The 139,676-nt window shown below is 47.4% G+C and overlaps 9 protein-coding genes and 1 long non-coding RNA gene across 13 annotated transcripts in view; 7 read left to right on the forward strand and 3 right to left on the reverse strand.

The window, feature by feature from the left end:
- Positions 1-6,498: 6,498 nt before the first annotated feature.
- LOC134107811 (NACHT, LRR and PYD domains-containing protein 3-like) lies at positions 6,499-21,676 on the reverse strand. 3 transcript variants are annotated; one of them, XM_062559409.1, is made up of 9 exons: positions 21,553-21,676; positions 20,513-20,600; positions 20,091-20,358; positions 14,600-14,635; positions 12,586-14,434; positions 12,317-12,490; positions 11,779-11,952; positions 8,268-8,314; positions 6,499-8,148 (listed from the first exon to the last, which is right to left on the reverse strand). In XM_062559409.1, exons 3-9 carry the CDS (start codon positions 20,356-20,358, stop codon positions 7,619-7,621), a joined length of 3,078 nt encoding a protein of 1,025 aa, XP_062415393.1. In that variant the 5' UTR covers positions 20,513-20,600; positions 21,553-21,676; the 3' UTR covers positions 6,499-7,618. The 3 variants fall into 3 exon arrangements, with proteins under 3 accessions (XP_062415393.1, XP_062415392.1, XP_062415394.1); XM_062559408.1 differs by having other exon boundaries at positions 20,091-20,363; XM_062559410.1 differs by lacking the exons at positions 20,091-20,358; positions 20,513-20,600; positions 21,553-21,676 and adding an exon at positions 15,404-15,967.
- Positions 21,677-22,810: 1,134 nt separating this feature from the next.
- Positions 22,811-25,800, forward strand: LOC119195359 (cell cycle control protein 50A-like). Its single transcript, XM_037450222.2, has 7 exons — positions 22,811-23,217; positions 23,502-23,621; positions 23,724-23,831; positions 23,952-24,039; positions 24,119-24,265; positions 24,373-24,579; positions 24,800-25,800. Exons 1-7 carry the CDS (start codon positions 22,972-22,974, stop codon positions 24,991-24,993), a joined length of 1,110 nt encoding a protein of 369 aa, XP_037306119.2. The 5' UTR covers positions 22,811-22,971; the 3' UTR covers positions 24,994-25,800.
- Positions 25,801-26,361: 561 nt separating this feature from the next.
- On the forward strand, positions 26,362-28,192 carry LOC119195362 (cytochrome c oxidase subunit 7A2, mitochondrial-like). Its single transcript, XM_037450226.2, has 4 exons — positions 26,362-26,491; positions 26,846-26,935; positions 27,409-27,493; positions 27,942-28,192. Exons 1-4 carry the CDS (start codon positions 26,474-26,476, stop codon positions 27,995-27,997), a joined length of 249 nt encoding a protein of 82 aa, XP_037306123.1. The 5' UTR covers positions 26,362-26,473; the 3' UTR covers positions 27,998-28,192.
- Positions 28,193-29,441: 1,249 nt separating this feature from the next.
- On the forward strand, positions 29,442-85,395 carry col12a1b (collagen, type XII, alpha 1b). Its single transcript, XM_037450188.2, has 78 exons — positions 29,442-29,738; positions 30,232-30,342; positions 33,978-34,094; positions 35,217-35,360; positions 36,614-36,673; positions 36,831-37,094; positions 37,436-37,600; positions 38,191-38,364; positions 38,469-38,759; positions 38,866-39,468; positions 40,689-40,967; positions 41,040-41,315; positions 41,996-42,268; positions 44,572-44,841; positions 45,531-45,797; positions 46,295-46,487; positions 47,090-47,214; positions 48,185-48,334; positions 48,600-48,719; positions 48,803-48,967; positions 49,072-49,218; positions 49,832-49,974; positions 50,687-50,816; positions 51,530-51,675; positions 51,928-52,054; positions 52,138-52,274; positions 53,293-53,422; positions 53,720-53,859; positions 54,477-54,609; positions 54,731-54,748; positions 55,397-55,536; positions 60,685-60,814; positions 60,969-61,108; positions 61,610-61,739; positions 62,121-62,260; positions 62,726-62,855; positions 62,940-63,079; positions 63,276-63,405; positions 63,526-63,665; positions 64,164-64,293; positions 64,536-64,675; positions 64,763-64,892; positions 66,290-66,429; positions 66,539-66,668; positions 66,842-66,981; positions 67,191-67,320; positions 69,483-69,625; positions 70,907-71,036; positions 71,925-72,067; positions 73,082-73,211; positions 73,596-73,715; positions 74,033-74,179; positions 74,413-74,529; positions 74,647-74,799; positions 75,179-75,253; positions 75,538-75,677; positions 75,799-75,922; positions 75,999-76,142; positions 76,239-76,403; positions 76,531-76,569; positions 76,798-76,936; positions 77,124-77,266; positions 77,348-77,457; positions 78,532-78,690; positions 79,023-79,100; positions 79,857-79,943; positions 80,575-80,628; positions 80,716-80,811; positions 81,190-81,243; positions 81,734-81,787; positions 81,867-81,920; positions 82,002-82,073; positions 82,165-82,200; positions 82,416-82,482; positions 82,562-82,747; positions 82,847-82,915; positions 83,339-83,509; positions 85,019-85,395. Exons 2-78 carry the CDS (start codon positions 30,267-30,269, stop codon positions 85,144-85,146), a joined length of 10,950 nt encoding a protein of 3,649 aa, XP_037306085.2. The 5' UTR covers positions 29,442-29,738; positions 30,232-30,266; the 3' UTR covers positions 85,147-85,395.
- A 13,353-nt stretch (positions 85,396-98,748) lies between these two features.
- Positions 98,749-104,137, forward strand: naa20 (N-alpha-acetyltransferase 20, NatB catalytic subunit). Its single transcript, XM_037450225.2, has 6 exons — positions 98,749-98,866; positions 99,362-99,386; positions 99,496-99,586; positions 99,660-99,795; positions 102,982-103,127; positions 103,955-104,137. Exons 1-6 carry the CDS (start codon positions 98,814-98,816, stop codon positions 104,038-104,040), a joined length of 537 nt encoding a protein of 178 aa, XP_037306122.1. The 5' UTR covers positions 98,749-98,813; the 3' UTR covers positions 104,041-104,137.
- On the reverse strand, positions 104,135-110,846 carry crnkl1 (crooked neck pre-mRNA splicing factor 1). Its single transcript, XM_037450212.2, has 14 exons — positions 110,650-110,846; positions 109,413-109,565; positions 108,897-108,988; positions 108,643-108,801; positions 108,184-108,350; positions 107,761-107,939; positions 107,514-107,684; positions 107,223-107,414; positions 107,058-107,117; positions 106,839-106,919; positions 106,287-106,526; positions 105,868-105,969; positions 104,795-105,043; positions 104,135-104,591 (listed from the first exon to the last, which is right to left on the reverse strand). Exons 1-14 carry the CDS (start codon positions 110,695-110,697, stop codon positions 104,244-104,246), a joined length of 2,241 nt encoding a protein of 746 aa, XP_037306109.2. The 5' UTR covers positions 110,698-110,846; the 3' UTR covers positions 104,135-104,243.
- Positions 110,847-111,386: 540 nt separating this feature from the next.
- cebpz (CCAAT enhancer binding protein zeta) lies at positions 111,387-117,768 on the forward strand. The gene is made up of 17 exons (XM_037450199.2): positions 111,387-111,636; positions 112,236-113,713; positions 114,032-114,263; positions 114,407-114,563; positions 114,729-114,817; positions 114,903-114,956; positions 115,031-115,133; positions 115,214-115,273; positions 115,346-115,412; positions 115,574-115,686; positions 115,935-115,995; positions 116,128-116,330; positions 116,502-116,534; positions 116,780-116,869; positions 117,055-117,119; positions 117,208-117,289; positions 117,379-117,768. The coding sequence occupies exons 1-17, from the start codon at positions 111,421-111,423 to the stop codon at positions 117,531-117,533; spliced, it is 3,258 nt and encodes a 1,085-aa protein (XP_037306096.2). The 5' UTR covers positions 111,387-111,420; the 3' UTR covers positions 117,534-117,768.
- On the reverse strand, positions 117,485-118,697 carry LOC119195363 (protein CEBPZOS-like). Its single transcript, XM_037450227.2, has 4 exons — positions 118,597-118,697; positions 117,973-118,090; positions 117,852-117,896; positions 117,485-117,624 (listed from the first exon to the last, which is right to left on the reverse strand). Exons 2-4 carry the CDS (start codon positions 118,088-118,090, stop codon positions 117,542-117,544), a joined length of 246 nt encoding a protein of 81 aa, XP_037306124.1. The 5' UTR covers positions 118,597-118,697; the 3' UTR covers positions 117,485-117,541.
- A 3,007-nt stretch (positions 118,698-121,704) lies between these two features.
- Positions 121,705-125,029, forward strand: LOC119195357 (hepatocyte nuclear factor 3-beta-like). Its single transcript, XM_037450220.2, has 2 exons — positions 121,705-121,919; positions 123,407-125,029. The coding sequence occupies exons 1-2, from the start codon at positions 121,818-121,820 to the stop codon at positions 124,481-124,483; spliced, it is 1,179 nt and encodes a 392-aa protein (XP_037306117.2). The 5' UTR covers positions 121,705-121,817; the 3' UTR covers positions 124,484-125,029.
- A 13,172-nt stretch (positions 125,030-138,201) lies between these two features.
- Positions 138,202-139,676, forward strand: part of LOC134107831 (uncharacterized) — a 2,360-nt gene continuing 885 nt past the window's right edge. For both annotated transcript variants that reach the window (XR_009942820.1, XR_009942821.1), the window contains exons 1-2: positions 138,202-138,574; positions 139,514-139,601. This is a non-coding gene — a long non-coding RNA (uncharacterized LOC134107831). The remainder of the gene's footprint in view (positions 138,575-139,513; positions 139,602-139,676) is intronic.

Genomic DNA, 139,676 nt, shown 5'->3' on the forward strand with positions numbered 1-139,676 from the left:
AACTGGTCCCATATTAGAAGAAGGCAACTTGTAACTGGAGCCCCTCTTACATGTCGGGTATCTGGGCTCCGGGTCTCGGTACCACGCCGCTGCGGCCCCTCCGCCCCTCGCCGTCTCCTGGTAGGACGGAAGCTCTCCGACGTTCAAGAACCCTCCGACGGCCCCGGAGAACTGCGGCGCCCCGTGGGGCCCGTGGTGCTGGTGCTGGTGCTGGTAGGGCCCTCCGGGTCCCAGGGCGGCTGCTGAGGAAGAGGAGGGTGAGGATGAAGAGGCGGAGGACAGGTGGTGGTGGTGATGGTGGTAGTGATGGAGATAAGGCTGCGGAAGTGCGGAGGGGGGGGGGGGCGGAGCCCCCACGCAGCCAACAGGAGGAGGCTGACATCACGGAGGTGAGGTTCTGACCCGCGGAGGCACACACGCGTTTAAACTCTGAGCTCCACTTTCTGCTGAATTTAATAAATGATTAAAGATGAGCTGGTTTTACAGGATTCATTTATTATATTAATGTTGGCAGCTGTGAAAAAAATTCATACTTTGATTTATGTGCATATTGGAAAAGTTTTTGTAAAAACGATTTTTCAGTTGAACATATTCAACTAACAAATGTTCTCTTTACTTGTTTGTAAGATAAAGGTTCTAAAACCGTTTTAATTCAACTTTAGTTCTTAGATATATTTTGTAATTAAATAAATGTATTAATCCTGGTATTTATATGACATTTAGGAGAATGTATTTCAGGTTTTTTTGTCCATTTCTTGTTGAACTTGGGCCGCGTGTTAATGTGCTAACGTTAGCATGCTAACACACTGACCGTCACATCTCAGCTTTCATCGTGTTTAACAGTTCAAATAAACACACTCTAGTATTTACATTTCATGGTAATTATCATTTTATAATGAACTTGCTCCACATCAAGTGTTTATTCAACAGAATCACTTGATATTCTATAATATTGCATCACTTTTACTGTGATGCTTTAGTTTTACTGAATGAATGTTGACTTCAGCGCTTTGACTTCATCAGACGTGTGTGGCTTCTTTTTATCTGAGTCCATGTGTGTGTGTGTTGGGGGGGGGGGTGACCCCCTCCTTCATGTTTCCTGTTCCTGTGCCTCCTTCCCTGTGATTCTTTTTAATCCTCGACTCTGAGAAGCATCAGGCCAAGCAGCTGGTCCCTGAACGCCTCTCCAGAAGGGGGTTCCATTTATTTACAGGAAACCTTAAATTCTCCACATTTTCATTTAGAAAACAGATTCAAAGAAATAAAATAGCACATTTTTTATTGAATGGTGGAAAGAGTAACAAACTGTTGTAGGGGAGAGCGGGGCATGTTGTCACACTCGTCATAACTCCAACACTAGAGGCGCTATCTCTAAATCAAATAGCCACTTTGTGTGACTTCTTCTTATACAGTAAACTTCCAGTTGACATGTGGTCAAGACCAGCTTCCACCCAAAACACACATATGCTGGCTTGATCAAATCACAGTTGTTGAGGTTTCACAGAATATGCAGCAGACCAGAGGATTTCCACGCTGCAGTCAAAGTGCTCTTCCACGCTCTGTCCACTAGAGGGTACTCTAGGACCTTCCTTAGGAAATGCCAGCGGTCCTTTCTGCAGCAGAAACCCATCACTGTGGGCTCCAGCCTTCCATTCGTGGTGTATTACTCACCCTCCACTGTGGACGTGGTTAGAGGATGCAGGAGGAGATTCCTCTCCCACACCACAGGGTCTTCCATCCTGCAGGACCACAGAATCATCCCGGCCTACAGGCGAAACAGAAACATACAGGATCATCTGGTTAAAGCTAAACTCAAACCCCTCCAAACCACTAAATTGACCAACAATAATCCCTACTTCACACAGGAATGGTTCAGGAGCCACATTACAGGAGAGGTGTTTCATAACCCAACCAGGGGAAATGCCAAATCAGCTAACTCTGTATATTTGATTAAAATGTCATATTCAATATGTGGGGGAGACGGGGAACACCATCGCCACCCGGATGACGCAACATAAATATAACATAACAAAAAAGAAAAAAACAGGGACGCCACTAGTGGCACACTCCATTCTCCATGGCTGGGCATCCTTTTCAGGGTGCGTCATCCAGTGCAACCCCAGGTGGAGTGCTGCCCAGAGGAGGAGAGCAGAGAGAGTGTGGATCGCTCAACTAGACACCAAGCATCCCAGGGGCCTGTGAGGCAGTGATGGACAGTGCATCGATGAGTAGGGGAGAGCGGGGCATGTGGTCACACTTTTCACACTGTTACTTCACATGGTTACTGAGCACCATACAACACAATGGTATACATGTCATACCAAATGAAAGAAGGAAGTCTTGGGCACATATGTTGTATTCATAACATTTTCATATCTTATCTGATTATAGAGTTGTATACTGTAGAATAGAGAGAGTGCACATGAGACAACTTGCCCCATCGGCGGGTATGTTGTCACAATAGATTATCTAAAAATGAGCACAACTACTTAATTTTGAATATAGATTTTTTTTATTTTATTTTATTTCAAACCAGAACTAGAAATATAAACTATTGTCCCTGGAGAATCTGGAAAAACAATTATTCAAATCCAAACAATGCACCACTTAACTTTTCTGGAGATAACTTGATGAACCTCTGAACAAAACAGATTCCCTGTATCTGACTAATCAGACTCATCTTCAGAGTCACAATTCTGGCACACATGAATTGCCTGGCCGGGGGTACAGTCAGAAGTGTGTGTGTGGCCCTGAAGTCCTCAGCTCACATCTTTATTACCTTCATGGCCTCAGAAGAATGTGTCACATCAAAGAGGATTTCCACATATGCTGTAAATGGGGATTGGGTTTGATGTGCAGTACTGGAACATGAAGAGGACACTTTGAGCAGGTGGATCAGAGTCAGTAGCTGAGCCCCCCCCCCCTCGCCTTTTTGGTTTAAAACAAGGGCAAATTCCTAAACTGGGGTGAAGCCTGCATGGTGCTGGTCTGTCTTCATGGGCTGGCTAGACATGTGGAAGACATTCAGGATGTCCTCTGAATAGGTCAAAGTGTCTTCATGTGCTGGTGAGACATGTGGAAGACATTCAGGATGTCCTCTGAATAGGTCAAAGTGTCTTCATGTGCTGGTGAGACATGTGGAAGACATTCAGGATGTCCTCTGAATGGGTCAAAGTGTCTTCATGTGCTGGTAAGACATGTGGAAGACATTCAGGATGTCCTCTGAATGGGTCAAAGTGTCTTCATGTGCTGGCTAGACATGTGGAAGACATTCAGGATGTCCTCTGAATAGGTCAAAGTGTCTTCATGTGCTGGTGAGGCATGTGGAAGACATTCAGGATGTCCTCTGAATGGGTGAAAGTGTCTTCATGTGCTGGTGAGACATGTGGAAGACATTCAGGATGTCCTCTGAATAGGTCAAAGTGTCTTCATGTGCTGGTGAGACATGTGGAAGACATTCAGGATGTCCTCTGAATGGGTGAAAGTGTCTTCATGTGCTGGTGAGACATGTGGAAGACATTCAGGATGTCCTCTGAATAGGTCAAAGTGTCTTCATGTGCTGGTGAGACATGTGGAAGACATTCAGGATGTCCTCTGAATAGGTCAAAGTGTCTTCATGTGCTGGTGAGACATGTGGAAGACATTCAGGATGTCCTCTGAATGGGTCAAAGTGTCTTCATGTGCTGGTAAGACATGTGGAAGACATTCAGGATGTCCTCTGAATGGGTCAAAGTGTCTTCATGTGCTGGCTAGACATGTGGAAGACATTCAGGATGTCCTCTGAATAGGTCAAAGTGTCTTCATGTGCTGGTGAGGCATGTGGAAGACATTCAGGATGTCCTCTGAATGGGTGAAAGTGTCTTCATGTGCTGGTGAGACATGTGGAAGACATTCAGGATGTCCTCTGAATAGGTCAAAGTTTCTTCATGTGCTGGTGAGACATGTGGAAGACATTCAGGATGTCCTCTGAATGGGTGAAAGTGTCTTCATGTGCTGGTGAGACATGTGGAAGACATTCAGGATGTCCTCTGAATAGGTCAAAGTGTCTTCATGTGCTGGTGAGACATGTGGAAGACATTCAGGATGTCCTCTGAATAGGTCAAAGTGTCTTCATGTGCTGGTGAGACATGTGGAAGACATTCAGGATGTCCTCTGAATGGGTCAAAGTGTCTTCATGTGCTGGTAAGACATGTGGAAGACATTCAGGATGTCCTCTGAATGGGTCAAAGTGTCTTCATGTGCTGGCTAGACATGTGGAAGACATTCAGGATGTCCTCTGAATAGGTCAAAGTGTCTTCATGTGCTGGTGAGGCATGTGGAAGACATTCAGGATGTCCTCTGAATGGGTGAAAGTGTCTTCATGTGCTGGTGAGACATGTGGAAGACATTCAGGATGTCCTCTGAATAGGTCAAAGTGTCTTCATGTGCTGGTGAGACATGTGGAAGACATTCAGGATGTCCTCTGAATAGGTCAAAGTGTCTTCATGTGCTGGTGAGACATGTGGAAGACATTCAGGATGTCCTCTGAATGGGTGAAAGTGTCTTCATGTGCTGGTGAGACATGTGGAAGACATTCAGGATGTCCTCTGAATAGGTCAAAGTGTCTTCATGTGCTGGTGAGACATGTGGAAGACATTCAGGATGTCCTCTGAATAGGTCAAAGTGTCTTCATGTGCTGGTGAGACATGTGGAAGACATTCAGGATGTCCTCTGAATGGGTCAAAGTGTCTTCATGTGCTGGTAAGACATGTGGAAGACATTCAGGATGTCCTCTGAATGGGTCAAAGTGTCTTCATGTGCTGGCTAGACATGTGGAAGACATTCAGGATGTCCTCTGAATAGGTCAAAGTGTCTTCATGTGCTGGTGAGGCATGTGGAAGACATTCAGGATGTCCTCTGAATGGGTGAAAGTGTCTTCATGTGCTGGTGAGACATGTGGAAGACATTCAGGATGTCCTCTGAATAGGTCAAAGTGTCTTCATGTGCTGGTGAGACATGTGGAAGACATTCAGGATGTCCTCTGAATAGGTCAAAGTGTCTTCATGTGCTGGTGAGACATGTGGAAGACATTCAGGATGTCCTCTGAATGGGTGAAAGTGTCTTCATGTGCTGGTGAGACATGTGGAAGACATTCAGGATGTCCTCTGAATAGGTCAAAGTGTCTTCATGTGCTGGTGAGACATGTGGAAGACATTCAGGATGTCCTCTGAATAGGTCAAAGTGTCTTCATGTGCTGGTGAGACATGTGGAAGACATTCAGGATGTCCTCTGAATGGGTCAAAGTGTCTTCATGTGCTGGTAAGACATGTGGAAGACATTCAGGATGTCCTCTGAATGGGTCAAAGTGTCTTCATGTGCTGGCTAGACATGTGGAAGACATTCAGGATGTCCTCTGAATAGGTCAAAGTGTCTTCATGTGCTGGTGAGGCATGTGGAAGACATTCAGGATGTCCTCTGAATGGGTGAAAGTGTCTTCATGTGCTGGTGAGACATGTGGAAGACATTCAGGATGTCCTCTGAATAGGTCAAAGTGTCTTCATGTGCTGGTGAGACATGTGGAAGACATTCAGGATGTCCTCTGAATGGGTGAAAGTGTCTTCATGTGCTGGTGAGACATGTGGAAGACATTCAGGATGTCCTCTGAATAGGTCAAAGTGTCTTCATGTGCTGGTGAGACATGTGGAAGACATTCAGGATGTCCTCTGAATAGGTCAAAGTGTCTTCATGTGCTGGTGAGACATGTGGAAGACATTCAGGATGTCCTCTGAATGGGTCAAAGTGTCTTCATGTGCTGGTGAGACATGTGGAAGACATTCAGGATGTCCTCTGAATGGGTCAAAGTGTCTTCATGTGCTGGTGAGACATGTGGAAGACATTCAGGATGTCCTCTGAATGGGTCAAAGTGTCTTCATGTGCTGGCTAGACATGTGGAAGACATTCAGGATGTCCTCTGAATAGGTCAAAGTGTCTTCATGTGCTGGTGAGGCATGTGGAAGACATTCAGGATGTCCTCTGAATGGGTCAAAGTGTCTTCATGTGCTGGTGAGACATGTGGAAGACATTCAGGATGTCCTCTGAATGGGTCAAAGTGTCTTCATGTGCTTGTGAGACATGTGGAAGACATTCAGGATGTCCTCTGAATGGGTCAAAGCGTCTTCATGTGCTGGTGAGACATGTGGAAGACATTTAGGATGTCCTCTGAATGGGTCAAAGTGTCTTCATGTGCTGGTGAGACATGTGGAAGACATTCAGGATGTCCTCTGAATGGGTCAAAGTGTCTTCATGTGCTGGTGAGACATGTGGAAGACATTCAGGATGTCCTCTGAATGGGTCAAAGTGTCTTCATGTGCTGGTGAGACATGTGGAAGACATTCAGGATGTCCTCTGAATGGGTCAAAGTGTCTTCATGTGCTGGTGAGACATGTGGAAGACATTTAGGATGTCCTCTGAATGGGTCAAAGTGTCTTCATGTGCTGGTGAGACATGTGGAAGACATTTAGGATGTCCTCTGAATGGGTCAAAGTGTCTTCATGTGCTGGTGAGACATGTGGAAGACATTGAGGATGTCCTCTGAATGGGTCAAAGTGTCTTCATGTCCCGGTTGTCTCTTTGAAGGGCTGATGGGTTTCAGACTGAATCTCAGAGCTGTTTTCCAGCAGATAAATGTGAGGACATGTCCCTTAGAGACTGAGGACATGAAAAAGCCTGGTGACCTTCAGCACACACAAGGTCATGTGACTTTTCTATGGTAGATATTCAAGAGGATTCTAGTACTTAGATTCATACATTTGGTCTTTATTATATTGTCACTGTGATACATGTTGGGAATATGAATCCTGTTTACTGGTTTAATCCCATCAGTGACGTCCCTCTGCTGGCCAGGACCAGTCACTGCACCTCATGTTGTTTCCAATAAAAGTCCTTTATTCACATTAGAAACAAACAGTTCTATTCCTGTGAAGCCAAAGTAATACATGGAGGCACTAAACGTTGTACTATTATATAACCTTAATAAAAACACAAGTACATGATGTTATCTGTCATTTAACCTTCTTCAGAGGTTTGATGAAGCTTTTAAAAGGTTTTTGTTCAGAACGAACCTGATTATGTGAAATTAGATTTGATTCCACTGAACACATTTAGAAAGATTTGAAGTTAAAATCAGCTCAAAAAGAATGAAATATTTTACTTATTTTTGTCATTACAAACAATTCTTCAAAATCACTTTCTTTCATTATTTTAGCAACCACACAAACAAACAAGGACAATTTGTCACACTGATATATTTGTCTCATATTGGGGGGGCAGATGAGACCTTTTGATTGAACATGTGACACATAAAGATTAAGATTAAACCCTAATTAGGAGCCAACATCTAAATGATGATTATTGATTCATCCACAGAGACATTAAAACACACCTCGCTGAGCTCTTTCACACGTTCATCTGCAACACCACAAGTCCCAGAGAGCTGTGGACCCCCAGAGTCCAGACCAGCTCAGGTACCCCTCACCTGCTCCACCTGCACCTACACCCACATGGACCTCCATCAGCTGTACAGACTGAAATATGTGGTGAGCAGAGAGGAAGGTTCTCCACCAGGAGGAGACTCTCCGTCCTAAAGAGGACACAGAGACACTGAGGAACCAGAACAGAACAAGAACCCAGGATAAAGAGGTTCAGTGAATGTGGTGCTGAAGGTGTGGAGGTTGATCAGTGAGTCAGAGGAGACTCTGTAGAAGGTCAGAGAGCCAGCAGGACAGTCCACATACACTGCTACTCTACCAGAGGAGGGGGAGGAGGAGGTGATGGGTGTTAATGTCTTATTGTGACGGACAGAGTAACCTTCATAAGAGCAGATCAGACTCCAGGACTGATCATTGTGTCCAAACAAACAGTCTCTACTGCTTCCTTTCCTCTTGATTCCTTTGTAACTCACTGATACTTCAACGTATCCGCTCCACTTGACCTCCCAGTAACAGCGACCAGTCAGTCCAGTTCCACACAGCAGCTGAGGTCTGAGGTCAAATCTGTCTGGATGATCAGGATATGACTGAACCTTCTCCACATGTGTCACCTCCCTGTTGTTGTCAGACAGTTTGAGTTTTCTGTGAACTGTGTTTGTGTCGATTGTGAGTTCACAGGAATCTGATGAGAGAACAAGACACAATACAGCTGCAGTTATTAATCATGTGTTCATCTAGTGACATCACAGAGGTGAATGAGTGATGTCACAGTGTGATGAATCCAACTCAAAGCTCACTTACACTTCCTCAGACCTGGTCTGATCCATCGGACTCCAGCAGGCTCCACCCTGAAAGGAGGAGGGGGTCAGAGCAGCATGGAGACATGGACATGACATCACTCTCATACACACAGCTTGGTCCTTCATGTCCACATGGACCACCTCTTCTTCTTCTGATCATCTATTATCATCAGTATTCTACTGAGCATCATCTTCCATGTCCCTCAGTGTCCTTCAGCAGTCAGTGAATCAATGTTTAAACCTGCATCAAGTGGTTTCTTTGTCCTTGTGGTTCAGTGAACACAACATGTGACATGTGACCATCTTCAGAAAGGAAGATGATCTATGTGTCCCTCAGTCGTCTCCCAGCATCACGCTGTCAGCTGATGTGGGCGTGTCCACGTTTAAACAACCAACCAATCAGACCCCGTGTCTCTGAACCAATCACGTTGTTGCTGTCAGGTGTCGTTTCAGCTCCAAACGGATGTGAAACGTTTGGCTCTTCTGACGCAGACGAGGTCCGATTCAGACATGGACCGGTTTGGGAGAAAGTGAAACCAAGACCGGAGCCGCTAGAAGCCAGCGAGCAAGAAGCAGAAAAAGCTTTTTAGTGTTTTCTTGCCTAGCCTAGTCTCTGTAGATCATAGTTCTGGACCCTGGTCCTGACCGAATGTATTGTACATCTTTTACATTGTTGATTCTGTACACATGACATCCATTGCAGTCTGTCCATCCTGACAGAAGGATCCTTCTCTGACCTTCTCACTGGGGTTTATTCCCTTTTTTCCCATGAAGGGTTTTTCATGTTTTGGGGAGTTGTTCCTGTGCCAGTGAGGTTTCTGGACAGAAGATGTCTCATGTGTCCAGACTGTAAAGCCCTCTGAGGACGTGTTTCCACTGATCTGAGGACAGGAGCCGTACTGACAGAGCGTCACATCTCAGTCTCTTCAATGGAGTTGTGTAACATCTCTACAACAGCCTTCTGAGTCAGTAACGTTGAGACAGATGCAGGACATCTGTGAGTTTTGGGGGGTTCTGTCAAGGCCAGTGGCTCGTTGGACCCGACCTCCTTCTTTCTCCAGTTGATTCCATTGGGTGTGACAGTGAAGCAGGGTCATTAACAGTAAGGCTGTCAACATTACGCATGATGGCAGATGGCTACTTCCATCCCAACGTCTAACGTTACGCTGCACGTCACACAGTCTGCAGAGGACACCACTGTGTCCCTTAAAGACAGTGGTTTTTAACATTCATTAAAAATAACATTGTAACAACAACATTATTCATTAATGACTATTAATCCAGATGAATTCATTTCTTGTGATTGCGTGATTGTTTCCACCTGTGTCCAATCACCTGCACCTCCCTTGTGGATTTAAGCCCCGTGTGCCTGTTGTCCCTTGTGGTGTCATTGTCCATGTTTCTCGTCGTTGGTGCACGTTCCTGGGATTTGTTTGGTGAATAAAGATCACTTTTGGAAACCTGGAGAAGCCTGCGTCTGAGTCCTGCCTGCCTTCAACCTGCACCCACCCGATTGTGACAAAAAGCTCTAAAGGTTAAACTTCCTTTGGCTTACTCGCCTGAAACAGACAATCTGATCTGGTGTTTAACTTGAACTCATCCCAGGGTTGATGTCTACTCGTGCACTAACAAGTGCTAACGTTTACCAGGTTTTCCTCTGCTTAAGACTTTACTGCAGCGGTTAGGAAAGGAAATTATGTATTTTCATAAATAATGTTTTGGGGGGTTCTGATGGAACAAAACTCTGCATCACGACCCTTGATCATCCTGCTTTATGATGGAGTCCAATCACCAACGATTTAACACTTTTTCAATGTTATACAGGTGTATTAAATGTATTATTCAATTCAGAACGAGTCTCTTCTGATTGAATTCTCCACCATATTTGTGTCTCTAGCTGCTAAATACTCCTCTATGTTGCCGACTGTCACCTGTAGTTTCAATAAGTCCAACTTATCATCCAGGGAAGTGGCTCTCAGTGCAAAGCACCAAATCCAATAAGAGGTACATTGGTCTTTGCGTGGAATTATTGCTAAATCTGTTTTTATTGCAGTCCAAATGTGGAGAAATGGTGTTTTGGAACTAGCAAAAATATGACTTTTACTTTGAAGAAATCTCCAAATCTGTACAGTAAAAATGCTTGATATTCATCATGCTAGTAGTCTAGGAGGTCCTTAACACAGGTACTTTGGTCTTTGCCTGGAACTATTGCTAAATCTGTTTTATTGCAGTCCAAATGTGGAGAAATGGTGCTTTTGAACTTGCAATTATAGGGCTTTTAATTTGAAGAAATCTCTAAAAATTTAGAGTAAAAATATTGCATTTACTGTACAAGAGTAGTCAGACTTGTCCTTAACTCATATACTTGAGTCATTGTCCAGAATATTTGATTAAATAGCTTTTATTCCGGTTACTTGCTCAATACCGTAAATGTCAGCATAAACGTGCACTAAAATTCAAGTGTCGGCTGAGTTGACCGCAGTCCACCATGATGCCTTTAACGTGACAGGAGACACCACTGTCCTCTCCAGAGGTGGAAATAGTAACAATGTTGTACTCAAGTAAAAGTACTGTTAAATTTTACTGAAGTACAAGTAAAGTTTTAAACATTACCAAACAATTACTAATTTGCTGACGTGTGGACGTATGCACTCCAGTGGGGGACCGTTTACTCTGCGTCTCCTTAAACTCTCTGCTCTGCTCACTGAAGCAAAACAATACGTGGACAATAAATATCAGAGCCACGAGCAGCGAGTGTGGTCAACTACTGCTGCTAACACATCGCGTCAGACCAGGATTATTTATTTATATCCGTTAACGAACTTTTCTCCTCTTGTTACCCTGGTAACCGCTGTCATTACAGACGGTTGCGTTGATTCTTACTGTGAAAATCAACGTACTTCCGGTTTAGCGGCTACGCTTCGTATTTTCATTCGATTTCAGCAGGGTTTGCATCTGTTTTGTCCGTCTCCATCATTCTTGTTTAGCGCGTTCGTTCTCATCACTCAATCACTGCAGTGACGTGAATTTCCTGGCCGCGATTTTTTTTGCCTTTGCATTTTTTTTTACTCAGTAATGGATATGATTTAAAATTTAGCGAAGTACAATACTTCAAACAAAAAATACTTAAAAGTAAAATTACAGATTTAAAAAGATTACTTTAAAAAGTAGAAGTACACAAAAAAACTACTCAATTACAGTAACGCGAGTAAATGTAATTTGTTACTTTCCACCTCTGTCCTCTCTTATAACAACAAGACAAGGCTCCAGAGAAACAAGCCTCTCATCACCTTCCTCCCTGTTTAGGTTCATCCTGGTTACTGTTCCTCACTACTTCAGTCTGCATTGATGGTCTCATGTGGGACACTAACCGTTTGAGTCTCTGGTAGTTTGAGGTCAGCTTGGTGTCTCAGGGTCACATGACCAGACTGACAGTGTGACAGAGAAAAGGTTTCCAGCTCTCCCTCCTCTACCAGACTGATGGTCTGTGGCTGCAGCAGGTGTCTTCATACCTGAGAGTCTCCAGTCTCCAGTGAGGATCCTTCAGTCCATCAGACAGCATCTTCACTCCTGAGTCTCCTGGATGGTTGTAGCTCAGGTCCAGCTCTCTCAGGTGGGAGGGGTTGGACCTCAGAGCTGAGACCAGAGAAGCACAGCCTTCCTCTGTGATCAGACAGCCTGACAGGCTGCAGACACACAAAACAACACACATGTCACATGACCTGAGGGAGCTGTGAGGGCTGCAAGGTCACTGCAGGACTGAGATACTGTTGAGTACTGATGGGTCACATCAACATGGTCACTGACTGGTTTCCAGTCACAACCAAAGACTCACTAAAGTCCATCAACCATCTGATTGGTTGCTGATCACTATGAGCAGACGTCCAAGAGCTGTGTGTTATTTGTGTGTCCTGTTTACAGAATCATATCATCTGCCTACTTGTTACTAATCAATTGTACCTGTAACAATTAAATTGAAAATGAAGAAGAATCTTATGAAGGAGAAGAATGAAGCGTTGAGGTAAATAAAGACATTAATTGAATCCTGACCTGAGAGTCTTCAGGTCACAGTGTGGACTCTTCAGTCCATCAGACAGCAGCTTCACTCCTGAATCCTGCAGGTCGTTGTTACTCAGATCCAGTTCTCTCAGACTAGAGGACTGGGAGCTGAGGACTGAGGACAGATCTTCACAGCTTCTCTCTGAGAGGTTACAGTCACTGAGTCTGAAGAGACAATGATGAAGTAAACGTGAACAATAAGTAGAAAACATGACATCATGTTTAAGTCATGATGTATGAATCTAACTGTCTTTACTTACACAGCTTTGTTGGAGGCTTTGACCACTGGCAGCAGCCTCAGAAGAGCCTCCTCTGAAGCAGAGTATTTCTTCAGGTCAAACACCTCCAGATCTTCTTGTGATGACAGTAAGATGAAGACCAGAGCTGACCACTGAGCAGGAGACAGTTCATGTGTGGAGAGACGTCCTGATCTAAGGGACTGTTGGATCTCCTCCACTAGAGAACCTTCATTCAGTTCATTCAGACAGTGGAACAGATTGATGCTTTTCTCTGGAGACACATTCTCACTGATCTTCTCCTTGATGTACTGGACTGTCTCCTGATTGGTCTGTGAGCAACTTCCTGTCTGTGTCAGCAGACCTCGTAGGATGATCGTTAAATAACTTATTCTCTGTGTCAGCAGATCTTGTAGGGAATTCTGATTGGTCTCCAGTGAAAGACCCAGGAGGAAGCGGAGGAACAAGTCCAGGTGTCCATTAGGACTCTGTAAGGCCTGGTCCACAGCACTCTGGTAGAGACACATTGGTTGAGGTGTATATAAAAATTTAGCCACCCAGGAGATCAAACGTCCTGTAAAGCCTGTGTCTACCATCAGATTGACACCAGAGTTGATGAAGGTCAGATGGACATGAAGAGCAGCGAGGAACTCCTGAACACTCAGATGGACGAAGCAGAACACCTCCTTGGACAGTCCTTTCTCCTTTCTAAAGATCTGAGTGAACACTCCTGAGCACACTGAGGCTGCTCTGATATCGATGCCACACTCTGTCAGGTCGGATTCATAGAAGATCAGGTGACCTTTCTGCAGCTGATCAAAGGCCAGTTTTCCCAGAGCCTCGATCATCTTCCTGCTCTCTGGACTCCAGTGTGGATCCGTCTCAGCTCCTCCATCGTACTTGATCTTCTTCACTTTGGACTGAACCTCCAGGAATTGGATGAACATCTCAGTCAGGGTCTTGGGCAGCTCTCCTCCTTCTCTGGTCTTCAACACCTCCTCCAGAACTGTAGCAGTGATCCAGCAGAAGACTGGGATGTGGCACATGATGTGGAGGCTTCGTGAGGTCTTGATGTGAGAGATGATCCTGCTGGCCTGCTCCTCCTCTCTGAACCTCTTCCTGAAGTACTCCTCCTTCTGGGGGTCATTGAACCCTCTGACCTCTGTCACCATGCCAACACACTCAGGAGGGATCTGATTGGCTGCTGCAGGTCGTGTGGTTATCCAGAGGCGAGCAGAGGGAAGCAGCTTCCCCCTGATGAGGTTTGTGAGGAGCACATCCACTGAGGAGGTCTCTGTGACATCAGTCAGGATCTCATTGTTGTGGAAGTCCAGAGGAAGTCGACACTCATCCAGACCGTCAAAGATGAACACAACCTGGAACTCTTCAAACCTGCAGATTCCTGCTGCTCTGGTTTCACTGAAGAAGTGATGAACAAGTCCCACCAAGCTGAACTTCTTCTTCAGCACATTCAGCTCTCTGAAGGTGAATGGAAATGTGAACTGTATGTCCTGGTGGTCTTTGTCTTCAGCCCAGTCCAGAGTGAACTTCTGTGTTAAGACTGTTTTCCCAATGCCAGCCACTCCCTTAGTCATCACTGTTCTGATTGGTTTCTTGCCTCCAGCTGAGGCTTTGAAGAGGTCTTCTCGTCTGATGGTTGTTTCTGGTCTGGATGGTCTCCAGGATGCTGTTTCAATCTGTCTGACCTCATGTTCTTGATTGACCTCTGCAGTCCCTCCCTCTGTGATGTAGAGCTCTGTGTAGATCTCATTCAGAAGGGTTGAGTTTCCTGCTTCAGCGATGCCCTCAAACAGAGACTGGAACTTCTCCTTCAGGTTGGATTTGAGTTCACGTTGACATTTGGTGAAAATCTCTGAATGAACAAAAAAAAGAGACACAAACCAGATAGTGCTTTAATATAATGGTCTAATCTTTAATTATATATATATATATATATATATAAAAATAATTGAGAACTATGAACATGGAAATAACTGAAGATGCAATAATTAGACGCTGGTACAAAAAGTCTCTTCACCTTGACCTCGATCTCCTCCCCCAGGATTCAGTTCACCTGAAACAAGATGTTTTCTGTGTTACTTTGTGCATTTGTAGTGTGATAATAGCTGGTTTATACAGTCTGTGATCAAATTCAACCCTACACTCTTCATGTGGAAAAGTTCCTCTTAGTGAGTGAAAACCAGTTATGAGACTCTATTTATAGCAGGGGTCAACTTTACTTGTCAGAGGGCCAGGATTTGACCAGACAGTCTCCTTGGGGGCCAGACCCTTAAATAAAAATTTAATAAAAATCTAGTTTTGGTATAACATTATGATTGTTTGAACTTTTTCCATTTCATCACATGACTGAAGGCCTTCATGAGTCCAGCTCCTATCACCTGTACCACAGACAACCACCAGGGGTGAAAGATAACTCAATTAAGTCAACTTTACTTATAGAGAGAAAAACAAACACTGAGGAAGTGACAGGAAAGGGTCTCTTAACAAAGGTAAAAAGACACTCTCAAAGGCTATAAAACGCAAAGTTGATATTGAAAACAGGTCCTTCCATGATGACTGGACTGAGAAGAACGCATGTATCATGCCAACCTTCTGAAATCACCAGTTTGCCTGATTTGCAACGAAACTGTTGCAAACGAAACAATCTGCGCCGTCACCACGACACTAAACATTAAAACTTCAAACTGTTAGATTCACACACACACAGAGACAAACGTCTGTGTTGCCAATCACGCTAACGTGAGAGGACGCTGGCGCGTTTTGGCTGCCGCTTCTCACTCCGGTCGAAAAGTTTGTTTGAAACTAAACGGTTTTTACGTACCGATTTCGCCTGGTACCTGTGGCATCTGACCCTGCCTCAAGATCTGGACTGTATCTCTGCCTGGTCGCCCGGTTTTGCCGCCTGTCACGGTGGAACTCTGCTGTGACCACCATCAAGCTAGCTCCCGGGGCTGCCTATGGCCTAACCGCGCTGTGTTCTGCTCGGGCAGCGGACTACAACCCGGACTACAACCCGGACTACAACCCGGCTACCGGCCGACCTGCACTCCGGAGCAGCCTGCCAGCAATGCGGCTACTTTTCGTGGCTTTCTTGTTGGCCTCTCCGCGGCTGTTGCCATACCCGGCTCCGTCCATGGCGCTTCGATACACGTCCTTGCAGCTCTTCAGATTCAACCACCGCGCACCTCCTTCACTGGATATCACAACAACTCTGCAACAACACTGCCTTCTCCGTCGTCGCCCCTACATCCACCGAGGCTCAAGACGCAGCCTTCTCTACAACCTCAGTGGCGAAAACAGTATTCCATCTCTCTGGTCCGCCCGCAGCTCACTCCCGCTCGTACACAGGCACAACAACATCCGCATACGTCATCTGCGTACTCATCACGTGACTTCATCTAACCTCCTGCCCGTCTCAACTTCCGCCACATGGACTTCACAACAAAAGCCTCTTAAAACAGCACTCTTCAATACAAGATCACTCAACAATAAAAGCCTGCTCCTCTGTGAATTCATCAATGACAATAAACTGGATATACTTTGTCTCACAGAAACCTGGCACAAACCCATGGAATATATTGCACTAAATCAGACCACCCCACCTGGTTACTCCTACATTGACAAACCCCGTTTGGATCGGCGAGGAGGCGGCATCGCAGTTATCCATCGCAGTGACATCTCCCTCCGTTCCATCTCCATCCCGGCTGTATCTTCCTTTGAACACCTCGCTTTCAGACTTCCCGGCTCCCAATCACTTACCGCTGCAGTCATCTACCGCCCCCCCCAAAAACTGCCCAGCATTTCTTTCAGATTTCACAGATTTTGTAACTCAGCTGTCCTCCATTTCCCCATCTGTTCTCCTTCTCGGTGACTTCAACATCCATATTGACTCCCCTACAGCTAAATTCAAATCTGACTTTTTGGACATTTTAAACTGCCTCAGCCTCACCCAGCATGTTACTTCCCCCACACACAATCATGGACACATTCTGGACCTGGTTTGCTCCACATCCTCCCTCACCATACATAACCTGTCATTGACCGACCTCACAATTTCTGATCATCTGGTCATCACCCTGGACATTATTACCCCCTCTCCCACTGCCAAACACTCAAGAACAATTACATTCCGTAACCTGAAATCAATCAGTCCCATCGCTCTCTCTGCATCCATATCCCATGCCTTCACCAGTTCTTCGCTTCCCTCAGATCCAACTGCCTCTGATCTTGTCAACTTCTACAACCACACACTCTCCTCCTGCCTCAACCAAACAGCCCCCCTCAAAACTGCCTCAGTCTCCTTCTCCACCTCCGCCCCTTGGTTCACCCCAGATCTCCACCATCTCAAAAAACAAAAAAGACAACTTGAAAGGCTCCATAAAAAATCCGGTCTCATTGTCCATGCCCAAGCCTACAAACAAGCTGTAACCACATATAACTCCGCCCTCAAAACTGCCCGGTCCAACTTCTACTCACAACTCATCCACTCAAATTCTTCCAACCCCCGCACACTATTCTCCACTTTTGCAAAACTGACTAAACCCAAGGACAATATAACCTCCACATTCACTACTGACAAATGCAATAACTTCCTGTCATCCTATCATACTAAAATCCATACTATACACTGTTCACTTGCATCCACTTCCTCCGCTTCTTTTCCCTCTGAACATGAACACGCTCCACTCACACTCCATTGCCTTCCCTCCTTCTCTCCTCTGTCTCCCTCCGAAACCACCAAACTTCTCACAAACATGAAATTCTCCAACTCTCAGCTTGACCCGATTCCATCTTCCCTCCTTAAAACCTGCATACCAACTCTAACCCCTCTCATCACCAGCATCATCAACACTTCCCTTACCTCTGGATCTGTCCCATCCCCACTCAAACTTGCCTCCATCACTCCCCTCCTGAAAAAACCCGGCCTTAACCCTGACAACCTGGACAACTTCAGACCCATCTCCAATCTCCCGTTACTTTCAAAAATTTTGGAACGCGCCGTCATAACTCAAGTCCACCAACATCTCCACTCTTCCCATCTCTTCAAAAAATTTCAATCCGGATTCCGTTCACACCACAGCACAGAAACAGCACTTCTTAAAGTTACAAATGATCTCCTCCTCGCCGCTGACTCTGGTTCCATATCCATCCTCCTCCTCCTCGACCTCTCCGCAGCTTTTGACGCAATAAACCATACCATCCTCCTCCACCGTCTACAATCAATTGGCATCTCCGGCACAGCACTCCTCTGGTTCACTTCATACCTCTCCGACCGTCACCACTTTGTCTCTGTCAACAACTGCAACTCCCACACTTCCCCTGTCACCCACGGCGTCCCCCAAGGTTCCGTGCTCGGCCCCCTCCTATTTACCATCTACATGCTTCCCCTCGGTCGGATCATCCGCCACCATGGACTCAACTGCTATGCTGACGATACCCAACTCTACATCGCCACCAAATCCATCACCCCGGTTATCCTCTCCACCATCACTGACTGTATCTCCGACATCAAAACCTGGATGGACAATAACTTTCTCAAACTCAACAGCAATAAAACTGAACTCATCACCGGTCCCAAATCTCTCCTCTCCTCTGTCCAGAACTTTACCCTCCACATCGACGGTCACAATGTCACCCCCTCCCCCTCTGTACGCAACCTCGGCATCATAATGGATTCCACTCTCTCATACCAAACGCACATTAACCACATCACTAAAATATCCTTCTTCCACCTCCGCAACATTGCCCGCCTCCGCCCCTCCCTTACCCAGTCACCCATACCCGGTCCAGAGAACACATCACCCCGGTCCTCGAACAGCTCCACTGGCTCCCCGTTCAATATCGGATTCAATACAAGCTCCTCCTCCTCACTTATAAGTCCCTCCATAACCTGGCTCCGCCCTACCTCTCTGAGCTTCTGCAACAACACCAGCCCACCCGCCACCTCCGCTCAGCAGGCACCAACCGCCTCACCCCTATCATTCGCACTAACCGCCGAACCCTGGGGGACCGAGCCTTTGCCATCGCCGCCCCCACCCTTTGGAACTCACTCCCACAGCCTATTAGAAACTCTGACTCATTGCCTTCCTTCAAATCGGTGATCAAAACCCACCTGTTCAAACTAGCTTTTCCGTAAACCCCATTTTTTGTTTTTTCCCTCATGTAAAGCGTCTTTGAGTGTCCAAAAAAGCGCTATACAAGTTCGATTTATTATTATTATTATTATTAAGATTTCATATCCTGAGCAGTCAGAGGCGTCAGAAAGAAAACACCACATTGAAATGTGCCTCCTCCTGTGCAAGAGGCTTTATTACTCAAACTTGAACTGATCAAGAGTAACGTGTGCATCCCTGCAGGCTGCTGTGCAGACATAACCGACCTCTCACAGGAAGTGAGGTCTTAAAGGAGTGCATGGTGGGTGGTAGATACCTCTATCTGCCTCAACTAATGCACGCCGTGTGCACCTTTTAGTCCAGCTGTCATTGACGGGTCAAGGAAGCTATTGATGAGTCCACTGACAACACGGATGTCTCACAGTGGTGCGGTTTTGTCCGATACTTTGATGGCAAAGATTTCAGAGAAGAGCTGCTGGCGTTGCTTCTGCTTGAGGACAACACCACTGCTGACATCATCTACGGAGAACTGGAGGATTGTTTTAAAAGCCGTGGATTGATAAAATCAAGCTGACAGATGGTGCACCTGCCATGATTGGTAAAAATAAGGCTCTGGTGAGCAGAATGAAGACTGTTGCTCCTAAAACTAACGCACTCCATTGTATAATAATAATAATACATTTTATTTATATTGCGCTTTACATGTGAGGACACATCTCAAAGTGCATTACACGAGCAGAAACATTAAAAGGCATTGAAAATTAAAAGTACACAATGTATCATCCATCAAAGCCTGCTGTACACAAAGCTACGTGGGGGAGCTCAAAGAGGTGATGGAGAAACAATGACAAGGATCAACCACATCAGAGGAACATCACGCTCGCAGCACCTCCTGTTCCACAAATCCCTGCTGGAATCCCAGGCTTCTCATGATGACCTGTTCCTCCACAATGACGAGCGCTGGCTTAGTGAGGGAGAAGCACTGCAGCGCGTCAATGAACTCTGGATTTAATAAAACAAAGTAAGTCCAAAGCGGCAGCTGACCATCTCCGCATCTTGTGACATGTGACAGGGATACATGAGCAACTTAAGAATCCAGTCGCAGGACGGATCGAACGACCAGTTGATGATCACTGGTTTATAGTTTGGTTTTTGATCCTCCTCCCAGGGTGGTGCCCCTCTTATTAATAACATTTATTAAGAATGGTATTGATGTTAATTATATCATAATGTCACTCATTTAGTGTTCATACATCCTTCAGAGGGGGAGGAGCTTCAGAAGAGCCCCTCCCTCCTGAGATGAGGAGGATTTATGAAGCACATTCCTCATCTTTACTTCTGTTGTATCTTTATTATACGCATCTGATGTCTTTGTTCCTCTTTTTAACAACTTACCCACAGAGTTCATTTTGGTTAATTTTTCCACCAGATTGTTCATTTGCATCTCTTCCAAAACCTTCATGGCCACCTGAACCGAGTCTTTGTCGTAGCACCGAACCATCAGGTCCACTGTTTTCATCCTGTCTGCGTTCTCCAGTTCACATGGTGGGATTTTTTGATGGTCTGGGCTTGAATAGTTCTTCAGGTACCACTTGAACTCTATGAACTCCTCCTCCTTGAGCTCCTTTAAAGTGTAGAGGATGTCCTTCTTTACTTTCTCCATCTTTCCTTTTTAAAGACACCCAAACAAATGTCAACTGTAGAGAACAATCACTGCTCTGCATTTAAATAACAAACAGCATTGTGTTTTAAAGATGGAGTTATATTGATCATTGGATTTGATAAACAATCAAATAGAATTCTTCTCCCTCTTTCACCTCTGATGAAGTCAGCGTCCTCTTGGTGGACACAAGTTGGATGAATCTGTGAATATTGGGGAAGTTTGAAGACGTCTCACAGCTTCACCTGCAACAACATTAATGCATTTATCAAACTAAATCAATTTATAATCAAATAATCGTGAAGCAGGAAGATGGAGACAAATCCAAAAGCTTTGATCTTAAAAAAAAGAACCTGAAAGTTAGAGTTTTCATTCACTGGTGAACATAGTGTGCAGCGATAAAAACACAAACTATGAACACAATCCAACAGGAACAACTACACACACAGTAATTAACCAGCAGCATGTGGCAGCAGATCAGTGTGAGCTCTGTGAGTTTGGACACATGAAGGACATCCAGTCATCAGACAGCTTGTTGCACAGAGCTGGACGTCTTTGACTGAAAATATACAACTGAAAAAAGACCTCAAATATAAAATGTATATTTGTGAAGAAGTTGTTCTCTGTGGACTAATCCACAGTTCTATTCAGCTTCTCAACACATTAAACTAGTGGAATGAATTCAATCACATCTTATTGCAGTGACGAATCTACAAGCTGTTTCTCCTCAACTGAGTTGTAGCAGCTGGTCGACTACAACCTGGTGATCAAAGAGAGAAAAGCTGAAGACTAAAGGAAACACAAACACATTCAAACACTAAAACGTGACTCAATGTGTTTGAAGCAGATGAAGAAATGAACATGAAGCTTTGTGGACTTAAAGGACTGAAGCAGCAGGTGAGAGCAAACAGAGCGTCTCTCAGGTGGGTTTCAGTAAGGAACAAAGGCCCAGGTGAGCTCTGTGGTCCCTGCTGGGTCCTAGTGCCCCTCCGTCTGCTCCCTTCCCCTCCTCATCAGTAACAGTCCTCACAGACCCCAGATCAGACTGAGCTCCTCTTCTTCATCACAGTGTCATCATTCAGACTAACAGCAGCTTCTCTGCCTGCTCACACAGGAGCCATCTTGTTTACCAGCTTTAAACAATCCCACGTTCACAAGCATCAATGATGTCATTCCACCAATCACAGCTGCACTTACTGAGCTTGGAGACATAATGTTCCTCAGTGAGCAGCTCTCTTCTGTCCTCAGCAGGTCTGTAGAAAAGGATCTCCGTGCTTCACTTCAGCTTCCATCAGACGGAGTGAAGTGAAGCTTCTTATCCTTCATCAGAGAGGGTGTGTCCTCATGTCACCATCAAAGTATGCAGACTGACTGGTCCAATGCGTCTAAGTCTGAGGTGTGTTCACTGGGTCAAAGGTCATCGTGAACAGAATCCTCCTCACTGCTCAAACAGTCTTTCAGGATCAAAACCTTTTAAAGTGTTGGTATGACAACAGACTGGATGCTGGTGGACCAGATGGTTTAGAGGACCAGTGCACGCCCCTCTTTGTCACCTGGTCTTCTTCTACATGTAGACTAGTAGGGACCACGTGAAGAAGCAGAAACCTTTGTAACATGTTTATGTTGAATAAAAACATTCAGTGAGAGAACAGAGTCTGACGTGGGAGTGTTTTTATTCTTCACTTTGAGGATCTGGTTGAACCTGTTGGGGCGAAACTCATCAGTGTCTCACGTATCGGTCTGAAGGTGTTAAACTATTTGCCTTCAGGACAAACTGCAGCTTCTCACAGAGTACATGTTGTTACATGCAGGATTCTACTTCCTCATCACATGACATGTTGAACCCTCTGGCTCATATATCTGCTGTGCAAAGCATTGTGGGTAAGAATATCTGGTAAAGAAGTCTACTTGCACACTATACAATGAGACCTGATGAAGAACACAAACTGTTCCGTTTCTGCAACTCAAAATGCTTCTAAACAGCTCGTCTGCTTCTAATGAGACGACGGATGGCGTCTTGTGGGACGTCCTCCTAGACCTCATTCATGAACACACTCTGGCCCTAATGGCTTCCACTGGTTCTTCACTGGTTCCGGCTAGGTGACCTTATTGTACTCACCTCCCTGGTCCACCAGCCTTGGACTGGAGTCAGGTGCCTTCCAAACTGAGTCATCAGCAAACTTCTCTTACATCTTATGCGTTCATATTGATTTAGTTTTTGCCTGTATATTTCTAATGTGAATTTGCTTTATCTTATTTGTCTTAAATCACACAAACCATGAAATGATTCTGTGTGTAGCGTTTGTGGCAATAAGTGACTCCTGATCCTGATCCTGCGGTTGATTTGTTAGATTTTCCCCGCAGCACCTGAAGGCAGCAGCACCTAAAGGCAGCAGCAGCTCCTGAAGGCGGCAGCAGCACCTGAAGGCAGCAGCCCCCGCCCCCTCGTCACTAAGTCAGTGACGTCACGGCGTCGCTTCCTTGTTTTGCCAACTTCCTGTCGGAGCAGCCGCTGCTAGCTCTGCTAACTGGCCCTTCCGCGACTAAAGGCAGCCGGTGAGAGTTAGCGACAACAACAACAACAAAAACGACGCTGTCACGCGGGGGGGCGAAACAATGATGGCGTCCAGCTACAACGCCAAAGACGAGGACGGACACATCACCGTGACCGGGCCCGGTGGCGGCGCGGGGCTGCGGAGCAAGAAGCCCGAGAACACCGCGTTCAAGCAGCAGCGGCTCCCCGCCTGGCAGCCCATCCTCACCGCGGGCACCGTGCTGCCCGCCTTCTTCATCATCGGCCTCCTCTTCATCCCCATCGGCATCGGCCTGTTCGTGACGTCAAACAACATTAAGGAGTTTACGGTGTGTCCCCGCCCAACGGAGACACTAAAGTGCACGTTTTTAGAAGTTATTTACGAATATTCTATTTTATACTGTTGGTGGTAACACGAGAAGCATTGGTCATCATTATGGTCCTAATACCTGTCAGTACTAATCTAGTAACTAAATCAATATAATTGACCCCATGTCCTTAAGCACGTGACCGTGGTATCTACACTTGTATCTGACAGCTCGTGGTGGCTGCGACATGTTTTTCTTCCTGACATTTTGGCCTGTACCCTCTTACATGTGACCCTGTGTGACAGATCGATTACACGGGGGCCGACAACTCGAGTCCCTGCTTCAACTGCTCCCAGAACTTCAGCTGGAACAGCACGATGCCGTGCACGTGCACCGTGCCCTTCTACCTGGACCAGCCCTACGAGGTATCACGAGTACACATCACAAGTATTCCACATCACAAGTATTCCACACCACAACTATTCCACATCACAAGTATTCACCTGGCCACTTTTCTTAACCAACAGAGCAACGTCTACGTGTACTACGGCCTCTCCAACTTCTACCAGAATCACCGCCGCTACGTCAAGTCCAGAGACGACAGCCAGCTGAACGGAAACCTCAAATCTTTGCTGGTACGAACGAGGTCACCAACAGGCGATGACACGTGTGTGAGGTCACAGGCTGCTCAGTGCGTCCATGACGTAGTGCCGTTAACCTTTGGTCTCCTCCTCCTCTCCCCCCCCCGGTAACAGGAGCCCAGTAAGGAGTGCGAGCCGTACGCCTACCATAACAACGTGCCCATAGCGCCGTGCGGCGCCATCGCCAACAGCATGTTCAACGGTGAGCCCCCCGCTCCGCCCCCCCACGGCCCGCCGGCTACAGTGTATCTAACCACGCCTTCTTTGTTGTTGGCGGGCAGACACGCTGGCGCTGTTCTACAACCACCCCAACGGCACCAACGTCCCGATCCTCCTCGGCACCACCGGCATCGCCTGGTGGACCGACAAGCACGTCAAGTTCGGGAACCCCGGCGGCGCCGACTCGAACCTCACGGCCGTCTTTCAAGGTGCCGCCGGCTGCTGGTCGTTGTCTTTGAGCGCGCCGGAGGGATCCTCCCGCTCTTTGTCCTCCCGCTCTTCGTCCTCCCGCTCTTCATCCTTCTGTCTGTTTCAGGGACCACGAAGCCGCTGAACTGGCGCCGGCCCGTCTACGAGCTGGACTCGGATCAGAGCAACAGCGGCTTCGTCAACGAGGACTTCATCGTGTGGATGAGGACCGCCGCCCTGCCCACCTTCCGCAAGCTCTACCGCATCATCGCCAAGAGCAGCCAGATGGTGCCCACGCTGCCGCCAGGGAACTACACCCTGGAGGTGGTCTACAGTATCCTCCTCCGTTAAAAGGCTCCTGTTGATTTGCTCAAACATTTCTCCAATCGTGGTATAAAGCAAACGTCACCTGACTCCTTCAGTGAATAATCCAACTCCAGATACGCGACTCACAGACAACAAGCACACACCTTTAAATCAGCATTTAGACCTTGTTATTCTTTGCTTTGTCGTCACTTTGATCCACAAACACGCCTTAAACCGGTTGAAACCAGATTACCCCGTCCACAGCTTCGAGGGCCGTAAGCGGATAATCCTGAGCACCATCTCCTGGATGGGGGGCAAGAACCCGTTCCTGGGCATCGCCTACATCACCGTGGGCTCCGTCTGCTTCTTCCTGGGCGTCGTGCTGCTCGTCATCCACCACAAGTGTGGCAACCGCAACAACGGCGCCGACATCTCCAACTGAGGGCCCGGCAGCGCCTCGTTATCCCCAATAATAATAATAATAATAATAAGCTGTGTGAGATAACTGCAGCACCCGAGGACACGTTTACGTCCTACAGTTACACTCATTACTGCTCTGAGCCCTTTGCTTCCTGCACTGATCCATACCTAAACTAAAATGTTAATATTACAATTATCAGCAAACAGCTGTATGCTACTGAACCTCTGCAGATGTGGTAAGGTCGTTATTGTTGTTCTTTCGACTGCGCCACAGAAAAATGATGCATAAAAGTATTTGATGTTACGTCCTGCAGCAGTTGTCTCACAACAACCCTGTAATATATATATACATAATGTGTATATGTGTCATTCTGACAGCCTCTTATGGGGGTCAACGTGAGTGGGAGCGTTGCATGCTGGGAAGCCATGGCGTAAATGTGACTCTTGAGCTCGTCTTTGTGTCTCGTGTCATCGGCCCGCCTTCAAAGTAAAAGCACGCCTCCGCTGAGTGAGAAGCTTCATTGTTGTTGATGTGAGTAAATGTTTGGTGTCTTGTGGGAGTCTGAGATGCACGTTGTCGTGGCTTTAGTTGTTCAAATGCAAAACGAACATCCACACGGCATCACGTGTCTCATACATGGGATTCAATGTCCTGCTGTGATGAAGAGGAGGCTGTGTCTTTTCAATGTGCACAGTGAAAATGCTTGTTTTATTTTTTTTTGTACATTTCATCCAGATAAGTTGTCTGCAATCCAGTGGACCAGATTTCTTTTTATACTCCATCTGTGTTGTTGCTTTGAATGAATAAATGGTTCATTTAAATTTGAAACTTTGAGGTGTTTTATTTAATATAGTTCCTTGCCTTGCTTTATCAGTAATGCATATTTAATATTTTATTTATATTATTTATTCATAGGGATACAAGGAAGAAGAACACATGCTATTTACTGCAAAGTACTGATAAATGTGCATTTGGGAGAATTTGACCTCTATTAACAGCTTGTAGCCAGTTTTATCTCATAAACAGAACTGGAAAAAGTAATCAGATATTTAACCTATAGTAACACCAGTAATATAGTACTCTGAAAGTACTCACTCAACACAATACTTATAGTTTATTTGCATTACTTTATAGTTTAATACATAAGGATGCATTTATTTCCAGTGTTTTACAACAAAGTGATTAAACATGAGAGCAAATAACAACGTTAAACAAGAACAAATACTGCCAGGAAGGCACAGAACAATACAATATGTAAAATATAAAATACAGAGATGAAACAAATGAAGTTAAAAGAGCAGTAAAATATTCAAAAGAATAGAACTGAATAGAATTGTTTAAAATAAAGGATGTAATTCCTCTTGAAGACTGGTGGTGGCAGCGGAGCGCGCAGCACAAATAGAGTCTGCCGTCAATACCAGCAAAGAAGAAGAAGAAGCCAAAAGCGGAAGCAGTTACCTTGTGTCCTTGTGTGAGAGGCGACCGCGAACGGACTATAAATATGAACAGGCACATATTTGTGAGTTTATTCGCCTTGAACTTTGCGTGTATCCAGCGTAAATAGTATTTGACAAATAACGTAGACGTGTAACCTAAAACATGGGGACAGGGAAGCAAATTGCGGCTACTTTAAGCTAGCCACAGCCGGGCTAAGGGTCAAAGCCGGGTGACGTTAAGACGCCACCGCCGGAAGAGTTAGCATAACGTTTAGCTTTAGTGCTAGTTTTCGGAAGTAATCTTTCCTTTTTAATCGTTAACATGTATATAGCGTTATGTAAAAGTAGACCTAACGTAACTATTTAAATGCGGTTTCGTTGCGTCAACCCCGCGTCCTCTCTTGCGTGCTGACGTCATGTCCCCCTGTTGTTCCCAGGCTCTCCACCAGGTGGCGCGGAGGACCTTCTCCAGCTGCGCGCGCAGGCAAGTCGAGAACAAAGTGCCGCAGAAACAGAAGATGTTCCAGGTAAAATAACCATAATCTGATTTAAAATACACAAACTGCCCCATGAAGCTACTTTTAACAAAAAAAAAATCCCCTATTTACGTGACCTGAGATGTTACTAAGCATATTCAACTTTAATATTGTATCTTTTAATTTCATCCTACTGCTTCTGACTCAATATTGATCTAAATATTGTAATTTATACCTCCATTATACTTAGAAGTAATGAGTTAGTAGATTGTGCGACTATTTTTTATTTTTCTTTACAAATTTGAATACATGTTGATGTATAACAGTAAAATGGGGCAGTGAGGTGGACAAGTGTCTTTGTTAAACTTTTCCCAGAACTGTGTTATTGCACAGGACACCGTTTGGTAGAACATTTAAAGTAATGAACCTCTTTCTGCTCGCTGGTCGTCTTCACCGAGCATCAACTGTTTGTTTGGGACGAGGAGGCTTTGTCCTGATGTCCTGGAGGTGTTTGTCCCCTGCAGGAGGACAACGGGCTGCCCATTCACCTAAAAGGAGGCCCCGGGGACGCCATCCTGTACAGAACCACCATGGTGCTCACCATCCTGGGTGAGGACGCGAGAGCCTTCAGGCCCACAGCGGCTCCCTAAAGGTTGAGCTAGGAACCCAAAAATGCACGAGCTGGAGTCCGAGGGAGGAACTTAGTGACCTTTGACCTACCCGTATCCGTCGGCTCAGTGTATTGGGCCTAAAATATATCTATATAGATTATAAAAACTATGCTGAAGACGTACTACTTCAAACCTAAGCTCAGAATATTTAATCTACCCCTTTTTTGTTTTAAGTTTACTGAAGCTTCTCATTCTGTTTCTTTCGTTATAAATATTTATCTAATGAGCACAATATGTCTGATTTTTGTGAATACCTTTTTAAATGATTTTAATAAGAAATATTTTTGGAAACGCTTGGAAAAGAAACGCTTGTTTATTCATTAAGACTTTAAGCAAACCGTTTTACTGGTTTTAATAGTAATGCTTGATGGTCTCCTTCCTTGCAGGAGCTGGCTTCGTCGTCTACGAGCTGGTGAAGGCGGCGTTCCCTCAGAAGAAATAACTCCGCCCCCTCAGCGGTTTAATTCCATTTCCACTTGAATCCGTCGGCCAGCTGCTTATATCGTGTAAAAAAGATGAAGATTAGCCTCTGTGTCCTGTCATGAGATATTTGGTCACGTTCATGGGATCAATATTTATTCCTTGCGCTCTGTCTGATGATCTGAGGATCAATTAAATAAAAACCTCATGACTAAAACGTGTTTGAACGCTTCATTTGTTTCCAAACACATAGACTTCTGTTACATTGAGTCATACATTTGTTTCTTTTAATGATTTAATATGAAATTATAAAGCAAAATGAAATGATCACTAATCAATAATTAAACTCCCATTAGAACTGAACTGAAACAGAACAGAACTGATTTTGAATGATAAACTAAAGCAGTAACAATAAATCCTCACTTTACAAAGGCCTGGTGAGTTTTTGGGGGTGTGGCTTATTGAAAGGTGTTTCTATTATTCTGTCCACCCATGAACTCTAAAGCGCGTCTGCAGCGCGTCTGATGTGAGAAGATTAAGAAGAACGAACGTGCTCTTTGACCATGAACGTGCCTTCCCTTCGCCACCAGAGGGCGACGTTTCCAAAGAGAAGCCGAGCTCCATGCAGAGCGTTCAGTGCATCCATCTGTCCACCGAACGACTCTCCTTCTTCTCCTTCTTCTTCTTCTTCTTCTTATTTGTTGTTTTCGGGCGAATTCCTCTCCGCTGTCAGTTTTAATTTAAGTCCGGAGAGCCGGCGCCCTCGGGCCGGTTCCGGTACCGGTCCGCACCCCGAGCCCCCAGCAGCGTCCCGCACAGACGCGCGGTGCTCCCGGGCCTCCCGTCGACGGAGGGCCGGGAGGAGGAGGAGTAAACCCGCGGAGGGCCCTCGGCCACCAGGGGGCGCCGCGGGCAGAGTTGAACCTTCCAGACTTTCAGCCCCAGATCACAACGAGTCAAACGCTCCTTTTAATACATAATAATTCATTATTATTAGAATGTGCTGAAGGTCACTTTGTGACTTTGCTGCCCGGTTGCTTGTGATGTCATTTAGTAGCACTATGTGAGCTAAGCTCGCTGGCTAAGTGGACCCCTGGTCCCAGACGTGCTGTCTCGTTGTCCCTATTTGTCTCTATTTGTCTCCTCTTCTATTGTCATAAATCAAAAGCTTTGTGCAGCTGCTGCTTCTGTGCGACACTTTTGTTCCGTCGACAACCGGAATGATTCATTCAAACAGAAAGAGAGCAGGCAAAGACTTGTGGGTTTTTAGGTCTGCCAGACTGTGTAATATTTTCCCATTGATTCTCGAAAAGGGGGGTCAGCCCCCCCCCCCCCCTCACACACACAGAAAAAAGGCAGATGTGCACTTCTGTCTCCTTGTGGCCAGACGCACAGAAGCGCCTCCATCACCGGAAAGGAATGCACACAACTATGTAAAAGTTTCCGACTGTGTGTGCGCGCGCGCGTGTCTCTCTGCGTGCGTGTGTGTCTCCGTGCACTTCTCCTCGGAGGTTGCACATGGTTTTGGGGATGTCGTCAGAGCTCGCGGGCGGGGAGCAGCCCCCCTGTTAAGTAGCGGGTCGCTCGGAGAGTCTTCCCACTTGGAAAGAGGCTCGCCGACGCGTCTGGGAACCACCGGAGAAAAAAGGGAAGATCTCCCCGGACCTCCAGCGGACCTCCAGCGGACCTCCAGCGCTCAGCAGACACTTCTCCCCGTGAACTCTGATCCGTGGACACACAACCAAAGACATCCGGGTCCTCAGGTCAGTGCCCCGTGTCCCTCCGAGGGGAATGACCCGTTCAATACTTGTGGAGGATGGTTACTGCCTCATATTTCACTCACCAGTCACGCGTGGACGCTTTCTTTGGCTTTGCGGTGCGTAATTGCGCACGACGCACAGCGGGCTTAACGTTACCTCATCAGCACATTTTAGAGGCTAAACTTTGCCATTGCAGCAGAACTTTCAGAAGGAAAACAGAATCGAACACAAAGAGAGGAGAACATTTAGCAAATTCAACAAGTTGGTTTTCCATGATCTAAAATCCTCTTTATGTGTTGACTTTTAGGCTTTTATTGTTAATGTACATTCTACAATAGAACTTTTAGAAATCAAGTCTAGATGGTTTCCACGGGGCAGGTGTCCTCGGAGGTCTGGTGAAGCCCTGAGGCTGCCACGGGGCAGATGTTTGCAGATGTTTAGAGGGAGAGGGAGAGAGAGGAAAGGGTCTAACCGCCTCCTCGGTTCCGCCTCGCAGCTTCTTCCATGAGCCGCTGAGCCGCCGAGCTGAAGATGAAGAGCGGAGCGTCTGCGCTCCTGGCGCTGCTCCTGGCCTCCTCCATGGCCTCCTCCGGGGCCCAGGGTCCAGGTAAAGCCGCTCTGCTCCTCCTCCTCCTCCTCCTCCTCCTCTCTGTGACCCAGCACATCTCACTCCTCCTCTTTCCTCTGCTCACTAGAGTTTGAATAAAGAAAGAATCACTCAGAGAAGACATCAGTGTGTGTTTTGTGACCTGGTTTCTCTTTTCAGCCTCAGTTTAAAGTTCTTGATTGATGACGTTGTGTCGCTCGCTCCAACAGCAACAAGAATGAATTCACCAGAGGAGCTTTTTAGTTTTGGTCCAAAGCTGAATGCTTGGACTCAGATGTCATGTAGCAGAGGCTGAAGTACAATAAAGCTGAACAATGAAAGCTTTTCTCTCTGAACTGTGTGGGGTTAGGTGGGGCATCCCTCCACCCAGAAGTAGTTTGATCTCTTTTACACCAGGAGGCACCATTGCTGGACAATCTATCCATCGCTGTAGATGAAGAAAAGAAACACCCAGAAGGCAGCAGGCCAACTTTCCTCCCCACGCCTTCTTCTCCTGATGGAACAGACAGACAAATATGAGTTTCACATTATTTTCCAGAGGTTTTGGAGGTTATGAGAGAAGAGGATCTGCTCCTCTGGATTTTCTCTCAGCATTAAAAAAAGTGCAGTAAAAACTCATTGGAGGGGAGGCTTTACCTTTTTGTTCTTCGGGGAGCGTGTCTGACCCCCTGTGACCCTTCTAATGTTCCAGGGGGGGTTGGGGGGGGTATGGCAACCACAACGGGGTCGTTTATATTCCACCGCTTGGATTAGTTTGACGTTTAAAATGCTTGAAGAAAAGGCCTCTGCTCTCTAAACTGACTAATTTCAAAATGAAACCAGTTTAGAGCCCAGATCTGCGCCTCAAAGAACAGACCCACTGCAGTGTGAAGTGTGAAGTGTGTGTGTGTGTCTGTGGTTTAAGAGCTTTTCGGGTAGTTTTTGTCCCATTTGGAAACAGAAGCAGCAGCCCCGCCCGCCGCGGCCCTCAGAATTGACTCACCAGGTTGGTGGTTCCTCCGTTTTTTAACCCCGTCACCCTCTCCGGTCAAGCCTGGACCGAGTCCTCGCTTCACGACAATATTTCACAATGATATTCTTCACTCCCCCTACTAACAGATGGTTGGTGGTCTAGAAAAGCCCTTCAGCTATAGTACTGTAATCTTTGAAACTCTAGCTAGATAAACAATTATCAGCGTACGTTTGGTTTTATTGTGACTTTTATTAGCGTTGCCTCAGGAGAATCTGTGCAGTAATAGATCAGCGTTCCTCCAGCATGAAAAGATTGAGGATTAGATTTAGGTTTCCACCTGTTACAGGTTGGTAGAGATTTTAGTTTAGAGAAGAATTCAATATCAATGCGACTATCAGTGTGTTTCTGTGTTTTAACTTATTGAGCGATCAACAGAGTATATTCCACTAGAAATACATATGTCCAACTCACTGGTGTTCAGAAGCGGTCAATTCATCAATATTAAAGATTCATCCTTTCTTGCAGAAAAATCTGATTATTTGCCTTCATTCATGTCGTTAACATACTTTCACTTGTAATTTGAGGCTACTTCCAACGTATTTAATAGTGGTACATTTTAAACTTTTAAAAGAAGAATATGTAGATTATAGCAACCTTTTACTCATTAATTATCTCATTATCGACCCCAACCTGAAGAATATCATTTTAAAATATTACAAAATAATAATCTGTATCCTGTTGTGTGCATGGAAACCTTTTGTCCTTTGCCCCAAGTTGTTGAAAACAACTTTTCATGTACACGTGACGCATGATTTCCTACCAAAATAATAAATTAGATTTTAACCTGTGTGCACTTTGTTATCATCAACTCCAGCGGTTCTTAAATTACTGCAGATCCTAAAAGGATTCAGCAAAAGGAGAAGAAAGATTGAATATTTAAAAACATAACATTTAGTAAGTAATTTAAGAACATCTGGTGCAGATGTTTGGAAAGGTGAACAGAAAAAAGATGTACACGTGACCTCACCGGCATTGTGTATTCTTTTATGAGGTTTGCAATGGAGATTGATTGATCCGATTTTCTCCCATTGTATAATCAATACTGGAGAGTTTCATCAGATCTGTGTTGTTGGTGTTTGTCAATTCAACATCAGTTGGATTGAGGTCATGGACCGTCTGCAGGAAGTCAGCCGGTCCATGTTCTAGTTTGTGTGCGGAAAACTTTCTTGTAATATGTTTTGCTAACTGGCTATTTTTTTCCAGAATTTTAAAATTTCTTCCTTCACATTAACAGCCAAAAGAGATTATTTGATCAGAAACAAAATATAAAAAATATGTCAGTTTTTTAGTTTAGTTTGTTAATATGACATATATGGAAGCAAAGAATGGCCATAACAATTGTAATTTTCAATAAATGTATATTGATCTGAATTCTACAGGAATTCATTTGAAGGTTTTGAAATTCAAAAGCATCAATTCTAATATTGTCCATTTATAAAACTGTCAGATGCAAAAGTTGGCTACCTGACAGAGCTAACATTAACATATATTCTTACCTGTTATAAATGTCAGGTGTAATCATTACCTACCTTACGCTACCTGACAGAGCTAACATTAGTTTGTATTCTTACCGTTAATAAAGCAGGTGTTACTATTACACAAGCTAAGCTATCTAATGTTAGCTTTTATTAAGCATTAAGCTAGCTGACAGAGTCAAAGTTATCTTATATGCTTACTTTTAATACTTGTCAGGTGTAATCATTACCTACATTAAGCTAGCTGACAGAGTTAGCTTATATGCTTACTTTTAATAATTACCTATGGTAAGCTATCTAACGTTAGCTTGTATTCTTAGCTGTAATAACCGTCAGATAAAATTATCACCTACCTTTAACTAGCAGACAGAGTAAACGTTATATATAACGCCTATATTCTTACTTTGAATAACTGTCAGGTGTAATTATCACCTAAGCTATCTAACCTTGGCTTGTATTCCTGTAATAACTGTCAGGTCACACTTTCAGGTAACTATGTGTACTGTAGAAAATTGTACAAATATATTCCAAAATCAGTTAGTTTTGTCAAAAAAATGTGTAAAGGACATAACCATTAACCAATTGGACAGATGCTTAATTGATTCCATTAAGGTGTGATTGCTTTTAATACGTCAACTGGATGAACAAATAGTTCAATAACCAATAATAACTTAATATGACCAAATAAACTTAATGAATTTAAAAACGTTCAATCTGTGTACCTTGAATTTCGTTTGACGTTTAATGTACACTTTGTTTAGCCCAACAGTCTGAGAGTTTAAACTTGAGATTGAGATGGCCTTTCTTTGCTTCTGGAGATCTGGTCCCAGACAAAATTCCCCCACTTTCCATCCGCCCTGTTTGTGTTTCCTTCCAAACCGCAGGAAGGTAACGTTGTGTTGTTTTCTTGTGTTGGTTGTCTCAGTGTGTTGTTGCTTGAGTTTTTGAGCTCAAACAAGAGGTCATTTATACCCCCCCTCTTCAAAATGGCTTCCACCACATCTCTATTTTCTTTGTCTTTGTTGGGTTTGTTCCAGCAGTGAACATGTCCGAACTTCCCCCTGGAAGTGTTGACTGATTTACCTACATTTCAATACCTCCACCTCTTGAGGCTCAGATTTAACCGTTTTTACTTTTTTTCTCCACAGTCGACCCACCGACAAATTTGAGATTTAAGATTTTAAATGAGAACACGGTGCAAATGGTGTGGAGCAAACCCCAGTCGAGCATAGAGGGCTACAGAATACGAGTGACCTCAGACACAGGTGGGTGCTCATTAAACCTGCGAGTTATGTCCTGCCAGGCACGAACGTTTTAAGTGTCATAAACTGTCTTAGACATCGCTCTGCCCAGCAAGACTCAACAATCCCCCCAATTATCTGAAGATCTCTGCAGACACATGTTTGGCTCCGGGAGCTCTAATGACATTTAAGAAGAAAAAAAAAGAACACGAGAAAAACATTATCACTGCCATGGAAAAGTTGTCAGTATTAGTTTAGCTCAAAGAGGGAAGGTGTCACATCCATCTGAGTTCATTAAATAGCTGAAATCAGACAGAAGTCCACAGAGACATCAACACTTGAGTCAAAAGGGGTTTTCATGGTTGGACACTTAGCTCAAATGGTCTCAATTCTGCCATTTGTAGTCAAACTTAAGCTGCTTTTGTTTGAGTCCACACATAAGAAAGTCATAACCTAGTTATAAGTGTGGATTAAACAAATGTATGCATCAGGTGGATGTGCTGTTTCATACAAAGAGATTAGCTGCTACTGAATAAATTCACTCGGGTACAGTTACTGTTACGTAATAAAGGAGACAGATGTACCGTTAGCTGATAGCTACGTTCCACTGTACCTGTTAGCCTACGTCCCGTTAGCCAACTAGCTAACTGACTCATTTAATAACTTCCAGTCGAACCTACCAGAACATTCTATAAAGGGTGAATTAAGAAGCAGAGCTCTTTGACCTGTAAAACACAAAAGTGTCAACAGTTATTTTTGTCATAGTTGAGTACAAGTGAGGGCTTAAGTTGATAATGTACTTAGTTTGTAGAAATGTATTGGATTTTTTCATATTATTAATCCCGTAAATAGGAGCAATGGCAAGATCTCAACCAGTAGAATCAACATACTGTAACACTGACTATTGAACAAAAACTGACTATTTGATGCCAAGTCATTTAATGGAAGAATTGTGTCTTTAAGGGTTAACATTTGTAGTAATACGGAAAGATTTCATTAAATGAATCAAACTGTTAACGCTGCTCTTCCAGTCCTCAGGTTCTTCTGAAGACTTGTTTTCACTTTCGGAGAAATGAAGTCATGCCATAGTTTCCTAATAGCTTCCCTCTGACTTTACTTTTTTTTTTTTTTTTTACATTTTTGTAGACGAACCAACGAAAGAATTTACTCTGCCGGCATCTGCGACAAAGACCTCCATCCCTGACCTGAGTCCAGATGTGAATTATGCCGTAACGATACTTGCGTACGCCGGATCAGAGGAGAGTCTGCCGGTCAGCGGCCAGCTCACACGTGAGTCACCAAGTCCATTCAGGTCTGATAACCACAACCAGACGCTGGAGAGGTCTCATGTACCCTGTGCACCCGGTTCAATGTTCAATCAATCATCTGTTCTAAATTATTTTAGTTTGGCTTTGCGTAATAACTGTGCTATAGAATAGCCGTACCGAAGTAAACGAGGAACAAGTCCTCACAAAGAAAATTCTTCCATCTGATGACAGATGCTGAAGATCTTGTAAAAGCTACAGAACAACTGCGAAATGGACCAAATGTTCTCAACAGATTTTGGAACGTTGAGATCTTTAGAATCTTCAATGAGGGGAAAACCTTTGGCGTCATGACCTTATTCATGAATTGGAAACAAAATGATCGAGTTTGGTGATTGGGCGGTTTCTATCTTGGATTTTTGACGTTGCCATGTTGTTGCTGTTTGGTTGCAACCAATGGAAAGAAGTGAACTTATTTGGAAGACATAGGAGTGAGACAGAGACGCCTGACACGTCTCTGCTAGACACCTGTCAATCAGTGGCTAGCCCCGCCCTAAAGCATCACCTGCTTTATGGTCTGTTAGACTCTAAATGGTCCATCATTCAATAAATGAACATCATGCTGCATTGAAGAAGACTTGAAACTAGAGACTGAGACCATAAAGTCATGTTTACAATGTTTACTGAGGGAATAAATCAAGGAAGAAGTAGAGTCATTTCCTCATAGACGTCTATGGGAGCAGAGGAGTCGCCCCCTGCTGGTCACTACACAGAAGTAGAGTCATTTCCTCATAGACGTCTATGGGAGCAGAGGAGTCGCCCCCTGCTGGTCACTACACAGAATGCGACCTGAGGTTCAGGGCATCCATAGGGGTCTCAAGATGACCATGATGGCTCATAAGACAAAGCAAGTCTAAAAACTTACACAAAATCATCATATATTTTGCTCTAATTCAATCCTTCTTCTGGTTGAGCTTGTTAAAACGTGTCCCCAGTCTCCAGAAGTAGCTTCACGTGAAGGAATCACAGGCCAAAATGATTGGTAAGCCACTGATTTAGAGGAAAGGAAATGCATTAAATATATGGATAAGATGGCAGAAGGAAAGAGCCGACAGAGAGGGGTGTGTGTGCGGCAGTTTGCTGGGGAGGCGCCGCAACGAACACTGTTGACATCAACAAGCTTGTTTTGCCATTTGGAAGCTTGCTTTGGACGTTGTTTATCGGACAAAATGAGGATCCCATCCAACACGATGACGCGGTTGTGCTGTTGTCTTTCAGTCGAGTCGAGTGGCGACACCAGAGGAGCTTCCAGGAAACCAGACCCTTCACATTCCACCAGTGAGTCCTTTCTTCATTCCAACCCTGAAGTGAGGAGTGGGCCTAACTCCCAGCGCCATGCCGCGAAATACCTACCTTCTCCCTTCTGTCTCCTCCTCTAGCTGACAGATTCCTTGCTGCCTCTCACTCCTCCCCCTTCTCTTTGCTTTTTACCCAGAATGCTCCTCCAGCGCCGTGGCCGATGTGGTGTTCTTGGTGGACGGCTCCTGGAGCGTCGGCAGGCCGAACTTCAAGTACGTGCGCGGCTTCCTGTCGGCGGCGGCCGGCGCCTTTCAGGTGGGGGCGGACCGGACCCGGGTGGGCGTGGTCCAGTACGGCAGCGACCCGCGGACCGAGTTCCCCCTCAACCGCCACGCCACCCGACCCGAGCTGCTCCGCGCCATCGGCTCGCTGCCCTACAAGGGGGGAGACACCAAGACAGGTGGGTGGTGCCTCCACCTCCATGACTGGATTCTATCAATGCTTCCAACAGCTGTTATTCTTGTTTTCTACTCTTCACCTAATGGACATAAATATGAATGTACAGAGGAGAGGAAACTCGGTAAATACACAATAACAGAAATCGAGTATTCGTTGTGATCAAAATACTGAAGAAATATTGCAATATTTGCATTTTAGATTGAGACAAAACGTTTACTACTCTTTATTCAGCAGTTTATTGTCTCTTTTCCAAATCCAAATGTTGAAAACTGCTCATTAATGAGTGAAGAAGAGTTGCACCTTCATCGTTAAAGCCACGATGATGTCTCGTTGCGTCCGCAGGCGACGCTCTGGACTACGTCCTGAAGAACAGCTTCACCGAGGAGGCCGGGGCCCGGAAGGACTTCCCCAAAGTTCTGGTGATCATCACGGACGGCAAGTCGGAGGATCCGGTGGAGACCGCTGCCCGCCAGCTCCGGAGCGCCGGGGTGGAGATCTTTGTGCTCGGTACGTCGCCACGAGCGGTTCGCCACTCTCAGCCGGGAGATGAACGATCACGGGGGTCAAAGGTCACGGGAGGGGGGTCACGGCTGGGTGAAATAGTTGGTGTAGGTCGTAGCGGGGTGGAGTCTTCTCTCATCACAGATGTACAGAAGCCCTGAGAGGCTGGAAACATCTGGTCATCTCATTTCAAGATGTTTATGACAGAAGCCACGTACCTTTTTTAAATCTGTGTTAGAAACAAGAAGTACTTTTGTATCCAAACGATCCCGATTAAACCTTTCATCTGTTGAATAAGTCATGTTTTTACTTTGGAGAATGTGATGCCATTTATAAATACAAACATTCATCAGTCATCAGGGACAGACGACACGTTTCTTTCGTCATAAAGTTCTCAGCTTTACTGAGGTGTTACAGAAACAATGTGGGATTGTAAAAATCGGACCAGTTTATTACTGACTGCCACTTTCCAGCAAAAAGGAGAACAAGCTCAGCTGAAGAACTTAACGAGGTTTTGCTCCACTTTGTCCTCATAGCTCAGAAATGTCCTTAAAGTCGTCAGGAAGTGACTCAACCCCCCTTTTTTTTTTCTTCAGGCGTCCAGCAGGCGGACGCTGAGGAGATGAAGCTGATGGCCTCGGCGCCTCACAGAGGTCACGTCTTCACCGTGGACAACTTCGACCAGATCAGGAGCGTGCAGAAGCAGCTCGTCGCTCAGCTGTGCGCCGGCGTGGACGAGCAGCTCTCCGCCATCGTCAGCGGGGAAGAAGGTGAGGGGCGAGAACGCTTCCGTACAGAGCGCTGGTTGTCGGCCTCGGGGGGGGGGGGAACGCGGGGGTCCGACGCCGCTGACTCCTGACTTTACCTTCTGCAGGCGTGGAGCCGGCCTCCAACCTCCAGGTCCTCGAGGTGGCCTCCAAGTCGGTGCGGCTGACCTGGGACGCCCCCATCGGAGAGTACTCCGGCTACGTGGTGAAGACGGTCCCCATGATGGCCGGCGCCAAGCGGCAGGAGCTGTACGTGGGCCCGGCCCAGAGCTCGGTGGTGGTCAGGGACCTTTCTCCAGACACAGAGTACCAGATCAGTGTGTCGGCCCTGAGGGGCCTGGTGGCCAGCGAGCCCCTCGCCGTCATGCAGAAGACCCAACCGGTGAACGTGTTAATGGGTGGGTTCCCATTTCATGTTCTGGGATCATTGTCTTCGTCCTGTGGTGTGGTTGAAGTGGACTAACACTCTGCGCCGTGCTTCCTCCTCCTCCTCCTCCTCCTCAGAGTGCTCTCTCGGCGTGGACGTCCAGGCCGACGTGGTCCTCCTGGTCGACGGATCCTACAGCATCGGCCTGGTGAACTTTGCTAAAGTGCGAGCCTTCCTGGAGGTGCTGGTCACCACCTTCGACATCGGGCGAGACAAGGTCCAGATCAGCCTGGTCCAGTACAGCAGGGACCCCCACACCGAGTTCTACCTCAACACCTACCACGACCGGGCCGCCATGGTGAAGGCCGTGAGGAGCTTCCCGTACCGCGGCGGCTCCACCAACACCGGCAGGGCCATGACCTACGTGAGGGAGAAGGTCTTCCAGACTGCCAGGGGGGCGCGGCCCAACGTCCCCCGCGTCAACATCCTCATCACAGACGGGAAGTCCTCCGACGCCTTCCAGGAGCCGGCCACCAAGCTGAGGCGGGCCGACGTGGAGATCTTCGCCGTGGGCGTGAAGGACGCCGTGCGGACGGAGCTGGAGGCCATCGCCAACGAGCCCGCCGACACCCACGTGTACACGGTGGATGACTTCGACGCCTTCCAGAGGATCTCCAAGGAGCTCACGCAGTCCATCTGCCTGAGGATCGAGCAGGAGCTCAGCGCCATCCAGCAGAGGCGTGAGTACGACGCGCCTTCACACCCGCCACCGGTTAACAAGGTGCATTCTGGGTCCTCCTGGGCGAAGCTGCCTGATTTACTCCTCTCCATCAACACGTTGAACGTGTTTTCTACTGGATTGTGTCTTTAGGCGTATCCGTGGAAACGGAGAAGGGTCTGCTTGTTTATGGACAGCGTGTTCATAGAAGGCTCATCTGTGGGGTTTAGTATCCATCTTGGTTTCATTTTGGAACCAGCTAGCTTAGCATCACACACGGAGCACCAACCGCATCTTCATGTACCTTTAATTCAGTTTAAAATGAATACTTTATAATATTTATATCAATGATATTAGCATATGTTCATTTGATTTGGAATTGCCTTTAACTTGTTTATTAAAAATGCAAAATATAATTTTACAAAAAATAAATGTTTATGGGGTTTAGAGGTTTTGGGTTTTGCCTTTAATGTAACGACAGTCATGTGACTTTAGTGCTTAACACTAAAATCCGTTTTAATTGTTGGAAGAGATTTGACTTTGAAAAATATACACTTACGTCTCATTATGTTTAAGGAGACGTCTTTTCTCAGCCGATTTAGAGCATTAATGGGGCTCAAACCCACATTTGGTCCATAAATCCCCAACGTGCACGTGCACGCCATCACTCCTTCATCCGCCCCCCCTCCCGCCTCAATGTGCTGAACACATGTGATCCTTTTGATCTCTGGGGGCGACTTGTGGTCACGAACACGTTGTTTCACCCACTGAATCCACTCTGTGAGTCTCACACATTAATCAATATATTATAATCAATTATTATACATTAATCAATGTATTTTAATGTAGTATTATACATTAATCAGATACATTTGCAGATTGGATCATAAACTCAATAATTCCGTATGCGGATCCCTTTGATGTTCGATAGCAGCTGGTCTAAGAGGAGACTTTTTCTTATTATAAGTCATCCATCCAGAAATGTGTGGTGATATTTAGGGATGGTGTTGGTTTCGGTCTAAGTGGCATTCAGATGTTCAGCCACATCTTTGTAAATGAAGAAGAGGCTCAGAAGGAAAGGATGAAGAGGAATCCAAGTCCTGAAATCCTTTCCTTTGTTTTAGTGCCAAGTTCCTCTTTTGCTTTTAGCTTGTTGTCTGGAGGTTTTATTGTGAAGCACCTTGTGATGTCTGCTCCATCTCCGTAACCTGCCCCCCCCCCCCCCCTCCCTCACCCCTCCAGGCCTGACACAGCCGAGGGCCCTGACCTTCTCAGAGGTCGGCCCCAGAAGCTTCCGGGCCGCCTGGCAGATCGACGCCCCCAACGTGGAGTCCTTCCTGGTCCAGTTCAAGCCGGCGGGCGGCGAGGACGGACAATTCGTGTCCATGTCCGTCCCTGGGGACGAGCTCGCCGCGGTCCTCCCCAACCTCGTCCCTGTCACCCGCTACGAGGTCAACGTCCACGCGCAGTACGACAAGGGGCGGAGCTTACCCGTGACCGGCTTCGAGACCACCTTAGAAGGTACGTTGGGCCCGAGCGGTCGGACGGGAGCTAATGCTAACGCTAACGCTAACAGACCCCTTTGCGCTGCAGAACTGGGCTCCGTGAGCTCCCTGAGGGTCTCCGAGGAGACCGCGGACAGTTTCAGGGTCTCGTGGCGGCCGGCGCCGGGAGACGTCGCTCGCTACCGGCTGACCTACCAACCGGTGGGGGGCGAAGGCTCCAGGCTCGAGACCCACACCGCGGGACCCGAGACCACCATCGTGCTGCAGGAGCTGCGGCCTCTGACCACCTACCGGGTCACCGTCACTGCGGAGTACGGGTCGGGCCCCGGGGGGGCGCTGCAGACCGAGGGCACCACCAAAGAAGGTGACACCTTGCTGTGCTTTGTAGATATAGATCCTCCCCGTCTCCCCGTCTCCGTGGCATTCTGCTCCCAGAATGCACCAGCTGCCTCTGGGATGGGTTCACGGTTTTGGGCCTGTGACTCGAGGACTTTTCCTCATGATTTGGGTTTTTCGGTCCTGCGGCCAGCTGGGAAATCAGATTTCTTTTTCTTTACTTTCTGACAACTAAATGGAGGGAAAAACACAGAGGGACATTTGGCTTGAAGGCCAACGCATTCATCAGCCTGGCAGAGGCAACCGTAAAACATGAGTCACCTCTTTATTTGAGCTGTTGTGTTTTTAAAGGGGAATTGTGTGAACTTGCCCTGCTTCCACTAACGTCCTGGTATCCGCCAGCACAAACAGTGGAGCTCAGGGTGCCAGTGAAGGACATTAAGTCCTCGTGCTCCATCCACTGCTTCTCAAGCATGCTGCTAGTCTTTGTGAAATCAAGTATTGTTTGTTATTTTCAAGTCAAATATCCACAAAAGAACCAAAGACTTTACATACGTTCAATCTGTGCCGTTTACAATCAATCAAATGAGTTATTGCTGAACAAACGGTTTTTACTAATCAATGCACTTATAAAGCTTCAATAATCTGCAGTATTTTGTGAAATAGTCACATAAAATCAGTGTATGATTTTCTGACCTTGTCCCTCAGTCAGAGGCTCCCCCCGCGACCTGAGGGTTTTCGACGAGACGGCGTCCTCCATGAAGGCCTCGTGGGAGGCGGCGCCGGGCGGCGTGCTCCGGTACCGCGTGGCGTACAGACCCTCCGCCGGCGGCCCCGCCAACGAGGTGTCGGTGAGTGGCGACACCAACGTCGCCCTCCTCAAGGACCTGCAGCCCGGGACCCAGTACGACGTCGCCGTCAGCGCTCAGTACCCGTCGGGCCCGGGCGGCGCCCTGGAGGGGCGGGGCTCCACGCTGGAAGGTAAGCCGGCTACTTTGATGTTGCATTTATTGCTTTTTGAAAAAGAAAAACATCAGAACAAGAAGCTGGATGCGCAGACAATGTCTGTGTCACCCAAGCTGAGACGTGAGGTCAAAGTTCATCACATGATGAAAGGCGGTCCGATATGATCCCTTCTGATGCTCTGGTTTGGGTCTCCACCAGCGGCTGTCTGTGTCAGAGACTGAGCCGCTAATCCTCCTCATCTGATACGAAACATTCACTCAGTTCCAAACGTCATTTCACTTTAGTAATACGAAAAGATCTAAATTCATTCTGGTCATTTAAAGATAGACGTTGTTTCTGTTATTTCTGGACGTTTGTGGCTAATGTTTGAGGGCCTGTCTGCAACCGGCTGGGTCTAAATCCTGGAAGGAGAGCAAGTCGTCAGGAGGCTCCTTAAGCCGAGGTCTGAGGCAGGTCAGGGGTCAAAGCCTCCGGGCTTTGAGGTCACGGCGCCTTATCGGCGGCGTGTGATGTCACAGCGTGGACGGAGAGACGGGACAGTGACTCACTGCGTCTCTGTTTATGTCTCCGTCCCACCTTCTGTCTCATGACGTCTATTCACCTCCGTCTGTCTTTCTTCAGACTCTTTCACACACACAAAGTCATCGTGGCGGCTTGCGATTGGTCCGTTCGCCCCCCCCCCCCGCCCCCCGAGAGCGTCTCCCTGAACGTGGGTCGGCGCCGTCATGCTTTGGGTTCACACAGATGGTTTCTCCTTCTCCGTCCGAGGCGTCGGGGGGGCGTGGCTCCGTCCCGTCCTTCAGGAGGAGCTCGCGTTGATGTTTACCACCAAGTGGGAGCTAAGATGGAAAAGTCTTCTTCCTGCCAAATATCTGCAGGGTTACGACGCTTTCTGTGATTTATCAGCTCATTCAGACGCTCCTCAAACTACCGTAAGAAGAGCTTTATTCAGTCTGAAGGGTTCAAAGGACCCCGGATTACGTCCAATGAGGTCACTTGCTTGGCACAAACCTGTCCACAGCTGATATATGTCTATATATTATACATTATACGTGTATTAAGGCTCTGCAGCTGCCTTCACATTTGGACAAAAACCCCAAAACGCTGAGAATAACCAGGAGCTCCTGCCGGTAGGAGCAGCATGACGGGATCCTGTGGGATGGAGAACTCTTCAGGAGTCAGTTGGTGACAGATGGTGACAGGCTTTGTTTAAAGGATCCCCTCGTAGAGGACGTATGAATGTTCTGGCCTGATAGTCATGGAACGTGTCTTTTGGACTTGTGTTGACATCTGGAGGATCCTCCACGTGAATGTCTTCCACCTGATGCCCAAAATATCCTCAAGGTTTCCGGTAGTCTTCACTTTAGTTCAGTTTGGAGATGTGATGAAAGATCAAACGTCCTGTGTGATTAAGGCCCGAAGACGACGTCTCTTGAGATGTCCCAAAGGGGATGAAGGACAGCAGCTACTCATTTATGGACCATCATTTACTAAATGAGCATCACGCGGTCCTGGAGAAGCCTTTAAAGACTTAGAGAGAGCTACAGGTTTTAAACTCATGTTTACTGAAGGAGTCATTTTCCCATTGACATCTATGGGAGCAGAGGAGTCGCCCCCTGCTGGTCAGTAGAGAAGATGCAGCTGTGGAGCCACACGCTTTGTTCTGCCACAACTCAAATGGTGGTTTTGTACATAAACTTTCTTTCTCCTGGAGCTTTTAATTAAGTTTGAGGTTCTACTCTCTCATTTTGTCTTCTAAACTTTTACACCCAAACACAAGCGTCTGAGTTCTGGGTCGTGATGGAAAAACACGACGCCAGTATGTTCAGTAAATCACGAGTAGACATGGGGAGAGGAACATGTTGTGGGATTAAGAAGCAGTTTGAGGCTTCGTCTGCTGGAACATTCCACACGCCGTCTGTCCAAAGGACATGCAGACCCGCCAAATTAAAAGCCTCTCTACGTGTCCTCCAAGCAGATGATCGGGAGGACATCTCCATCGGCTGGTGGCCTCCACCCAGCCTGCTTCTCCTCCACCCAAACAGCTTCTCCTCCACCCAAACAGCTCCTCCACTTTCGCAAATGTAAAATCCAATTTGTTCCGCCTTCAAACACCGTGTTTTCCCTCCTTTGTTCCACCTCTTTCTTCAGAGATCCATCAGCAAAACGCTGGTGGTGGAGGTGGAACTGATAATCATCAGCGTGGAAACTTCTCCCTCCTTCCATCACTGAGCATGCTGCTGCTCCTGCTCCTCCGTCTGCTCCTGCTCCTCCACCTGTTCCATACCTCTTAACTCCCTGTTGCTCTTGTTTTTCAGAGATGGGCCCCCCCAGGGACCTGGTCACTAGTGACGTCACCGACTCCAGCTTCGCGGTGTCCTGGGCGGCGGCGCCCGGCGCCGTGAGGACGTACCGGGTCCGGTGGCGCTCTCTTTTTTCCGGGGAGGCCGGAGACAAAACGCTGCCGGGGGACGTGACGGACGCGCTGCTGGACGGCCTGAGCCCCGAGACGCTCTACCACGTCTCCGTGGTCGCCACCTACGAGCGAGGAGACAGCGAGCCGCTGGCTGGACAGGAAACCACCGATGGTACAAGAACTGTTTGTGTAGTCCAAATAAACCAGCAATTAGTAAGGTTCAGAACCCACTTCCTGTTTACAACACGTTTAGGACATGCTTATGACATGTTTACAACACGTTTAGGACATGCTTATGACACGTTTACGCCACATGGCTCACGTTCCAAAGGCTCAACGCCTCTTTAAAGCTTTCTGTTCCCTCTTTGAACTTCTTCTTCTCCACTTTCTCAGATTTACTCAAATCCGTCGTCACGGTGAAAAGTTGCACTTTTGTTTTTTTCTTTTTTCCACCAGTAAAAATCCAGCAGTCTGAAAAGCTTTCATTGGGATAATTAAATATATAAATATTATTCCCAAAGTTGTTTTAATCACTTGCGGAATCATCGGAATATGTGAATTTCATTTTTATTGGTCTTTTGTGGTTTTTTCGGGGGGGGGGGGGGGGGGGTCTTTATTCTTTACCAGTTAGTTGTGGCGGGGGGCTGATGGAACTTCTGCGTTTAGGCCTCCAGCTCTGACAACACGCCAATCAACCGCACCAGAGAACAATTACTGTTTAAAGAGGTTATGATTGAAAATAACTAAATGTTTACGGCTCTTCGGTAGCCCCCCAAAATACCGCCGTGATCCACAGAGCTTTATAACATTTTATAATTAAATCTACATCCAATCAGATCCAACATGTGTTTCCACTTCCAGGCTCCGCCGCCGCCAAGCGGCTGACGGTGAAGGACGAGACGGAGCGGTCCATGAGGGTCTCCTGGACGCCGGCGCCGGGCAAGCTGCTCCACTACCGCCTCAAGTACTTCCCCGTGGGCGGAGGCAAGGAGACCGCGCTGAAGGTCCCCAGGACGAGCAGCTCCACCCTCATGGGCCGCCTGCAGCCCAGCACCACCTACAACATCTCCGTCCACCCCATCTACAAGGGCAGGGAAGGCAAAGCAAGGCAAGGAGTAGGAACCACACGTACGTTTTCCCATAATTCAACACTCTGCCCCCCCCCCCACACCTGGGGCGTCATGTGACTGGCCCGTCATGATGTATCAAAAAGTGTCCCATTCTACCACGCTTGAATATTATGTAATAATGTAGTATTTATATCTTAAATCTGTCAACCAACCAGTCCTGATTATATTCACTAATCACTTTATTTGAATCCTTTTGCTTTTGCTTCATGAAGCGTGATTATTGATAACAGCTGTCTACGATACGTCACTAATGCTTAGAACACAGCGGCGCCCCTAGTGGACACAAAGAGAACAGCTTTAACAAATAGTTAACATTTGTTCTGTTTCTGCATTCAGAGCTCAAACTTCATCAAAGTTCATCCCGACAAAACATTTATGACTCGGTTTAAGATTTGAATGAAATGAAAGCTTCGACCTGTGGAAACCTGCTAGATGTTCACTCGCTGTGCTCATGCTCTGTCCTGAAGTTGTGGCCCGGCTTTCTTTCCGTTTCAGTGTCGCCCTACAAGGCCCCCAGGAACCTCCAGACCTCGGAGCCCACCAAGACCAGTTTCAGGGTCTCCTGGGATCCGGCACCCGGAGAGGTCCGAGGCTACAAAGTGACCTTTCACCCCGACGGGAACGACATCGACCTCGGGGAGCTGCTGGTCGGGCCCTACGACAACACGGTGGTTCTGGAGGAGCTCAGGTGGGAGGAGATGATTACAGATGTTTCTACACGTTCCTTAATTCACCGTTTCTTATTTCCTAGGTTATTACTTAGGTTATTACTGCTGTTTGTGTGCATGTATTAAGTTTAAAACAGTAGTAATGAGGGGGTGGAGTCCACTCTGTGGAGTAATGAGGGGGGGTGGAGTCCACTCTGGAGTAATGAGGGGGGGTGGAGTCCACTCTGGAGTAATGAGGGGGGTGGAGTCCACTCTGTGGAGTAATGAGGGGGGTGGAGTCCACTCTGTGGAGTAATGAGGGGGGTGGAGTCCACTCTCTGGAGTAATGAGGGGGGTGTCCACTCTGTGGAGTAATGAGGGGGGTGGAGTCCACTCTCTGGAGTAATGAGGGGGGTGTCCACTCTGTGGAGTAATGAGGGGGTGGAGTCCACTCTGTGGAGTAATGAGGGGGGTGGAGTCCACTCTCTGGAGTAATGAGGGGGGTGTCCACTCTGTGGAGTAATGAGGGGGTGGAGTCCACTCTGTGGAGTAATGAGGGGGGGTGGAGTCCACTCGAGATGCTGTCAGTCCAGCATTGGAAACGCTGATGTCACTTCCTGTCTGGCGTCCCTCCGTCCCGCAGGGCGGGGACAAAGTACTCGGTGGCCGTGTCCGGGATGTTCGACGGGGGGGAGAGCAGGCCTCTGGCTGGAGAGGAGAAGACCACCTTCACAGAAGCCCCCGAGCCGCCCTCCATCGACCCCTCAGGTGAAAGACGTTTCTGGGGGAGGGCGGGGGGGTTGAGTCACGTTTAATGCCCCCCCCTCCCCGTAACGCCGTGATTCAAATGTTGAGTTCTTCCTTGTGGAGGCTTGTCCCAGCCGTCCCTCTCCTGTAAACACGTTACCTCTGAAGCTTTGTTCACATTCAAAGAACTTAAAGCACCATGAACATCAGTTCCTCGTCCTCCTCATCATGGAGCTTCAAGGCTCGCAGCTTCACGCCAATACCAACAAAGCTGAGCCCGCCCACTTTGTAGCGGGCCAATCAGACGCAAAGGAGGAACGAGGAGCACATCCAGGATGTTCCCTCAGAGAGCTTGGAGGCTCAGGTCCAGACTCTCGGGCCACCTCGCTGAAGGTCGTTAAATGCTGGGTTTCAAACCGAGTTCCACTTGTTTGGGCGTGTCGTCGAGTCTCCTCACAACACGTGGACCTTCCAAACGTTATAAGAGACGGTCCAGAGGAGAAGCTTCCACGCGCATTCCTGCACAAGAGACGATACCACGGCCTCGAGCATCTGCTCCTGCCGAGACACATGTGAACATTTTCTATTTCCTGATTGATCGTCTAACCTGTTCTCCATCCCAAACACAGGGGGCCCAAAGATAGATAAATACAGGAGGAGGGGCGGCCATGTTTGTTTCCTCCAGGGGCCCGGAATGTGCAGCGGGGCCTTCGTATAAATCACAGAAGACGACGTCGCCTCTCGTCCAGCAACAGCTGTTCCACAACGTGTCAATTATTGTTGTTGTTGTTGTTGTTGTTGATGTGTAAACAGAAACATGCTGTAAGAAACGTCTTCCTCCTGTGATTCTGTCTCTGCCGTTTCCCCTCTCACACAGACACACACACACACACACACACACACACACACACACACACACACACACACACACACACACAGACGTCAGGCGCTCTCTGACCCCCCCCCCCCCCCCCCCCCCCCCTCTGTGCAGAGGCCCAGTGTAGGACCACAGCGAGGGCCGACCTGGTGCTGCTGGTTGACGGCTCGTGGAGCATCGGACGCATCAACTTCAAAACCATCCGCAGCTTCATCGCCCGCATGGTCAGCGTGTTCGACGTGGGGCCCGACCGCGTGCAGATCGGTAACCCCCCCCCCAGTAGCATCCTACACCTGCTTCTCTGTAACCAGACTACTGAGTACTGTAGTATTCCACCTTGCTTTACTAGTACATGGAGTAGTATGAACTACTACTAAGAGCTGGACAAGTACAACTACTGTAACTGACCATCCAGAAGTGCTTCTAGTACTACTGCTGGGAAACTGGCTCTATAAACTACTAATAGAGCAGTAGAGGGTTCAGACGGCCACAGCTTCTTCATTAGAGATAAACCGGGTCTCCTCTGCAGGTCTGGCTCAGTACAGCGGAGACCCCAAGACCGAGTGGCACCTGAACGCCCACCAGACCAAGACCTCCCTGCTGGAGGCCATCGCCAACCTGCCCTACAAAGGAGGCAACACCATGACAGGTGGGTGGGGCCTCCTGTACGGGGCTCTCCATGGGGGGGCCTCTATAGGGGAACGCTTCAGTGAAACCCTGTGCTCCCCTCAGGCATGGCCATGAACTTCATCCTCCAGAACAACTTCCAACCCAACGTGGGGATGCGGGACGACGCCCGGAAGATCGGCATCCTGATCACGGACGGGAAGTCGCAGGACGAGATCGTCTCCACCTCGCAGAAGCTGAGAGACAGCGGCATCGAGCTCTACGCCATCGGTGCGTGGCTTTGACCCCCCCCCACCCCCCAGCCCTCCCGTCCCGAGTCTGAGCTGCATGCAGATGTTAGACGCACCCTGTACCTGTGACCTTTGATCTCTCAGGTGTGAAGAACGCCGACGAGAACGAGCTGAGGTCCATCGCCTCCGACCCCGAAAATATCCACATGTACAACGTCAAGGACTTCAAGTTCCTGGTGGACATCGTGGACGAACTCACCGTCAACCTGTGCAACAGCGTCAAAGGCCCAGGTAGGAACACCCAGAGGAACCATCGCTCTGCCACAAGGACACAAGGAGCTGCTGGCATGGCAGATAGTCACGGCCTCCCTACAGAGGACAGCCTCAGTCTGAATGTTCTCCCCCACTGTCCCTTTAAGACGAGCATGTGGTCGAGCCGTATTCCAGATGTGTGTAAGCTGGCGTTTTATCGTCTGCTCCCTTTGACTCACGTACGACTTGCACGGACCAGAGCGGCCCGCCGTGATTTAAAAACGTACAAACCAGTTAAATGTAAAAAACCCTGAATGAGGTCCACGCTCCGACTGTGTGGACAACATCAGAGGAATCACTTTGTGTGATGAAACTAACAGCTGCACAAAAGCACCCATCAAAGAACAAAGCGTCCTGATCCACAAATCCACGCTGCTGCCCGACAACCTGGATCAGAGGGTGAGGGCGATGTTGGCAGCACACGGTCGGGTCTCTTTTGAAGAGTCTGAGGGACATTGTGAAATACAGAAGGTCTGAATCCAGACGAGCAGGTGGAGGAGGAACCACAGAGAGACCTTCTGCAGATTTGTGTGTCGGGGTCACGGTGTGAAATGCTTTGACGTGTCGGCTCATATTCCTCATTCCTTTCCAGGGGGGGAGCTGGAGGCCCCCACCGACCTGGTGACCTCGGAGGTGACCCACCGCTCCTTCCGGGCCACCTGGACGGCGCCCGGCGGCCCCGTGGACATGTACCGCGTCACCTACGCCACGGTGGAGGGAGGACCCACCGAGCAGGTGAGATGAGGAGGAAGCAAAAGGAACTAAAGGCAGGAGAGATGAGGATTTACTTCAGAGCTCCATGAAACACCTCCAGGAGCTTCACAGATTCACACTCACACAGGAGGTCAGACAGAGAGAGGCCTCATGTGATTGGTCCGTTCCACAGAACTTATGAGAGGAATCTCTGAAACAGACTAATGGATGCTTTAAACCCCCCCGTTGTTTCATTTCCTCCTAAGTGGCTTCCTAAAGCAAAACCCTCACCTCAAAGGTCTAAAATCCTCCTCCTGGAGGTCTTTGAACGTCGGGGGTGATTTACAGCAGCGGAGGAGGGGGGGGGGGGGGGGAAACATCACTGTGTGTGTGGTATTTATTCACTGGGGAGGGATTCATGGAGCCAATGAGACTCCACGCCTCCGGGTTCAAGGAGTCCGTCTGGAGGAGGAGCTTCGGGGGGGGAAGTCTTTGGCTGTGAAGACCTGAGTCCCCTCCAAGTTTCTGGAGCTTTAGCTGTGTCACCTCCCCCGTTTGCTCCTCCTTCTACGCCCGTTTCCCTGAGCGAGTCCAGCGGCGTGACGTGGTTCGTTTGGGTGGAGGAGGCTCACGTATAACTGCTGGTGGGTTTATGAGCATCGGGAGCAAAGGGTTCCTCGTCTCCAACGTGCAACCAACCAGCCAGACCGACACTCCCAGCAGGTTTATCCTGAGATGAACATGTGTGTTTCAGCTGCTGGTCCAGGGCTCCATGAACAGCGCGCTGCTGGAGGGCCTGAGCCCCCTGACGGCCTACACGCTCAGCGTCTACGCCGTGGTGGGCGAGGAGAGCAGCGAGCCCCTCAGAGGCATCGAGACCACCTGTAAGTGGAACATGAATAAACAAAGAGTATAACGCAACCTCCCATGATGCATCTCACATCAACCGCAAATAATCTGATGCAATGTAGCGTCGTCGCTTCCTTTCCTTTTTTGATGTGCACTAGCTTCCTCCAATGAGCCCTTCCCCACTCTCATAAAACCCAAAGTGATGATTATTAGGTGGCAGCTCAGTAGATCGCTGTGGTTTGTTTTAAACTGAACTAAACTAAACACACACTTAACACTGAGTTCAGGTCACGATGTCCTCCGTCTGGAGTCCATCAGCGTGACTCAGACGCTGCAGAGAGATAAAAACGTTATGTTTACGGGGGGGCGGGTTCCCTCAAGACACTTGTTTGTGGAGCTACAATTCATCATCACAAATGTCATATTTACCAAGTCATGTCATGTTCATAGCTTGTAGGGAGTAGTAGTATATATATATATATATATATATATATATATATATATCACATCATGGTGTGATGTTACCTTTAAATATTGGTAAATTATTAATTAGTCTTTCATAGATTCAAGTGGTATTAAAAAAAGCCTTGAATATTCTTCACTTCGCTTTAAACCGAAGGATCAGTTTGTTTTATTGTACATTTTTCTTTGCAAAAAAAGAAAGCAAACTCATAAGTGCACTCGTCCCGCGATGCGTCATGTGACCCCGGAGCGCCGCGTCTCAGGCCGCGTGTCTCTGTGCTCTCAGTGCCGCTGCCGGCCGCGACCGACATGAAGGTCTTTGACCAGACCTCCGGCTCCATGAAGGTCAGCTGGACCCGAGTGGACGGAGCCACCGGCTACATGCTGCTGTACAGGTCCACCAACGCCACCGGGCCTCAGCTGGAGAACGAGGTAAAGTGGAGCCAACCGGCAGGGTTAGAGAATCCTCTCCTCTGACCACCAGGGGGCGACTGCTCTGGTCCTAAGTCGACTCTTCTTCTTCAACACGGCATGATGTTCATCTTGTAAATCATGGTGCAATTAGATTCAAATAGACCATAAAGCAGGGCGGGGCTACGTGATGATTGACAGGTCTCTAGACGTTTATCTACTTCCTCCGCGTTCACCAGCCGTCGAGGGCTAAAATAAAACGTCCCTCTTCAGATTCGAGTTGGAGATGTGACCGAGGTCCAGCTGGTGCAGCTGATGTCCGACACCGAGTACTCCATCTCGCTCTACGCGCTGCATGGAGAAGCTGCCAGCGACCCTCTGGAGCGGCGAGGAGTCACCTGTAAGTCGTGCTTTAACTCCTCTGAAGGCCAAGGCCTGGTTTGAAATAAACATATCACACATTGTCCCTCTGTCCTCCTCCAGTGCCGGTCCTTCCTGACGGAGTCCTGAGGATCACGGACGTCACCCACAGCACCCTGAGGCTGTACTGGGACGCCGCGCCCGGCGCCGTCCGCAAGTACATCATCACCTACAAGCCGGAGGAAGGCGACCTGAAGGAGGTAACGGCCATCCGTAGTGAAACACATTCACAGATGTTCCTAAGCTGACAAAATGTGACTATTCTGCTGCTTCCTCTCAGTTTAAACTCAATTTGGGTTTAGACATTTTTACCCAATTAGAAATCACGAGAAATGAGACGCATAAATCGTACCTTGGTCACATGGAGGGTTTTTATGCTCCAAACCACGAGCTACCAGGTCAAGACTGAGTGAGGGGGGGGGGGGGGCAGACGAGAAGCCGAACCTCCAGACAAAACCCTGGTTGTGGTTGTTTTGGTTGTGGTTGTTTTTCCAGAGGGGTTTTTTTTTGAAGATTTTTTCCAGAAGAACCAGATGTGTTTTTATCGTCACGGCGACCACGAGCCAAGTCATTTCAATCTGCATATTCATCCATGGACGCACACCAAGTGAGCCAAGTGGGGGGGGGGGGGGGGTGCAGCTCAGAGCTGAGCTGACCTCGGCTCTGGGAAGGAGACCAGGAAGTCTCAGCCGACCTCTGTGATAAAAGCCGTCTGCTGGCAGAGAGAGACACCCCCCCCCCCCTCACTCATGTCAGCGAAGGACAAACAGTCTGGGATGAATTGGCAGCCGGAGGAGCCCCCCCTCCAGGAAGAAGTTTCCAGGAAGCTGTGATGGATGACACCACGACTGCTCTTAAGGATTAACTCTGAAGACGTCTTGTCCCTGGGGGAGACGCCCGCGCTCTGGATTAAGGCCTGAAGACATTTTTTACTGCTCTGATATGGAAAGACGCAGCGTCTTCATTGGACATCATCTCCGTCCTCACAGAGACAAAAGTCTTCTTCTCAGTGAGATAACTGCTTATTTCTAACAAAGCATCAATTCCAGCTTCTGTTCCTCAGACTCAAAATGTTTCACTTTTCACATCAGCAGGAAAGACGACGTGGGTCATTTTTCTTTAAATAACGAGGTGGCGTCATGAATGCTCCCATCAAGGACATCGCTGTCCATTAAAACAACGTCTTGTGAGACAACATGTAACGTTTGTGACCTGCAGACGGAGGTCGACGGCGACGTCACCACGCTGGACCTGTCCAGCCTCGTCTCCCAAACCGAGTACGACGTGGCCGTCACGCCCTTCTACGACGAGGGGCCCGGCGTCCCCATGCTGGGAACCGCCATCACAGGTGTGGGTCGCGTCTCGTTTCCTCAGCTTCTCTTCTACGGCCTTCTCTTACACACATTCAGATGTTGCACCACAGATTTATTCATTTAGGGTTTCTATCCCCATCATGGAGATTTTACTTCATTCAGGTGATTAAGTTAAACTAAAAACTAAACGTTCATTTGAGAAATGAAGAGAAAATAAAGTGTCCTCGCAATCAAGGTCCAACACCTGGTCCCTGCAAAGATAGCAGTACCAGTTGACACACACACACACACACAGCCCGCTCTTCTCACCTGGTTTCCGTCCCTGTGAACAGATGTCGTTCCTGCTCCCAAGGACCTGCAGTTCTCTGAGGTGACCCAGACCTCCTTCAGGGCCTCCTGGCAGCACGGGGCCCCCGACGTGGCCCTCTACCGCATCACCTGGACCAAGAAGGGGGGGCAGGAGCCTCAGTTTGTGAGTCTAGTCAGGGTGGGGGGTACCAGCACAGTTGATTATTAACGTTGTTTTTGTGCCTTTGTACTGTTTTAAAATCCATCCCTCTGGTTCTTGGTCTTCAAATACGCCACCGAGCTGACGCGTTGGAGCATTAGTTGGGTCCCTGAAGAAGAACGGATCGCTCACACGCTGTCGCCAGGACTTGAGCAACAATACGGCTCTTTGTTTTCTGCTTGTTATGTGTTGGACGCCCTCTGCCCCCCCGGCCAGCTCTCGCTCCAGCACAAACATGTGTGAATCCATCAGACCTTCTCATTATTCCACTGTCTCTATGGGTCAGAGGTCGACTTTAAATCAAACGCAGCATGAGGCCTTCGTCGAGAGCATGCAGGGGGTCGTCCTTCAGTCAGCAGAGAGGAAGTCGAGCTGCTGCGGTCTCCGGGGAGGGGGGGGGGGGCTCGACCTTCACCTTGAATGTTAGATAGGCCTGGTGGGCGGGGCCTGTACATACGGACCGAGGAACGAGGTCAACACTTAAACTGTGAGGGACTCATTCTACCTGGTAATCATTCTTATCATCTAACTAACCCTCCTCCTCCTCCTCCTCCTCCTCCTCCTCTTCTCGCTGGTCCAAGGCCATCATGAACAGAGACGAGACCTCCACCGTTCTGCCCAACCTGGACCCCGACACCGAGTACTTCGTCACCGTCACGGCCATCTACCCCGACGAGGCGGAGAGCGAGGACCTGATGGGGAACGAGCGCACACGTAAGCGCCCTAACCCCCCCCCCCACCCCCCCTCTTCCCCCACCACCATTTTACACTCACGAGTGTGGCTCCCTGTGAAATAATGAAAAAACGATGTTTGTTTTTCTTGACGTCTCTCTAGTGTTAAAGGCCCCGGATGGTATGTGATAAGAGAATCTGTGTGCTGATGGATGTGTGTTGTGACCATGAGGAACTCTTCCTCCTCCTCCTCCTCTTCCTCCTTCTTAACTGCATGTCACACTCTGCGTTCACACCTGGAGCCCCTCCCTCCATGATACCTCAGACACACGGAGACAAAGACGTGGTGTGAACGCAGACCTCCACCCATGTGACCCAGTGTCCTAACTCCACCATCAGTCCCCCATCTTAACATGTCTGTTGTCACGGTAACGTCATCCCTCATCGGAGTGGCGCTCAGCTCGGTCCTCACGTTAATGAGGCTGCATGTCGCCGAGGAGACGTCACGCTGCGGATTACCTTATTAAAATATAAAAGTATTAAATCCTTATTGTTTACAGACAAACTAACGAGGAGGAACAATTAATATCTAAGTCTCATCTATCGATGAGAAGTCTCCAGCTTCACCCTCGGCCTCCTGTTTACTGCTTCCACCCTAAAACCTGAACCCTTTCAGCCAGATTGAGAGTGTCTCCGTCCCGCCATCTTCATCCTCACCACCACCACCATCATCATCATCATCATCAGCATCCTCCTCACCACCCCCATCGCTAACCCCCCACAGCGGCCCCCTCAGCCTGTCTCACTGGGTTCCTCCCTGTGCCCTCAGTGACGGCTCAGCCTCCTCGGAACTTGAGGATTTTCAACGCGACCACGACCACGCTGGCGCTGAAGTGGGACTCCGCCCCCGGCGCCGTCCAGAACTACAAGATCAGCTACAAGCCGCTCGCTGGAGGCGAGCCTCTCACGGTGAGTCCCCCGCTCGCTCTGCACTCAATGATGTAATGATTATTTCTTATCAAAACTAATCTGCTTTCTGCTCAATAATACAAAAAAATTAATTAGATAATATTCAGAGTGAAATGAAAAGACAAAAAACTTTTTTAACAGCTTTTAACAACAAAGAATAAATCTAATTTTATGACTTTAATTCCAGTTTTCTGGAAAATAAATATATTAAATAATATTTAACACATGCACACGCATGATGGAACGTGACTCTGTCAACGCGCTCTTCAGGGTGGACGCCCTGAAACGGGAGCTCTGCTTCGCTGAAGATACTCCTCTCAGGACGTCCCAAACTGAACAGAAACACTTTAAAAGATGAAAAGGTTTTATGAAATGGATCATTTTAAAGCTGCATAAACATTAAAGTACAAAACAACAAGTAGTCTAATACGTATTCATGTGAAAGCAGAAGAGTATCAGCAGTGATCATGAAGGACACATAAAGCACTCGTTGTTTACAAAGAACCAAGCGGCTGCGTGAAAAGAACTTTGTGGAGTTACAAATCTTTTTATTGTGTCTCTTGAGATGTTATGACAGCGTTTGGCCCAAACAAAGTGTGGGAGGGGGATGCAGTGCCCCCCCCCCCCCCCTCGCTCTCTGACCAGAGAGATGAGCTCAGGGTTTCCTCCTCACTCCCACAACTGGATAAGCAGAAACTACCGTTTTAAGATGAAGGCAAAGAGGAGGGGGTCTTCCTGTGACACCCCCCCCAGGACTGAGTCCCCCAGGACACCCACAGAGATGAGAATATGAAGACAAACAATGTCTCTGTATTCATGACTCACTTCCTCACCACAAGGAGGACTAATAGTCCCCTGTGACTCGGTTTGTGTCCCCCGTGGGAACCAATGGGAGCTGAGAGTCACACAGGAAGTGAGGCGGTAACAGTATTCATACATATACATATATACTGTGTGTATGTTTTGACGTAGATAGATGAAATTGTTCTTCATGAAAGCAGCTACACATGTATGACCATGTGACTCGTGTGAGGGATTGAGTGTGATAAACAAAAAGTTTCATTAAACATCCACCCGAATCCCGACGTAGTGGCGTAGCTGTGACGCGTCTCCTCTCAGACTGTTTACTGCCTCCATCAGTGTGTTTACACGCTCACATTCTCCCCCCAAAGGCCTTTGAGAAAAATATTTGACATACTTGTGTTTCAATAGAATAAATAGTCAGCTGACATCTTGGGTGTGTTCTACCCGCCTCTATTTCAGAACCCTAGAAGAGCTGAGTATCTTCACCTCGTTACCTCCATGTCAGACAGGACTTCATGACAGGAAGCTGTCATCTGAAAGACAGATTTAACTCTGCTTCCTGCTTCTGTTAGTGTGTGTTACTGTAACACTGACACTTATAAACACACTACGGCCTTCTCTTACACACATTCAGATGTTGCACCACAGATTTATTCATTTAGGGTTTCTATCCCCATCATGGAGATTTTACTTCATTCAGGTGATTAAGTTAAACTAAAAACTAAACGTTCATTTGAGAAATGAAGAGAAAATAAAGTGTCCTCGCAATCAAGGTCCAACACCTGGTCCCTGCAAAGATAGCAGTACCAGTTGACACACACACACACACACAGCCCGCTCTTCTCACCTGGTTTCCGTCCCTGTGAACAGATGTCGTTCCTGCTCCCAAGGACCTGCAGTTCTCTGAGGTGACCCAGACCTCCTTCAGGGCCTCCTGGCAGCACGGGGCCCCCGACGTGGCCCTCTACCGCATCACCTGGACCAAGAAGGGGGGGCAGGAGCCTCAGTTTGTGAGTCTAGTCAGGGTGGGGGGTACCAGCACAGTTGATTATTAACGTTGTTTTTGTGCCTTTGTACTGTTTTAAAATCCATCCCTCTGGTTCTTGGTCTTCAAATACGCCACCGAGCTGACGCGTTGGAGCATTAGTTGGGTCCCTGAAGAAGAACGGATCGCTCACACGCTGTCGCCAGGACTTGAGCAACAATACGGCTCTTTGTTTTCTGCTTGTTATGTGTTGGACGCCCTCTGCCCCCCCGGCCAGCTCTCGCTCCAGCACAAACATGTGTGAATCCATCAGACCTTCTCATTATTCCACTGTCTCTATGGGTCAGAGGTCGACTTTAAATCAAACGCAGCATGAGGCCTTCGTCGAGAGCATGCAGGGGGTCGTCCTTCAGTCAGCAGAGAGGAAGTCGAGCTGCTGCGGTCTCCGGGGAGGGGGGGGGGGGGCTCGACCTTCACCTTGAATGTTAGATAGGCCTGGTGGGCGGGGCCTGTACATACGGACCGAGGAACGAGGTCAACACTTAAACTGTGAGGGACTCATTCTACCTGGTAATCATTCTTATCATCTAACTAACCCTCCTCCTCCTCCTCCTCCTCCTCCTCCTCTTCTCGCTGGTCCAAGGCCATCATGAACAGAGACGAGACCTCCACCGTTCTGCCCAACCTGGACCCCGACACCGAGTACTTCGTCACCGTCACGGCCATCTACCCCGACGAGGCGGAGAGCGAGGACCTGATGGGGAACGAGCGCACACGTAAGCGCCCTAACCCCCCCCCCCACCCCCCCTCTTCCCCCACCACCATTTTACACTCACGAGTGTGGCTCCCTGTGAAATAATGAAAAAACGATGTTTGTTTTTCTTGACGTCTCTCTAGTGTTAAAGGCCCCGGATGGTATGTGATAAGAGAATCTGTGTGCTGATGGATGTGTGTTGTGACCATGAGGAACTCTTCCTCCTCCTCCTCCTCTTCCTCCTTCTTAACTGCATGTCACACTCTGCGTTCACACCTGGAGCCCCTCCCTCCATGATACCTCAGACACACGGAGACAAAGACGTGGTGTGAACGCAGACCTCCACCCATGTGACCCAGTGTCCTAACTCCACCATCAGTCCCCCATCTTAACATGTCTGTTGTCACGGTAACGTCATCCCTCATCGGAGTGGCGCTCAGCTCGGTCCTCACGTTAATGAGGCTGCATGTCGCCGAGGAGACGTCACGCTGCGGATTACCTTATTAAAATATAAAAGTATTAAATCCTTATTGTTTACAGACAAACTAACGAGGAGGAACAATTAATATCTAAGTCTCATCTATCGATGAGAAGTCTCCAGCTTCACCCTCGGCCTCCTGTTTACTGCTTCCACCCTAAAACCTGAACCCTTTCAGCCAGATTGAGAGTGTCTCCGTCCCGCCATCTTCATCCTCACCACCACCACCATCATCATCATCATCATCAGCATCCTCCTCACCACCCCCATCGCTAACCCCCCACAGCGGCCCCCTCAGCCTGTCTCACTGGGTTCCTCCCTGTGCCCTCAGTGACGGCTCAGCCTCCTCGGAACTTGAGGATTTTCAACGCGACCACGACCACGCTGGCGCTGAAGTGGGACTCCGCCCCCGGCGCCGTCCAGAACTACAAGATCAGCTACAAGCCGCTCGCTGGAGGCGAGCCTCTCACGGTGAGTCCCCCGCTCGCTCTGCACTCAATGATGTAATGATTATTTCTTATCAAAACTAATCTGCTTTCTGCTCAATAATACAAAAAAATTAATTAGATAATATTCAGAGTGAAATGAAAAGACAAAAAACTTTTTTAACAGCTTTTAACAACAAAGAATAAATCTAATTTTATGACTTTAATTCCAGTTTTCTGGAAAATAAATATATTAAATAATATTTAACACATGCACACGCATGATGGAACGTGACTCTGTCAACGCGCTCTTCAGGGTGGACGCCCTGAAACGGGAGCTCTGCTTCGCTGAAGATACTCCTCTCAGGACGTCCCAAACTGAACAGAAACACTTTAAAAGATGAAAAGGTTTTATGAAATGGATCATTTTAAAGCTGCATAAACATTAAAGTACAAAACAACAAGTAGTCTAATACGTATTCATGTGAAAGCAGAAGAGTATCAGCAGTGATCATGAAGGACACATAAAGCACTCGTTGTTTACAAAGAACCAAGCGGCTGCGTGAAAAGAACTTTGTGGAGTTACAAATCTTTTTATTGTGTCTCTTGAGATGTTATGACAGCGTTTGGCCCAAACAAAGTGTGGGAGGGGGATGCAGTGCCCCCCCCCCCCCCCTCGCTCTCTGACCAGAGAGATGAGCTCAGGGTTTCCTCCTCACTCCCACAACTGGATAAGCAGAAACTACCGTTTTAAGATGAAGGCAAAGAGGAGGGGGTCTTCCTGTGACACCCCCCCCAGGACTGAGTCCCCCAGGACACCCACAGAGATGAGAATATGAAGACAAACAATGTCTCTGTATTCATGACTCACTTCCTCACCACAAGGAGGACTAATAGTCCCCTGTGACTCGGTTTGTGTCCCCCGTGGGAACCAATGGGAGCTGAGAGTCACACAGGAAGTGAGGCGGTAACAGTATTCATACATATACATATATACTGTGTGTATGTTTTGACGTAGATAGATGAAATTGTTCTTCATGAAAGCAGCTACACATGTATGACCATGTGACTCGTGTGAGGGATTGAGTGTGATAAACAAAAAGTTTCATTAAACATCCACCCGAATCCCGACGTAGTGGCGTAGCTGTGACGCGTCTCCTCTCAGACTGTTTACTGCCTCCATCAGTGTGTTTACACGCTCACATTCTCCCCCCAAAGGCCTTTGAGAAAAATATTTGACATACTTGTGTTTCAATAGAATAAATAGTCAGCTGACATCTTGGGTGTGTTCTACCCGCCTCTATTTCAGAACCCTAGAAGAGCTGAGTATCTTCACCTCGTTACCTCCATGTCAGACAGGACTTCATGACAGGAAGCTGTCATCTGAAAGACAGATTTAACTCTGCTTCCTGCTTCTGTTAGTGTGTGTTACTGTAACACTGACACTTATAAACACACAAGTCTTTAAGTACTCAGTACCATGTAGTATTTAAACAATGATGCATTCATGTGTTCATCACTGGTGTAGAGATTTATTACATCAGTGAAGTATTTCCTCGAGGTAACTAGTAGCTTAACGTGGAAATACTGAGGGGAGAGAATAGTTTTAAGTGAACCAATGATCTTAAATGTGAATTTGATGTGAATATTTGCACCTTTTGTTTGATGATGTCATCATGTCACTCGTTTCCTGTAACAACAGACGCAGGTCGGAGGGAAGAAGACCAGCGTCATCCTGCAGAAGCTGGATCCCGACACCAAGTACTTTGTCAGCGTGGCGGCCGTCTATCCCACGGGGGTCCAGCGGGACATCAGTGGGGAGGGACAGACCAGTAAGAGCCCCTTTTCTCTATTCTAGGTCATGGAAGCTTGATCCCAGTGACAAAGAATGACATTAGAAAAAACAATCAAAGCAGATGTGTAGAAGTGATCAAGTGTGAACCTTCTCTATGCTGATGACGCGCCTGTGCCCCCCCCCCCCTTTAGAGCCTATGGGCGGAGTGAGGAACCTGCAAGTGTTGAACCCCACCATGACCACGCTGAACGTACGCTGGGAGCCTGCAGAGGGCCGAGTGAAGGAGTACAGACTCGTCTACGTACCTGCTGCCGGGGGAGCCGAGAGCATGGTAGGACTGGTAGGACTGGTAGAACTGGTAGGACTGGTAGGAATGGTAGGACTGGTAGGACTGGTAGGGCTGGTAGAACGTGTAGGAATGGTAGGACTGGTAGAACTGGTAGAACTGGTAGAACGTGTAGGAATGGTAGGACTGGTAGAACTGGTAGAACTAGTAGAACTGGTAGGACTGGTAGGAGTGGTAGAACTGGTAGGACTGGTAGGGCTGGTAGGACTGGTAGGACTGGTAGGACTGGTAGAACGTGTAGGAATGGTAGGACTGGTAGAACTGGTAGAACTGGTAGAACTGGTAGGACTGGTAGGGCGTGTGGTACTGGTAGGACTGGTAGGGCGTGTGGTACTGGTAGGTCTGGTAGGGCGTGTGGTACCGGTTGGACTGGTAGGCCGTGTGGTACCGGTTGGACTGGTAGGCCGTGTGGTACTGGTTGGACTGGTAGGTCTGGTAGGCAGCGCTCACAGGGATCCTGAACTGTCCTCTCCTCCTTGGTATCAGGAGACGGTGTCGGCAGGAACCAGCAGCACCGTCCTGAGAGGCCTGCAGCCCGACACGCTGTACTCCGTCTCTCTGGTGCCGGTCTACGCCATCGGGGACGGGAAGACGGTGACTGAGAGCGGAAAGACACGTAAGAGACTTCATTTTAAAATACAATTCTTCTGTGTTACAGCACATCAAAAGCCGTTAAAGTAAAATTTAACTTGTTATGAAAAATAAACAGAAGAAGTGTCTCAACTCCAAAAAACGTATGTTCCACTTTTGAGAATATTAAATCTCACGTAAAACCTAATTCCAGAATTAGGATGATTTTATGAACTTTTGTCAAATGTTTTAACTTTTTTATTCAGCTTAACTTTGGTGAGATGAATTTAACAGAATCTACTCAAGTTGACTTCATTAAAGTCAGGCTCAGTTGAACTAAACCTGAGTCAATCCAAACCTGTTAGCTTGACTCTGAAACTGTAAAACAGACCAGTTCAAACCTACGACTAACCCTCCTCCTGCCCAGGGCCCTTGGGGGGGGTGAAGAGCCTGCGGGTGTCGGACCCCACCATGACCTCCCTGGCCGTGACCTGGGACCCGGCGGACGGAGCCGTGCGCCTCTACAAGGTCTTCTTCAAGCCGACGGCCGGCGGGCGAGAGGAGATGGTGAGGACTAGAGGGCAGAGTGAGCTTCATGTGACCTTCACGTGACCTTCACGTAACCGTCATGTAACCTTCATGTGACCTTCATGTAACCTTCATGTAACCTTCATGTGACCTTCACGTAATCTTCATTTGACCTTCACGTGACCTTCATGTGACCTTCATATGACCTTCATGTAACCTTCATGTGACCTTCATATGACCTTCATGTGACCTTCACGTGACCTTCACGTAACCGTCATGTAACCTTCATGTGACCTTCATGTAACCTTCATGTAACCTTCATGTGACCTTCATATGACCTTCATGTGACCTTCACGTAATCTTCATTTGACCTTCACGTATACTTCATTTGACCTTCACGTGACCTTCATGTGACCTTCATGTGACCTTCACATGACCTTCATGTGACCTTCATGTGTCCTTTGTGTGACCTTCACGTAACCTTCATGTGACCTCTGTCCACAGGAACAGGTCCCCGTGGGCACCACCAGCATCATCCTGAGGAACCTGATGCCCGACACGCCGTACACGGTGTCGGTGCTGCCGGTGTACCCGGCCCGTGAGGGCAGGCGCCAGACGGAGAGCGGGAAGACGCGTGAGTCGCCCTTTTTGGTCAAATGATGTTTTTGGGTCGTTGGCCGGCCCCCCCTTTCATCACGTGTCCTCTGCCCCCCGCCAGTGCCTCTGAGCGGCGTGGCTGACATGAGGGTGAGCGACCCGACCATCACCACGCTCACCGTCACCTGGAACCCGGCCGACGGCAACGTGCAGGGCTACAAGGTGGTCTACACTCCTGCAGACGGAGGGCTGGAGATCGTGGTGAGGTCTTAATGATTCAAGGATCTGCCCTGAAAGCATCAGCCGCAGTAATAAATATTATCTTAAAGTATCTCAACTTCAGCAACAAACCTGCATTCTTACCACTTTTGACCCTCTTCCGATCCGGGAGGGGAAGGTTTGTGTTTCCGGCTGCCGGAGGTCAAAGGTCAGGGCTCTGAATTTCTTCTTCTTCCAGGAACAAGTGTCTGAGAGCACCACCAGGACGGTCCTGGACAAGCTTCTGCCGGACACCCGCTACACCGTCACCGTGGTGCCCGTCTACGCGGAGGGGGACGGGCCCAGTCTGACCGACGTGGGGAGGACCAGTGAGTATCTGTGGACCCCGAGGAGGCTCCACGAGCCACGCAAAGCCCCGTCACTACGGTCACATGACCTCACGTCAGGGCGCAGGGCTCTGAATCCGTCCTCCTGTTTCCTCCGCTCAGAGCCGCTGGGTTTCGCCAGGAACCTGCAGGTCACCGACCCCACCACCAGCACCCTGAACGTCCGCTGGGAGCCCGCCGAGGGGAAAGTACGCGAGTACATCGTGAGCTGGGTGCCTGCTGCTGGAGGAGAGCAGGAGGTGGTGAGTTGGTGTCACCTGGTGCACACAAGCAAAGCACAGACGCATTAAGTGGGAAGAACGCTGCCAGTTTTCATGTAATTCAGTTTGCAAGTTCCAGATGTTGGATTTGTACCAGAAACATCATCCATGCCTCATTAGTATCTTTTTTATGACTGGAATGTGAAATTAAATGTTTTTTTAGCTTCCTTAAAGTCTAAATGACATTAAACTCTCTGTCCCTCACAGACTGACCAGTACTTTTAGTATTGTAACTGAATCTGTCTTTCATTTTGGTTTCTCTGAGCCTCTTTTCTCTCTGTTGCATATTTTACTAGTAACTTCACCAGTAACTTCACCAGTAACTTCACCAGTAACTATAGCAGTAACTATACTGTAACTTTACCGTATCTTTACCAGTGGCCGATGTTGTGAAACGAGATGTTTGATGGCCTCATCAGGAGGTGCTTCTTCTGCTTGGATCCGTCTCAGCTTCTACTGTTGTTTCTTCTCCTCGACCAGGACCAGGTTTCTGGAACCAGCAGCTCCACCGTCCTGAAGGACCTGCAGCCCGACACCGAGTACAGCGTCACCGTGGTGCCGGTCTACGAGGAGATGGAGGGCCTGTCGCAGTCACAGAACGGGAAGACCAGTGAGTTGGTTTTGTCTAGCTGGGGCATGTGGAGAAAGAATAGAACTCAGTAAAAGAAGAAAACAACAAATCCACATGTTGGATTAGTGGAATATTCTTCTTTACTAACCGCGTCTTACAATGAAGGCTTTTCAGAATAAAAGCGCAGACTGACTCCTCCTGAGCAGCTTCCTTCTTGTTTCTGGTGAACACTCCGTTTATCTCGGTAAACCGATTAACCAGCGGATTGAAATCCTCTTCAGATCCTCTGGGGGGGGTGAAGAACCTGCAGGTGATCGACCCGACCACCAGCACTCTGACGGCCCGCTGGGACCCCGCGGTGGGCAACGTCCGCACCTACAAGGTCTTCTACGCCGCCCAACCGGGAGGAGAGCAGCGCATGGTAGGAAGGGGTTCCATCTGCACATGTGAGGCCACGTCCAGGACCCTGCATGAGATCTGATGGAGGTTCCCCCGTTGCTCTGAACAGGAGGAGGTGTCGGGAGGCACCACCACCACCACCCTGAGGAACCTGGAGTCGGACACGGTGTACAGCGTGGCCGTGGTTCCCGTCTACCCGGACGTGGAGGGCATCCGGCAGGCGGAGACGGGAAAGACGAGTGAGTCCTCACTTGAGCTGCTGGGTGGTTTGTGTCTGCGATCCAGCTCGACCAAAGGCACCTTCAGCAAGGGACGGGGCTGAGAAGTGAAGGTTCCTGAAGCAGTCTGAGATTCACTTACCCTTCGTCAGGTCTCCTTTTTACCTCAATTGATTTAATGATAAAATAAGTTGAAAAAGTGAAAATTCGACAAATCCGATGTGATGAATTGGATCTTTTTGGGATGGTTTGCTCCAGTGGGACATCGTAGCGTAGCGTGGTTGTTACTGTGAGTCGGAGAAGTTAGTGAACTAAACTCGATGATTTGAATGTCCTTCTGCTTAAATATTTAAACATGTATGCAATTAGGAGAGAGATGTTGATCAAATCCTTGTCTTTGATTGGAGCGTTGGAGGATGTCCTGGTTACAGGAAAAAGAGCTTGATTGCATTTTTCTTCTCTTGCATATTTTGTAAAAATGTTGCACAATCTGACCGGGGGGATGCGATCGGTTTCATTTCCTGTCGACTTTAAAGACGTTAATGTGATGTGTGTTTGTTGTTGGGGAAGCGCTGAGAGACCCAGTGGGATGTGAAGTGATGAGGTCACCTGGCACATGCTGATGCTGCTATTTGATTGATCTCAGCGGAGGAAAAACGTGGAGGCAGTTAAGGGAATGCAATGAACATCGGGTCTACCTTTGTGCATTCGAGGAGTATCCAGTGAGCTCATGATTTATGCAACTATAAAACTTCTATTGTTCTTTTCATGCCGTTGATGTTTTCCTGATTCGTTTCTGTATTGGATCTTTGTTTTTGTTACAAGGAGAAACGACAGAGTTGATCCCACTTGTCGGTTCCATGGCCGGTTATTCAGTGTGGGACATTTAGATGATTACAACAAGAGAGAGGAGGATCTTTAGGAAGGTTAGTGAGGTGTTCTTCCTCTCTCGGGTTGTGTCATCACACTTCACGCGTACGTTGATGGCGAGGAGCCTTCTGCTCACCTGGTTTAAGGGGAACAGGGTGAAGAGGAGCAGAAGTTCTTTAGACCTGAACGTGAGGTTTGGACTTGAAGCAGCAGGCAGTGTTTTATCTATTTATTTAACGGCGTAGATCCTTCATCTTTGGACCCGTGGCCGCCGCAGTGACCACAGTAACACACCTCAGAGGACGGGAAGTCCATCAGAACTCCTGCCAGCTATGCAGGGAGTGGCAGCGCAGTGTTTACCTATTTGGACGTTTGTGTCTCACAAACAAAGATAACGAGAGCCAGGATGAGTCTTGACTCTGATGAACGGGGACACTTCCCACCCATCCGGTTCGTCCAGCTGGATGAAACAAACACTCTGGGTGATTAAAAGCAGTTGTTTTCAGTCCGCAGTTTCAGAACCTCGCGGCGTCCCGTCTCTCTTTCAGAGCCTCTGGGTGGAGTGAGGAATCTTCAGGTGACCGACCCCACCACCAACTCTCTGAGGGTGCGCTGGGAGCCGGCCGAGGGCGACGTCAGGCAGTACCAGGTCTTCTACGTCCCCACCGCGGGGGGGGCCGACGGCGTGGTGGGTTTGATGATGGAACAAACGTGCTACTCTTCCATAGCTTCCTCTGTCGATGTATGAAAGAACTCTCTGACGGCCTGTTCTCACGGTGGGACCCTCCTCTCTTCAGACTCAGGTGTCCGGGATGTCCACCAACACGGTGCTGAGGGACCTGCGTCCGGACACCGAGTACAACGTCACGCTGGTGCCCGTCTACTCCGACGTGGAGGGGAAACGCATGTCGGAGAGCGGCAAGACAAGTGAGTTCCAGCTGTGAGCACATCTGGTGCGTTTGAACGTTTTCTGGACTTGTGGATGATGGCGCGGGAGGAGGTGGAGGAAATCAAAGACAGTCAGCAGATGTTCCTGTGATTGACGCTTGGTCGTAACTCACGCTAATGAAAGCCTGGCTTCTCTGCGTCGTTCCTGACAGAGCCTCTGGGCGGAGTCAAGAGCCTCCAGGTGACCGACCCCACCACCAGCTCCCTCAAGGTGCGCTGGGAGCCGGCGGAGGGCAACGTCCGCCAGTACCGCCTCTTCTACGTCCCCTCAGCAGGAGGCGCAGAGGACATGGTGAGACAGGAGACATCACATGTCCCACGAGATAACATCAGAGCTACGATATAATGATGATTACAAGACATGTTGAGATGAGAAGCAACAATACGATAGAGACCAGTCAATCAAGCGTTAGGCCCCGCCCTAAAGCGTCCCCTGCTTCATGGTTTGACTCTAAATGGACCGTGGTCTCCTGGTAGTCATCTTGTGTTGTGTGTGAGCAGGAGCAGGTGTCAGGCGGCACCACCAACACCGTCCTGAGGAACCTGCTGTCGGACACCCCCTACACCGTGACCGTGGTCCCCGTCTACCCCGAGGGAGAAGGTCTGCGCCAGTCCGACGACGGGAAGACACGTAAGTCCTCGACTCTCCCCGCGCCGTCCTCAGCGGGACCTTGTCCTCAGACCTTGTCCTCAGCGGGACCTTGTCCTCAGCGAGACCTTGTCCTCAGACCTTGTCCTCAGCGGGACCTTGTCCTCAGCGAGACCTTGTCCTCAGACCTTGTCCTCAGACCTTGTCCTCAGCGGGACCTTGTCCTCAGCGGGACCTTGTCCTCAGCGGGACCTTGTCCTCAGCGAGACCTTGTCCTCAGACCTTGTCCTCAGCGGGACCTTGTCCTCAGCGAGACCTTGTCCTCAGACCTTGTCCTCAGACCTTGTCCTCAGTGGGACCTTGTCCTCAGCGAGACCTTGTCCTCAGACCTTGTCCTCAGACCTTGTCCTCAGCGGGACCTTGTCCATTCAACACTCTCTCAAACCCTCGGGGCGGTGGGGATGTCGTTCGGAGTTCCCTCCGTGCACAGAAATAACTGCTCTACTGATCTTACTGGACACATTTAGACGGACAAGAAGACACTTTAAGACCTCCTTATCGTAGTGCTGTGAAGAGGAGACCAAGAACGACGTGTCTCTTACTGTACATCTGCTGTTCGACTGAGCTTTCAGGTGAAAAGTTGTGTTTTTCTTCTTTACATTTAACCGCCTCCTCCTGGGGGGAAGCTGAGGTCAAAGGTCACACTTTTACGGAGCAGCTGCCAGTGGAAACAGAGCAGTCATTCCTGGGGATGAATGTCTGCACCAAGGCATTTATCATGAATGTTCAGGGCTCCTTTTCTGTATCTTTCTGACCTCAGAAACGTCTTTATAGACAAACAGTGGAAAAACCACAGAAATCTGCAGAAAGAGCCAAAAGTCCTAAATCACAAATCCCCCAAACAACAAGGAGCTGAAGAGCTCAAAGCCAGACAGTGTGTGAGTCCTGATGAGTCCCAATGGAGGAATGCTCTGGGTGGTTTGACCTCCCGCTGTGTGTGTGTCTGTGTGTGTGTGCTGGTGTCGGTTCTGCCCAGACGGCGTGGCGTGCCGAGTCAGCAGAAATGCATCCTGGTTAGTTGTCTCGGGTTCCACAGCCTGCTCCAGCGGGGCGAGCCGTAGCCTGAGAGTGTGTGTTTGGGAGAGTCTTTGTGCACCATTGGAACGCCTGGGCTCTCAATGACCTCATATTCTGAGGCATCGGATGACGTGATGGTTGCTCTGATGATGTTTGTGGATCTGATAAACAGACGTATTCCTCAAATGAATCTTCTGTCGTCATGCTTCATGGCCTCAAACCTCAGACTAAATCCTCCCTTAGAATTCAGAACTCATAATTAGGATAATACTAATAATTATGACTCATCTCTTTGAGGCTAAAAGCCAACCAACATGAAATTAAAGCAGATTATTTTGTCAGATAGAAACATGTGACACTTCTCATTAAATGATGGCTTTTGGCCTTTACATCATTATGGACGTGTCCAATTCTACAAATACGATCATTCTAATAATAATATGAGTGTGGCCTGATCTTTGAGTCCCCACACAAACGTCTTCAGAGAGGCAGCTCCTTGTACCCCCCCCCCCCCCACCAGGACTCTGTCCCACTGTGTCTGCACAAACTGAGGCTTACTGTCATAAACGCATTAATAACAGGACACCACATGACGATTCCTTAATGTCTCTGGAGGAGCGAAGGATTGGTGGGAGGGAGACATTCTGTTTTCCAAAGGTAGGGGGGGGGGTGCAGAGGAGGGTTAGTCCTGATTGAGGACGAGGCTCTGTTTAAATCCACCTTCTGCATCCAGTTGTGTTTTACTGGGTCGAGCTCCAAATACCATCGCGCACATCTGGTTTGCTTTAAAGGGGGAGTTAAGGCCTTTGCATGAAGGCAGAGCCTCTCTGCACACATTCTCCACTCCAGGAGACGCAGACTTTGGGTTTGGTGGCCTTCACCTTTTCCCGCGAGGAGCAAGAGGTTCTTTGAAAGCTTATCTGAAATGTTGAAATGACCTAAAAAGGCCTCAGGAGTCGGCAGAAAGGAGCCGACTGTGTTTAGCGCTGACTTCTGAGGAATGTAATCACACGCCTCTGAAACGGGAGCCGCTTGGAACAAAGCCTTTGTTTTGTGGTCTGGTTGCTCAGTAGGAGAAAGTCAACAGCCACCCCCCCCCTCACTCTACTCTCCCTCCACCCCTGCAGTCCCACGCACGCCTCCAAGGAACATCCAGGTGTACAACCCCAGCGCCAGCAGCCTGAACGTGCGCTGGGAGCCGGCCTCGGGGCAGGTCCAGCAGTACCGGGTGGCCTACTCCTCCGTGAGGGGGGTCAGACCCTCCGAGTCGGTGAGTCCCCCCCCCTCTCTCTCTCCCTGCAGGCCGGCGCTAGCCTCGTTAGCATCGTTAGCGGCCCTCTCTCAAAGGGTTATAGATACACAAAGGTCCTCTTTAGGGATCAGAAATCCTTCAGAAGAGTGGTGCCATATTTGAATGAAAATAGTACAATTTATAAGCCTTTCTGTTTTAAGGTAAAGAAGATGTTGAAATAAATGTTGTCCCACAGGGACATCTTCAGATATTTTCGACCAACAGTCCAAAGGTCGAGATATTTCATTTGGAGGAATATAAATAGGATCCATCAGTTGAGAAGGACATCAGTAAATCAAACCAGAACCTTTAACCCAAACCAGCGCTGGCTTCACATGACGTGACCTGAAGATACAAAGTGATCAGCAAACCAACGGAATCGATCCAACATCAGCTGATCGGTTTGTCACTGCAGACCAAAACCTCAAATCATCACATTCAGAGGGTTAGAACTCTATTTGTTCTCTTTGATCTGGACTTGAGGCTTTCCGGTCTTACATTTGCTTTTATTGTTGGTTTTGACTTGTCTAATTCTAAAATGATGTCACTGAAGACTGAAGGATATAAACCGTATTTACATTTGCGGTCGACATACAGATGACGGTCCGTTACATCAGTAAAAAACACTTATCTCAGTATCCTCACAGCTCTCACAGATCAGTGAATAATCTGTGAGTGGATCAATCAAGTGGACGTCTAAACAAAGTAAAACACCAGCCGCTCTCAAGCCCGGTGATTAACCAGTAAGAAAATAGATTATTTCATTCACTGAACTTGACCTGATCTGAACCCTGCAGAGTGTTTTCAGAGGCCCTTGACCTTACCAGAAGAACCCTCTCACAGCCCCAGCTGTGCCAGAACACCGGGTCCAAAAAGCCTCAGAGATATGTGCGTTAACCAAAACATCGGCAGATGCAGCTTCCCATGATGTAACGCCTGTGGTGCTCACGGCTCCGCGATGATCCCACTGACAGCAGTCCTTGCTGTGAGGGGTTTGCTAGCGGGAACCTGCTGACAGCCGCTTCCTCGCAGAATGTGTTTATCCCTCGGCCCACTTACTGAAGGAGTGATGTGCTCGGCCGCCTGACCTCCCAGGCCTTGTGTTAGTGTTTGAGAAGGCTCCTATGATAGCGCGGGATGAGCAGTGAGGTCATTATGTACGTTATCAGTGCCAGGCGTCGGTGTGATGTTGTCTACTATATATATATACTGTATATATATATATATTGTTTTGATCCTCCTGGTTTCTCCACCACAAAGGTCATGGTTCCAGGAAACGTCAACAACGCCTTCCTGGACAACCTGATCCCAGACACTCTCTACTCGGTCAGCGTCTCGGCTCTGTATGCCGACGGAGAGGGATCGCCAGTCAAGGACAACGGAAAGACACGTAAGAGCTGCAAGAATTTCTCATGCACTGTGTGCATGCAGCATGCTGCCTCATGCTAACACCGTGTGCATGCAGCATGCTGCCTCATGCTAACACCATGTTGTGCATGCTGCGTGCTACCTCATGCTAACACCATGTGCATGCAGCATGCTGCCTCATGCTAACACAATGTGCATGCTGCGTGCTACCTCATGCTAACACCATGTGCATGCAGCATGCTGCCTCATGCTAACACCGTGTGCATGCAGCATGCTGCCTCAAGCTAACACCGTGTGCAAGCAGCGTGCTGCCTCTTGCTAACACCGTGTGCATGCAGTGTGCTGCCTCTTGCTAACACCGTGTGCATGCAGCGTGCTGCCTCATGCTAACAACGTGTTGTGCATGCAGTGTGCTGCCTCAAGCTAACACTGTGTGCATGCAGCATGCTGCCTCCTGCTAACACCATGTTGTGCATGCAGCGTGCTGCCTCTTGCTAACACCATGTTGTGCATGCAGCGTGCTGCCTCATGGTAACACCATGTGCATGCAGCATGCTGCCTCAAGCTAACACCGTGTTGTGCATGCAGCGTGCTGCCTCTTGCTAACACCATGTTGTGCATGCAGCGTGCTGCCTCTTGCTAACACCATGTTGTGCATGCAGCGTGCTGCCTCTTGCTAACACCATGTTGTGCATGCAGCGTGCTGCCTCTTGCTAACACCATGTTGTGCATGCAGCGTGCTGCCTCTTGCTAACACCATGTTGTGCATGCTGCGTGCTACCTCATGCTAACACCATGTGCATGCAGCATGCTGCCTCAAGCTAACACAATGTGCATGTATATTATGCAACAGCAGTTCTCCAGTTACATTTGACTGAAGAGCAACATGAACACATATGTTGTGTTGCAGTGCCGCGCGCCGGGCCCCGGAACATGCGTGTGTTCGATCCCACCACCAGCTCCCTCACCGTCGGCTGGGACCACGCCGAGGGACCCGTGAGGCAGTACAGGATCGCCTACGCCCCCCTGACCGGAGACCCCATCACCGAGTTCGTAAGTAGGCTGCTGGAGACGACGTATTGTTTTATCTTGCCAGCTCTCTTCGGGTTCCTCCGGGCCGCTTTGCCTTGAAACAAAGGGAAAGCACAACACTGTGACGTAAGAAACACAAAGAGGGACGATAAATATCAAGCTCTTTCATCCACTCAGCCTTTCCCATTCATCGCAGTGTTTTAACTTTCTTCCTCTGGATGAACCCTTGCTCCTCCCTTTGGCGGGATGTTCTAAACAATGCAGTGAAGTCACTCTTCAGGATTCCCTCCACCCGTCCAGGTTACAAATCCGTGATTACGGAGACTAATTACAGGCTCTGTTAAACAAACACTTCAATTAGGGCCGTAACAACATTATTAATAGTCCTGGGTAACGAGCGTAGGCGGCCCAGCTGTCCCCCCCCCTTGTTAGTGAAGCACCTGTTCTGCATGAGTCAGCTAAGTGCAGCTGAGGGACGGCGATGAAATGAGTTCCCATTTCCACTTCTTACAGTTTAGCATCTGTGGTTAATGGAGGAGGTTTGTGCTTGTGCTCAGACTCCAACAAAACAACATTGATCATGTGGTGACACTATTGATGAATGGGATGTTTATGGATCGCAGTTACATATGCATGGATACCTCACTCAATCATAATGGCTAATAAGCAGGAGCCAGAATATGAATACCATCTGTCTAAAGGCATCTGCACCAAAAAAGTCCATCACAAAGACGTTTGCTGGTGCAAAGGTTAAAAGAGACACCAAACAAAGCGAACTGATGATACACAGAAACAAGAACCGCGTGGAGTAATGGCCGCTGTGCTGCTGTGGGCTGTGATGTCAGAGGAAAGATCCCAAAGAGACAAAACACAGCCCATGAAGAGCGTCTCCATGTTAACCGAGGCACAAGCTTTTTCTCAGGTCCTCCTGAGTTAACATCTGTTCTCCTCCTGATTCCTCCTCCCTCTCACCCTGACCCTACTCATCCTCCTTACACATCCTCCTTCTCCTCCTTCTCCTCCTTCTCCTCCCAGACGCTGGTTCCAGGGAACAGGAATAACGCCATGCTGCAGAATCTGCTCCCCGACACCCCGTACAACATCACCGTGGAGGCCATCTACGCAGAGGGCCCCGGGGGGTCCCTCAATGGCAACGGACGCACAGGTGAGGCAGAGTCAGCTGCTTCTAGTTTGTAATTAACGCCTTATTATCTCTAAATCCTGACTTGTTATGTCTATTATCTCTAAATCCTGACTTGTTATCTCTATTATCTCTAAATCCTGACTTGTTATGTCTATTATCTCTAAATCCTGACTTGTTATCTCTATTATCTCTAAATCCTGACTTGTTATGTCTATTATCTCTAAATCCTGACTTGTTATCTCTATTATCTCCAAATCCTGACTTGTTCTCTCTATTATCTCTAAATCCTGACTTGCTATCTCTATTACCTCTAAATCCTGACTTGTTCTCTCTATTACCTCTAAATCCTGACTTGTTATCTCTATTATCTCTAAATCCTGACCTATTGTCTCCTCCCCCTCTCAGTGGCGATGCTGAGTCCCAGGAACCTCAGAGTCTCAGATGAGTGGTACACCAGGTTCAGAGTGGCCTGGGACCCCGTGGCGGCCCCTGTGCAGGGATACAGACTCACCTACACCCCCGCAGGTGAGAGCCTGGAAACACAGCTACCCCCCCCCCCCCCCCCCCCCCCCCACTCTTGACTCACTGGTCTCACAGCCCCCCCCCCTGGACTCACTGGTCTCACGCCCCCCCCCCCCCCCTTGACTCACTGGTCTCACAGCCCCCCCCCCTTGACTCACTGGTCTCTCAGGGACTCCACAGTAGTCAGGAATGTGTTGGGATTTGATCCAGAGCTGGTTTCTGGGATGCGATCCAGCAGGTGGACCTTGAGTTGAGTTTCGGGAGTGAGCTACAAGACGTGATTCCCCTCCTTGATGTTCTGCACATCGTTGTCTTTCCAGGCACTAACCGGCCCGTGGACTTCTTCGTTGGTGACGTGACCTCCTACACGCTGCACAACCTGCAGCCCGGCACCCCCTACGACCTCAAGGTGGTGGCTCAGTACGTCGGCGGGACCAGCAGCCCGCTGGCCGGCCAGGGGACGACCCGTAAGTACCGGAGGCTGGAAAGGCCACCACCAGAGGAGAAAGAACAACTTGACTTTGATGCAACATTTGCTGCCACTAACACAACAACAACATTTTTATACTTTTTATCCTGTAAAAGTTACTTAAGGCACCAAAGTTTCCATTTAAATTTGTGGAATTTTTCCTAAAAACTCTCGGTACATAAAGTCGGCTGCTTTTGATTGGTTTGAAATGTGTAACTCCGCCCCCTACAGTCTACCTCAACGTGACCCACATTGAGACGCACAACATCGACCACGACAGGTTCTGCATCAAGTGGACTCCTCACCGCGCCGCCACGTCGTACCGCATCAAGCTCCTCCCCCTCGACCGTGAGTCTGCTCCGCCTCTCTGTGGCTGTTCTTCATTATTGATCCATTACTCCTCGGTTCTGAATGACCAAAGCAGCTCAAACATAGTGTCTGTGATGTCTCCTCTTCCTCCTGCAGCCTCCAGCAAAGGGCAGCATGAGATCACCATCCCCGCTGGCCTCCCCCAGTACTGCTTCGACGGACTGTCCCCCGACGCCCTGTACACCGCCAGCGTCTTTGTTCAGACCCCCAACCTGGAGGGCCCGGGGGTCAGCGCCAAGGAGAGGACACGTGAGTCCTTCTTTAACACGAACGTCCTCATTTCTTCTCATACTCAGAGTCTTCTACAGCAAGGTCATGTGTTTAAGTGAACGAATAGAAGATCTTCACCTCCTTTGGGACAGGAAGCTGTGATTCAACCTCTCAGGACTCTGATCTTCTGTCTGTTCCTGTTATTGTGAGACTTTAGTGAATCCTAATGAACCTTTTTGGAGCCTGATTGAAGCAGCGAGCATCGGCTGAATGTGACGGTATGAGTCGTGGTGTCTGACTCCAACGAGTGACATCACCTCAGGGCGCCGAGGCCGTGACCTCATCACACCACATGCTTCCTGCCGTTAATGACCAGTCATCACAAACACGCTGATGGACCTTTCTGTGCTTCTCGCAGTGGTGAAGCCGACTCCGGTTCCAACGCTCCCGCCGACCCCGTCCCCCCCGCCCACCGTGCCCCCGGCGTGGTCAAGTAAGTGTCTCCCAGCACCCACAATCCTTTGCTGTCGATCCCAGCTGAAGTTAAAGTTCCTGTTAGTCCTTCTGTGGTTGAGCGTGGAGCGATCAGCAGACTTTTCCTCAGCAACAGTTTCCTCTTCTTTTCTTTTCTAAGTGCAGCATGTTTATAGTTCTGTTCATCGGTGTCAAAGACCTGGATCCAGGTCTTCTCCTTCAAGCTCCCAGTCATTACGGAGAGCTCTTCAAACCTTCTGCCAAATGTGATGGTGGACCCTTGACTCTCTCTCCCACCCTCAGTCTGCCGAGGAGCCAAAGCCGACGTGGTGTTCCTCATCGACGGCTCCTGGAGCATCGGAGAGGAGAGCTTCACCAAAGTCCTGAGCTTCGTCTCCGGCATGATCTCCGCCTTCGATGTGATCGGCCCGTCGGGGATGCAGGTCGGCTCCACGCCTAGAACCACGTGTACACAACGTAGTTCATGCATTAAACAGAATCTACATGGTTAGCACGTGACGAATCAGTGATTTCACAGCTGGTGTCACATGACCCTCCCTCCAGGTGTCCTTTGTGCAGTACAGCGACGAAGCAAAGACGGAGTTCAGGCTGAACGCCTATCAGGACAAAGGCGTCGCCATGACAGCGCCTCACCACATCCGCTACCGGGGGGGCAACACCAAGACAGGTCAGACATCAGGGTCACATGACCAGGGTACCACGGTGTGATGGAGAGATGGTTTGTGACTGTCCCTCTCTGTCAGGAGTGGCGCTGAAACACACCTACGAGAAGGCCTTCTCCGTGGAGAACGGGATGAGGAGGAACGTCCCCAAGGTCTTGGTGACCATCACCGACGGGCGCTCTCAGGACGAAGTGAAGACGAAGGCCGCCAAGCTGCAGCACGCAGGTAACGGGCCCGAAGGACCCACAATGCATCAGAGGAGCCCATTTCTGGAGAAGCAGCTGGTTTGATTTGACCCCCCCGGCTCCGTTCCGTCTCCAGGTTACAGCGTCTTCGCCATCGGCGTGGCCGACGTGGACTTCGTGGAGCTGCAGGAGATCGGCAGCAAACCCAGTGAGCGGCACGTCTTCGTGGTGGACGACTTTGACGCCTTTGACACCATCAAAGAGAACCTGATCACCTTCATCTGCGAGACCGCCACTTCCTGTAAGTCGTCCACCACGTCCACCACGTCCACCACGTCCACCACGTCCACAACGTCCACCACGCAGCCCCCAGGGTTCAGCCTCCTGGGAGCGGAAGTAGTGACGTTTTTCTTTTTCTTGTTCCTCAGCGTGTCCCCTGATCTTCCTCAATGGATTCACTTCCCCTGGTGAGTAGAAACAGAGACTGCTGTAGTCCTGGTCCCTGAAGGCCTCCACGTAGAGGCCTCCTGTAGTCCTGGTCCCTGAAGGTCTCCACGTAGAGGCCTCCTGTAGTCCTGGTCCCTGAAGGTCTCCACGTAGAGGCCTCCTGCAGTCCTGGTCCCTGAAGGTCTCCACGTAGAGGCCTCCTGTAGTCCTGGTCCCTGAAGCTGGAAGCCTCTCATTGTGTGTTTCAGGGTTCCGGATGCTGGAGGCCTTCAACCTGACGGAGAAGACCTACGGGTCGGTGCGAGGCGTCTCCATGGAGCCGGGCTCCTTCAACAGCTTCGCCGCCTACCGCCTCCACAAAGACGCCTTCCTGAGCCAGCCGACCACGTGAGCTCCTCCTCCCCATCAGACACACTCATATACTGGAGCCATCGAAAGCTCCCAAAGGCCTTTAAGGTCCTGACCTTCAGTAGAGGAGGAAGCTCCTTCTAAGTTCTCTTCATCAGAAGACTCCGTTTCTGCTCATCTCAGGATGCCTTGAGAGTTCTCTCTTTGTGCCCCCCCCCCCCCCCAGGGAGATCCACCCTGACGGTCTCCCCCCCTCCTTCACCCTCATCCTGATGATCCGCCTGCTGCCCGACTCGCCGCTCGAGGCCTTCGACATCTGGCAGGTGGCCAGCAAAGACCACAAGCCCGAGACCGGGGTCACGCTGGACCGTGAGTACCTGTGTGTGTGTGTGTGTGTGTGTGTGTGTGTGTCTTCAGGATGCTGAATGTGGACCTCTGATTGTCTCTCAGCCTCCAGCCAGACGCTGTCCTTCTACAACAAGGACGTGCGCGGTGAGATCCAGAAAGTGACCTTCGACAACGACCGGGTGAAGAGGATCTTCCACGGGAGCTTCCACAAGGTAAGAAGCAGCCCTCTGGCCCTCTGGTCCTGTACGTGTTGTAAGTCACACCTGAAGACCAGCAGGTGGTTGTCAGAGAAGAGGAGATGTTACTGCATCATTCTGCAGGATCAGATCTTCTCTCAAATAGAAATTCAAACTTCCAGGTTAATGTTTATCTACATGAAGACAGAGGACAGAGCTCTGCAGATTCGATCCTCCAGGGTGAATTATCTCCTCCCCCCTCGAGGTCAGAGGTCACCGTAAACCACTGAGCTGTCTGGGGATCAGTGTGGAGCTCGGGGACTCCTTGATTGCTTTCTTCCCCAGACGCCTCCGGCCGTAATAATGATGAGAAGAGCTGAGGAGGACTTGTTGAACTCTGACGTGTCGAGTGGAGGAAACCTGAAGGCTTTGATCCTTTGGGGGACTCTTTTTTGATCTGTTGTTGTAGGAAGGTGTCCATAAAGGGGCTTTGAAGTCTGTCTTCAGCAGCGCTTTTATTTTGACAGGTCCACTTCCTCTTCACCTTGATGACGTTCTGTTGAACCTTTAGACGACAGGTCAAAGTTCAAAGTTCAGATCAAATCGCTTTAATGCGACTTTCCTCTCTGCTCGTTCTTCTGCTCGCCGCAGGACGACGTCGTGAGCAGCAATGCATTGTGGTTCCTTGTGTGCGCGTGGCTGCCTCGGTGATTTCACTGTTTAGAGGTGACGCCGTCTGAGAGGCTTCAATGAGACGACAGAAAGGAATTCTGGTTCCCAAAGAATGTGAAGCTCCTCCAGGCCGACGGATCGGTCCCCAGAAAGAAGCTTCTGGAAGCTTCTGTGTGTCTGCTGAGGCTTCTTTGTGTAGCCAGATGCTCCTCAATCAACTCTCTCTAAGGCAGACTTTAGCTCCCTCATTTAGATACTTAAAGCTAATTATCTATGCCATCAATCAGTGGGGATTATTCTGATCCTTACTCTCTGATTTCATGCTAATGAACGCTGATGATGGCAAAACGAGGCGTCTTCAGATGGATTTGTAGAGAAACAATAAGCGTTTGATCCAGACTGTAATCCCCCCCCCCACCCCCCCCTCTCTCTCTGAAGCTGCACATCCTGGTGTCCTCCACCGGGGTCAAGCTCAACATCGACTGCCAGGAGGTGGCTGAGAAGGAGCTGAAGGAGGCCGGGAACACGTCCAGCGACGGGTACCAGGTCCTGGGCAGGATGTCCAGGTCCACCGGCTCCAGAGGGGAGTCGGCCACGGTGAGTCAGCTGAGGGAGATGAAGTGTAAAATGATACATTATGATGGTGGAGGTCATCACTTCATACGGTTTGATCCACTCATCTCCTCTAAAGAGGCGTTTACCTCCTTCACCCTCATTTTAATTTGAATAATAACAGGAACTCCTCCTGCTAATTGAGGATGAACTATACAGTAAAGTACTGAGTACTGAATCATGAGGAATGAAGATGAAGTGCGACTTCCTCTCTGAATGAACCCTGAGGCCGTGACCTTTGAACTTCATGACATCACGTTTCCTGTCTCTCTGTTTGTCAACATCTCAATGTTTCCTTTTCTTCTTCTCTTTCACAGTTCCAGCTCCAGATGTTCGACCTGGTGTGCAGCTTGGGCTGGACCAGCAGGGACAGATGTTGCGACCTCCCATCCATGGTGAGGGGGAGTCTTCTTTCTCCAAAACTGTGGATTTAATCTCAGAGGATTTGAAATAAGGGGGGGGGGGTACGATTCATTCCACAGAAGGACACGTTGTTTTATACACTCCGTACCAACTTCACTGCTTAGGAAGAAGGAGGAAGTCAGTTTGACCCGAACATCTTCACCGTTTCCATGACGATGAAGGAGCCGACCTGCTGCAGTTTAGGAGCCACAGCTCTGTGTCATAAGAGATAGAAGCACCAGCATCTCCACGCACTATGCATCATATAATTACACTATTATGCAGCTTCAGCACAAAGGATAAATGGCTGCGTGAGGCTGAATGTTAATATCTGGACCTCCGGAGACGGAGCGGTGGATTATCATCTGGATGTGATGGAGACACAGCTGCTGGATTGTCCCCCCCGCTGTCCATTATTAAACATCCAAACCCAGAAGGAGGGCGGGACGTGTTCAGAGTGGCCCTGAGGGGCTCGATGAGCAGGAATACTCATGCTGGTTTGATGAGATGCGTCCATCGACTGGCAGTGGACCACAGGTCATGAGATGAGGTTGCAGCTTTCTCCTGGAACCTTTCCTCCAGTGACGTGGAGAGCAGCAGCAGACTGACGCATATTCTTTTTATTATTAATAGTTCTACTATTACTACCATTATTATTGGTCCAACTTCATCTATATAGATATAACTATCTGTCTCTTCCTGCTCGATGCTCCTGTTGTCCCTCTGACCGTCCCTCCGCTTGTCCACAGAGAGACGAGCTGAAGTGTCCGTCTCTTCCGAACTCCTGCAGCTGCACGTCGGCGGGCACCGGGCCCCCAGGCCCCCAGGGACCCGTGGTGAGACCCCCACACGGGCTATATTTAAACACACATGGAGGTAGCACAAAGACCTCGAGGACCTCTGAAGACACCAGAGAGCTGCTTATAGATACACAAATATGTGTAAACATTACATATGTGTATATGTGTGTGTATATATACGACGTGTGTGTGTGTGCGTATATATACGACGTGTGTGTGTGTGCGTATATATACGACATGTGTGTGTGTATGTGTGTGTATATATACGACATGTGTGTGTGTGCGTATATATACGACATGTGTGTGTATGTGTGTGTATATATACGACATGTGTGTGTGTGCGTATATATACGACATGTGTGTGTGTATGTGTGTGTATATATACGACGTGTGTATGTGTATGTGTGTGTATATATACGACGTGTGTGTGTGTGTATATATACGACATGTGTGTGTGTATGTGTGCGTATATATACGACATGTGTGTGTGTATGTGTGCGTATATATACGACATGTGTGTGTGTATGTGTGCGTATATATACGACATGTGTGTGTGTATGTGTGCGTATATATACGACATGTGTGTGTGTATGTGTGCGTATATATACGACATGTGTGTGTATGTGGGGCTCCAACGTGACTCACGTTGCTCCATGTTGGTCCTCAGGGGGGCCCCGGCAGCAAAGGTCCTCGAGGTGAAAGAGGAGAGGCTGGTCCTGTGGTGAGTACCTCTCCTCCACAGATTGTAAACGTCTTGTAATCAGACATCACGTTCCTAACTCCCCCCCCCCCTCCCCTCCTTCAACAGGGCCCAGTCGGGCCTCGTGGAGACAACGGACCACCGGGGCCCATGGGTCTGCGCGGCCCTCAAGGACCCATCGGCCTGTCGATTCCAGGAGAAGCTGTGAGTTCCCCCCCCCCACACACAGACACACACACACATAAATCCCAGCAAGCCTCAGCGGATTATCGGGTCGTTTATCATGAGGAGAATTTAACAGCCGGGCACAGACTCACATTCCTTCATGTCTGAGGGAGAGAAGAAGAGGGCTCTCCTCCATCCGGGACCTCCTCCCTGCAGGAGGACACGCCTCCTCAGGTCTTTATTCAGCAGCTGGAGGTACAGGTGGAGATAGACGGGGGGGGTTGGGAGGGGGGTCTCCACACACAGTACACAGAGTTTAAAGATGGAATCTAAAGTAGTGGGAACTGAGAAGCTTCATTTAAAGACCTGTGCTGTCCTCTGAGTGTCATGTGACCCGTGGTGTCTTCCTGTCTCCAGGGCCGCCCCGGACCAAAGGGAGACGGCGGTGACTCCGGCCTGCCGGGACAGAAGGTAAGTTATCTGAACAGGAAGTGAGGGGAGCTCACAGGAGGACTCCGGGTGAGGTGATTGGACAACGAGCTCCTCCTCTAGTCTGTTAGCATTAAGCTAGTCTGTTAGCATAGAGCTAGCCTGTTAGCCTAAAGCTATTCTGTTAGCATAGAGCTAGTCTGTTAGCATAAAGCTATTCTGTTAGCATAGAGCTAGTCTGTTAGCATAAAGCTATTCTGTTAGCATAGAGCTAGTCTGTTAGCATAAAGCTAGTCTGTTAGCATAGAGCTAGTCTGTTAGCATAAAGCTAGTCTGTTAGCATATGGGTCCAATATTCACTGACAATCAGCTGGCAGTAAAGTGACTTTAGAGGCTGAAACAAATAGAATTGTATGAAGTTATTAATGTGACAAAAAAGACATATATTGAATATATATAATTATATATAATTCTGATGCATAATTTAGAGTTACATCATCCGTATTCCTCATGTTACGTCGTGTGCCTGCAGGGTTCTCCGGGCCCTCGTGGTTCCTCCGGCCCCATCGGACCAGCCGGCGTGCGGGTGAGTACAGGCGCTCCGGCTGCTTTGACCCTTTAAAGGCGAGCGGCCCCGGTTCTCAGTCTCCTTGTTGTGCTTCCAGGGCCCCCCGGGGAAGGACGGATCGGCGGGACCCCGAGGCCCCACGGGGCCCATGGTGAGCCTTCTACTGGTTGTGGAGTGACATCTGTGAGTGACTTTGTGTGTCTGAGTTCTGACCCCCCGGCTCTCCTCACAGGGACCTCCAGGATCTCCCGGAGCGCCGGGCGGCGGAGGACAACCCGGAAACCCCGGAGACACCGGTACCCCTGTGAGTGCACCCCGTTGCCGTGGCGACTATCCGCCGTCTGACGGTGTCTGTTTTCCCCTCCGGCTGACCTGTATTGATTCTGTGTTACCAGGGCTCTGTGGGTCCAAAGGGAGACAAGGGGGAGAGGGTGAGTACACCTGAATCCAAACATCTCTGAAGCATGTAGAAGGCTTCTGTGGAATGAGATATGAATGAACATGAGTCCTCAGCTGTACTTTATCAGAAACAGTGCTCATGGGAAATGTAGTTCCCTCCAGAAGCTCCACAGAGAAAGTGAAACTGAGGATGAGTCACAACAGAAAACAAGGTGTTGACCCCGCCCTCTTTTCCCTTTGACCTCAGGGCGACTTCGCTCCTCAGAACATGATGCGGTCCATCGCCAGACAGGTGTGCGAGCAGCTGGTCAGCGGTGAGTCACTGGCGTTTTGTTCTCTTTTCAAGCTCCGCCTCCCCGCAGCTCAACTCCTCCTCCTTCTCGTCCTTTTCAGCGCAAATGTCCCGCGTGGACACGCTGCTGAACCAGATCCCCAACGCCATTCACCGCAGCAACAACCCGGGCCCAGCGGGGCCCCCGGGGGCCACCGGCAGGCAGGGGCCGCGCGGAGAGCCCGGCGCCCCGGGAAGGAGCGGTTTCCCCGGAAATTCAGGACCACCGGGTCAGCCGGGAGAGAGAGGTGATGTCATGATGTCATGTCCTCGTGTCCGTTGACTCCTCCCTGTTGATGGATACCTGTGTCAATACAAACCCCCGGTCGTCCCTTGTGTCCCCTCAGGCCTCGCGGGGGAGAAGGGTGAGCGAGGCTCGTCCATCGAGGGACAGAAAGGACCGAGAGGAGCTGCCGGTACGTCTCCTGGCGTCCCGTCCTCATGCTCGGAGCAGGAGGAGGAGCCTCCAGCTGTGTTTGCTCTTTCTAGTTCGATGTTACAAATGTTTGTGGAGAATTTCCAGCTGATGTTCGAGCAGGACGACGCGGTTTGGAACTCGTCAAACAGATGTTCAGAGGACATCTGTTTTTCATAAATGTCACTGACACTCGGAGTCGGTTATTTGACGAATGCAGATGTTGAGTAACCGTCTGCGTCGTGTTTCTTTAAATACTTTATTTAACCGCGCGACCATTTAAAAGAAGGTTTTTAAAACATCAGGAAATGATCTTGTTTTATCAAGTGGAACAAAGGAGGAAATGTTCCAAACTGAAAGTTGAGTTATTCTATTTCTTAAACTTAAATTAAAACAAATAATGTTTCCCAATAACCCCCCCCAGGTCCACCAGGAGAAAGCAGAACAGGACCCCCGGGCCCCTCCGGCGCCGCCGGCCCGCGCGGCCCCCCTGGGCGTCCAGGCTACGCCGGAGTCCGCGGCCCCCCCGGAGCTCCGGGATACTGCGACTCCTCCCAGTGTGTCGGCATCCCGTACAACGGGCAGGGCTACGGGGGTACGTACCGCCACGTGCACGCCAAATAACTTCCTCTCTTCATTTTACTTTGGAGGGGCACTTCCTGCGCTCTGAGAGAGACGCTCCATTTCTGTCTCCCGTCCGGGGGGAGTGAGAGCGTGGGTGGGGTTAGCCTAGCTTAGCACAAAGACTGGAAGCGGGGGGAAACAGCTAGCCTAGCTCCCTTGAGAGAGTAGAAAGTCCATCTTTAAATGGCCGGAAATCATATATTTATAGATATATATAATATAATTTATAATTGTTGTTAGCTGTGTGTCGACGACAGGAAGTCGTTGCTCCTCGTAGCTTCACAGCGGCCATGTTGGTTGTTGACCTTCAGAATTGTTGAGGTTAACAGCACAGCGAGCTCTAGATCCCATCAGAACTCAATCATCGGTTCAACGCCACTTAGGCGACCTGAACATCCCCCCAGGCTCCTCCCACAGCCGCCCCCCCCCCCCCCCCCCGAGACAGAAAGCGAGGATCTCCCAGGGCGCGTGGGGCTGCTTCCTGTCTATTAGTGCACGTGTGACGTGGTGTGACTGACTCCTCATCCTCTCTCGGCCTGTTCCAGGTTCGCAGTAGACTTTCTATGCCGCCTGCGCCGCTTTCACTGACCCCCCCGAACAACCCCCCCAGTCCTGTTTGTCAGAAACACATGCACGCCGTAGAGCTGTTCTACAGCGGATAGCCAGCCGAGGAGCCGCCATTAACACAACAACAACAACAACAACAAAGAGGGACACTAACAGCGACTCACAGCCTCTGGGGGCCGTTTGCATCTTGACGCCAAAGACCAGAAACGCCGTGTTCGGGGGGAGGAGCATGCACAACAACAACAACAACAACAAACAAATACTAACAGCGGGAGGTTGTAGCAGCTGGTGTAAATAAACTAATTCCTGTGATGACATTTAGTTCTTAACATCTTAACTTCGGCCCTTTTGAAGCTCCTGGTTTCAGCCAATCAGCAACCTGCTGCTGGCTAGAAAAGATAAACAACTGCCTCTTTCTAACAATCTTCTAAAGCTTCTGAATCTGTGGTCATGTGACCCGGACGTGCAGATCAGACCCCCCCTCCCTCCCTTTGCCCCCCCCCGAGGAGGTTCTATAAAATACTAACCATGGAGGTTTCTCCTCCAAAACAACATAGAAATGTCACAGAAGAGGAGGGGGCGTGTCCAACCCTAACACCCCGCCCACTAACGCTGGCAGCCGATTGGTTCATTGGCTTGAGGGAATTGGTGGCCTCTCGGCCAATGAGAGCTTATGAAGGATGACATCACAGAGAAGCACACGGGTCATCGTGTGCCTGTAGGCAGCGATCGCGTCCTTTACTGATTCTTGTAATAATTGATGAGTAATAAGTAAAAAAACAGCTGCTGTGTGAAACAAGCGCTCCCATAGAGCCAGTGGCCACGCCCCCCCCCCCCCCCCCGTCTGTCTGTGCATGTTAATGAGGGGAATGAGAAGCTGTGCTCACGCGGCCCAAACGATATCTCCGAGCAGGCCGGTACCCGCCAGAACCCGACAGCCCGCCCCCCCCGGGCCCCGAGGAGGACGACGAGGAGTCCCAGCGCCGCCGCCGCCGCAAGAGGTCGCTACCCAGAAAGCCCTCCAGCGGGCTCACGCCATAAAACCCCCCCTGCACTCCCCCCCCCACCCCCCCGGTTCTCCTCTCTGTGGTTTTAATGTCTGCTCGTTGTACACACACATGAAAAAAGGGGGTTCGACACCTCGACTTTATTGGAAAACACCTTCAAACGTCTTCAAACGTATGTGAATATTCATTTTCAGGGTTTGGGAGGAGGGGGGGTCAGAGGGGGGGGGTCAGGGAACAAGGCACAACAAACCTCAACGATCCATGAAACAACAAAAGAACCAGCGACCTGGGGCCTGTTTCAGAAAGGAGGTTAAGTGAAAACTCTGAGTATGTTAACCCTGAAATGAGGCAAACTCTGAGTTTTCTGTTTCAGAATGGGAGGTATGTTAAGCCTGAGAAAGCAGAGTAAGTCAAGCCTGTTTCAGAAAGAGAGGTAACTTATACTCAGAGTCAGTTACCATGGCAACTTACTCTGTGAACCTAACCTGGTCGGGAGCAGGTTTTCTTCGGGAAACCCAGAGTTTATTTCGTCTCCTCCCCTTTTTTAAAGAGGAAGTGGTATTTAATCACCTCATTCATTCTTTCGGTATTCATTCATTGCGCACATTTCAGTCACGCAGAGCGCATCAAATCAAGTGAATGAAATGGCATGTCCTTTTATGGACGATCCTGTGGATGAAGAGGCTGCATTAATCCGTAGGGAGTTGCATTTACGTCGGGAGAGGATTTTGAGACCCAGAGTGGATTTTTTGTCATATCCATATTCATTTTTATTTGAGCGGTACCGTTTTTCTTTACAGTCATTAAGATACATCCATAATCTCATCCATCCTTACATCAGAAACATCAGCCATCGCGGCCGTGCTCTAACATCCGAGCAGATGCTTTGCGTTGCATTACGTTTCTTTGCAAATGGTAGTTTTCTGTATAACATTGGGGATGCAGAACATATCAGTAAGGCTACTGTTTGCAGAGTTGTAAGGAAAGTGTGCCTCGCTCTTAAGCGCTTTCTTCAAATTTTTGTGCTGTTTCCTGGGCACAAACCCGTGAAAGCCATCAAAGAGGAGTTTCACAGGATTGCAGGTCAGTGATGTATAAATCGGTTTAAATGAGGCTAACCTGATAAATGACGTTCAGTTAAGAGCATATTGCTGCGACCCCTGGAAGTAAACTAATAATAGAATTCCTTTTAGGATTTCCGAATGTGGTTGGATGCATTGATGGCACACATATTCCCATCATTGCACCTTCCGAAAATGAAGCGGACTATGTCAACAGGAGGTCCATCCACAGTATTAATGTGCAAGATTGCACCTACATGAAAATTAAAATTAGGTTGAATAACACACTCTTCTTCCAGTTTCACTTCTGATATTATAACAGTTGGGCAAGTCACTTATATTACTAACTACAACTGGCTTCTTCAACAGTGTAATTAGATTAATGTAATAATGACTATCTCTAGAAAGTATTGGTCTACTTATTACTAATTACTTTCTAAATCCCATATCAACTTCAACCACTTGAACAATACAAGGAGAGACAAGAAACTGCACTTTTAATGCTTTCAAATAAACATTATACAATTGCATGAATTATTCTTGAAAAAATATATCTTTTAAAATTTGATGTTAAATCCACTATTGTTTTATACAGAATTGCTTTATAGTTTATGCAGCATTTAATGCAATTACAACAGATTTTACTTTAAATTACGGAATTAAATTACAGTTTTTAGATTACATAGAAATTAATTACACACAACACTGTATAACAGTAATTCAAATGTAAACTTACGCATTGACTCGAGCAGCTATTTTCTCCCAAGCTAACTCTCTGTCCTTCGCCGCTGCAGCCGTGTTGCTTTTTTTTAAAATATATGTTCGTACTCTCCATATGCTTGCATAAGCACATCCAGTTCTGCTGGTGAAAAATATGAAGACCTCTTTTTGTCTGGCGCTGTTGCCATGGTGACTCGTAATATCTGCGCTCCATTGATAATGGCTTTTTATAGTTGTGGTGCACGCGCTTAACTCAGAGTAGGTCAACTCAGAGTTGATTGAACTAACTCATTTCAGCTGTTCTGTAACCGAAAACTCAGAGTTTCCCATCTCAGGGTAAGTCAACTCAGAGTTCAAGTTTTAACTCAGAGTTGGTTGAACCTCCTTATTGAAACAGGCCCCTGCTGTCTTCTTTTTGGCTTGTAACATATTTGCATCGAGTTTGTTTGTTTGCGTTGCCGTGGTAACGAAGCTAAAGAAAACAGAGAGAAAATGTTTGTTCACAGTTAAATATAATATTCCTAAACACAGCTTTCCTCTTGTATCTCTAGACGTAATATTTATCAGTTTCTTTATTCCGTCACAGCTCATTTTAACATAAAAACGTGGAATTGAACGTCTGTGGTGTATTTTTAGTATATTTTGTTTTTGTTACTTGTTATTTTTTGTTTTTAATCAGAATATAGTTGTTGTCGCTCTTTCAGTACGGAATGCGTCATGTTTGATCTGCAGATTGAGGATTCCACAGCCTTATTTTCTTATTTATTTCTGAAAACAGAAGAGGCATTTTTCAATAAAACTACTGAAAAGACCTCGACTGACTGTTTATTCAAAGAGAAAATATGCCTTTACATCACTACATGTATTAATGAAATGATCCCCCCAACGGGATGGAAACGCGATGATAATAAAAATAATAATTAATTTTATTGTGTAAAATAAAAAGAACAACTACAGTGCATGGTGAGAACAATCACTTTTATATTTTAAGTTATAAAACACTAAACTGCAGTTCTTAACAATAAATACACACTATAAACTGTTCATTTCATGTCATCAAACACGATGACTTCATTCGTTCATTTCCACAGGCAACAATACGACTTTTTCTTGTGGTAAAGCTCTGAAACAGAATAGAATCACTATTTAATGATACATGTTGGCGGAGCATTCTGAGGCCTTTTTAAGAGATTCCAGTGTATTTTAAAGTATTTTTCAGGGTATCCTTTAAAGTTTTAAAGTATAATCTTTCATGGCCTAATTTGACAATAAATAATAAAATTCACTGTTTCATATAGCATTTCAACTCATAAACCTTGGACACAGTAAAGTATGTTAAAGATATATTAAAATATGGGTTGCAAAGTGACCCTAAAACAATGAACCCATGAAGTGGAACAAGCATCCAAAGCTCTGTGTGACGAGCTGAAGGCTCCTGGGGAACATCCGCTGAAGCAGTTCCTCTACCTCCAGATGAAGGTCCAGGTTCAGCCTTCAGAACCTCTGGACCAGGTCTCCGTCCTGCAGTGGAACAGCAGACATCCAAGTGGAAAGCGTCTTTAAAGTGGTTTTATTTTCTGCGACCATGAACTTCACTGCTGCTTTTCCGCAGATATTTTCCCCCTGAATCATTACCACAAACATGAAGCTTAATAACAGAGTGAGAGCAATCATCTCTGGGCTGGAAACATGGGCCGTCACCATGGAAACATGGGCCGTCACCATGGAAACGCCTCATCATCGCTCAGCTCGATCAACCTGCAGCCTTCTCCTCTCAGTGTAAATATATGTGTGTATGTGTAATAATGCTTTCCATCAGAAACCTCCCGGTTTAACTGGAGCGGGATGCAGCTTATCGGCGGCTTTGAAGTCCCCCCCCAAACCCCCCCGGGGGGCTAAATTCAAAACATGTCCGAGCGTGAGGAAATGTTTCTGGGACATTTTGCTCTTTAACCGCTGTGGTTAATTATGAATGAAGTTAAACGTGCACGCAGGTTCCTCTGAGTGGAAATCCGACAACAAGGAGGCGAGGAAAGGACACTGGATATCCTCCGGGGTCAAAGGTCACCGCTGGCTTTCCGGTTTGCACATGAACGTCACGCCTTTTGGCTCAGGGGAATAAATGCAGGTAGTTTACACAGGAGAGAAGACGCCATGATGGTCTCCAGGTGGACTGGACATGGGGGGGGGGGGGGGGGGGGGGGCTGAGAGCAGGCCAGTGTCTACACATTAAGACCAATAAACTCTTTCTCCAGCTCTACTTTTGAGGCCCTCAGCAGAACTATTAACTTTGGCCACAGGTGACGTCATGGAAAGTCTGGCGACGCCCCCAAACCCCCCCCCAGAACCCCCCCAGCATTGCTCCGGTCCACCGCAGCGTTGTTTATGGGGGGAGTTGGACATTAGAGGCACCGATGATGTCATCGTTCTCTGAAGCCAGTTGGCACCAGTACGAAATGTGCATTAATGACAGTGAATCTGTGGCTCCGCCCATCTGACACTGTTTGTGGCGTGTTCACTTTGTGCCACAACGTGCAACATGTGACAGACTGATGACATGTGACAGACTGATGACATGTGCTGGACTGATGACATGTGACGGACTGATGACATGTGACAGACTGATGACATGTGACGGACTGATGACATGTGACAGACTGATGACATGTGACAGACTGATGACATGTGACAGACTGATGACATGTGACGGACTGATGACATGTGACAGACTGATGACATGTGACGGACTGATGACATGTGACAGACTGATGACATGTGACGGACTGATGACATGTGACAGACTGATGACATGTGACAGACTGATGACATGTGACAGACTGATGACATGTGACAGACTGATGACATGTGACAGACTGATGACATGTGACAGACTGATGGCTGCAGGATGAAGCCTCACAGGCAGCGGGGCCTCGAGGTGAGGACCTCTGACGAGGAACCTTCTGTGTTGATGCTTTAATAAAATAAAGGTCAAGTTCACGGTCTCTGAGGGACCTGTCAGTGAGAAACTCCTCCAATAAGAGAAAAACGTTTGTACACATGCGCCTATCGCTGTTATTTATTGGGGAATTAAAGCTGCTGAAAGCTGATTCATCGACATAATAAACGTTTAATGAACAAATGAGTTGAGTCTGCATCTCGTCCAAAGAAAAGTCTGCAGAGGAAACAAAAGCAGGAAGATCTGCTCGATGAGGAGATCCATCCTGGACGGAGGGCAGCAGCAAAATGAAGTGAGTCCTGACTGAAGGTCACATGGTTCCTTTGTGCCTTTGACAGCTAGCCATCACAGCGTGATGCGTTCAGGCTCTACTCGGTAAACCCCAGAGTCGAGCTGGAGTGTTTTACAGCGTTATCGGGATGGGATGGAGTTCTTTAGATGAACGAGTCCCCAGTGGGACGTCCTGCGCTGAGACTCACTGCAGGTCGATGCCACGCGTTTTATTTCCCAATAAAGTGTGTGTTTGTTTGCTCATTTAAGACCAATGGAAAGTGTTGCGCTGTGGTGAAGTCGCCTCTTGGAACGGAACCATCTTCGGTTGTTTCACCGTCTGGACCTGGACCCACGTTCATGTTCCTCAGAGGATGCATCGTGAACCACCAGGAGGACAACGCGGAGCTAAGCTCAGCACTTTAATAAGTGAGGGACTGCAGATGTTTCTTTGGGGCGTCGCTCTGGAAGAACTTCCTGCTTGGGATCGTCTGCAGAAGAAGCTTTTTAACGTCATCAAAGGCAGCTCTGCTCTCCTCGATGTAGATACGGGATCTCGATGAGCCTCTTTCCCACAATGCACTGCTGGCGGTGACTCAGGCTCACTACTCACACGCTGACCCCCCCCCCTACCCCCTCATTCCTGCAGCTGCATCGTACAACTACTTTGTATCCCGAAAAGGGAAATGACATCATTGTGAAGCAACTGGACGCCGTCGATCTGTAGGGATTAATTAAAGTAAACGAGAAGCTCGTTAAGGAGAAGCACAATGTCTTCTTGTCCATGGGCTTTGTGATGTGTTCACGTGTCTTTGTGGTGTGTTCATGTGTCTTTGTGGTGTGTTCACGTGTCTTTGTGGTGTGTTCATGTGTCTTTGTGTCTTTGTGGTGTGTTCATGTGTCTTTGTGTCTTTGTGGTCTGTTCATGTGTCTTTGTGTCTTTGTGGTGTGTTCAGGTGTCTTTGTGGTGTGTTCAGGTGTCTTTGTGTCACTGTGTGAGAGCTCACTACATGTTACAGTAACACACTCTACATGCGTGTTTGATGTCCATCCAGTGCAGCTGTGCACGTGATGCGAGGCGTCGTCATGGAGACGACCACTTAAAGGCGGAGGCTTCAGTGTGATGTCACTGGAAACATTTAGTTGTTAAATGAATGAAGTTGTTTTCTGAGAGGGGACACAGAGACAGAAGTCTTTCACGTCCTTCGTTCCCTCCCTGAGGGGGGGTCGATTGTTACTGCTGCAGGCGAGGTCAGAGGTCAGAGGTCAGAGGCTCCTCTGCCGCTCGCTTACAGAGACTTTTCTCTTTTAGGATCTGCTGACATTTCACATGAAAACCAGAAGAATTATTATAATAATACAAACGTGTCTTCATTGGACGATGTGGACATTTGTGATTCCGACTTTTATGGCTGAGTCGAGCGTCGTTAAACCACATGCTCATTTAGTACCAGCTTTATGTGTTTTATTATGTCACCTGACATCAGCTCGCCTCGTCATCACATCCGATGAGTGGACCTGGTTATTGAAAGGTATCACATGACCAAATGAAACGATGATGCAAATAGACAGAACGGAGTGTCTCTACCGCCAGCGTCCCCTTAGAGAACCTCGCATGGGTCTGTCCTCGGTGGACTGGTCTCTGCTGGAGGACGTGTCCACAGTGGACTGGTCTCTCCTGGAGGACCTGTCCACAGCAGACTGGTCTCTGGGACACTGAGGGAGGCCCAGATGTCCTTTGGTTGGCTTGTCTGGTAGAAGGATCTATTTGGTCTTCGCGAGACGTTTTCTCCACACATGTGGACACGTGGTGGAGCATCAATCCGCCTCCTGCTGTCAGACTCGGTTCCAGATGTGGACGTCTGCACGTCTGCTGGTGGAGCTGAAGACCCTTCAAGGCCACATGGGGCAGCCATGTGGCCTTGAACCCTGTGAAGGTCCAACTACTGACAACCTAAAGACCTCCTGAAGGAGACACCGTATCAGCACTGAGACACTGATAAACGACTGGAAGAGAAGATGAAGGAACTTCAAACAAATATCTGTTTTGTTATTGTGAAATATGGGATCATGTGACCTCCTTGAGTTCTTTAAATGCCTCCATGTGAAATGTTCCTCACTGATAACAAATCTGAGACAGCTAACGGCCACAAATTATTTTGTAAACAGAAACTTTTGGGAAGCAGCGTTTAACCTCTTGTGTGTGTGTGTGTGTGTGTGTGTCTCCTCTTAAAGGGCCAGCGCATTGAGCTCAACAACACAAGGAGCTCACGCTTGTCGCGCTGCCACCACGTGTCCATCAGTCCATCAGGTCCCTGATGAGCTCAGATGTGTTTGGAGACCAGTAAAGAGTCTCAGCTACATTCCCAGGACAGAAGACCAGGACGCCGTCACACGGCGCTTTGTGGGGGTTTTTGTGGTCTCCATCTTGATTCAGATATTCTGGCGTGTTTGCCTGCTGACGGCTCATAATCAGGAAAATATTTGGACATCTTAGTTCAATCTTCTCCCCTTTGTAGCGGAGCCAAAGGACGGCTGTCTGTTTCATGTCACATTAGTCTGCTTCAGAAGAGAAAATAACCAACAACTCGTGTCGGCTGCGTCTCCCTCCGTCAGAACACCTCACACACTCCATCCGGCGTGAAGGTCTGCTCATCGTGCAGCTCGTCCTGAGGAGACATCAGCAGGAGCAAAACATGTCTTCTTCAGTGTCTGTTCGTCTGAAGGCCAAGCCGATGATGATGATGATGATGAAGCACACACCCACTGCTCTCATTGGCCTTTTAAAACCATTTTAATCATAAAACCTGTTGAAGACGAGACCAGAGCGGAGAAGAAGAAGCTTCCTTCAGCACAAAGAGCAGGATCATGGCGTCAGGGTTCCTCTCTGGGGGGGTTCAAGTTACCCACAGCGCTGATGCACTTCCTGTTTCTACAGGAATGTTTTCACCTCCAACGTCTCATCTCACTGAGACGTTTACTGAAATCAGTAATAGCTGAAGCTCCAAAACATCTAAACATGAAGGAAACACATTGACTTTGAATTTGAAGAAAAAAAAACGAATATTAAAACAGTAAAAAGAGGAAAAGAGCAGAACCCCGATTGAGACCATAAACTCATGTTTACAATGTTTTCTGAAGGGAAGGAAGTTTCCTCATAGACGTCTATGGGAGCAGAGGAGTCGCCTCCTGCTGGTCACTACACAGAAGTAGTCATTTCCTCATAGACGTCTATGGGAGCAGAGGAGTCGCCCCCTGCTGGTCACTACACAGAAGTAGAGTCATTTCCTCATAGACGTCTATGGGAGCAGAGGAGTCGCCCCCTGCTGGTCACTACACAGAAGTAGAGTCATTTCCTCATAGACGTCTATGGGAGCAGAGGAGTCTCCCCCTGCTGGTCACTACACAGAAGTAGAGTCATTTCCTCATAGACGTCTATGGGAGCAGAGGAGTCGCCCCCTGCTGGTCAGTACACAGAAGTAGAGTCATTTCCTCATAGACTTCTATGGGAGCAGAGGAGTCGCCCCCTGCTGGTCACTACACAGAAGTAGAGTCATTTCCTCATAGACGTCTATGGGAGCAGAGGAGTCGCCCCCTGCTGGTCACTACACAGAAGTAGAGTCATTTCCTCATAGACGTCTATGGGAGCAGAGGAGTCGCCCCCTGCTGGTCACTACACAGAAGTAGAGTCATTTCCTCATAGACGTCTATGGGAGCAGAGGAGTCGCCCCCTGCTGGTCACTACACAGAAGTAGAGTCATTTCCTCATAGACGTCTATGGGAGCAGAGGAGTCGCCCCCTGCTGGTCACTACACAGAAGTAGAGTCATTTCCTCATAGACGTCTATGGGAGCAGAGGAGTCGCCCCCTGCTGGTCACAGGATGCATGTGTTCTGGTTTCTCAAACAAATACTTTAATACTATTAAACCAACAAGAGTGTTTTCCATTAAATCTCACGCTTTGCTGCGTAATGTCGTCTCCTAAAAGAAGTTCAGACGACCTCCGTCTCCTTTGGACATTTTCATGCAGACTTCCCTCCTCCAGTGGCTCAGAGGTCGTTCCATCTGTGAGACACATGAGCAGCAGGAACATGTCAGAGAGAACAGGTCCACACACACACACGCACACACACACACACACACACACACACACACACACACACACACACACACACACACACACACACACACACACACACACACACACACACACACACACACTTCAAAGTAGGACATGCAGCCCTCTGCTTTACGTCCCCCAGAAGCTCAACGATCCGTCAGGAATGAGGAATAAATCAAAATCTGTAAAGACGGAACAATTATTTAAAGATGTACAAAGAAATCCAAATGTTACTTAATTTAGAAACAGGAGTAAGAATACTTTTCTTTTATCTATTGATGTCATTATGGACTTACTTTCACGTATAAACCCATCTGTGAAATTGTAAAAGTAAAGTGAAATGTATTAACTGTTCCTGTCATTAAAGCGTATTTATGTGACTATTTGACGTAGAACCTCCTCACATTTAAAGATCCACATTCCCATAAAAACATGAAAGTTTCCCACGTCAGACATCGTTGCTTCATCCAAGCGTTTAGAAGAGGATCCTTTTCTACGTCGTGGAGGCTTGGTCCCAAAAACACTGGAAGGTTCTGGACACATGTTTGGCTCTCTTCCTGTTTCTACCATGAAGAACAAACAGGCGTTCTGTCCTTCCTCGGCCTCCTGGCGTCTCATAGTTGTTTGGTCACGTATGTGTTTGCTGCTCATTGGACGGCTGCTTTATTAACGAGAGGCGGCCTCACATCTGTGATGCATTTGTTCACGTTTTGTTTCCCTTTCTGCTGATAAGAGGAAATCGAATCTGCCGGCTGCACTTTGACGTGAAGCTCCCCGTTTCTGGTGGATCCAGACTTCCATTGAACCTGAAACCCAATGAGCCTCCAAAGGAGTAAACGTCCCGGCTTACGAGGGAGAGCAGCTTGATTGATGAGGGAACCTTCTGCCCCCGTTTGCTTCACGTCAAGGAGGAGAGAGGAGGAGGAGAGAGGAGGAGGAGGAGGAGGAGGAGGAGGAGGAGGAGGAGGAGAGAGGAGAGAGGAGGAGGATCTTCTCCTTCGTTTGGGTCCATCTGCTTTCAGGTGTTCGTTGTGGAGAGGAGACACAAACGTGTGAGGACATCTTCTTCTGTTGGGGATGTGTCTTTGCACAAATGACCCCCCCGACGGTTAAAGAGCGGCTCAAACCTCTTCATCACAACAACACTTCACTTCACATTATTCACCTTTAAATATCTGCAGTAAATCAGATCCAAAAGAAATGAACACGTTTATTGTTGCTTTAGTTTTTTCCTCATTTGTCCCCTTTGTAGAAGAAGTCCATACAAACGTTGATCTGGGACGTGTCTCCGGGACACAGGTGTCCAGAAAGTGGGCGTGGCCTCGGCGCCGGCCCCCATGAGAGCAGAGACGGACAGGTGTCACTCTGCGGCGCTGTGAGCGTCCGTTTGACCCATTTAAACCTGGAGAGACCTTCTACCCCCCCGAGGAGGAGCGAGGAGCAGGAAAGGAGAGGAGGTGTTTGGGCGTCGCTCCTCCTCTTCCTCCTCCTCTTCCTCTGCTCTCCAGACACACGGATCAGCATCGCCTCGTTCTCTGTGGAGATCGTCTTTCCAGACGCGGTCGCCTCGGGGTGAAATGTAGTAGTGGAAAAATCTCCTCCTCCTCCTCCTCCTCCTCCTCCTCCTCGTCTCTGCTGCATGTTGGAGGTCGAGCGACGGGTGGAAAATGAAACCCCTGTAGAGCGTTCAGCAGCACACGTGGAGGCCTGCAGAGAGCTCTGCTGACCCCTGATGGACCCGACGTGTTCCATCTGCTCCTCGAGGTACAAATACTGTGAGGAACCTTGAACCATCTCTCCGTAGTTCTGCTCCTCTCTGAACCAGACTTTGAGGAAGTGCAAAGCTCTGAAGATCAGCTTCCTGAGAAACGATCCGCCTCGTCATAAAGTCTTTAACCACAAACCTCAAAGGACGCAGACGAGTCGCATCTCGTGTACGATTAAAGTCGACCGAGAGGCGTTTGTGTAAAAGGCAAAAAAAAAAGTCGTGAGAGTTTGAGTGGAAAGTGTTTTCTGACGCCTCAGGCGTCAATAAAGGAGCGTCCATCAAAGTGTGCCTGTGATCACACGTGTGTGAACACGCGTGTGATCACAGGCAGAGGGCGGGACAGCTTCCTGACAGGCAGTAATTGAGATGTACGACACAAAGACACGCTGCATGTGCATGAAATGATGAAGAAGATGAAGAAGCCTTTAATCTGGAGAGTAACTAACAACATGTGTGTCCAGTCTACACAAACGATGCCTTGTTCTTCATTCAAGAGGTTTTATTTCAATCATTGTGCTTTAAAAGAAGTAAATATACATGTTCTGGGGTACCAAACCGTCCTCTCAGGGTTCCACACGCAGCAGTTCTACTCAGAACCCCGTGAGAACGCTTTGAAGAAGGCCTCTTTGATTGACAGCTGGATCATTCGTCTCCTCTGATCCATTGATCCTGACAAAAAGGCTTTGAAGAAGCTTCTCACACATCCAGGCAGAGTTCATGTGGAGAGCTTTTGATGAACGGCTTTCTGAGGGCGACACATGACCTCAGATGTGAGGATCGCCTCATCGCTCAACGCTACCATGTGGTCTACCAGAGAGCTGTCAATCAGCGTGTAGCCCCGCCCTTAAGCGTCTCCTACCATGTGGTCTACCAGAAAGCTGTCAATCAGCGTGTAGCCCCGCCCTAAAGCTTCTCCTACCATGTGATCTGAGAGCTGTCAGAAAACCAGGAGCTGGTGTTCCTTTGGTCCCTGGTGTCATCACTCCCACTTTGTCCTCTCGGTGTGCTCCTGGTTCCTCGTGGAGATGCAGCGAGCAGCAGCTCACGTGGGTTTATGACGTAACTCTCGTCGTGCTGTTGTTTTCACATAGTTTCACGTCCACATGTCGGGTCAAAGCTCATTTAGAGGAAAGGATCAGGTGGTGTTTAGCAGGTTCTTCACAAACAGAACCATCTGCACCTTCTTCCTGTTTGAAGGACAACAGAACGAGACAAACATTAAAGAGTTTTATAACAAGACAAACGTGTCTCTGTTTCTTCATCCTGAAACATTCGTTTGAAATGGGAACAAAACAAAAAGGCAACAATTGTACTTGGTTAATAGTTACGAGTTCTTCTCCTCCTGGACCTCTTAAAAACCAACATGTGTCGGTTGTTGATTCCACTCGATCATCAAAGGTCACAAACCGAGCCGCTCGAACCTCAACACGCGGCGACACTCGTCTTTCTCCAGGAAGTAGTCTGCAGCTCCGTTTCTTCTTCTCTCAGCGGACTGAGCAAACTGCCACCAGCTGCTGGTCCTTAAAGCAGCAGATGCTTTCCACGTGCCCCCCCCCCCCCCCCTCCGTTACCACGCCGATGGGATCCCACAGCTGACTCACCTTTTCTGCCCGATGACCACGACCATCACACTGATGAGGTCATCTAATGCGGCCGAGAAGCAGCTTGATGCACAGGGACAGTTTCAAGGTTTAATACAACAAAATGTCTTATGTTTCATTTTTATGTTTCCTTATTCGACTAAATATTTGTGGAATTATTTATTTAGGTTTATTATTTTCATTATTATTAGTGAATCCACGACATGCAAAGTGCACAGAAAGCAGTCAGCTCTCCATCTTCAGTTTCACAAGTTTGGTCGCCATAAATCGTCCAAATTTATCACCACGCTCCAATAAAAGATCTTTGATGAGACGAAAACCGACATCCTGAGAGGGGGGGCCCGACCGGGGGAGAATACAGAGCCAAACGGGGGGGGGGGGGGGGGGGTCAGAGGTACGTTCATTGCACAGGAATCTCGCTCTCAGGTTTCTGACCTTTGACCTCGTCGTCTCCTGCTTCATGCAGCTTTTATGAGTCTGTTACTCGTGCACCATGTGACCTGTTTTAACAAATGTCTCTGAGTGGTGCTGAGAACCAATCAGATGATCCGCTTCCTAGAGGCCTGCTCCCGCTGGCTTTTACAGCGACAGAACAAAATACACAATCAGCACTCAGACTGGTTCCACTGGTTCTCCCTCATTAGGGGGGGGGGGGGACATCTGCCTCCCATTAGTGGGGGCCACCAGAGGCTCGAGCTGGTTCCAGTTGTGACCTTCCTGAAAGGAAAGCTTTTCTTTCCCTGAGCGAGAGCGCCCCCTGCAGTCTAATAATCTAGTAATGTCTGAGATTCTTATTTCCTGAATCTTTACGGTTGAGTTGGTTCTTAAATCATCAGGTGTGATTGCTTCAATATTTAAAAAATAAAGTTAAATTAGTTGAATCAAGTTTTATAGACAGGTGAGATGGATCACTTTGTTTGTTTATTTTATTTTACCACCATAGAGTGATGATTTACCAGTGAGGCTAAACTGGATGTCAGTAACATGAAATACAACATGACGAGAAAAAGCACCGCAAAAAGGTTCCAAAAAGAGAAAGATGTATAGAATTAATCTATAAAGATGTATAGAAAGACCGTTGAGTGAGACATTCATTAGTCACGTGGGTCGGGGTCGCTGCAGTGCTCCTCCGCGGCGGCAGGGGGCGCCGCTCTTCTTCTTCTTCTGATCGCTCCGCTCTGAGAGGTCAAAGGACACCGAGCCAACATGACAACATTGAGACCGTTTACCTGCGATGATTTGTTTAAATTCAACAATATGTGAGTGACGCTTTGTCCGTTTTATTCCACCGAGTGAAGCCAAGTGGATTTACTTTCCGGGTGTCTCGTGTGGCACAGTTTTGTTGCACTTCCGGTAGTTTGATCAGCGTTAGCAGCTTAATTTGAGTTAGCACTGAATGCTGCGCTGAAAGCTAAAACACGGGGGGGGGGATAAGTTCCATTGTCATTTGGGAAATGGTGCTTGCCATCACACTACAACACCGGTGTCCTCTGAATACATCGGCACACATTTATTCAGTCAAATAGCTGTACTTGTAGTAAATAATATAGTCCTGTTTAGCTAGCTTATGCTAGTTAGCTTGCCGGCTCGGACGCGAGGGACGAAATGCTTCTTAAATCAGGATGATTGGTCGAATGAATATTGTGAGAAAAATGTCCATTTATTAAAAAAAACCCACGTCATTGTTGTTATAATATATATAATAAAGTGTGTTATGAATTACTGGTTTTATTAACTCTTGCTTTTGCTCACAGCAACCTGGACCCTTTGACGGAAACTGTATCCTTCATTTTTAGATCAATCATTTTATTTTAATGTCTTAACTTCGAACAACAAACGTATTCCAGGCAAATGTGGTCTGCAGTCGTCTTTGACCTTTGACCTCCAGTATGGCATCCCGTTTTACCTCCAGTACCTGGCTCACTGGCCGGAGTACTTCATCGTGGCCGAGGCTCCTGGTGGTGAACTGATGGGCTACAGTGAGTTTAATCTCGTATCTTCACTCCTGTTGATTCATGTGAACCTTTAGTGACATCAGCCTGTTGTTGTCAGTCATGGGGAAGGCGGAAGGATCTGTGGCCCGGGAGGAATGGCACGGTCACGTGACCGCGCTGTCCGTGGCCCCCGAGTTCAGGAGGCTGGGGCTCGCTGCCAAACTCATGGAGATGCTGGAGGAGATCTCAGAGAGGTGAGGAGGTCCTGATCCTCTGTGAACCAGTCTCAGTGTAGTCCTGATCCTCTGTGGACCAGTCTCAGTGTAGTCCTGATCCTCTGTGGACCAGTCTCAGTGTAGTCCTGATCCTCAATGTGAACCAGTCTCAGTGTAGTCCTGATCCTCAATGTGAACCAGTCTCAGTGTAGTCCTGATCCTCTATGTCAGGGGTCTTCAACTAAAATGTGAAGAGGTCCAGTTTGAGAAAATGTCTATTCAATTCAATTCAATTCATTTTATTTTGTATAGCCCAAAATCGCAAATTACAAATTAGCCTCAGAGGGCTTTACAGTCTGTACACATGCAACATCCTCTGTCCCCAAACCCTCACATCGGCACAGGAAAAACTCCCCAAAATATGAAAAAACCCTTCAATGGGAAAAAAGGGAAGAAACCTTAGGGAGAACGTCAGAGGAGGATCCCTCTCCCGGGATGGACAGACTGCAATGGATGTCATGTGTACAGAATCAACAATGTAAAAGATGTACAATACATTCAATTTCTCTAACTGAAATGATACAAGTAATTGCAAGTAGCAGAACAAGTGTACGGCAGGACCACTGCAGGGACAACCTCCATCAGATAGAACCACCATCCACAGAGGCTTCTGTGGGGAGGGAGAGCAGAAAGATGTTGGTTTATGATGACAGTAATAAGAATCATATTTAAAGTAATGATGATGGCAGCAGCAGGTGTCAGCAGAGCCATGAGCCAGGAGTCAGAACCGGGGTCCGCACGAAACTATGATCCACGGAGACCTGCTAGGCGAGAAAGCACAAAAAACTCCCGGAAAGAAGCTTAATTAGTGATGTACATTAATAAAACATGGATGATTGTGGGAGGAGAGAGTGAGAGTGAGAGTGTGAGAGTGAGAGAGGGGCTCGGTGTGTCCTAAGAAGTCCCCCGGCAGTCTAAGCCTAGAGCAGCTTAACTAAGGGCTGGTCCAGGCTAACCTGAGCCAGCCCTAACTATAAGCAATATCAAAGAGGAACGTTTTAAGCTTTATCTTAAATGAACTGACCGAGTCTGCCCCCCGGACTGAAAGTGGAAGCTGGTTCCACAAAAGAGGAGCTTGATAACTGAAGGCTCTGGCCCCCATCCTACTTTTTAAAACTCTAGGAACCACAAGTAGCCCAGCATCTACGGAGCGTAGATGCCTTGTAGGACAACAATACGGTGTAACAAGCTCTTTAAGATAAGACGGTGCCTCACCAGCAAGTGCCTTGTAGGTGAGGAGAAGTACCTTAAATTCTATTCTTGATTTAACAGGAAGCCAGTGCAGAGAAGTTAATACAGGAGTTATATGATCCCATTTCTTAGTTCTTGTTAATACACGTGCTGCAGCATTCTGAATCAGCTGGAGAGGTTTAAGCGATTTACAAGAGCAGCCTGATAACAAAGAATTACAGTAATCCAGTCTAGAAGTAACAAATGCATGAACTAGTTTTTCTGCATCACTTTGAGACAGGAAGTTCCTGATTTTCGATATATTCCGTAGATGAAAAAAGGCAGTCCTTGAAGTCTTCTTTATATGAGAGTTGAAGGACATCCTGGTCGAAGAGAACTCCAAGATTTCTGACGGTGCTGTTGGATACCAGAGTAATTCCATCCATAGAGACTGTATCACGTGACAGCTGACTTCGAAGGCGCTCTGGGCCTATCATGATAACTTCCGTTTTTTCCGAGTTTAACATCAGGAAGTTGCAGGTCATCCAAGTTTTGATGTCTCCAAGACAGTCCTGAAGTCTAACAAGTTGGTTGGTGTCTTCTGGCTTGATCGATAGATACAGTTGAGTATCGTCTGCATAACAATGGAAGTTTATGCGGTGTTTTCTGATAACGTCGCCCAAAGGAAGCATGTACAGGGTAAATAGAATCGGTCCAAGCACAGAACCTTGTGGGACTCCGTGACCAACATTGGTGGTCCTCGATGATTCACCGTTCACAAACACAAACTGGGATCGATCCGATAAATAAGATTTAAACTGCTGAGTGCAGTTCCTTTGATGCCAATCAAGTGTTCCAGTCTCTGCAGCAGGATACGGTGATCGATGGTGTCAAATGCAGCACTGAGGTCCAGCAATACAAGAAAAGAGACAAGTCCTTGGTCCGATGCAAGTAGAAGATCATTTGTAATTTTCACCAGTGCCGTTTCTGTGCTGTGATGCACTCGAAATCCTGACGGGAAATCCTCGAACAAAGCATTGTTTTGTAGAAAGTCACATAATTGATTCGTGACAGATTTCTCAAGGATCTTAGCGAGGAAGGGAAGATTAGAGATGGGTCTGTAGTTAGCCAACACCTCTGGAGCTAGGGTAGGTTTCTTCAGAAGAGGTTTAATTACAGCTACCTTGAAGGACTGTGGTACATGTCCTGTCAACAAAGACAGATTCATAATATCCAGTAGGGATGTGCTAATTAACGGAAAAACTTCCTTAAGCAGCTTAGTTGGAATCGGATCCAGGAGACAAGTGGAAGAGTTGGATTTCAAAATTGTAGAAGTCAGTTGATCAAGGTTGATGGAAGAGAAACCATCCAAGTAGGTATCAGGGCCCATGGCTGCGTCCAAGGATCCTACATCCGAGGACGGGTCGGCTCCGGTTGGGGGTAGTAGACCATCAATTTTCTCTTTGATAGTCAGAATCTTATTATTGAAGAAGTTCATAAAGTCGTTACTACTGAGGTCCACAGGAATACACGGCTCGACAGCGCTGTGACTCTCTGTCAGTCTGGCTACAGTGCTGAAGAGAAACCTGGAGTTGTTTTTATTTTTATCGATTAATAGTAGCAAATATTATGAAAATGATAATGTGACGACTTAGTGTGATTAAATAAAGATGTAACAACATCTGCATGTAATCAATACACAACATGAATTCAGTACGATTCTAAAACTCTTTTTGACAATATTTATTGTCAAGAACTGAACATAAATGTGACTGTAAATATAAATGTTCTCAACTAAATAAAAGTAGGGCTCCATTAAAAAAAAGTGGTTTAGTGCTGCAGTGGGAAGAAGGAACAGAACCCAGTCCGTCCATCATGGTCCTGTTTGACTCTGACGTAATGGGTCTGAGCTTTAAGCCACCAGTGTAAAGACGACCAAAGCTGCGCCTTGTGTCTTGATGCTTTTACTCTGAAAATCCCCACGTTTCCTTGCAGGAAGGGCGGGTTCTTTGTGGACCTCTTTGTGCGGGTCTCCAACCAGGTGGCGGTGAACATGTACAAGCGCCTGGGCTACAGCGTGTACCGCACGGTGATCGAGTACTACTCCGCCAGCAACGGGGAGCCGGACGAGGACGCCTACGGTGAGACGGGACACCACATGTGTCCCCTGTAAAAACAAGACCAACGCATCTGTGTCATTCGTTTTCAGTTGAGAATCCATGAATGAAAAAAGGTCCACTGGCAGATATTCATGTAGTTTAGTGACCCAAATGACTTTTGTGTATTCCACTAATGTTTCTTAATCTTATGGAGCCCATTTCTGGCCACAAATAAGTGAAAAAACATGTTCTGCAGTGACTGTCCTCAGCAGTCAGAGCACAGAGGAGACACCTCACGTCCAGACTGGAGTCAAAGCTGCCACTGATCCTGCAGCATCTTTCCTCGTTGAAGATCCAAACTGGTCCCATAGAGAGAACTCTCTTCAATCGTTACTAATCATGAGAACTACGGAATAAATACCATCCACAACGGGTTTGATTTACCTCGGATACCGACGATGATTCGAGTCCATGTTGGTTATGAGGTTTCTGCAGAAGGTTCAGATTCAGATGTCCCGGTTCTGCGCATATCGATAAGTCATCGAGTCGACTTTCAAACCCTTTTTGTGGTGGAAATGGGCTTCCAGAAGATGAAGAGACGTTGGTGTAAAACACCATGAAGTCATTTGGGTCACAAACAAAAGATACATTTCTGCCAGTGGTCTGTTTTTTTCTATCGAATGACGGAAAAACAAATGATACGGATTCTACCAGCTTCTTTTATTTCAACACGTGGTGCGTTCAGGGACAGCGATCCACTAAAGAACAGCAGCATTCTGAGATTAGTTGGTATTTAAAAAGCGCCTAAAGAACCCAAGCTGCCCCCCCCCCCACCCCCCCCCCGCTGACTGCTCTTCTCCTTCTTGCAGACATGAGGAAAGCTTTGTCCCGGGACACGGAGAAGAAGTCCATCGTCCCGCTGCCGCACCCCGTCAGGCCGGAGGACATCGAATAACGCGGCGTGGCTCTCTGCGTCTCACTGTACATCATCTCACTGTCAGAGAGCCACGCTGTAAATAATCATCATTTAAGAATAAAGACACCACCAGTGAGTTTGATTTGATGTTTTGTGTAATGCAGAAAACGGTCGCACAATAAATGCATCTTTTGTTTTTGTTATAAAAAAAGAACAGGTGGTTAGAAAGGTCGAGTGGAGATCTACGCTTTGTCTTCACTTCCGCTCTTACTCTCCTTCTCCTCCTCCTTCCCCTCGTCTTCACTCTCGCTGCTGCCTTCGTCGTCTCGGTCCTCCTCTGCGTCTCTCTCAGCCTCCTCTGGAGGGACGACGGCTTCGTCCGGCGTCGTCTGCGTCTCTTTGGCCGCCTCCGCACATTCTCGTGGACTTTTGTCGTCTTCGGGAGACTCCTCCGGGCTTCTGTCGTCTTCGTCCTCGACCATCTGCTGCCTCTTCCACATCTTGGCCATGGCCAGCAGCTTGAGGTTGGGCTGGTTGGCGGCGTCCTCTGGGAAGATGTAGTCGTAGTACTCCTCCCAGCCCGCGTCCGACTGGAAGAGACGTTGAGTCACAGCTTAGAATGTAACCCGATAACCGATCAATCCAAGACCAACCCTTTATAAATGTAGCATTTGTTTCATGCACAGAAAGAGCTTCTGATTCTCAAAATTCACATCTGAAGATAAATCAATTGGCCTGGAATCAAACAATATCTAACCAAAATAAGAGAAGTCTCATTTATAGAAGAACTCACCCCGTCTTCAGCCGTCAGCTTCCTCCTCTTCTTCACCTTGTCCGGCATTAGCTTCCTCACCCTCTCCATGGAGCTCTCTGAGCCAAACTCCCTCTCAAAGTCCCTCCAGGACTCGAGCAGCATCAGCCGCTCCTCCTTCTCCTCGCAGTTCCTCATGCCCTTGTTGGCCTCCTCGAAGATCTGCCGGCACTTCTGCAGCCGGTCGGAGCCGTCGATGGACAGTTCGTACTTGGCGTAGCTGATCCAGACCTGAAGGGGAGGAAGAGGAGGAGTCAGAGTTGCATTCTGGGTAGTGACCAGCAGGGGGCGACTCCTCTGCTCCCATAGACGTCTATGAGGAAATGACTACTTCTGTGTAGTGACCAGCAGGGGGCGACTCCTCTGCTCCCATAGACGTCTATGAGGAAATGACTCTACTTCTGTGTAGTGACCAGCAGGGGGCGACTCCTCTGCTCCCATAGACGTCTATGAGGAAATGACTCTACTTCTGTGTAGTGACCAGCAGGGGGCGACTCCTCTGCTCCCATAGACGTCTATGAGGAAATGACTCTACTTCTGTGTAGTGACCAGCAGGGGGCGACTCCTCTGCTCCCATAGACGTCTATGAGGAAATGACTCTACTTCTGTGCAGTGACCAGCAGGGGGCGACTCCTCTGCTCCCATAGACGTCTATGAGGAAATGACTCTACTTCTGTGTAGTGACCAGCAGGGGGCGACTCCTTTGCTCCCATAGACGTCTATGAGGAAATGACTCTACTTCTGTGCAGTGACCAGCAGGGGGCGACTCCTCTGCTCCCATAGACGTCTATGAGGAAATGACTCTACTTCTGTGTAGTGACCAGCAGGGGGCGACTCCTCTGCTCCCATAGACGTCTATGAGGAAATGACTCTACTTCTCTCTTGATTTATTCTTCATTGCAGCATGATGTTCATTTAGTGAATGATGGTCCGTTTAGAGTCAGACCACAAAGAGGGGATTCTTAGGGGGCGGGGTTACATGCTGATTGACATCAATTACACACCTCACTACGTCCTCCTCCGTCCTTATATGGTCACTTTCTGGCGGTTCTCACCTTGACATGTTGCGTGCGCTGCAGCAGCCTCTTGTAAAGGTTCCTTGTGTTCTCAAACTCTTCCTGCTCGATCTCAAAGTCAATGTAGGACTTCCAGAGCACCTGAAAACACACACACACACTTTGAAGTGTTCCCGCTGGTTCATTGAGATCTTTCTTCTAAATCAGCATACCACAGTGTTTCCCTTAGAACGGGGGGAATAACTTTCAATAAAAATGTATCATTTTTACGTTGTTTATTCCACGCATTCGCCCTCTGTGCCGTAATTAGACCATTTAGAATAAACGCTGTGCTTTTACTTTTAGGTTTTCTAATTTGCTCCAACAAGAGACAACAGGGTGAAAAAATAAAGTTGAATATTTGGGATTTTTTCGGTTCGTATCCCTTAAAAACCCCACATAGTAAAGAGAATGGATACCTCTGGCATGTCAAGCCGCGGCTGTCCGATGGCGAGCTCGAAGATGGCGCGGGCCCTCTCCACGTCCCCCAGGATGGTCTCCAGCTCGGAGAACTTGATCCAGGTGGTGCAGTTCTCCGGACTGAACTCCAGGTACTTCTCGTACAGCTTCCTGCAGCGGTCAAACTCTCGCAGCTGCAGCTCCAGCTCGATGTAGCCCTTCAGCAGCTTGTTCTTGGGACATTTACCGATGGCCGTGCCCTGAGGACGACAAACCACACGGGCCTTCAGTGTTCCAAGGGATGCAGTCAAACTCAGAACTCTTCACCAGGTCAGAACAACGTTTAATGATGGTGGAGCGACGAAGAGATGCTGTATACATCTATTAGAGACCTGTCAATCAGCGTGTAGCCCCTCCCTAAAGCGTAAAGCTGCATGGAGCATCATTCACTAAATGAACATCATGCTGCATTGAAGACTTTAAACTAGAGACTGAGACCATAAGCTCATGTTTACTATAACAAACTAATAAAGAGGTAAATAGCTAAATATTGATATATTTTGTAATCTCACCATGATCCTCCTGGATCCCTGCAGGTTCTTCTGTCGGATCTCAAACTGAGCGTAGAGAAGCCAGATCTTAGCGAATGTGAACTGAAACAAAAGGAGCACCGTCAGGTTGGACTTTAACTCACAGAATTCTGCTTTTAGTGCGGAGACGTTACTGTGAGAGAAGAAACAGAATCAGAGGAAACTCCAAGAAAAAACTGCAATGTGATTTTAAAAATGCACCTTTTTATGTGGGATGAGGTCCAGAGAGGCCTGGTACACCTGCCTCGTTTTCTCTGCATCCTGAATCAAACCATCAAATGTTACTGACACCATCATCTCATTGTTTGTTTCTGAATGTTTTATGTGTTTTATCAGTTAACTTTTGTAGGAGTCTCGTGGGCCCACCTTGACCTCCAGCTCCTCGTACAGCGCGTAGTTGATCCACAGGTAGATGTATCTCTTCCAGTGTCTCTTCTCCTGGATGGGGGGGATGTTGGCGATGGCCCTCTCGTACACCTCCCTCACCGTGTCGGGGTCGGCGTCGTTCTCCACCAGGCGGAGGTAATCGAACCAGGCGTCGTAGTTGTGAGGGTTCGCCTGAGAGGGACAGGAAGTGACGTCACAGAGTCAGAAGGAATCTCTCATTCAGGCCGACGTGTTTAAAAAGGACGTCATGACTCAGAACCAAACCAGTACCTTGACTTCCTCCTCGTACTGGAAGCGCCGCTTGTTGACGATGACGTCCTCGATTCCCCTCCGGTCTCCGAACTTCTTCTCAAACATGGTGTAGAACTTGAAGAGCTCCTGCGCCTGGTGTTTAGGGATCCGGTCCAAAGCGTACTTGTAGATCACCCGAACCCGTTCAAACTGAGGAGGACAGGAGACGAGGACGCCCTTAAAGCTCCTGCTGGACCAGAACGCACCAGGCTTCTTCATCACAAACCTCTTTCTGCGTCTCCTCGAACTTGGCGAAGGCCACGAAGAGGTTCTCGTCCACGTGGTCCTCTCCGAAGAACTCCACCGCCCTCTCGAACACCTTCCTGCTGTGAGCGATGTAGCCGTGTTTCTCCTCAAACCGGCCGTACTTGATCCAGTTCTTCACTTCGGGGTGAACCAGGACGAGTACGCTGCAGTTAAGGGTTTCCTACACCATGAAGAATATTCTCCAGCTCCAGTTTAACTAATGTGAATGAAATATCTTTGTCTTTTGGAGGGACAAAACAAGATGTTTGAAGAAGTAATAATTCATAAGGAGACATAATTCAGCACTAATGACAATAAGCGTGAAGTTGACTTCTGGCTGAGACACACTTTGACATCCTATGTATGTCCTCTTGTCCCCTCATTGGATCACAAAGAAGGATATAGCGCTCATAGATGGTTCGGGCTTTGTCCACTTCCTTGTAGCGCAGCTCAAAGTTGATGTAGGAGTGCCAGGCCTGCTCCTCGGGTTCCCACTCCATCCAGCGCTCGAAGGCCTGCCGGCAGCCGGCGACGTTCCCCAGCATCTCCTCCATGTAGGTGTATTTGTACCTGTTACAGGTGAGTGAAGCACAGGTTGGACCAACACTTCAGAGTTACATCCACTCTAAAAAGATTCTGTAATTATTAGTGGAGTAACAGTGTGAATACGGTCAGTGTTTCCCCTGGGGCGCCCCCCTGTTATAAAGGTCGGGGAAAGTATTCAGTAAAGTCGGTGATGACGTCACCGAACATTATTACGTTATCATGTGTTCAAATGTGAAATCGAGGACTCTGATCGTTGATCCGATCCCTGATGAACGTCGTGAGCAGCTAATCCCTAAATGTGAAGAGAAGCTCGTACCAGAACTGGTTGACCCGTGGGAGGATGGTGATGGCTCGGTCCCAGATGTTGCGAGCGTGGTTCACCTGCCGGCTCTTCATCTCCATCTCGGCGTACTTCAGCCACAGCGTGATGTTGCGGTGATCGACGTCCAGCGCTCGCTCGTAAATGGACCGGGCCCTGAGGGGAGGGGGCGAGACGGCGGATTCAACTTCACGGCTGAGACGTGTGCGGGAAATATTGACAAGAAGAAAATGTGTCTCATGGCTCAGTACCTGAGGATCTCCTTCAGGCTCTCCTCCCATTGTGCGTATTTGATCCAGTTACTGATGACAGTCCGATTTTTTCTGATGTTGTCTTCAAACCCCTTAATAAAGAGAAGAAAATGAATCAAGGAATAGTTAGAAATAGACAAATATCTGATTTGTACTCTTGGAATACAACAATGATTCATGATCTCAACTAAACAGCACAACTAATCTGAAGTCATTTTAACTGCAATATTTGAATCACAGGAGCTGAGATATTTGCTAAAGATAATGTGCCTAATAAAGAAATATTGTGGTGAAGCAGAGATTTAAGAAACTTTTATTGGGAACCGATTTCCACAAAAATCTAACCATCATGTAAATTTTCAATGAAAGAAATGATAATTCCCTCTTATACCTTTAATAATTTTCTTTAATGTGCAGCCAGATCTCACACTTTTGTTTAAATTTTACATGAACATACTAAACAGAATCCGTCTGTTGGGGTCAGATCTCACACTTTAAACAGAGGCTGAAGCTCACCTTCCTCTTCTTGAGTTTGTAGTCGTTCAGCTCCTCCTCGTCGGTGATCTTCTGTTTGGGCGGCGGCGGCAGAAGCTCGAGCTCCCTCTCCTTGGCTTCCCTCAGCAGCTGCTCGGCGGTGATCTGAACCTCGGCGGGAGCTTTGTTCTTCACCTGCAGACACAAGAACAAACGTCCTTCAATGTGATGTCACTAGTCGGGAGACCTTTGTGTCTTAAGGCTCGCTATCCATTACTTGTCAAAGTGTCGGATGGTTTTTCACCCCATTTCATGATGATGTCACTTATCCCGATTCATGTTTTAAATCGACACAGAATGTTAAAGAGGTACCTGAGAGCAAACACGGAATGAATGTAGGGGAAAATTACTGATTCCATGTAAATGTTTAATGAATTTTGTCTTTTAAATGATCTGCATGGAATAAGGAACCTGCAAACAGAACTTAAGAAGATGTAAACAGTTAAGGCTCAACCCGTTACTCAAATAAAGGGGCAGGTCTGGTGAGAATACAGGTGGGACTGAGGACAGGTTCCTCTTGGTTATCATAGTTCTTTGTGTGATGATTTCAGGGCAACATGTTTAGCTAAATATCACAATCAAGTCCAACAGACTTTAACTAGGTGGAGCTCAGTAGAATCAATTATAGATGTTTGGAGTAGAATGTTGAAAGTAAATTCTTAGCACGTGTTTCACAGCATGATTGTTACTCAGGTGTGACTTAATAAAAGGCCACTGTAGAACTATTCAGTATCATATATTTTAGTTTAGCGGTTTGACCTTCTTGTTTTAAACTATTCATAAAAATACTAGGTATGTTTTTGAGGGCATTAGAAAGAGTGGCGCGCTTTGTCAAACATGTTTCCATAGAGGGGAAAGCTTTCTAGAACAGACAGCAGGACTCACGGATTCAACATCCGAGCGTAAACACAGGAAACACAAACTAAGCGAAACATAGAATACTACGACCCGGAGTTAGCTTAGAGAAGGAGGCAGCTAACGTTAGCGGCTGTTAAGCACATGCGGTTCGCGTCAGACTAACGTCCCCACTCTAAAACAATGTTTCAATGTATATTCCATTTACATATATTATAGATTTAAACGACCAGCACGTGGTCAAAAGCAAACGAGCACTAACGTTTTCTCTCGCTCTGCGCCTTCAAACCTCAGCGCCAACTAGCTGTTAGCATGTTAGCTTAAACGAAGTTAGAGAGTTCGTGGCTCTTTTCTCTTTTCTCACCTTCGCCACCTTGGGTATCCGCTGTTTACCTGCCGCGGTGGACGCCATGTTTGCTGGCAGGTTTAATCCCCCAAAATATGTGTTACCGGACTTACAAACGCTACGACAACAACTAGAAACAGTGAACAAAACGTTGTTGGTAACTTCAAGCGCTAGCCGCCATGACAGTACCCAGAGTGCATTGCGAGTTGCGTTACTGTGGTTACTCACGGGCAGCACAGCGTTCACACATCCGGGACACAGACTAAGTTGGTCATAATTTATTTTGAACTAAATAGGAAATGCAAATAAGGAAATTAATCAGTAAAAGAAAATACCTTTTTCGTTGTTTCAATTTGCACAATTCGACTTTAGGCATCGCTCCCAGCTTCCCAGCTGTCAGCTACAAAATAATCTGATACGTTTGAATTTATGATTTTATTTTGAAAAGTTATTTCGAATGCTTTTCCGGCCTCTATCAGAAGCATAGGAGTGGTAAACTTGACAATTCGACAAACTCTCTGATTGGTCAAATGAGGGGGTTTACGTGATTGGGACAAAATATTGTGATTGGCTATTTGACCATCAACCGGAAGTGGTTGTTCTTCACTGTAACTGCATTTTAAAGTAATTTAAAATGACAGTAATGTTTCGTGTACGTGTTACATTGTCTTTTAACTACTAAAAAGGGTTATTTAATAAAAGGGACGGAAACATATTCTGCTTTTTTTCTCCACGCACGGAAACGCTTCCGTGACGTGTCCTTCCACATCCGGGTCACGTTCTCTCTCCATGCTGTTAGGAAGCATGGCGGCGATAAACAAGCGCCGTAGAAAGTCCAAAGGGAGCCGTAAGGGAACATTCCAGCCCGCAGAAGCCGACATGGAGGCTGAAAACATCAGTGGCGAGGAAGATGGAGATCCGGAGGCTGACGGGGGGCAAGACAGAGCGACGGAGGAAGAGGAAGAGTTCAGCCTGGACGACGTTCTGCGGCTCGGAGGGACGCAGGCGAGTCACCCGAACCAAACGCTACTGTAACACACCGAGAGACGCTTACCCCCAACTACGCAACACGTGTGGCACTCTTTACTTTATCAATGAATACAAACCGAAATATGATGTGCCTTTATAAGTCACCCAGCAGAACAGCAAATGATGGTACGAGCATTTAAATGCATCGGAATTCATAATAATTCATTTCTATGCTCTAAGTTATATTATACTAACGTTACATATTGAGTACTTTTGGTACTCTATGTACGCTGAAGCTTATTTAGATCTGAATTAACTCATTTCGACTTCTGCACATCTGGCTGAACAGATGTGCAGATGTCACTCCTATTTACTAGAGTACACACTGTACACACTTGATGTACTATTTTGAATCTTTATTTATTATTAGTTTGGTCAAATTTGATGCTAAAAATGTGTTTTAATTAATTGTATTTTGATTAAGTTCTCTGTTCTGGCCTCTTGACAGTCTTTGTAAATCAACACAACTGCCTTTGTAGAAAAAACAGGACTAAAGACCAAGTATTGTGGCGTCAGTACCTGGCCTCCTTTCATCTTATTGATGACAGTGATTAAATGATCGTTTTCTTCACCAGGCCGACTACGTGATGCTCGCCGGCCTGAACGACTCCAACGAGCTGGTGGACGGAGGGAAGAAAGGAGCCATCGACGACCTGGAGGAAGGCGAGCTGGAGAAGTTCATCGCTAAACTCGGCGTCCGCAACTTTGCCGGCGTGCAGGTCATCCCGGACGAGCCGGAGGAGGAGGAAGGCGAGGACGGGGGGGACGTCAAGAAGGACGCCGTGAAGGCGAAGGCGAAGAAGGCCGAGGAGGAGACCGCTGCGCAGAGAGCGAAGAAGGACGAGAGGCAGAAGGCGAAGAAGAGCAAAGACGCGGCGAAGAAGAAGCAGAACGTGAACGTGTTTGAGTTCCACCAGAGGCCGGCGCTGCTCGTCAAGCCCGGGGGGAAGTGGTTCGACCTGGACTACACCACCGAGGCCTCCGCCGCCGAGCAGGACCCCTCGCTGGTCACCCGGTACAAGGCGCTGGCCCAGCAGCTGTACGAGGCCGACGTGGCGCTCTACAAGAGCAAGAAGAACCTGCAGAAGGGCGCCAACTCCAACTGGATGAAGTCGGTGGTCTCCTCCGGCGTGCTGGCGGACCGGATGGCGGCCATGACGGTGCTGATCCAGGACGCGCCGGTGCACACGCTGGAGCACGTGGAGAACCTGGTGGCCATGGTGAAGAAGAGGGGCAGCCGGCGGATGAGCCTGATGGCGCTGGACACGCTGCGCGAGCTGCTGCTGTGCAACCTGCTGCCGGAGGGCCGGAAGCTCCGCCCCTTCGCCCAGCGCCCCTTCGACCAGCTGGAGGAGAAGGCCAGCGGCAACCGGGACGCCCGCGACCGCCGCCTCGTCCTCTGGTTCTTCGAGCACCGCCTGAAGCTCCACGTGGCCGAGTTCGTGGTGGCGCTGGACGCCGTGTCCCACGACACGGTGGCGGCCACCAAGGCCAAGGCGCTGGCCACCGCCCACGAGATGCTGTGCGCCCGCCCCGAGCAGGAGAGGGCGCTGCTGGGCCAGGTGGTCAACAAGCTGGGCGACCCCGAGTACAAGACGGCGGCCAAGGCCTCCTACCTGCTGGAGTCGCTGCTGCACAAGCACCCCAACATGAAGGCGGTGGTGTGCTGCGAGGTGGAGCGGCTCATGTTCCGGCCCAACATCAGCGCCAAGGCGCAGTACTACGCCGTCTGCTTCCTCAGCCAGGTGATGCTCAGCCACGAGGAGGCGGAGCTCGCCGCCAAGCTCATCGGCATCTACTTCTCCTTCTTCCGCGCCTGCGTCAAGAAGAAGGACGTGGAGTCCAAGATGCTGAGCGGGCTGCTGTCGGGCGTGAACCGGGCCTACCCGTACGCCGGCGCCGGGGACGAGAAGGTGAGGGAGCAGCTGGACACGCTGTTCAAGGTGGTGCACCTGGTGAAGTTCAACACGGCCGTGCAGGCGCTCATGCTGCTATTCCAGGTGATGGACTCCCAGCAGAGCGTCTCGGACCGCTACTACGTGGCCCTGTACAGGTAAGGCCTTCCTCGCCTCTCGTCGTCATCATCATCATCATCATCATCATCATCATCTTCTTGTGTTCTTCTAAGTCAGATGGTTCAATGTGGGGAGTCACGTAAAGATTTATTTAAATATCTTTCGGGGCGGTACGAAAAATAACAGGAAAAATTTCACTTACAAAAAATGAACAAATGTACAAACGTTATTGAAACATTTTGTTGACATGAAGTCTTTTGTGTTTTTATTCTTATTGATCCAGTTTGTATCTCGTTCCGTTAAATAACTGATCGGTGACTCAGACAACATCTAAATGCCCCCCCCCCCCCCTGCAGGAAGCTGATGGACCCCGGCCTCTCGTCCTCCTCCAGGCAGAGCATGTTCCTCAACCTGCTGTACAAGTCGCTGAAGGCCGACATCGTGCTGCGGCGGGTCAAAGCCTTCGTGAAGCGGCTGCTGCAGGTCAGCGCCGAGCAGAGCGCCAGCTTCGCCTGCGGGGCCCTCTTCCTGGTGTCAGAGGTCATGAAGGCCAAACCGGGCCTGAAGACCCTGCTGCTGGAGGACGGGGTGAGGGCTCTCCTTCTTATTATTAACACCATAAGATGTTATGTGATATAAATAGAAGAAGATGATCAGCTGACCTTTTAGATTAGTTTGAATGTGACAGAACTAAATAAATGATTCTTTTGCATCACTTCCTGTTCGCTCAGGACGGAGAGGAGGAGGAGTTCAAAGACCTCGCTGAGGAGGATGAGGATGATGAAGAGGAGCGCTTCGTGGACGCCGACAAACGGGAGGAAAGAGCCGTCGCGGCGCCCGAGGTGGCGAAGCCCGCTGCATCGTGGGTACATCACGAAAACCTGGAAGGTGTGTGAAGTGATTTCTTCTGTCAGGTCTCCAGTGGAAAAGGTTCAAGAACAAGAAAACAACCTTTTCCTCTGGATTCAAGATCTTCCCAAAAGTCGATAGTTGGAGATGAATCCATCAAACACTTGGTGTAGATGGTTGTTGTTGACTGTTGGTTCTGATCAGGGGGGAAGAGCATCAACAGCTACGACCCGCTGCACAGGAACCCGCTGTACTGCGGCGCCGACCACACGACTCTGTGGGAGCTGCAGAGGGTGAGAAACAAACATTTACTAGAACATCCAAGTGGACCCGACGGCTTCAAACCTTCTGAACGCGTTTTTCTCTTCTGGTGTTCAGCTCTCGGTTCACTTCCATCCGTCCGTGTCGCTGTTTGCTAAAACCATCCTGCAGGTAAGAAGCTTCCTCCAAACGCCGCCTGCTCTCTTCCTCTGTGGTGTTTCATGGTTGCGGCGTGTCGTCTCCAGGGGGAGTCGGTCCAGTACTCCGGGGACCCTCTGCAGGACTTCACCCTCATCAGGTTCTTGGACCGCTTCGTCTTCAGGAACCCGAAACAACTGAAGGGGAAACGTGAGAAACGCCTCCTTAGTCCATGTTGTCCTCACTGAAGCAGATGTTTTCACCTCCTTTGCACATCTGCTCTCCTACAGAGAACACGGACTCGGCGGCGCTGACCCCCAGGCAGCGGTTCCCCCCCGGCGAGCAGCCCGGTGAGTCCTGAGCTGAGAGATCTTCTCCTCTGTGTCCCCTCGGGGGCTGAACTCTGTCCTTCTGTCTCTCAGTGAACTGCGAGGAGTTTGTGTCCAAAGAGGAGAGCCAGATCCCCGTGGAGGAGGTCTTCTTCCACCGGTGAGATTCCTGCAGCATCTCAGTCATTTCTTCCTTTTTACTGTCAGTTAAATCTACGTGGACCTTCTTCACGAGCTCCTTTTTGTTTCTCCTCTTCCTCCTCCTCGGGTAACTTCTCAGACGTCCTGGTTCATCACCGCTCTAAATGTTTTGCTCCACAGTTTCTTCCGGAAGCGTCTGCAGGCGAAGCAGCTTCTGTCCCGTCGTCCTCGAGGAGACGGAGACAACGCCAGCGTGGAGGAGGTCAGCGATGAGGAGTTTGAGAAGATGCTCGGTGAGTGAAAATGAAACCTCACTCCAGTGTTTTGATTTGTGTTGAAAAGGTTTCTACTGAGCTTTTATTCTGAAATTATTGGATTAAATTGTGCTTTGTAACTTTGTTGCTTCATTTCCTTTTTTTCAACATTTATTATATTTGTATTTGTTCACATTTGATGACAAATAATAATTATAGTCGTGTTTTTTAGTTCTGAATCATATTTCTTGACTCCCGTTAATAAGTTTGATCGTGTTTTTGATCAGATTCCGTTGAGGGAGACTCGTACTTCACGGAGATGCCCATCGATGATCTGGACTTTGCAGGGTGAGCGGTTGGATTATTGTTTATTGATTATTGATGAACAACAAACTGAATGCTGCGGTGACAACACTTCAGTCTTCTGCCTCAGAGACTATTGATCATTGATCAGTCGGACCGACGTCTTCTCTCCTTCAGCCACGTGAAGACCAAGAAGAGCAAGAAAGGCGCCGAGGACTCTGAGGACTCTGAGGACTCTGAGGACGACGACGACCTGGACGACGAGGAGGTGTCTCTGGGCAGCATGGACGAGGAGGACTTCGGAGACGAGCTGGAGGAGGAAGGAGGAGCCTTCATGGATGTGGCTGGAGATGAGGATGAGGATGATGATGATGAGGAAGGTGCGTAGTGCGTATGAATTTGTGTTTTTACCAAACGTCGTGAAGTTAAAATGTCTGAAAAGGACGTTGCTAGTGTTAAATGTTGAGTTTAGTTAATTAAACTAAAGTGATTCTTCTGATCCCTTAAACACGTTCTTAACAGAATAAAAACCTTTTTTTCTCTTCTCTCAGTTCCGGTTCTGGAGGACGACGACGCGTTCGATGGTGAGTTCACAAACTAAAGAATCTTTTATCACCTCAAACCCATCGAGGCTCGTTAAATATAATGTTTAAAACACATTACACATAAACAATGAAACTTGAGATTCTGATGAATGAAGTAGGATGTTTGTTGTTACTGAGGTGGATGTAAACAGGTGCTCAGTGCACCTTGTGACTCGCTCCCCACCAATCAGAGAGCAGGGTTTCATCTGCCCACATTCCAATGGATGAGTTGTTTGTTGCTGCAGATTCGGAGGATGAGATGAACGTTCCAGACATCACTCCTCGTACCAGGAAGGGGAAGAGGAAGTCCTCCGAGGAGCCCGACCTCTCCTCAGGTTGGTTCTACGTGGTTTTCATACATTTTATAGTTTGGATAAACACATGAATATAAAATACCTATTTTGGATGACTCATGATCTGTGAGTCATTCGGATTCCTCTGATATTGATTTATTGATGAGCGATACTAGGATTGTGACATCAGACTTAGTTATTTTACCTTTTTGTTGCTCATCTCTCAGATTCTAAACGAGGAAAGAAGAAGAAAGGAAAGACCGATGCAGCCATGTTTGTGTCTGCTGACGAGGTTTCTGTCGTTTTTAATTCCAATCTGACTTTTAGTTTACAAACACGACTGTTTTCCGATGTTGATCTGAGTTCTGTGTATTTCTCAGTTCGGCTCCCTGCTGGATGAGAACGCCGGGTCCAAGTTCGACAGCATCGGTCTGAACGCCGTGGCCAACCGGGACAAAGCAGGTGGGCTGAACGAGGGGCTTTATTCACTCTGAGAGATCCGTAGAAAGCGGGTCGGCCCCTGATCGCCGTCTTTGTTCCGCTCTCTGCAGGCCTGAAGCAGCTCAAGTGGGAGGCCAACCGAGACGACTGGATGCGAGGCCGCGACGCCAAGACGATGCGCAGGAAGAAGAGCGCCTTCGGCATGAAGAAGAGGGGGGGGGGCAGGGTGTCCGGCGGCGGCGGCGCCAAGAGGGGCAGGAAGTAGCAGCGTCCTCATTCCTGTTTGAGGGCCCAGGCCTCGCGGTCCTTCTCGCGGAGGCCGTGTAGCCCCGCCCACTCGTTGGACTGGTAGTAAACTGGGAGACAAATGGGAAGATCAAAGACTTTACAGCAACAAAACCATTAACCCTTTCATGTGGAGTTTATAGAGCTGGATAATGTCAAAAATAATGTGGACATATTTTCAGTCGTGCCATTAAAAGAATTTTAGCTCAACGTCACAGAGCACTTGTTTTTTTATCCTGAGGTTGTGTCGGCGGTACGAGGCCTTGTGCCCCCCCCGCCCCCGAGTGTACATTCTCACCTTCCAGAACCGATGGAAACCGTCTCTTCATTGTGCTCCTGAAATCTGTGGTGGAAATAAAAAACTTCAGGTCAAAGTTCAGTTTCCACTACGATGAAACCAGAAGAAGTGCATCCATCACCTCTGCTGCTGTTCATCTGGTGGAAGAGTCCGTACGCCCCCAGGAGGCCCAGCAGCTCCACCGCCAGCAGGCCCTTCAGCAGCCGCTTGGCCAGAGGCTCCAGAGGCCGGGGGGGCATCTGGGGAGGGACACACACACACACACACACACACATACACACACTCTTTATTCCTTCTCCTCTCGTTGATTCATTATTTTATTCAACATTTTATTTACCACAAAATCAAACGGAATCTGCTGATTTATCTTTTGCCCAATTAGTCACTAATACAAATGTGTATTAATTTCAATACAATTGTGTTATTAAATTAAAATGTTGCACTGGTCTTTTTATTATTGTACGTTATGTGGAAGTTTCTGCCCGGAATACTTTAATATAATTTTTTTGTGTGTAATTTCGTAAAGAAGAATAGTTGACACTATTGATAAAGATAAACATTGTCACGTGTCATTCAAACGAGTCTCAAAGGACGTTCCAAAGATGACTCGTGATCCTTCAGTACATTCTGTGACCTACATGTGAACAAAACGTATAAAGAGAACAATGGAAGCGACACGCAGTGCTTCCGGTTTCCATCGTGGTCGATTTAATCGAACGTGGATAAACGTGTTGAATAAACTCACCTGTGTATTTGTGAGAGGTGTCTTTACGAGTCACAGGTTTAAATAACGTTAAAGGACGCACGTGTTAACGGGACTTCCGGACTACGGAAGCACGGCAGGAAAAACGGAGCCAGCTTCGACTTTTACACTTTGCTCCATGGTGCTGTTATTAAAACTACTGTAAATGAAACAATACCTTTAATAATTATAACAATAATGTGTTAGAAATGTTATTTTGTTCAAATATTGTTCAATTTCTGTATCTTTTCTTTTTTTCGTTTCTTTTTGCTTTTATTAATATTAATATTTTATTAATGTTCCAGTTTCTGTATTTTTGTATTAATATTGTAAAGGTGTCTGTATATTTTGTTGTTATCGTTTGATTAACAACAAAACACTAAATAAAATGTTAGTACCCTCTTTCTGTCCAATGAAATCTGCATCTTTAAAGTGATTTTTAATATTTACGATAAACTAAATGATGGCGTGACAGGAAACGTTTGGATGCAGGAACCATCAGTTCACTACTTGAAAGGCAGATAGTTAACTTGGATGGAGACGGTTTACTTGCTGAATCACATATTTCACATATTTATAGTGTAGTATTGGTACTTTTAGCTTCTACAGGTAGTATCCACTGCTGCCTTTCAGTATAAACACGGTGCTGTAATGTAAACTACATCAACAGGTGGAGAACAATCACTCTGTTGAACTTCCATATGACCACAAACTAATGTTTTACCATTAAATACTTTCAGGTATTCATATTTTGACTTATGAATGCTCACTGTTTTTTTCACTTCCCATTAAAACAAATGTAGTTTCATTTTTTGCAAAGAGTTGAAGACATAAAAACATTGAAGATTCAAGCAATTGAATAAACAAATCACTTATTCACCCTTTAATTTTCCAGTTCCAGTTGCTCACCAGCAGGTGTCAGTGGGCTGTTGTTTCAGATCTGAAGAAAAGGAAAGAACCAGATTCTGACCTGAGACCAGTCAGAGAGAAGGAGCATTGATCAATGAAATACAGATTAATGCAGCACTAATATCCAGAAACATAATAATAAAACACCAACTAGGAACATTTACTCACTTATCAATTCAATCAAGTCCATTAAGTACATTTTTTCATCTGAATACTAATGAACTAAAGTTTTTGGTGAAATGCATTAATTAAATGAACATGACAATGAAATGCAAATATGGAGCTGACTGCTGTTTGGTGTGTTTTCTGAGATTTGTGGGTGTTTGGAAGTAATTTCCTTTGTGTGAGCTCAGTATTCTCTCAGGTGAGTGCACACCTGCTGCAGGTGAGATCATAAAGTACGTGCATGGTCTCTGTGATCCTCAGCAGCTGCACACATCAGACCTACGAAACGGGATTTAGTTTAAAGTTTATCCGACCTGTTAAAAAACTACACTACCCATGATGCTCAGCAGCCGAGCGACGCAGACCAACACAGCAAGAAGTAACGAGTTATGCTGAAATTAGAATTAGTTTATTTTCTTGTAAATAAATAGTTTGTTTCAAACTAAAAAAGCGCTAAATGTGTTAAACTTTCAGATTTTTTTAAACTGAAGCATGTACAACAATATTTTCTTAAGGCACTAGTTTAGGGAGTGTATCAATTAGCTTAGCTTAAGTTAGCTTAGCTTTGATTAGCTTAGCACGAAGACAGCATGCAATAGCTGGAAGCAGCGACGACCACAAACTCACACATGCAATTCATTTTCAGATTAAACACATTTCATTTAATGAGTTTAAAAGTGATGGTTTATTTAGTTATCTGCACAGATGTTTCCCCCTGTTATGCTAAGCTAGGCTAACACCAGTCTATCCAACACAGAAGACTCCTTGAATCCCTTCAAACATAGTTAGGATTATTATAGGTTTAATGGCAGAGGTGGGACGTGACTATTGACCTTGTTTTTACTTAAGTAGGACATTTACTTCCTACTAGTACTTTAGTACTTTTACTTCAGTAATGTTTGTGAACACGTTTGGTTCCGTGTACATGTGTGAGGATGAGGAGAAGATACGAGTCATTGTTTCTAGAAAACCCTTCTTTTCAGAGTGAAGGAGTCAGTCGGCTGGTGTGATGATCCGTTTCACAGGCCTCGTCCTGCTTCCCCCCCCCGAGGGACCACAGGAGGTGAAGTATGGGTCCTGTTTGCGGTCCTCACAGGGAGGACGGCTGGTGTGTGCAGAGAGCATGGTGGTCCGGCTCCTCTTGTTCCTTCACCTCGGTCATGTGTACCGTCCCGTCCTCCTTTCAGATTCATCACCAGGTAAATACACACTGACGGACCTCGAAGACCTGCAGGAGCAGGGGGAGGAGGAGGAGGAGGAGGAGGAGGAGGAGGAGGAACCGACTCCCCTCTGAAACAGGCTTAAAACATGAGACATACGTTTCTGTGAGTTTAAGCTCATTCAGATGATCACTATCAGAGATCGATCAATAGATCTGAGCAAATCGATCATTTCTGGGAAAAGATAAGAATTGTTAAAGGAAAGAATCAATACTTTATAACTCATGAACATGACTGAACATTCCAGAACAGCTTCAGTGGACTTTGAACCGAGGGAGTTTTACATTTAAAAAATCAAATACTTGAAAGTAAAAAATATTTGAATGAAATGAAACAATCTCTATTTAAAGGAAATCATTGTTCGTGGGGATCAAGTAGCATTAGTTTTAATTTTATATTAGGCATCAAAATCTATTAGTTGATTATATCTTGTACTGATAATCTGCAACGTTACAATTCTTCATATGTGGAGTAGAAAGTGCAATATGAGAGCTGTAGAAGTAGAAAATACTCAATAAAGTAAAAGTACTTCACAATTACACCCAAGTACCCTTATATTTAAGTAAATCGATCCTTTGGCAGTATCGCGAGGACGGTACCTGAATTGCGTCACATTGGACAGGTAATTACGTCATTTAAAAAGATGCCACGGGGCGGGATTCTCGTGCCCAGATGGAATATTCAAATCCAAACGTGCACGAGCTCGAGGAGGGACGCAGAGGGGGAGCCAGCTGATTGGACACTGGATCCAGCGCGAGCGCAGGTGCCAGAGCCCCCTCCCTCCCCCCTCCTCACCGCCCCCGTCCCGCCCCGCGGTCGCAGACAGTGGCCGCGCAGGTGTGAGAGCCAGACCCGGTCCCGGAACCACCAGGAAACAGCGGAGGACCGGGATCGGCTCCTCGGAGGCGTTTCTCCTCGTGAAGCCTCCGGATGCGTCGCTCGTTGGGAGCGTGCACGATGCTGGGCGCCGTCAAGATGGAGGGACACGAGCACGCGGACTGGAGCGGCAGCGGCTACTACGGAGAGACCGAGGTCCGTGCACTCTACACCGGCGTCTACTATGACGTCATCGGGTTACAGGAGGCAATGCTAGAATTATGATTATTAGGAATAGATACGTGTTGAAATCCACATTAGATAAATGTCTACATTGAATGCTCGTTTAGAATATAATATTGTATATATATAGATTTATATTACTTTAAACTACACATCTCCAATTACCCAATTACATGGGCATTGTTTTCATCTAGATTTTCTGTAATTAGAATCAAAGTATTCGTTAGTATTTTTAAATCAGTTGATTATCTTGTTTTTTTTTAACACCTTGAGACTTTTGTCCTTTAAGGGCATTTTGATTTTAATCTTGCAGCAAAATAAGGAAATCTTTGTTTTAATTGTTCAATTAAAGTTTGCATCTACGTTTTTATTAGTTATTTCCCTGCTTCAAAAATGTATCTCGTATTCAAAAAGGAAGACAATTTAAGGATCAATATGTATTGTTCATGCAGATATCAGCAAAAGGAGAAATCTCTCTTCTTCACATTTGTAAAGGTTCAATATGTATATCATATATTTATTTATATATAAAACCATTTCCTATTATTATTAAAGTGGCTCAAGTCTAATCTGTACTTTAAAATAATTTATATAAACTGTATTCATCAGAGGTTGAGAAAACATTTACAAAAAAGGAAAGAAAATGTAAAGGACTTCTCAACATCATTTAATAATTCTTAATAATAATTATAAATCCCTTCTGTTCAGGGATGAAATGTCTCTGATTCCAGAAATTGTATTAAACTTAAAGAGCTTTAAAATATATGGAGGGATGAAAATAATTCCTGGTGAGAAATGTAAGCCATCGTGAAATAATTAGTTATAACAGAATTAGAGTTGAGTTAATGTCATAATCAAGAGAAAATCCCTGAAATCAATACTCATTTTAAATAAAACCTGCAGGAAATAAAGTGGAGGTTTGGACTCGTTTCTGCAAAAGAGTGAAAGTTGTTGATATTAATACAATAAAATACCTCGAAAGGAAGGTGTAAGACAACCAATACTAAACTACACAGGTAATGGCTCTAAAAGTGAGGAATTTAATGAGCGTTTGTGATGATCTTGAATCTTTGTGTAGGACATCAAACAGACTCATTGATTATTAAATGCATTTGGATTCTTTTTCTTGATGAAACATACAAACATGATCTAATGTCCCAGCTTCTTAAATGTCTTTAGGTGTTGGAATGTTGGACAAAACAAATAATCTGTGTGTTTTGAGAACTCATAAATGGGATTTTAGGCCTTCACACTTTTCAGATGTTTGTAGACAAAACAATCGAATCGTCATCAGATTTATCAACACCAGAAATAATCGTTTACAAACCCATTTAAATGTGAAATATTAATTATAAGTGAGATAAGTGTTTCGTGTTTCCTCCTAATACCTTTTATAAATCCACGCAGCATGTTTCCTACGTGAAGAGACTGATGATTGAAGTCGTTTCTCTGTGTTTCAGTGTTACACCACAGCGGGAAACATGAGCTCCATGAGCAGCTACATGAGCGCGCCTGGCCACGTGAACGCGCATTACGTCAACCCGGTGGGGGTCAACCACTCGTCGGTGCACTGCGGGGGGCCGCAGGGCCCCGGGGCCGTGGCGCAGGCCGCGGTCGGGCTGACGGGCCTGGGCCCGGGCGTGAGCTCCATGAGCCCGCCGCCGCCGCCCTACGGGAGCCCGGTGTACGGTCAGGCCTGCGGGGCCCGGCCCCGGGAGCCCAAGCCCTACCGGCGCAGCTACACGCACGCCAAGCCGCCGTACTCGTACATCTCCCTGATCACGATGGCCATCCAGCAGTCCGGCAGCAAGATGCTGACGCTCAACGAGCTCTACCAGTGGATCACCGACCTGTTCCCGTTCTACCGGCAGAACCAGCAGCGCTGGCAGAACTCCATCCGCCACTCGCTCTCCTTCAACGACTGCTTCGTCAAGGTGCCCCGCTTACCGGACAAACCGGGGAAGGGCTCCTTCTGGGCGCTGCACCCGGACTCCGGCAACATGTTCGAGAACGGCTGCTACCTGCGGCGGCAGAAGCGCTTCAAGTCCGGCCGCGCGCCCGGTGCCGCGGAGCGGGAGGGCTCGGAGGGCGGCTCGGTCACCGCCGGCAGCAGCCGCTCCGACTCCCCGCACTCCTCCTCCTCGTCCTCCCCGCCCGCGGACGTCAAGGCCACCGGGGCCGACCCCAAGGCGCACCGGGCCGAACTGTTGCCCCCCAGCCCCGTGCGCGTGCCCTCTCCGCTGGCGCACACGCAGCACCTGTTCACGCACGCCCCCTACCACCCCCCGCTGCTGCTGCACGAGGCCGCGCACCTGAGGCCCGACCACTACCCCCCCCACTACTCCTTCAACCACCCGTTCTCCATCAACAACCTCATGTCGGAGCCCGTGGGGCAGCACGGGGGCTACGGGGGCTACGGGGGGTACGGCTGCCCGGTCACCGGCCCGCTGGTGGCCGCCAAGAGCGGCCTGGATCCCGCGCACGGCGACTCGAGCTACTACCGCGGCGCGTACACGAGGCCCGTAATGAACACCTGAGAGACACCGAGGACACACCGAGGACACACCGTGGACAGACCGAGGACAGACCGAGGACACACCGGGGACACACCGAGGACATTTGTGAAGGACGGCGCGGGGCTTTTCATCAGTCATTTGTGTGTTTGTATTTGTGCAACAGATAAAAAATCTTTATATGAAAGCAGTCTTTTTTTAATGTTTTATTTAATTCAGATTAAGTGATGCCTCTTGAGCACTAAATGTTCCTCATTAAACGGTTTGATTATCATCTGCAGGGTCACAGAGAGATGACATCATCGATAACAAGGACACGCAGAAATGTTCTTTAATCACAAAAACGTGACGTTTAGCAGCAGAGAAGATCTTCATCAGCATCATCAACGCCTTTAATTTCTTATAAATGTAAAGGGAATGAAGAAGATGAAGATCAGAACAGAATGAATATGAAAATGCTCTTGAAAAACATTTGAATACAATTTTAAAAGGTACAACTATGTTTTTATTCTTGACACAATTTGTTGACAAATCAATCAACGCTAATTTTCATTTTTAAAATAAAAATATTGGCCAAATGTTTTTGATTCCGTAACCTGAAAATAAAAGCAGCAACTGATTCTTTTCATTATCAAATTAATCAGCATATTTTTTATCTCAATTAATGGTTTAGTCTTTAAGTGATACATTCTGAATATTACTGTGAGGAGTATTTTTATAACTCTTTAATCACAAGTTCTGCATTCAAAAAGAAAAGAATCAGCAAAATATTATTATTACAGGAAATTCACAAAGAAAAACCTTTAAGGGCCTTTTTTAATGTACTAATCCATGTTTCATTCCACCACTGAATCAGAGCAAACAATTGGTTTTGTGTATTGTGTTTATAATGATATAAAAAAACAAAAGACCATCAATTAGAGAAACTGAGATTGTTTGGAGATTAAAGCGTTTGATAAATTATAAATAAATTCTCTGCGCATCCAATATTTAATTCATAAACTAATTGGTTCACCCTTAAATTAAGGAGAACTCCTTGATGTTCTCTGTGACTTGTGCGACATGCTGTGAACTAAAAGACAAATCAATCAATCAATCAATCAATCAACACAATAATCCGGATTAATCAGCAATAGGAACAAACATGCGGCTGCAGGAAAGCGTTCCGACACGTTTCTATTGATGTGGTTCTGTGTCGTGGTTCTGGTCCGGTATCGCTGGATAAAGGCTCGTTTCCTGTTGACGTGGCGGTGAACCACTAAAACATCTTTGGACTTGTCTTTAATCCACCGGAGTAAAATTGGATTCACAATCCCTGAGAATCAAAGTTATCTATTAAACAAACAGTCATAAACATACAAACATTGACAGTGTGTTTAAACGTTCATGTTCCCCAGAGGATGAATCCTGTTCAGAGGGCAGAACCGTTAAAGAGCATCAAAGAGGGAGCTGACAAGCACGTTTAGTCTGAAAAAGACTTTGATCGTATCAACACGAGCCGATTCATTCAATCTTTAATACTGGCAATGGATTTCTTATCTTAGCTACTCATATATTAGTACGTTTTAGACATTAAAAGTAAAATTCTCAAGTAGATCTTTGGATCAGATTGTTAAAACTTGAGCTTTTAGGATGAACATCATCTTCTCGTGGAGGTGTATTTCCTCCCGTTTGGGGAGACTTTAATATTCAAATTATGTTCCAATAGTATTTCCACTAACTTTCTGTTCTCAGCTAAAAACACAGCTCAGCTTTTAACTGGCTTAGTTACAATATTAATAAGTTACATTCGTGTGCATAATTAATGAGAAAGAAGCTCAAGGACGGAAATAAGAGCAAATAAAAGGTGGAAGTACAAAGAAACAAGAGGTATGTCGACCTAAATCATGAATAGAAGTTAAAATAGAATAAAGACAGTGTCGTGATAAGAAGCAGCATTCTGTGTGTATATAAAATATATATAATATATAATATGCATCCTAAGGAGCCCAGAGGAGCCGTCATGACATCACAACACAGGAAGATGACCTCAACACTTTGGGTTTGTTTTGAGACGCGGCGCCTCCCGACCTGACTCTGGGGGGGGGGTTATCAAGGTGACCCTCTGACGGCTGGAGGAGAGACGGGTTGTTTTTTAATTTCCTCAAACACACTCGTCACCCACAGGAAGCCGGGAGGAAGTTCAGGGACCCTAAATAACGCAGAAATACTGTGTTACGAGTCGTGTTAGCATCAAAATACACTAAAAGTACCAAAAAGGGCGAGCTGCTTTGTCTGATTGGCTCACGTTGTGAGGCGTTTACACATGTTCCTCCTCATTCAGCCTGCGCTGAAGCTCATCGACATTTAATCAGCTGCATCATGAACCAGGAAGTATGAAAAACCAACCCGGGCAGTGAGGGAGGTCAGAGGTCAAAGGAGGCCACTGTAGTCCGCCTTTGAGGTTTATAGTTTTTTTAGTTGTTATTAGAAAACACTACACGGTAACAAGCTGCTCATCATGTCACACATTCTGTGAGACTTGTTCTAAGTTGTCGAGTCAGGGGATCGTCATCGGGGTTCATCCTCTGGAGAACCTGACCGCACGAAAACCTCCATCCGACATCAGAGACGCTTCCGTCTGCATTTCACTCCTGGAACACACAACGCTTTGGAGAAATGAAACTAAAGGCCGTCGCTACAAAGCAGAAAGGACAGAACAGCGAAAGCTTGAATCTGCAGGAAGCAGAAGGCGCCGCGCTGAGAGCCTCTGTTTGTTCACCAAAGCAATCAGAGCCTTATGAATAATGATGGCCTGATCCAGAGGGGGGGCTGCATGCCGAGCGCCTCCAGGTCAGAGCTTAGCCCGCGATGCCGTGTTTGGACAAGGAGCGTTTACCACACATGCACGCACACGTGCACATGCACACACGCATGCATACATATGAGGGATGTCCCAACTTCAGCTCTGCATGCGCCATCATTCCGACCGTTCAATCCCTCGCAGAGATGAAAAGAAGCTTCACGTCGCGACAAACATCTGCATCTCAACACGTTTGTGTTGGATCTTGGTCTTCACCTCCACCTCCACAGGCCGTGATGTCTCAAGAGATGTTCAATTAATCACGTGACATTAACTCACGGGTTCCTGCTGGGATATCTGAACACTGTCCTTCACGTTGCTCTCAATGATCACATGTGTTTATTCTCCTTACACAATGTGTCGCAATGCTAACAGCAAACATGCTAATGCTACATGACAACGACGTTGATCATTAGTTTCCCATGAAGTCGTTTTTTTCTTTTAACATTGCATATACATGTGTGCTCATACATGTGTGTATATACATGTGTGCATATACATGTGTGCATATACATGTGTGCATATACATGTGTGCATATACTGTACATGTGTGCATATACATGTGTGCATATACTGTACATGTGTGCATATACATGTGTGTATACAACAACCATCCTTTGGCAGGTCGTTTCTCAGGCAGTAGCAGTGAGCGTGTGTACATGCAGATCTATACATGCAGATCTATACATGTAGATCTATACATGCAGATCTATACATGCAGATCTATAGATCTCCACAGACCTCCTCTTCCTCTGCAGAGCCCCTCCTGCTGCTGTCAGAGCTTGTGTGCACTGAGCAAACCTCCACATGCCAACGACCACCTTCCGCATATTTGCGCTGAGCTTTATCAGAAACCTCCATTTGTTTTCCCCCCCGTTTCAAATTCACCCAGAAAAAAAAAAGGAGGAGAAAACAAAGGAAACGCTGCTGACGGGGCGAGAAGAAACCCACCAAGCAGCAGCGAGACGGTTTCTACTTGTTCTACTCGGGGAGAAACTGGAAGGCAGCACTTTCCTACGTTTCTGCCTTTGAGCAAGGCACGTCCAAAGTGCCACAACCCCCCCCCCCCCCCCCGCTCATTATGCCGCTCTGCTGAGGGACTGCAGAGAGGTGTTTTACCCTCGTGATGCTCGGCCTGATTGATTTCAGCCATTTTGCCGTAAATGTGTTGTTTTTTTTTGGTTACAGAAACTCAGTGGCTTTGAAAATCAGGAGGACGGCGAGCAAAAAAAAGTGCTCGTATCCGTGAAAAAAAGGCGGCGTTTTTGTTTGTCAGGGAAGCCGTGAAAAGGGAGAAGACAGAGGCCTTTAACGGCCCTCTGGTGTGCAAACATTTGAAGTACAGTGCATTGAGGAAAGAATCATTGTGAGCCTCGGATGAACAAAGGAAGAAATAAGCGCCCCAAACAACTTTATAATAGCAGTTTATCCCTGTTAATTTACATTTCCTATCAAATTAAAGTTTGATATCAGCCTTGCCCTTCAAAGTCCAACATCAATCGCCCTCTAGTCTCTGGGAAGTGTGTGTTCTGTGAGTGCGTGTGTGCTTTGTGTGTCTGTGTGTGTGTGTCGTCCCTGACTTCAGCCACCTGTGTTTGCTCAGCAGCTTTCCCTCGGGCCGAGTGAGCGGCAGCAGCCAGATAACGCCACGGCCGCTTTTCTCTCCTTCCCAATGCAGTTAATCATCATCTCTGCTCGCCTTTGTTCTGCGGCTCCAACCGGACGCAACGCCACCACGCCGGGGTTCCACTTCCTGTTCCTACTGAGAGTCTTTATTATGGGAAACTGGATCATTTACAAACACCAAATCTTTATCTTAAGACACTGAGTCACTACTTTGAGATATTAACTCATTATCTTGAGATGTTATGTCCTTATTATACGATATATTAAGGCCAAGGGAGTCGATTCCTTTTTAACTCATAACAGCTGAAGAGCTTCTCCGTCTGATGAGAACTAATCCAAGCTGATGTTACACTTTACTTTACTATCTCATCTCACCTCATCTGGTCTCACTTTATCTGGTCTTATCCACGAAAAAGGGTTTTCAGAATAGTTGTTGATTCATTTTGTCAATAGATTAATAATCATTTCTGATGTACATTTCTGTTTTTTTTGTTAAATAATTAAAAAAGGTAAAAGAAGGTTAAAAAGTATGATTGTTTTTATTTCGTGGAGTAGGAGTGTGAAGAGATGTTGAGCAGCTTGATGAGGAGATTTTTTGTTTGTGATGATTCAATATTTGGCCTCTTTTTGCTCTGTTTTTGGTCTCCACCACCTGCTGACGGAGGTTTCTTTCCTCCATCTGCTAAATGCCTCCGTCTCTACCTGTGTCTGTTGTTTGCCGTGATGTGAAATAAAGCAACGTTCAGTTCACGAGGTGAAACAAAGAGGAGAGAGATGTAAACGCACTCATGTGCTCCCTCATCATACGAAAGTATTGATTGGTGCCGCTTTGGAGGTTGTGAGATGATCTGAGGAGGCGACACAGAGATGGTTTGGGTTCTTGGCAAAATGGATTTAAAGAATGAAGGCTGTGAGCTTCCCCCACGGCGAGGCTTAGAGAGGATTATCTTACACCAACAAACAGAGATATCTCATTCATTTCTGTCGTCGCCTCCCCACGAATCAGCAGACTTCTGCGTCTTCTGATCCCAGGGCAGAAATATATGGTTCTGTGGTCTCACGGCAGACACTTCAAAAAAAGAACAAGAAGAAGCAGAAGAAAGTGGGGTCCATCTTAGATAAACATCAGTTTTCCATTCATGGAGATGTACAATGACGCTTTCTGAAGGTGAAAAGGGCTTAAGCGTCGCTGCCTTTCAGACCTCCGGCCACCCAGAGAGCTGCGGGGCCGCCGCCTTTTTTTGGTTGTGGGGATAAAAATTTGGCGGGTCAACTACGGCTAAACGTCGGCGTTATTAACCCCCCCCGAACGCCATCTTCACGTGTTGGGGGGGATCCAGCCCCCCCGCCCCCCCCCCCACAGAACCCTTTTTTTCATTCTGACGGGATATCGGGGGCCACGTGCGGCTCAAACTCAGCCAAAAAACACAAGGGCCGAGCCGGTCACCTGGCGGCACAGTTCCCAGCAGGAGAAGAGCGGTTCTTCGTCGGCCCGCCGGCGACGCAGAGCGAGAGAAAGAGGCGCCGGGAATCATGGGAACGCCTCGCCTCGGCCTTTGTGGCTGCTGCTCCTCCACTGAGCAAATACTCCAAACCGCTCATTCCCCGCCGGCCCTTTCTCTCCTCCGGCACATTGTGTGTGCCGGCGCATTTCATTCAGCCGAGGGGGGGGGGCGGGGAGGGGGGGGGGGGATTGCTCTCAGAGCCACTGAGCAAACAGTGGGGAGAAAAAAGGAGCTGCCATCTTTACTCTGTTCCCAGGAGAACTTGCCTTTTTTTGATTTTTCTTATTTGAGCTCCAAGCTGTCGAGCTGAGCCGAGAGTTTGATGTCAGAAAAGCTGAATTAATTGCTTTAAGCCAAAGGGGCGGGCCGCCCATCACCAAGCGCTGCCCGAAATGTTTTATGGAGATTATTAAAGCTTTCCCGCTACACAAGGTGGACAAATATCAGGCAGAGGCAAAGAGGCCGTCCCTTTATCCCCGAGTCATTTTCAGGGAAAAGACTCGGGGATGTTGTTGCCTTCTGTTAGTCAACAGTTTTTAAGCCTAAAGATTATTTTAGTGTCTTTCCTTCGGGGAACCAGGTGGCTCCTTAATGCTTTACCAGCATTCTTCTTCAGGCAGCCATTGACTTCCTTCCACTTTAACAATGTAGAGAAATGTTTTGTCATTTCAACGCGAGTTCATCAAAGTCCACAAATAACGGAATTCACTTTCCAGAGCAACCTGGAAGGGGGACGCAGTATTGTCCTCCTGACAAATACAAATATGATTTAGAATTGAAGCAGAAGAAGTGTAGCTCGTGGGTTGACTGCACTTCCCACAATGCACTGGTAAACGCCCCAAAACCCAAAGTCCTCCCCCAGGTGGACACGGACCCCCTTTGAGCTCGTCCTGCACACAAAGACCTTCTGGTTCAGATTCTGCTGAATCTCTGCTGCCAGGTTTCTGCTCTCCGCTCCGAGCGAAGTGACCGGATGACCGGATGAACGGCAGATTACGGGCTCCTCGCCCACCGGGCCGCAAACGCCATCAGAGCGGCGTCAGAAGGAGACACGTTGAAGTGAGGAGAAGCAGCCCGGCGGGTGGTGGCTGTGATCTCCAGTGGGACTCCAGTAGCGCTGCTGCTGGGTTTAAACAAACAGGAACATAAAAACGGTGAATTCTTAAATGGAGTCTGGTGGCAGTTTTGCATCCAGGTCCTTAAAAGCACATTTTGAAGAACAAAAAGAGCAGTTTTTTTTTGTTGAATGGAACGACAGGCTGGTAAACACTCTGCATACAGAATAAATAAAACTTACTAAAATGTGCCAAATGAATCCTAAGTTTCCTCAGTTTTACAGCCAGCAGGTTTAAAGACATATGAAATGAGCACAATGTGACTGACTTCACATCACAAAATGACATTATTCAAGAACATGTCGTCTCACAGGCAGGGAGTCAAACAACGCCGCTGGGCTTTGTCAGGAATGAAAAACCACGTGAGGTGAGAGACAACCGTCCGCCGGACGAATGAGTCCGAAAATCCTCCCAATTTCCACAGTTTCACGAGCCTCGAAGTCGAGGGAAGCTCCCGAAGAGGATTATTACCACCTCCGATACCTGTAAACGGCCACAGGAACACTAAGAGACTCACTCACTATGAATTAATATGAATAAATATGTGAAGGAGGAGCAGGAGACGAATGGAATCCGGTCGATTAACAAAAGTGACGTTTTCAATTCACGTGAGGCGGTGAAAATCGGCCGATCGAAGTTCAGAAAACACACGACGTCGACGAGCATCTGCTGGTTTAACCCCGAACATTTTAAATCCTCACAGCGCCATGCAGAGAAATCACAGAGATGACAGAAAACCAGCTGCTTGCTGCAGAAGTCTGATTTAAATCCAGCAGGTGACAGAAAGATCATGTGGAGTTCACCTTAAAGAGGAAATAAAATGGAGTATTTTCAACCCCATGACATCACATCCAGGGTCGTTTCAATTAACCAGATAAGCAGAAAAACCCTTATTTTTACATTAAAATCTGCTGATGTAAAATGACATGAAATACTAATTATTAAGTATATTTACTGTAGTAATGAGCTGATTCCTGATTCATTTATCGTGGGACACGTCTTTCTTCTGGGGACAAAAGGTAAGTGAAGGTCTGCATGAAGTAAGGAGAGGTTTGTTTTAGTGTGGAGTTACAGTCTGGATAGGTCCCAAATTAATTTAAGTCAATGTGGTGTCTTCTAAAGCGAAGGAAACGTGAGTGTGTGTGTGTGTGTGTGTGAGTCTGTGTGTGTGTGTGAGCAGCAGATAAACAGTTTGTTTTTGTTTGTTTGTTTGTTGTGGCAAATTGAGCTGTCACTCATCTGGAGGTCCACATTTCTTCGTCTCTCACACTTTGTGTCTGCAGCAGACAGCAGGAAGGCTTCAGTCCAAACCACTGATGCTAAAACATTATGCTAACAGACACCACATGCTAACAGACACAGCATGACAGCTAACACCTGATGCTAAATGTAACAGCATCACAGCAAACGCAGGATGCTAACTAATACAGCATGGTATCTAACACATGATGCTAACTGATACAGCTAGACAGGTAACACATTATGTTAACTAATACAGCTAGACAGGTAACACATTATGCTAACTAATACAGCTAGACAGGTAACACATTATGCTAACTAATACAGCTAGACAGGTAACACATGATGCTAACTAATACAGCTAGACAGGTAACACATGATGCTAACTAATACAGCTAAACAGGTAACACAGGATGCTAACTAATACAGCTAGACAGGTAACACAGGATGCTAACTAATACAGCTAGACAGGTAACACAGGATGCTAACTAATACAGCTAGACAGGTAACACATGATGCTAACTAATACAGCTAAACAGGTAACACAGGATGCTAACTAATACAGCTAGACAGGTAACACATGATGCTAACTAATACAGCTAGACAGGTAACACATGATGCTAACTAATACAGCTAAACAGGTAACACAGGATGCTAACTAATACAGCTAGACAGGTAACACATGATGCTAACTAATACAGCTAGACAGGTAACACATGATGCTAACTAATACAGCTAAACAGGTAACACAGGATGCTAACTAATACAGCTAGACAGGTAACACAGGATGCTAACTAATACAGCTAGACAGGTAACACAGGATGCTAACTAATACAGCTAACACAGGATGCTAACTGATACAGCTAAATAACACATTGCTGTGTTTGTTAGCAAGCTAACTTACTGTGGTAACTTGCGATTGAGAAATACAATGTGTTCTTATTTGTTAATTTATTCCATTGTATTTCTGTTATTTCAGGTAACTTTGCCTCTTGCTATTGAACATGTGTTGCACTCTGCTCATTATTCAGCAGTTTTCTGTAAAAAACAAGTAATATCATTATTGTTATTTTAGACTAGATGTTCTTCTTCCACTCACCTCCTTCACGCTGTAAATACTCCTCATAATCACACATTTCAGAATACAGACCTACACATCTACCCATTCAATATTTACTATTTTACAATATTTTTTATTTTTACATAAAATGTAGAGAATTACTTGCATATAGATATTGTATGTGGTTCGTAATGGTGTCTTTTTTATTGTTATGTTTTTCCTCTCATAATTATTTCCATGTTTTTTAAAAGTTCAAAACATCTTTTCTGAGAGAGAAAGTGGCTCAAATAATAATAATATTAATGTGTTCATATGAAATACAGCAGTATAAAAATAATTCAACATTGATTGATGAGAAACCGGCTGCAGAGCAGAAGAGTGGCGCCACCTAAAGGCCGGAACTCGATGTCACAGACTGAAATGTGAATGTCACTAAATACTTTTACAAATAAATTCTGTTAATTCACATTAGTAAGACAGGAGACTTTAAGTCAATTGTTCTTCGTTTGCAATCTTTGTTTAAAAAGGCTTAAAAAGGCATTCAGCTTGAAGAAGTGTAGAGTGACTAAAGAGGAGTTTTCACTTAAGAGCCAATCACACATTCTCATTTACTTTTATGTTTATGGTCAGTGATTCAATGAACAAAATATGACGCTGGTTAACAGGATGTCTAAGAAATCCTGGAACATTCAGGATTTGACTTCAACTCATGAGATAATAAAGTAATGAAGTTGTTATTCACACAATCCTTCAACCTGACATTTTCATCAATTTTTGCAAAAGGCTGCATTTGTTTTCCCTAATAAAGAAAATAAATGCATGATAATCATTTCTAGTAAAACAGCAGCAAGGGACTTTGTTTCTGCTTATAATATTTAAACTAACTCACTTTTATTTACTTACTTTAATATTTTACATGGTATTTTCCCTGAATTTGTTCTTTTACCTAAATGAAGGATACTTTTCTCATCCAAGCACATCACAAACTCCACATGAAGCTTTTAACAGGAAATAAAATGCAGTTAAAAAGGAGATATTCAAGCTGCTTATAAAATGGCACTAAGGAAAGGAGACGAGGAATCAGTTGAAGGGAACCAGATCCCTCCCTCTCTGTCGTTGTGTATTCAGCAGCACGATGCTCCTGTCTCCTCCTTGCAAACAGAAATCAGTCGACCAGCTGCTGCGTCAGACTTCCAGAGTGGCGTCTTAATGTCGGAAAGCCTGCGAGTCGTCTTCTATTTATTAATTTATCGCCAGAGAGAGTAAAGCTCCGTGACTTTATGTGCAACACAAGAAGCACCTGAGCGGCCTCCTGCTCCAGCACAGCTCACCTGCACCACGCTTAAACCCTTCACCCACACCTGGAAGAAAAAAATAAGGCTAAAATAATTGGTTGCATTTTTACATTATGTTTTTGTTTAAAATGTTTTTTCAATGGATTGTTTGAACTTGAATCAAAAAGTTTAAAAAAGAAAAGATCCCCAAAGAGAAAAACACAGAATGAACGAATGACAGATGACAGATAATTTTATAGCAAAAATAGGAAAAAGAGGCTACAATTTGCAGGAGCTCACCAAAATCGGACAGTTGAAGACTGGAAAACTGTTGCCTGGTCGGATGAGTCTGGACTTTCTGTTGAGACCTTCAGATGGTAGAGATGCACCTCCCTCTCCTTGCTGTCTTCATCCACAGGTCAACAGCTTGCTTTGGGTCAAATGTCTCTGTGGTCTGCTTAGACAGGTGAATGTGCATCAGGGCTGAGAGATCCGTACTTGTTTTTTATTATGTTGAGGTGGGACAATTGTTAGGCATTTAAGAAGAAGTGCGCCCCTAGCGGTGGGAAGTATATTACATGTAGTATTGTTTAGTGTAGAACTATAGTTTGTGTGATGTTAGATAGTAGATATTACATTTGTATGTTAGATGAAGTGAATGCATTATACTCAATAACAATTTATAGTCATGTAAATCATATAAATACTGTACAAATTAACATCCTGTCACGATGTGATGTTAAAACATGGGGACGGAAGCTAACTGCCGTCCTTTATGGATTTCTCCCATCTTTTCCCAAAGAGGTTATTTGGGAGTTTTTTCTCCTGTCAGGTATTAGATGAGCAACTGGATGCAAAGTATTGCACCAAACTGTGAAAAAAACATTAAGAACTGTGATCTTATATGTTGTGATGTAATTGAAGTGTACTAGTTATAAGATGAAGACAAACTTTGTATACTGTGTTATATTCACTCTTTTAGGCATAAAGAATGCATTGGAATGTGAGGAAGAGATAAAGCCGACGAACTAGTGGCGACGTGAGCAGGCGGCAGAATCACGTCGGCAGCGTCTGGGTCCAAAGTCGCTCTGTCACACCAAGACGATTCTCAACACCCGACGGCCGAGTAGCGTCCGTTCTGCGCCTGCGTGAGAGGAAATACCTTCCGTACCAGCAGGTGGCAGAATCCTCTCTCACAAGCTGCACTGCTTAAAGGAAGTGTAAGAGACAGCTCAACCACCTTGTTGATGTTGGAGTAAGCGTCTGGGTTACTTGTATTTACTATTTGGACCAAGTCAAACACAGAAGAGGCTCAAAGGCGTTTTCCTGCCTGCTTCAAGCGCATCTATTCTGTCACAGTGGTGTCTTTGTCACGTTGTCAGGTGGCCTCACACTTCTCTGCGCTTCATTCCGAGCAGTCACTCAACGTAATTAACTCTATAGAAACTGTTTCTGCCCCACGGACACCGTTATTTAAGTTAAAGGTAAACAACCGAGGAGTTATATTTAATAACTTAATCAAAGTTAAATGTAACAATACAACTGTGCAACAAACTAGGAGAATTAAAGGGGGACTTTTGAATATTAGATCTGTGTGCTCTAAAGCTGAACTAATATCTGACAACCATGTTGATATTTTCTGTCTTACTGAAACATGGCTATTGGATGGGGAGTATTTTAGCTTGAACGAAGCGACTCCTCCAGGTCATGTTAATACTCATATCCCCCGAGGCACAAGCCGAGGGGGTGGAGTGGCAGCTATTTATGACTCCTGCCTTTTAATAAACCTTAAACCTAAACTGGATTATAACTCATTTGAAAGTCTGACTTTCAGTCTTTCACAACCAACCTGGAAAATAATCCAGCCGGTTCTCTTTGTAAAATTGGGCAGGGGCCCACAGGGCCCCAGGTCCTTATTCTGAATTTTTATGTGAATTTTCACAGTTCTTAATGAGTTTGGTCCTTAAAACGGACAAGGTAATTATAGTGGGTGACTTTAACATTCATGTGGATGTCGATAACGACAGCCTTGGTACTTCATTTCTCTCTTTGCTGGAATCAATTGGTTTCTGTCAGACTGTAAACAAACCAACTCATTGTTTTAACCACACCCTCGACTTGGTTCTTGTGTATGGTATTGTGATAGAACACTTAACAATCTTTCCACAGAACCCTCTCCTGTCGGACCATTGTCTGATAACCTTTGAATTTCTACTGCCAGAATCTCCTCCTCCTGCCAAGGGTTTCTACAGTCGATGTTTATCGGACACCGCTCTAGCCTCATTTAAAGAAGCCATTCCCTCTGCTCTAAGTTCAGTGTCCTGTCTCAAGATATCAGAAGACTCCTGTGAAAACTTCAGTCCGTCACAAATCGACCATCTTGTCGATACTGCCACAGGCTCTTTGAGAATGGCACTGGACGGTATTGCTCCCCTCAAAAGAAGAATGGCGACAAGAAGGAAGTTTGCCCCTTGGTATAACTCTCAAACCCGGAACTTAAAGCAAACTGTGCGGAAACTTGAGCGGTTATGGCGTTCCACCAAATCAGAAGGATCTAGGCTAACTTGGCAAGACAGCGTTAAAACATATAAGAAGGCTCTCTGTAACGCAAGAGCATCCTATTACTCATCATTAATCGAGAAAAATAAAAACAACTCCAGGTTTCTCTTCAGCACTGTAGCCAGACTGACAGAGAGTCACAGCGCTGTCGAGCCGTGTATTCCTGTGGACCTCAGTAGTAACGACTTTATGAACTTCTTCAATAATAAGATTCTGACTATCAAAGAGAAAATTGATGGTCTACTACCCCCAACCGGAGCCGACCCGTCCTCGGATGTAGGCACAGCAGATATATGAGCCAGAGGGTTCAAGGTGCAATGTGATGAGGAAGTAGAATCCTGCATGTAACAACGTGTACTTTATGAGAAGCTGCAGTTTGTCATAAAGGTAAATGTTTAACACCTTCAGACCGATACGTGAAACACTGATAAGATCCTCAAAGTGAAGAATAAAAACACTGCTTCTTCACGTGGTCCCTACTAGTCTACATGTAGAAGAAGACCAGGTGACAAAGAGGGGCGTTCACTGGTCCTCTGAACCATCTGGTCCACCAGCATCCAGTCTGTTGTCATAGCAACACTTTACAAGGTGAAAGGATTGTTCCACAGATGCTGGTTTTGATCCCGAAAGACTCTTGTTTGAGCAGTGAGGAGGATTCTGTTCACGATGACCTTTGACCCTGTAAACACACCTCAGACTGAGACGCAGTGGACCAGTCAGACTTTGGACTTTGATGGTGACATGAGGACACACCCTCTCTGATGAAAGATAAGAAGCTTCACTTCACTTCACTCCGTCTGATGGAAGCTGAAGTGAAGCACGGAGATCCTTTTCTACAGACCTGCTGAGGACAGAAGAGAGCTGCACACTGAGGAAGATCATGTCTCCAAGCTCAGTAAGTGCAGCTGTGATTGGTGGAATGACATCATTGATGCTTGTGAACGTGTGATTGTTTAAAGCTGGTGAACAAGATGGCTCCTGTGTGAGCAGGCAGAGAAGCTGCTGTTAGTCTGAATGATGACGCTGTGATGAAGAAGAGGAGCTCAGTCTGATCTGGGGTCTGTGAGGACTGTTACTGATGAGGAGGGGAAGAGAGCAGACGGAGGGGCACTAGGACCCAGCAGGGACCACAGAGCTCACCTGGGCCTTTGTTCCTTACTGAAACCCACCTGAGAGACTCTGTTTGCTCTCACCTGCTGCTTCAGTCCTTTAAGTCCACAAAGCTTCATGTTCATTTCTTCATCTGCTTCAAACACATTGAGTCACTTTGTAGTGTTTGAATGTGTTTGTGTTTCCTTTAGTCTTCAGCTTTTCTCTCTTTGATCACCAGGTTGTAGTCGACCAGCTGCTACAACTCAGTTGAGGAGAAACAGCTTGTAGATTCGTCACTGCAATAAGATGTGATTGAATTATTCCACTAGTTTAATGTGTTGAGAAGCTGAATAGAACCGTGGATTAGTCCACAGAGAACAACTTCTTCACAAATATACATTTTATATTTGAGGTCTTTTTTCAGTTGTAGATTTTCATTCAAAAACGTCCGGCACTCTGCAACAAGCTGTCTGATGACTGGACGTCCTTCATGTGTCCAAACTCACAGAGCTCAGACTGATCTGCTGGTTAATTACTGTGTGTGTAGTTGTTCCTGTTGGATTGTGTTCATAGTTTGTGTTTTTATCGCTGTACACTATGTTCACCAGTGAATAAAATCTCAACCTTTCAGGTTCTTTTTTTTAAGATCAAAGCTTTTGGATTTGTCTCCATTTGCTTCCTGCTTCACGATTATTTGATTATAAATTGATTTTGTTTGATAAATGCATTAATGTTGTTGCAGGTGAAGCTGTGAGACGTCTTCAAACTTCCCCAATATTCACAGATTCATCCAACTTGTGTCCACCAAGAGGACGCTGACTTCATCAGAGGTGAAAGAGGGAGAAGAATTCTATTTGATTGTTTATCAAATCCAATTAACTAAAGAGCAGTGATTGTTCTCCACG

This window comes from Pungitius pungitius, chromosome 20 (assembly GCF_949316345.1).
Source record: "Pungitius pungitius chromosome 20, fPunPun2.1, whole genome shotgun sequence".
Classification (NCBI taxonomy): domain Eukaryota; kingdom Metazoa; phylum Chordata; class Actinopteri; order Perciformes; family Gasterosteidae; genus Pungitius; species Pungitius pungitius.

Coding starts and splice junctions, on each gene's coding strand:
- LOC134107811 (XM_062559409.1), bottom strand. CDS start 20,358: ATGGAGAAAGTAAAGAAGGACATCCTCTACACTTTAAAGGAGCTCAAG. Junction 14,636..20,090: donor AACCAAAATGAACTCTGTGG/GTAAGTTGTTAA, acceptor ATCTTGTTTCAG/GTGAACTGAATCCTGGGGGA. Junction 12,491..12,585: donor AAAGCCTCCAACAAAGCTGT/GTAAGTAAAGAC, acceptor TTGTCTCTTCAG/ACTCAGTGACTGTAACCTCT.
- LOC119195359 (XM_037450222.2), top strand. CDS start 22,972: ATGATGGCGTCCAGCTACAACGCCAAAGACGAGGACGGACACATCACC. Junction 24,040..24,118: donor CGCCAACAGCATGTTCAACG/GTGAGCCCCCCG, acceptor GTTGGCGGGCAG/ACACGCTGGCGCTGTTCTAC. Junction 24,266..24,372: donor CCTCACGGCCGTCTTTCAAG/GTGCCGCCGGCT, acceptor TGTCTGTTTCAG/GGACCACGAAGCCGCTGAAC.
- LOC119195362 (XM_037450226.2), top strand. Junction 26,936..27,408: donor AGAAACAGAAGATGTTCCAG/GTAAAATAACCA, acceptor TGTCCCCTGCAG/GAGGACAACGGGCTGCCCAT. Junction 27,494..27,941: donor CATGGTGCTCACCATCCTGG/GTGAGGACGCGA, acceptor CCTTCCTTGCAG/GAGCTGGCTTCGTCGTCTAC.
- col12a1b (XM_037450188.2), top strand. CDS start 30,267: ATGAAGAGCGGAGCGTCTGCGCTCCTGGCGCTGCTCCTGGCCTCCTCC. Junction 41,316..41,995: donor CGAGGGCACCACCAAAGAAG/GTGACACCTTGC, acceptor CTTGTCCCTCAG/TCAGAGGCTCCCCCCGCGAC. Junction 47,215..48,184: donor GCCCTCCATCGACCCCTCAG/GTGAAAGACGTT, acceptor CCCTCTGTGCAG/AGGCCCAGTGTAGGACCACA.
- naa20 (XM_037450225.2), top strand. CDS start 98,814: ATGACAACATTGAGACCGTTTACCTGCGATGATTTGTTTAAATTCAAC. Junction 99,796..102,981: donor CTGGAGGAGATCTCAGAGAG/GTGAGGAGGTCC, acceptor GTTTCCTTGCAG/GAAGGGCGGGTTCTTTGTGG. Junction 103,128..103,954: donor GCCGGACGAGGACGCCTACG/GTGAGACGGGAC, acceptor TCCTTCTTGCAG/ACATGAGGAAAGCTTTGTCC.
- crnkl1 (XM_037450212.2), bottom strand. CDS start 110,697: ATGGCGTCCACCGCGGCAGGTAAACAGCGGATACCCAAGGTGGCGAAG. Junction 109,566..110,649: donor GGATACCCAAGGTGGCGAAG/GTGAGAAAAGAG, acceptor TTGTGTCTGCAG/GTGAAGAACAAAGCTCCCGC. Junction 104,592..104,794: donor AGCTGACGGCTGAAGACGGG/GTGAGTTCTTCT, acceptor CGTCTCTTCCAG/TCGGACGCGGGCTGGGAGGA.
- cebpz (XM_037450199.2), top strand. CDS start 111,421: ATGCTGTTAGGAAGCATGGCGGCGATAAACAAGCGCCGTAGAAAGTCC. Junction 114,818..114,902: donor CTCTGTGGGAGCTGCAGAGG/GTGAGAAACAAA, acceptor TCTGGTGTTCAG/CTCTCGGTTCACTTCCATCC. Junction 117,290..117,378: donor GGCCAACCGGGACAAAGCAG/GTGGGCTGAACG, acceptor CGCTCTCTGCAG/GCCTGAAGCAGCTCAAGTGG.
- LOC119195363 (XM_037450227.2), bottom strand. CDS start 118,090: ATGCCCCCCCGGCCTCTGGAGCCTCTGGCCAAGCGGCTGCTGAAGGGC. Junction 117,897..117,972: donor CCAGATGAACAGCAGCAGAG/GTGATGGATGCA, acceptor TTTCCACCACAG/ATTTCAGGAGCACAATGAAG. Junction 117,625..117,851: donor GTTTCCATCGGTTCTGGAAG/GTGAGAATGTAC, acceptor TTTGTCTCCCAG/TTTACTACCAGTCCAACGAG.
- LOC119195357 (XM_037450220.2), top strand. CDS start 121,818: ATGCGTCGCTCGTTGGGAGCGTGCACGATGCTGGGCGCCGTCAAGATG. Junction 121,920..123,406: donor GCTACTACGGAGAGACCGAG/GTCCGTGCACTC, acceptor TCTGTGTTTCAG/TGTTACACCACAGCGGGAAA.